The sequence below is a fragment of the Pleurodeles waltl genome, chromosome 6 (genome assembly GCF_031143425.1).
Source record: "Pleurodeles waltl isolate 20211129_DDA chromosome 6, aPleWal1.hap1.20221129, whole genome shotgun sequence".
In the NCBI taxonomy this organism is placed as follows: domain Eukaryota; kingdom Metazoa; phylum Chordata; class Amphibia; order Caudata; family Salamandridae; genus Pleurodeles; species Pleurodeles waltl.
In genome coordinates, this window is record NC_090445.1 from 719419184 (window position 1) to 719563362 (window position 144179).

Genomic DNA, 144179 nt, shown 5'->3' on the forward strand with positions numbered 1-144179 from the left:
TGGCTCCCCAACCAGCAACATACAGGGTGCTGGCTGGAGCTTGCCCCTTTTTTTTTTCTGCCAGGGTGGGGCAGCATGAATCACTTCTCCCTAGAGTGGGAGCAAAATTCTGTTGCCTGCTTGGGAGAATGTGGGTAGTGTATGCCTGCACTCTCATGCGCAAGGAACTATGGTGTCCCAGGGGATGAAGGTCCCTGGAACGCTGCAACTTATTTGGCCATGGGGAATGGGGTCCCCGGGCCAATCATTGGCTCGAGGAGGTGGGTCACACTCTTCTCCCCTTAATATTTATGTTTGGCCACAGGGGATGGGGTCTCCTAGGGCCTCTTTGAGCCCCAGGGAGGGGGACCCACCCTTCCAATAATGAAGTTTCTGGCCCTGGTGTATGGGGTCTCCGGGGCCTCATGAAGGCATGTATATCTCCTGTTTCAGGGTGTGAGGACGTGTGCCCACACTTTTGAGTAACTTCATACTTGTAAATAGTGAATAACCAAAAGTTGTAAAGTTACTCAAAAGTGTAAGAGTAAATTTACGGATGTAGATTTACTCCTGTGTAAATTTACCTTTGTGAATCAATCCCATAGTATTTATCCTCCATATCCAGGATGATAGTGCTTCATGACCTCTGTCCAGGGATAATAGCATTGGCACATGATCCAACATGCAACCCTCGAGTATGGAGCAGTCAGAGATAGAACTGTTAATATTCATAAGGTAAAATTATGATCCTAGAACATGGGATGCATGGGTGTTATTAATATTTCTCAGCTATACTAACCTCCAGAGGTCCTGCAAACCTAAATCTTGCAGAATGGCTCTATCTGCATGGCTAGCTTTGCTTGTTGCTACAGATTTTTCTAGGAAAGGGTCTGGTTCAAAATTCAAGTCATCTTCCACTAGAAGGGGAAAGACTTTCCACTTTCTGTGATGTATCTAGATAAGTACAAGAGGAACTCCAATTTTGCACTCTTAGGTTGGTAGATTAAACCCAGAGTCTTATTCATAGCACATATCTTTGCGAGTACATAATGGCCACAATCATCATTTCAGGTTGTAATTACTTTTTGAAAAATATTGCAACTTAATGTTTCTTTGCGATGTTAGGAATGGCAATAAAGATCTGCGGATCAGCTATTACTGCGCACCACCATGCCCATCTAATCCCTCTTCAATTTCTCGGATTCTACACTAGCAAGATACATCTCTTGTAATACAGCAACATCCCTAGACTACTAGTATCTTTGGGATCTTTTTACATTCGATGCAATTAGGTTGATTACTGACATTAAGTCACTATTATAGACTTTCAGCTGTCTGTTTTATTTAGCTTAGTGATGGGAAGGAGGGATATGTCAGAGCGTGGAATATTTGAAGGAGAGAAAGGGGAGATCGTCAAACTAGTGACTTTGAAATTAAATGCATAGACCTTGGGTAGTTTTCATTGAATTCAGAGGCAAGGGTAATCCTTCAAAAATTGTTTCCATGATCTTCCCTCATTGAACTCTTCCCAAACTGCAAGTCCGTACTCAACCCTACACAAAGCAGCATGCTCTCCCATTTAATTCTATACCTACTTACGTAAACTGCCCAGATGTCGATTTATAGTCCGTAGTCCCTTTCTTTTTCAATAGTAGTAATTTTATCATCCTCTACCCTATCTATTCCACCCACAACTATTTCACATAAAAACTCAAACTCTCTTCTCCCATAGCAATGACATGTAACCCATCCAACCCCATCGCAAACATCCTGGGATATTGCATGTAACTGTTTCTTTGAAACATGTCTAAAGCCACTAATCAAAATATCACTACATTAACCGCTAACAATGATTCTCGGAGTAGCATGCCACTCATGAGCAAAGTGCTTCATAGCCTTATAAGGCATTGTAAGTGTTACATATATGCAATTACAGTACAATCTATAATACGGAACTAATAATGAATCAAAATGATAATCCTTCCCAACTATTATGTTTATTTAGAGCTCTTATGCATGTGTTCCTTTTACAATGTTTGCCTAATTGCATGCCATTATGCTTGACCTGGGCTTAAAAAACCTTGATGGGCCATTCCGTTGCTTCAGCTTTTCTTAGCTCGATGAGTTTGAACGCTATCTTGCATGTAGCTTTACTACTGGGCAGACCTTGGCTGATGTCTTGTGACACTCTTCCAGAGTAATCCTTTATGATGAGAAATGTTAAGGTTTCTTAAAAATCCTGATTTATGGCAGTACCCTTCTTGACTGGGACTCCCCAACACTGTGAGACATCTTCAATACTATTGACTATAGAGTGCGAGCTGAACCATCTCTTCGGTGTGTTCAGTTTTTCAATGTGGGTTTTTTACATTGTTAGATCAAACAGGTAACCAATATCAGGTTCCCCGAGTCCAATTAATCAAACATCTTCCAATCAGCCACTTTTTGTACACTGATTGGTAGGCATGTTTGCTACAGGCTCTTATTTTTTGTCTCGTCTGCAGACAGCTTTAAACTGTCTGCTGTTGAAAGACCTCTTGTGGACCATACAAAACTTACAGAGGGCATTATGCCAGCACATCTCATATTGTTGGTTGGCTTACTTGTCACACTCATTCCTTGCTTGTTTGAAAACTTACCTTCTTATTGAGTTTGGTCCTCCCCTAAAGTATAGTTTTTTTACCAAAGCTTTGATTGGATGACTTTATCATTCCACTATTCACATTAAGGGAACTACTTTTTTCTTTTTCATTCAGCAATCTATCAGAGTTCTTGTGTTTCTTGTGTGCGCTCTCCCTCATGTGCTGCTCCCCTTCTCCAATACCTTCCCTGTGCTCTCAGTGTTGCTTCCCACCATTCCCATCCTGTCAGTAAAAGCACAGCAAGTGTTATATTTTTGCCAGGGTATGACTAAGGAGCGCGCTTTAAGGGTTGTTTCTGTTTTATCTTCTGCATTCCACATATGAAATTGCAGACAGTGGCACACCATTACTTTTATTGCAGTCGGGGAGGAGCTGGCTGCTGCACTCACTGGGCTGGCTTTTGAGGAGGAGGGTGTACTTAAAATGAATGAAAAGGAGATGGACCTTGTCCTGGAGCCTATAAATCTGCTCCCTGGGCTACTTCTGAGCACCAAATTGTTGGAACATTTGTTTTAGTTCAGAGTCCTGTGAAATGAGGCCATGGCAAGCACCTTAATTTAAATTCTAACACTCCCTTTTTTAATTCTGTTTACAGCTTCTGGAGCGAAAAGTTTTGAAAAAATAAACTATGCTCTTTATAAAGGATGAAAATAGTGAGTTAATGTGCAGTTTTTAAGTACTTAAAGATGTGTGATTGCATTGTCTCCAGAATTTGGAAAGCTTTTTCTCGTCTTTTTTCAACATTACTTTACAAGCAAGCATTTGTTTGCCGGTTGCATTATACAGTAGACACCTACTGACCTTTGCCTGCCTTTTTAATAGTTTTAGCACTCCGAGCCTATCTAGGTTATTCCTCTTTTTCCCTAAATAAGTTCCTCTGATTCAGAGGTACAGTGTACTAGAGAGCTGAATAAACCTATTGAATTTCAGCTTTTTATTTCTTCGATGGCTAAGATAAATAAAGCACCAACTGCTACATTTCTAGGCCCACATTACGGGACACTGATAGCTTAGCAGGCTAAGACCCAAAATTCCTATCTCAGGTACCTCAGATGTGAGGATGGCAAGGCAGAGTTTTGCATGTGTCTGCAGCTTATCACTAATAGGAGGATTCTGGGACCATATTTTGCTACTTTTCGAGCCAAATCATTAGGCCTATACGCCTGATCTAGAAAACATTTTGTATTGGTCTAACTAAGGATTGCTCCGATAATTTACTATTTTCCTCCATGTTGACTCCAAGACTAACTATTGCCAAATGCTGGTACTAATTTTCTTCCTCACAGGTTACAAGCTGGTGGCATGATATGTTGGACAGTGGCACAAATCAAAATGATGCCCCCAATACAGAATGTGATGAGGGGCCTCTGAGTCTCTCATATCTCACAGATATTCATTGGCCTTGAGTTGAACGGACCCCCTTGAAGAGCTGGGGGCACCTTGCGCAATATGGGCTGCAGGGGCCTGCATTATGCCCCTGGTATTGGACACGTAAGATATGAGAGAGCATGTAGCAACAAACAACCCTCCCCTTTCTAAATCTCTTCAGAAGTAGTCCACTTTCCAATGAGACATTTTATAAGGAAAGAGCATGTGTTCTATCTGATGGGGGACTTTTTGTTCACATTTTTTGTATTTTTATGTAATGTGCACACCACAAATCTGATTATCTCCATTTGCAGAAATACACATAAATAAAACGCATTTCTTAGTTAGAAAGCATCATTAGATCAGAGACATTAGTTTAATCTATAAAGAAATAAATGATGCCATTAATTTATTTTGCAACAGAAATCTTTTTACCGCATTTCTGAAGCTCCTTAATGTAGGTTTTTCTTGAATACCCATTGGTAGGAAATGTCCGATTTTTTGACCTAATATTGAAAATCTTGTAACTCTATTCAAATAGCAACAGGATAGTAGAACATTGTAAAGAAGAAAACGATTCTCTTTACCTAGTCCTGCAATCACTTGCATTAGGGATTCTAGACTGTTGATTTATTTCATAATATCAGCTGGGGTATGGATGCCCCTCAAAAGAAGCAGTGAAGGTCTACTCTGAGTTCTCGGGTTGAATGATAGTTGCAAATTAGCTACCTGCAAGAACGTGGAAGTAGAACAGTTCCTTGGATTGCACTTACATATCATACATGCCAATTTGAAGGTAACCCGCTTTTTCACAAGCAGTCATTGTAAAAGGATTCAGCCTGGTTGACCCACTGTTAGTGTTTACCTAGGTCTAAAGCTAGTCTTGCTGCTGAATTTAGCTCATACTTTAAGCGGGCTATTTGAAATTTACGAAGGCCACCCAGCACATCTTTGGCATATTTAGGCTTGGAACTGATGAGCAAGACAAAGATTGCTCTTTGTTGCCTTTTTCAATGTTTGATTGAGTCTGTTTATTTGTGTCTGGCACCCAAACAATGAAAAAACTATCAAAGCGGGGCCATATTATTATGGGTTTGCTGTTTCTCGGCGCAGAACCGAATGCCTACTTTTATGCACCTGCAGTGCATACATTGAATTGATTTTTCCGACTAGTGCATTATTTTTGACAGCTTACCTCCAAGACAGAAAAAGGCAAACTTTGCTCACTATTTCCGAGCTGTAATGTCTGAACATCAAGCCCTAACTCTGAGAAATTTCGGGTTAAATCACTTTACATACTGCAGGCATGGAAACAGGTTCTCAGCTCTGCACTGAGCCGGCAAAGTCCTCAGGATATGCCCCCATCTATACATCAGCATCTCATCTCATTCCAGTTTCCTTGGCCTCCCTAGATAATCGGGAGGCCAAATAGTTGAGGGAGGTGGGGGAAGGAGTTGTTCTTATTGTCCCAGTTGCAATCAGGTCCTTAACTGAAAGCTTTGCCCTGTTGTGATAATATTAGCAAAACATCAGTACCAGAAGCATGTTTTGCAATCTGATATCCAAATTACATTTATTTGAGAATCAGAGATGCAGATGAGCTTGAAGTGCGCCTCAGGGACATCTGGCTCACGCAGGATGCCTGTGGATAGCTTAAATTAGAAAAAGCACTGACATGACTGAAACAAGCTTCACAAAGACTAAAAAACCTATGTATAGTTTTCGTCTGTGTCCTAGATTTTTGTGCTTTGAAAGTGAATATAGCGTGTTTTGTATTTATTTTACTATGCATGAGATGTACTTGGAAATGTATGTTATTCATTGGATGTGTATTATTAATTTTAGTGTTATGCTATTATTGGTAGTTGATTTCAATGTATGTTATTCTTTGAAATTCTTGTAAGTTTTATGTGATGTGTAAACTATTGATAGTGGGGCGTTAAATAGTTGGAATGTATCATCTCATCATTTGTGTGGGTGTTTTTCAGTCTGATATATTGTTTGCGTGTGTATACATTAATTTAAATAAATGTTTGATTCATTTTGCTGGAGATTCAACACATTCAGATATGTTTAAATACTTTTAGTTTATGTAATTTCATTTTTGATATGTGTGTGTGCTAACTGTTTTGAGTAAAGGTTGTATTTATTTTGGCTATTTTGTTATTAAGGCTTATGCTTTTCATTTCTGTTGATGATTTATTAGTTTTAGTGTGTTGTAAGAAAGTGGATTTGTTATTTGTTGTGTGTGGTTGCCCACATCAAGGAATAACACGAACTTCTCATGGTGAACCTCAAAGGCACTAGATTAACTTGAGTTTAACTCCCAGGTAGGCTTAACTTAGAGAAATGTGTGAAATATTTACACAGTACCCAAACAGAAATAAAGTAAAACCACCAAACAATACAAATACCAAACTAAATTAGAAAAAATAGTATTTTAATAAAAAAAAGAATGACCTGAAAATGACAAAGATTTAATAAGGAGAAACAAGATATTAATTTGTAAATGTTTAAGTGAAAACAGTACCAAAAAAGCAGATACACCAATGGTAGTTTATGGAAGTGGTAAACCAGCATCTAGGGGCATTTCCAGACTGAGTGCAATGGAACCCAGGTTGAATGCACCAAACAAGTATGTCCTAGTCAAAGATTTTACCTTCTGGCTGAGGGCCTAATTTATATGTTGGCGGTGCGGTAACTCTGTGGGCGTGTGACCTCTTAAATTAGGCTTAGGTGACACGTAATAGGGCAGTGACATCTACTTCCATTAGAGGTCAACTCAAATCTTTTGACTCAGACAGGAGTAGTAAGATCATCAAATCAAACAATTAGAACCAATAGCCGTAAACAACAACAAAAAGCAATAAGGAGTCAGTAATTTACACATATCGTGGCCTATGTGGCCATGAATCACTAAACCAATTTAATAAAGTTTGAACATTGATTGCCCTTATATTAATAATGCTAAAGTCACATAAATAATACACAAAATCAGATGATAGTAATGCAGAAATGACACAGGCTGTCCAAAACGTCTGAAGAATCTTAGTCTGACAAGAGCAATCACCATTAAACAGTCCAAAAGAAGTATACAGAATAACAACATAACTATTTGAGAAATATCAATAGTTTTCATTAGTTATGCAGTTGAATCAAACTAATCCATTAATAAACATTAAATTCAATTATTGGGTCAGACATCCTTGCTACCAAATTCTAACTCGGAAAGCATGTGTAGGGCCAGGCTTTGTCACATGCAAAAATTAAAATAAGGCAAAAATGAATTTGGAAAACATCTCAACTATGGCGCTAACAAAAATGCAGTTGGATTTTTAGGGGAAAATCTGCAAAGAAAACAAATGCATGTTTGTTATACCTCTCCTAAAAATGACAGCAGTCAGCAGAGTCTCCATCAGCAGAGCACAGGAACAGCAGGTCTTCAGCGATCAGCATCAGGAATAGGAAAGGGGCAACAGTTCAGTATTGTGGGGCCTAAGGTTTCTGAACTGTTAGAATCATAAGACATAACTAGACATAACTATACTGAATTTCAACAGAACTGACTTGAGCTATATCTGACTAGAACTGACCGATATCATCTAAAAATTTGCCTTATTAAAGTCCCAAAAATCACTAGCTAGACCCCTATTGGACAAGACTATGTGGTGTGACAGTGAACAACCAATTAACTTATATCTCTTCTCCAGTTTGGAACTTTCTCCATGATTCTTTAAGATAGGTCCCATGTTGACGCTCCTCTCCAGACAGCAGTTTCCACAGAATATTAACATTGTAGAAACCAGCAAAGAACATGACATTTTTGCTAACATTATTTCCTACCAGAAACTAAGACCCATTGTTAAAACTTTAAATGGTTATCACAAGGAAGTACAGAATGAACAGAGTGGAAAAACAACAGTAGATTACCACTGTGATCTTTCAAATGGAATAGTTAATAACCAAATTTTAAAAATAATTTTTATGAAGTCAGCATATCATCTTCAACACTTTCCTGCAGAAACATACTAAACCTTAGGCCTTTTGAATAATGATAATACATGAAAAGTAAAACAGTCTTAATATTCAAACCATATAAAGCTCATAATTAGTATTTAATACCTCTTAACTAATATTATGTATTTCAAATCATATTTAGTACAATATTTATTCAGTCAAAATAATTTCAAATCATTAGTTTTACTCATCAATATTAATAATCTTTTGTGAGTACAGATGGTTATGATTCATCAAAATACATTTTCAAAGTTATGTATTATTTCACTCAGAACCCGAGATGGTGGACACCATGTCAACCACATTTCAAACTTGCACGTTTTACACGTCTAGTACAATTTTCTCTAATTAGACCTTTTAGTACACATTATTTATAAAATTGGTCTACTCATGTTTCATTAATAAAGTTTACTCTCTAACAACTCCAATGTAACAGCAACGAAGTTCCCTCCCTGCCAACACAGTGGTCCGCCCGCTCAATTTAGATGCAGGCAGACCTTAAACTTATCCACAGCGGTGATTACACAGTTACTGCCCTGGCCAAACTTCTTCAAAGCCCAACAGAGCTAAGGCTGTTGAAGAATTGTCTATATGTCAATCAGCCCAATTAGGATGGGTGGATCTATTGCAGTAACAAATAAATAATGCTTCCATGGCAAGGGCAAACATTATCTTTTTTATTTTCATAAAGAAAATCCCATTTCAGGATTCTCTTTTTGAAAATATACAATGAAAAATGTTTGGTGCAAGGCCCGCCATGTTGATGGAGCCCTCCAACAAACAGCAAAATGCATTGACAGGAACAGCCTTGTTCTCTGTTCCTGCCAATGCTTTATAAATGACTGCCAACTTGGCAGCATTTATAAATCTGGCAGCTGTCATCTCTGTCAGGGTGATGAAGTAATTTAATTTATTCCCCTGGCGGAGATACAAGCTTTCTCACAAGATCTAAATCAGCCCTTTGGTATTTTTTATGGAGCTCAAAACCCTTCAGTGAGACATGCCTGACTCTGCATCTGAAGAAGTTGCATCAAAATTGGAAGCCTTTGCCATGAGGTCCCACTGACAGCTTTGGAGGAGTTGTAAGTCCAAAAAAAGTCCAGATATTTTTATGGTTTCTGAAGAAGGTCCTCTGGGTCACTTTTAATGCTCCGAGGACCTCAAGGTCAGTACTTAGGGGCCAGGACTTACCCCAGCAGAAGCCACAAGCAAGGTCTAGTCCAGGTTCATTGGTACCGGTCAACTGGTCACTTTAGGCCTTTTGTAGCTTGTTGTGTCCCTGTATCCACACTGGTGGACAGCCACTGATCTTTGGAGTACACTTCTTTGTTCTGAAGACATGAGGGAGCAGGCCATTCCTTCAGGGATCCTCTCAGGTTACAGACATGCAAGTCCAGTTCACATCTGATCTTTCACAAGTCCAGAAAGTGCTCCGAGGAGCAGGGGATCAGGTGCCAGCATTGTATGAATCACTAACCACTGGGTGGGATTGACCTCTGGACACTCCCTAACCAATGGGGAAAACATTTCAAGGGCATCCACACCCTTTAGAGGACATCCTGTTTACTTTACTGCAAATGATCCATTATTTGAAGAGAAATTCTGCCCTTGGAGGGAGCTAGTGTGCCAGTCAGGGATGTGTTTAGGGAAACGTGCAGTCCCTCCTCCTCTGCTACTGCATGCTTGATGTGGGTCCAGCCCCTCTCCACTGGGCTGGTGCCCAGCTAGATACCTTGGGCCTAAAGAACAAAGGCTGTTCCTTATTTAGACCTCCTCCTACATTAGATGAGGAATGGGTAGTCTTCATATCAGTCCCTTTCAAGTTCAAGAAGTTCCTGAAATCTTCCTAGCTGCCCATCCTGAGTTGATATGCATCACCCTCTCTACACACTAGTCCAGTGGTTCCCAACCTTTTGATTTCTGTGGATCCCCACTTTAACATTAATGGAACCCAGGGACCCCCACTCAATCATCATTAGAATTCGGGGCCCCCGCCTGAGTCATTACTGGAAGCTGGGGACCTAATTTGTCAATATTAATTAATATTTGTTAATTTTTTAGGCTCTCGCGGACCCCCTGAGAAGGCTTCGCGGACCCCTATGGGTACCCGGACCACAGGTTGGGAACCACTGCACTAGTCCATTCAGACACCATCCTAAGCCACTGTTTCTGCTCTGGAAGCTGTTTTCACACGTCATTAAGGTCAAGCACTGGGCAGAGAAGCTGGCTTCAGGCCAGTGCAAATTAACCCCAGGATCTACAGGCAGGGAAAAGGTAACATTCTAAAAGTTACTTTTCCTAACTATTCTAAATCTAACTTCACTATTAGATTGCATCTTAATAAATATTAAGAATAGTAGTCAAATCAAATCTCTTGCTTGTCCCAAACAGTGGATAGCAAAATAAATATTTAAATGTGTACTCGTAGGACAGTCAGAGTGTGAGAAATTGGGATGTTGGTTGATGGGGGTATAAGCCCCTTTTCAAGCAAATGTTGCAATCAGGATGAACCACAAATGTTACTAAATTAACCTGGGCTTAACCCACTGGTAGTGTGGAACATAAACAGTCAGACTTAAATTAGAGGTAAGGGTAAAGTGTTTATGTAGCACACAAACAGTAATAAAGTGAAAACACAACACAAGGAGAAAGCCATGACAATTTAGCAAAATAGAGTACAATGTAATAAATAAAATGATACCAGAATGACATAAATCCAGTCAGTAGAACATGAGATATTTATTTTAAAGTTGTTTAGGTAATTACTGTGCCTAAGTGCCACTTGGTCATGGGAGATTGGGTGAAAAGCCACAAGTTCAGGTGAATCACGATGGAGGTGGCCTGGATACAGGGACTATGTTACCCTGCTAAAAAATTTACTTTCTCAAAGTACGCCACGAAGAGTCCAGGTAGTGGTAGAGAAAGCCTCGAGGAGCAAGAAGAGCTTTGAGGATGGTCACCGCTTTGGAGGGAAAAGCAGACTATGCACCCCCACAGTCATCGCTGTAGGTGAAAATACTGTTGGGCGTTGTGGACGACAGTCATTACTGGAGCTTCACATTTGAAGTCCCGGCGGCTGTGGATGTTGTAGAGCAAAGAGAAGATGCTTTGTTGTCAGTTGAATCTGATAGTCATTGTAGTGTGAAGAGTTTGGTTCACCAGACCTTTGTGTCGGCAGTCGGCATATGCTGCAAGATCTTGGCTCGAAGCTGCCCATCTGTGGTTGCAGTAAGCCCCAAACCTGCAGGGTTTCTCTTTTTCTTCCAGGGGGAGCTCAACTGATGCCACCTCAGGGGTCCGGGTCCTAGGAGTCACCTCCTGGAAATCAGGAACACTCTCCAGCAAAGGTCAGCAGAGCTCAGGCAGGTCCAGTTGCAGGTCCAGGTAGGTCTAGTGTAGCAGGTTAGCTGGGCAGTTGCAGGGAGGCCTCTAGAGCTTGTTGTGTCCCATAGCTCAGAACAGGAGGCCAGCTAACTAGCCCTCTGAGAAACTAAGGTAACCTGAGATGAGGGTAATAGGTCCAGTCTTCCTTCTCAGACAGTAGGGCAGGCTTCAGGCAGAAGGGAAGTCATCTGGCAGCAGGGAAGTACTTCTTCTGTGGTGTCCACAGGTTCAAGAGTGTACTGACAAATTTGTCTGAAGGTCCACTAATTATACCCAGTGCCAGCTTTGTAGTGAAAACAATTTCTGAAGTATTCCCCCCTACAGATGAATTTGGAATTTCCTTCCTCCCTACTCAGGTCCCAAGATGTATGGGGTGACAAAAGCATGATGTCAAGTTCTTTGTTTATATGTTGAGGCAGCAACTTTTATTGTTCTCTTTCTGGGCCCAACCTGCATTCCTGATGGAGAAGAAATTAACAGGTCCAGCAGCTGAAAATTCCTAGAAGGCCTCAAAAATTTTGGGGCAAGAAAATGCAATTTTCTAAAACTGGCATTTTAAAAATTGTAATTTAAAAGTCAACTTTATTGCCCCAAGCTTACTAAATACTGTGATAAAACATGGAATAACATAGATAGTATATTCAACACAAAGATATTGAGGTACCCTGAGTTTATAATTCTTGGGTTGGGTGACAGCCTCACTTACCCTCTACACTCTGCCAGGGGCAATCTAATGACACTACTACAGGTACTTCTGAGCACTTGGTGAACCATGCATACCCCAGACCACTATCAATGGCTATATAAAATCTGGGATCTGCTAGAAATGAAGACAATCTGAATGACAATAGACCAAATCTTTGAGTTTCAAGAACTTACCTGCCCCCACTATCTCAGGGTCCTCAGGTTGACTGAACGAAGGGGAAAGGGAAATAAATGTGGCCTGGATGGAGACAATGGCTAGCAATGGGAGTGCCGTAGGCTGTATACCATTCAAATGCAGGCGGTGTGTCAGGCGATGCTGGGTGGGGTTGGGAGGAAGGTGGGGAAGAAGAGAGGTAGTTTTGATTTTTTTGTTGTGTCTTTATGGTTGTGCATGTTCCAAAGATCTTTTATTCTGCCTATTCTGGTCTGACAATCCCAGGGATCTAGGCAGTATATGTTGTCCTCTTTTCTTCCTCAAAAAAACAATAAAACAAATTTGATTCTAAAAACCAACTTTACCATTACTGAGCATTTTACATTGCATTTCATTTGAGTCCAAAAAGGCCATTGTAACGTGCTCCCAATCATAAGTTAGCACTTATTAAATGTAATAAGGCCCGGGGGACATGTAGTACCCCTGTACTAGGGACTTATAAGTGAATTAGATGTGGCAATTGGGTATAAGCCAATTTTAACATGTTTTAAAGAAGTGAGCACACATACTTTAGCACTGTCCTAAAATGGGTTCAGAAAGTGGGATGGGTGAAGGCAACATTTTTGGGGGTAACCCTGCAGAGAGTACCAAGTCCAACATGACCCCCTCCAGCCAAAACCCAGGGTATTATAATCAATACCTTGATGAACGTCCTTGCTTAGGTGATAGAACATTGAGAATTGCCCTCTCCTGCAGTGGCACTTGTCAGTTTCTATGCTCCCTCTGACCACAGTTAGATCCCTCTTTTACTACTCTCCCAAGCCACTGGACTGTCCCATAGGGAACCCTTCTTCTGGCTTTGTGGACCCTATCTTTGAAGCTTCTACACTTATTTTACTAATAAATGCATCTAAGTTGGCACTCAGTACCACCATGGGCAACAAGGGGATGTTGCCCATTCCACCCCTTGAATCAGACTTCTATCCACAACCCAAGGAAAACTCTGCCCATAAGGACAGCAACCAACAGAGGACACTGATCGCTGTCAGTGTCAAGAGTCAGACCCTGGGCCATCCATGGTTTTCTGACCTCCGAGGTTTCTCAGAGTGGCAGCAATATCCCTGGGTCTTAGGCACCCTTCCTTCACTCTCCCACCTACCAGTCTAAGGATAGTATCCTGAGATTGGCCTTTCAGCCCAGGGTCTGTAACTTGAGGCTCAACAAGTGTCTGGCAAGCTAGGACTTTTTTCCTCACTACCTTTCATCCAAACATCCACTGCCTTATAAAAGTAATCGATGATATCCACCCAGGTCCGTTGGGGTAAATTCTGGCTGACCCTAAACAGCTCGGTCTTTACTTTTCAGGTGTGAGATCATACTTCTTGATAACTGGGTGCCTCATGAGTGGATACTTCATCCTGTTCGCTTTCCCAAGGGCTAACAGTGCATCCCTCCCTTCATTGAGAACATGCCTCCAGAGACTAGTTGCCCAATTCTCCACAGGGACCCTGTGCATCTCTTGGCCAACCTCAAAGGCCTCAAACCACTTATCATTGTCATCCCTCACAATAACTTAAGGCACTATTTCATAGGATATGTGGATCTGCCTGTCTCCTTGGGCACTAAAAATCACTTACAACATTTCTTCTGCACTCAAAGGCTTGTTTGAGCTTTAGGTTCAGCTCCATTAGCCTCTGTCTCTGTCCATGAGCCTATAACATCTTTTTGTCTGCCAAGGTCCTTTTGGCCTCTGCCCTCTCACTCCAGGGCTCACTCTGCCTCAGCCTTCCCTTTTGTTAAGGCTCTTTGTGCCTCAGCTTTTCAGAAAGCAGGAGTGGTCAAGGCAAAATATTTGGGGGTGACCTCGCAGAGAGAGTCAAGTCCAAATCAGTCTTCCACTGTGAAATAGTTTATGGAGATTGTCATGGTAGAGACACTGCAACATTACAATTCTACATGTCTCACTTTTAAATAACAAGCAACCTGCTATGCCGGCTACAAGACCCACATAGTGTGGACTTATTAATAGTTTAAAAGAAGGTTATTTCCTTGTCAAAAGTGTTGTTTTGACAGATCAGGCTGCAGCAGTATTAAACTGCAGCTGTCAGGCTACAAAAGAAGGCCTGAAGCCATATTTTGTTTGTCACACTAGTGGATGCACAATAAGTGCTGCAGTCTATAGATAATATTTAACTTTCTATGACGTGAGTGTATTTCTGTACCATATACCCGCCATGCACAGTTACCTCATCAATAATTTTACTGCAAATGGTACATTGATATTAGCAATGATGTTAAAAAAGATGTCATGAGTGAAGTAATATCTGGGATAATTAGCAGTGCATGCAAGGGCACAAGTTATAGTTACCTTAGGATATGAAATATAGTTATTAGAGATTACTTGAGATAAGTATAAATATACCTGCTGAATTTCTATGGTTTCGTATGAGTAAAATGTGAACCTAACTATAATGTCCCAGCAAACTTTGTTTTTTAAGTGAATTTCTATGTTTCTTTGAATTCTGTTTCCTAACTATAATGCCCCTGTAACCTTTGTTTTTTTCAATGAAGTTCTATGTTTTTTTTACGTTTAGTAACATTTCATTAATCCAACTACGAGGGCACACGGTCTTCAACTGTAGGCAGCGGGGGTTGGGCACAAGGCCTGCGGCCAACCTCTTATAAAGCACCCAATTCCGCACCACACACAGCCTTCAGCAGTGTGCAGTGGGTTTTGGTCACAGGCTACTCCCTATAAGCACCCAACCCCAGAGCCCGACAAATGATTAAAAGGGGGAGGGGGTCCACGCAGCCCCCTTGCACGAGCCGATTTTGGCTCCAGGAATGCTATCCCCTGGGGCTTGGCCAATTATTTTTAGGGGGGGTCATTTGGCTCCATTCCCTGGGCCGATTGTGGCCCCAGGCAGCCCATACCCCAGGGCCTGGCTCATTACTAAAAAGGGGACGGCACCACGCAGCTGCCTGCCCCAGGCTGATTTCAGCCCCGGGGCCCTCATCCCCTGGGGCCTGGCCACTTGTACCTGGGTAGCCTGGCCCCACCCAAGGAACCCAGTGTGCAATGATGGGGACTGCAAGAAAGGCCTGAATGCCCCCGTAGTCCCAGCCAGCACCCTGGGAGCCAGCATTGCTCCTGCACATAGGAAGCTGCAAGAAATGCAGCTCCCTGCATGGGGGAGCAATCCTTTCATCTGTTTCCCTGCCCGCATAAGAGAGGGCAGGAAAACAGCTAAAAACTCCATTCCCAGCGAGCAGGAGCAGTTTTACAGGTCCCATTTGCTGGGATTAGGGTTAATTGCTGCCCTTGCTTGGCAGGATCTGTCACAGTGAAAGAAACTTATCTCCCAAGGGTGAGCACCTAGGGAGAAAGCAGGAGCCAGCCTTGGGGGGTGGCATTCCCCAGGGCAATTAAGGGCTCCGGGGGGGGGCCCGAGTGGCCCACCTCCTTTAATTTGCACCAGCCTACCCAAGGAGGTGGTGGTCTCCAGGGCCGTGTAAGGCCCGGGAGCCGTGTATGGCCCTGCAACCCCTCTCCCAGTTTTAATTTTGTTACTTACCCCAGGGAGGTGGTGGTCCCCAACACCCCTGCACAAATTTATATTTAGCCCCGATGAGGTGGTGTTCCCCAGAGCATGTTGAAGTCCCAGGAGGGTCCGCACAGCACTCCTCCATTAAAAAAAATATATACATATATATAGAGAGAGAATGTGTAGGTGTGTGTGTGTGTGTGTGTGTGTACTTGCATGTTCATGGGAAAAAGTGAGAGAGAGATCAATTCTGATGCCTGTTAGGGAGTTTGCTGGGACCATTTTAAGATTATACATATATGCTTCTGAATTTAGTGTATTCATTCTGGTATCTGAAGTTTTTTTTGCCTTCATGGTTTTGGGATGCTTTTCAGAAAGAACTGAATAGAAACATAACATGGAATAGCAGGCTTCAGAAGAAAATATTTACATCAAGAAAGTGAAAGACTTATCTGGGATGCATTTTTGGATCGTGAATTTGAAATGAAGTGTGAAGTAATAGATTCTGAATCCGAAACAGTGTTTACTGTTACTCCGTAATAAATCTACATTTTCTTAAGGACCCTGATACCGGCCTCTTGGGTTCTAACATCTTTACAGACACGTGTGCCAAGTATTGACTGTGAAATTATATTGCTTAAATTGTGTATTTGTGCGTGAGTGTATGTACATGCGTGTATGGACTTGTGCTTTATTGGTTTCGGTTTTTACATTATTGATTGTGTGTTTGTTTTTATTGATTTTAAAATGTGTAATTAAAGACATAGTACTCTTGGGGCGTGGCCAAGCAGCCAAGATGGCGCACGCTTGAGATCGTGGCTCTGGAGGGGCCTATTATTAATCCTTGAAAATAGCCCACTCTCGGGGACCATCGACTTGTAGAGTCGGTACCCGGAGGCACCAGGGGTCCAGAGGAACAAGGGGGAGTCTGATCCCAGAGCGTGGGGGCCCCCGCTGGAACCGGGGCCACAGGCTTGCAGCCGTGACTGAGACTGGGGACTCGCGTAATGACGCAGTCCCGCGGGCGGCTTCGGCGCTTGCCAGAGGAGCACATTGAAGGGCGGACTCGTCCCGACTTAGCAGAGAACACGCTGCAGTGCATTGGATAAAGCGCCCGTGTGCGCTAGGGGCGCGGTCCGCTGACGGTGACGGTGCGGGCCTGGCACCCATAACGAGGAAGTAACATCGGGGAGTGAGGAATGAGGCGTGGAGTAGACTTCCAGGGGACTTGTAGAGGATGTTGAAGGGCGATCCCCCCCGGCCTGGCAGAAAATACGCTACAGCACATTGGGCAAGGCGCCCGCGTGCACTGAGGGCATGGCGGAGTGCGCGATCCGCCGGCGGTGTCAGTGACGGCCCAGCGCCTACATCGAGGAAGTAACGCTGGGGAACAAGAATTGAGGTACGGAGCGCACCACCAGGGGAATTGTAGAGGTCGTTGAAGGGTGGTCTCCTCCCGGACGGGCAGAGAACACGCTGCAGTGCATCGGATAAGGTGCCCATGTGTGCTAGGGGGCACGGCGGAGTGCGCGGGCCACCGGCGGTGTCGGTGTGGGCCTAGCACCCACAACGAGGAAGCTACGCTGGTGAACAAGGACCGAGGTACGGAGTACAGCCCCGGGGGACTTGTAGAGGACACCGAGGAGTGGCCTCATCTTGGCCTAATAGAGAACACGCTACAGTACGCCTGTGTGCGCTAAGGGCGCGATGGAGTGAGCGGGCCACCGGCGATGCCGACACAGGCCCGGAATCCACATCGAGGAAGTAACGCTGGGGAATGAGGAACGAGGCACGGAGCAGGGCCTGAGGGGATTTGTAGAGGACGTGGAAGGGCGGCCTCCCACCTGCTTGGCGGAGAACGCGCTGCAGTGCATCGGATAAAAGTGCCCACGTGTGCTGAGGACGCGAAAGAGAGCACGATCCGCTGGCGGGGTCGATGCGGGCCCAACATCCGCAATGAGGAAGTAACACTGGGGAACAAGGAGCGAGGCACGAAGTGCACCCCCAGGGGACTTGCAGAGGACTTTGAAGGGCGGTCTCGCCCCGGCCTGGCGGAGGGTACGCTGCAGTGCACCGGATGGGACGCTCGAGGGCGCAACGGAGTGTGCGGGCCACTGGCAGTGTTGGTGCTGGCCCGACACCCATGGCGAGGAAGTAACGCTGGATAACAAGGACCGAGGTACTGAGCATAACCCCACGGGACTGATAGTGGACATTGAAGGGCGGTCCCACATCAGCCTAGCAGAGAATATGCTGCAGTGCATTGGTGTCGGTGCGAACTTAGCGTCCAGAACAGGGAAGGGACGCTGGGGAACGAGAACCGAAAGTAAGTGAAACGCCTGGGTGAGTAGAGCAGTCTCACACTACGCACAAACCTTGGACACCAGGAGTGAGCCCAGCTCCCCATAAGGACGTAAAGCAGAAGTGAGGGGGTGAGTCCTTCCAAACTTAGCTGGAAGGCGGGAGCGCACTTGGACTAAGGTGATGGTAGAAATGAAAAGGCCTGTAATAACTGCTGCTGCCCTGGGTAGTGCACTGCACCCGATAGAGGAAACGCTGGAAGTGGAGAGCAGTAGAGGCCTGGGCCCGGTGCTTAGGGCAACAATAAGAAGGAGCAGCTAGGCCCCTAGGAGTGAGAGAACCAGGTGAAAGAGCGGGAACACTCTAAGAGAACCACGATACTACTGAGTGGAAGAGCTGAATTGGACTGCTGGGTGTAACTGACTGGCCCAAGATAAGCCTTTGAACTTATGTGAATGAGTGCAATATAACAGTTCAGCTCACCTTCCCGTTAACATCGAAGTGAAGCACTGCAAGCCCGATGTCATCCAAAAGCCGGCAAAAGACCAAAGCTATGGACCGTCCAACACACACTGATCCTAAAGAGGGGGAACCTCTGAACTTCTCGCAGGCTAGAGTGCAGGATACCCTAGACAAGATCCTGGGGGCAATCGAAGACACCAAAGCTACACTACAGCACAATATCAATCAAGTGGCTGTAGAGGAGGGGCTTCTGAGGGCAGACCATCAAAAATTAACTGACAGAGTTAAAGAGGCAGAGACCGCATTGGCGGATATCACTCCTAAACAAAGAGACACAACAATAATGGTGGAGAATCTCAACGACAGAGTGAAGCGGCTGGAACAGAGAGCTGAGGACGCAGAAGGGAGGAACCGAAGGAACAATATCCAAGTGGTAGGCCTGCCGGAGGGAGCAGAAGGGACGAATATGGTGGCATTTCTGGAAAATTGGTTGCGTACTGTTGTAGCAGCAGACAACCTGACTCTGTTTTTTACGCGTGAATGAGCACACTGAGTGCCCTCGAGACCCCTTCCCCCGGGCAGACCACCCAGAGCGGTGATAGCCAGAGTTCTGCATTACAGAGACAGAGATGCCCTAATCCAGAGGGCCAGGGAGGCAGGCCCCTTCAGAGTTGAGAACGGAGAGGTGAAGTTATTCCCAGATTTCACCTTTGAGGTCCAGATCAGGCGAAACTCGTACATGGCAGTCAAAAAGGCCCTCAGAGTGGAAGGAATCCAGTATTCGCTCCTCTTCCTGGCTCGCTTGAGAGTGACTCACGAGGGTAAATCTTTGTTTTTCCAGAACCCCGAGGAGGCCTGGGAATGGTTTGAAGCTCATGGAGGTCAGTCGGCCCAGAGCGCAAACGTTAACGTAAAAGAGACTGGAAAGTGCAGAGTTCTAGGAAGGCGGAGAAACAGGGACCACTCACGTGGGATGCCAACGCAGACACAGAAGGAACTTGGAAAGCGAGCAGCCCTTGAGCTGGTGGCGTCCATGGGCAGAGAGGAATCCCCCCGGAGGCTCCGGAATAGACTCAGATGGCACGGCCGGGTCTTCTATAGGATGCTCGGAGTCCTCGCCGCGGGCTCCGATGGTGACCCCCCCAGACATCAGAAGAACTTGTGTAACGAATGTGATACCACGACCCTGGGGCAAAGTGAATTGTATGTATACGTGGCCCCTCCGGACTGTGCCCCCCCGCACGAGTTCTCGTCCAACCAATCAGACTGGCGAGAATTTCAGATACTCTGTTGAACATGTTGCACTGTTGCACAGTTTATTTGGCAACCTACTGTTTGCGAGGCGCCCTGGGGTTAGGGAGTTGGGTTTTACAGTTACAACTTTTACAGGTGCGATGGGCAGGGTGGAGAGAAATACTTATGTTCACATTCTGAAACACGGGGAGACTGTACCCAGGGCAGGGGTGGGCAACCTGGAATGCTAATAAGACAACCCTATGGCGGAATATAATATACTAACATGGAATGTAGGCAGTATGGGGTCCCCATCCAAACGTCACAGAATACTGTCCTTTTTTAAAAGAAGGGGTGTGCAGGTGGCAATGCTACAGGAGACCGACTTAACCGCAGGAGAGGTGGGGAGATTGAGGCGTAGATGGAGAGGACAGGTGTTTGCCACTGGCTATTCAGCATATGCGAGGGGCGCCTTGATTTGGATACGAGCGTGGATTCCCTTTGAAATCATATCTAAGGACATAGATCATGAGGATAGGTTTGTGATAGCGGAGGGGAGGCTTCATGGAATTCCAATTGTCCTGGGCAGTGTCTACGCTCCCAACCAAGATCAGGTCCCCTTCATAAAGCAACTGTCGAGTCATCTCACACGCCAACAAACCGGGGGTATCTTAATCAGGGGAGACTTTAACGGAATATTAGACGTGGACTTAGACCGATCCTTTCCACCGGTTACAGGGGCAGCGACACATAGAGTGGCAAAAAAATTGAGAGAATGGATGAATGCGTGGGGCCTAGTGGATGTATGGCGGGTCCATCACCCCACTGAGAGGGATTATTCATTCTATTCAGGACTTCACCAAGTACATACCAGAATAGATAGGGTGGTGTGTACAACAGATATCACGCTGGGAATGACCCGCGCAGAATACCTTGCTCACACATTATCGGACCATAACCCCTTACTGGTTACTTGGAAAGTGACAATGGATAGGTCCCCTGTCCCGACATGGAGACTGACCCCCGGCTCGTTAGAGGACCAAGCATACAGAGAATCCCTGCGCCTACACCTTTCAGACCATATTAAAACCAATAAGGGATCAGCTTCTTCAAGATCCTTGGAATGGGAGGCCCTCAAGGTGACAACTAGAGGTTTTTGCCTAGGTCAGACAGTTGGAGTGAGATGCACTCTAGAACGTGAACTGAATAGTTTAGAGAGGATAATACACGAAGGGGAACGATGTGGGGAGAACGGGGATGTAGCACAGGAAAGATATGTCCAGGCACGGAAGTCATATGCTCAGGTGGAAGAGCAGCTTCGCTGTTACAGCCTCTGGGAATATCTGGCATCACTCCAGGCTGAGGAGGGTCGATCAGGTAGAATGCTGGCGTGGTTAGTGAGGGCTGAAGGGGACAGTGGACCCATCACAAGTGTCTATGATAAAGGGGGGAAACGTTAGTGTATGCCGGGACCCATAAATGATGCCTTCAAAGAGTACTACTCCCATCTCTACGGGGCCCCAGGAGAGCTTAGAGCAGATGACCTCGACGATTTTTTGTGCCCACTCCCTCTGACCACGCTAGTACTTGAGGAACAGGATAGATTAGGAGGCCCGCTGACGGTATACGAGGTACAGGAGGCTATTGCACAACTGGCCTCCGGTAAGACCCCAGGGACGGATGGACTTCCCATGGGCTTTTACAAAAAATATACTGCATTGTTAGCCCCCAGTTGGTGGAGATGTTCACGGAGGCATTGCAACGCGGAATGCTACCGGACTCACTTAGGGAGGCACTGGTGGTCCCTCTGCCCAAAACGAAGTCGAAAGAGGCCTCAGTAATGGTCTTTCGACCTCTATCGATGTTAAATAACGATTTTAAAATCCTTAGTAAAGCCTTAGCCAATAGACTCCTATGCCACATCACCGGGTTAGTGCATACTGATCAAAATGGCTTTGTCCCGAACCGCAGCACCTCTTTGAACTTGAAGGGCTTGTTCACCATCTTCCACATGCCTGAAGAAGAGAGGCCCGGGACGGGAGTGCTGCTTGCAGTAGATTTCGAAAAAGCTTTTGACTCGATCAGATGGGACTATTTGAGAACAGTGATGCAGCAGATGGGAATGGGAGAAGGCTGGATAAAATGGGTGTATTTGCTGTATATGTCACCGTTGGCGAGGGTGAGAACGGGCAGAACGATATCGGATACTTACCCTATATACCGGGGGACGCGCCAGGGGTGCCCGCTATCGCCGCTTCTATTTGTTCTGGCCATAGAGCCACTGGCGGTTGCAATGCGTAGCAAGGGCACTGGCAAGGGTGTAAAATGGGGTCAATCAGAACGTATCATTTCACTATATGCTGATGATTTACTCATATACCTCAATGATGGAGAGTTGGGTCTACCTTGGGCCTTGCAGACGCTGGACCATTTCGGTGCACTCTCAGGCCTATGCCTCAACAGGAGCAAGACATTCGTTTTTCCCCTAACACAAACTTATGGGCGACCCTCCTCCTGCCCTGGGGACATAGTTTGGTCTCCACGCACTTTTAAGTATTAGGGTATACAGGTATACCACGAGACTGGGGATCTGAGAGATGGAAACATTGGAAGGGCACTCAGCTCCCTGAGAGCCTCAGTAGGTTTTTGGCACTCATTAAAACTATCCATCATGGCCAGAATTTCTTTATCTAAAATGATCTTGCTTCCCCGCCTCCTCTATTATTTTGCCAACCTACCATTATCGATTCCCTCAGTGTGGTTTCGAGAGTTAAATACCCTACTTAGGGAGCTCATCTGGGATGATGGCCGCAGACGTACAGCACTCCCGACCCTGTGTAGACCAACTTTAGCAGGGGGCCTGGGGGTTCCAGATTTTGAGGCCTACTACCTGTCATGCCAACTGCAATGGGTCGCCAGTTGGTTCGCTGGAAAGGGATGCCTGGACAGATGGATTACAGTGGGAGATAGAGGTACGGACCGAGTCATAGCGCAATTGATTAATAGGAAGGTGACACGGCAAATGGACAGTCTGATGACGAAAGTAGCCATTCTTTGCTGGAAGAGGTGTGCAAGACGAGTGGGGGTGGGATCCCCTTATTCTCCGGCCCTGCCACTGACCGCCCTAATACTAGATCAAGGGGAGGAGGGCTTGATGGGTACGGGGCTCGGGATTTGGAAAAGGGCGGGAATAGAGATGGTAGGTGACTTATTCCGGGACGGGGTGTTGAGGACCTTTACTGATCTAGTGAATGACAGAGGAATCCATCCGGGACAATTCCTTCTGTACCAAAAGTTAACACATAATCTGCAGGAACACTGGGAAACGTTGAATGCAGAGCCTGCCACCCATCAGATGTTACACCTCCTACTAACATTGGGGGATGATGCACACCGCATCACAAGACTGTATCGAGCCCAACAGGAAGGAGCCCTTGACCCAATGCAATCCTTATGGGAGAGGAGGGAGAGATCCTTGGAAAATGAAATAACAGACTCAGAGTGGAGTAGAGTACTCGTGTACCCAAAGGAAGTATCGAGAAACACGAGACTGAGATATACTCAATATAATTACACGCACAGAGCGTACCTCACCCCACACCGCCTATCCTTAATGTACGGGGGGTCCCCAGGGCATGCCCCAAGTGCAGTGATGTGAATGCAGACTTCGACCACATGGTGTGGAGCTGCCCAGACCTGCGTCAGGGCTGGGGCAGTGTGTTGACCGACATCTCTAGACTGCTTGAAAGGTATTTAGCCCTATCTCCCAGTGTGGGTCTATTGGGTCTTGGAACCGGACTCCCACGTGTGAAAGTGAGGGGTTGTTTTCTGAACCTCGCTCTGGTTTTATACCGACGACTGATCACATTGGGGTGGAAATCCCCCAGATGCCCATCACTGATGGAATGGAGACGGGAAGTAGAGAAGTGGGCCAGAGCAGAACTGCAGATACTGAAGAGAGAGGAGGAGCGTGGACTCCGCCAGACCCCTATGGCTCCAGAATGGGAGGAGATACTGACAAAGTGGGAAGGGATGCTGAGGGGTACGGACACAACCACAGAGGGACTGACATAAATATTAAAATAAAGGCCCTAGATAGAGATCGGCAGTGACACAAATCCTGGGGTAGGGAAGGATAAAACCAGGGTTCAGAACCTAGAAGACACTAGAAGGGAAACAAAGACAGACATGGAATGCACGGCCGAGGGCACAGAAATGACCGAGTGGGGTTAGAGGGGACGGGCATTATTTGAGGGAGTTACCATCTTGGGATTAAAATAGGGATAGATAACATGAAATGTACCAACCCTGCTCCAGGGTAAGGGAGAGGAAGTTGACTTCAGATAATGGAACCACCTGCCCATACAAGTTCCATCGCACCTTTAATCTGTTTAACTTTAGTTAAAGACTGTTCTAGATGTACAGCAATCAGATCGATGGCATAGCTCTCAGGTGATGCACAGGCAAATGTACGAGTCTTCAGAATTAGACAATAAGCAATTCAAATTGATGTAAAAGTAAAAGAAAGTACATGATATATGACCAAAAAATATGTAACACCCTGAGCTGCATGTGTAATCTCAACTACCACGCCAAATCATTCTGTATTTGTATAACAGCAAATTGTTAATAAAAATATTTACAAAAATTAAAAAAAAGACATAGTACTCTTGTAATAAGGCAACGGGAACCCATAAGGCACTTTGGCCCTCATTACAAACCTGGTGGTCGGTGTTAAAGCAGTGGTAATACCACCAACAGGCCGGCGGAAAAAAAAAATGGAATCACGACCGTGGCGGGAACCGCCAATATAGCCAGCCACTTTAGCACTCCGACCGCCAACAGACAGGCGGAAGACAATGTACCACCCACACTATTATGAGAGGCCAATCTGCCACCTTTTCCGGGGCGAACCAACAAAACCACGTCGGAAACAGGACTTGGAAGGGAAAGCACTCACCTCTCCACACCCCACAACGAACCAGGACGCCATAGAGCCAGAACTCCAAATACTCCCTGCAATGGTATTCCTGCTCCTCTATCAGGAGCAACAAAGACAGTGGCGGCGGCCACGGTGAGAACTGCACCTACAACACAGGGGAGGAGGGAGGGAAAAGAGAGTGACACACACACGCAACACCCCCACCCCACCCTCACCCACAACAACATACACACAAATACATGCTGCAACATTACATTTACACACCCCCTCCCCCCTTTCAAGAACGCAAGGACAAAAGGAAATGAGTTGAAGGATTGTAATCATGAAAAAAACAGTAGTCAAAACTCAAAATACAATATATACAATTATGTACACCAACTACACAAGTCCGGATAGTGCACCAATAATTGTCCGTGGACCACTGGGCCCAAAATGCATGGGCGAGGCCCACACTCGATACCAGACATCAAACGGAGAGAACACTGCAGGGGCATCAGATCGAAATGAAACCGGCACCTCAGGGGGAAGGGATGGGGGGCACCTCAGCCGGATGAGTGCACGACGCCACTGCTCCACGAGGGGGCTCCATGCTCACTGCTTAATCCTGGGGAGTGCAAAGCCACAGTCCCTCAAGTCTCTCCATTGGGTGGTTTGCCCACTGCTTAATCCTGGGGATTGCAAAGCCACAGTCTCTCAAGTCTCTCCAGTGGGTGGTTTGCCCACTGCTGCATCCTGGGGAGTGCAAAGCCACAGTCTCTCAAGTCTCTCCAGTGGGTGGGTTGCCCACTGCTGCATCCTGGGGAGTGCAAAGCCACAGTCTCTCAAGCCTCTCCAGTGGGTGGTTTGCCCAATGCTGAATCCTGGGGAGTGCAAAGCCACAGTCACTCAGGTAGATGCGTTTCTCCACTGGTTCTGGAGGAGGCTTTGTGCCCAGAGTGCTTCATCCTACCAAGGACAGAGGTAGTGGAGGTGATACTCCACTGGTTCTGGAGGGGGGTTTGTGCCCAGAGTGCTTCAACCTGCCAAGGACAGAGGTAGCGGATGTGATACTCCACTGGTTCTGGAGGGGGTTTTGTGCCCATAGTGCTTCATCCTGCCAAGGACTGAGGTAGTGGATGCCTTTCTCCACTGGTTCTGGAGGGGGCTTTGTGCCCAGAGTGCTTCATCCTGCCAAGGACAGAGGTAGTGGATGTGATACTCCACTGGTTCTGGAGGGGGCTTTGTGCCCAGAGTGCTTCATCCTGCCAAGGACAGAGGTAGTGGATGCCTTTCTCCACTAGTTCTGGAGGGGGCTTTGTGCCCAGAGTGATCCTCCTGCCAAGGACTGAGGTAGTGGATGCTTTTCTCCACTGAAGGTGTTGCATCATGGAAGCTGCCCAGGCTCCTGGAACTGACCACCAGACTCGGTCGACTGATCACTGGTGATGGCAGCCATGTCTGCGGTGGTGCCACTGGCTCAGGATGTCGTGGGACCGCTGGCGGTGCTTGCGGCGGTGTCAGTAGCAGCGGTGCTTGCGGCGGACTCTGTGGCATCGGTGCTGGCGGCGGACTCTGTGGCAGCGGTGCTTGCAGCGACCTCTGTGGCATTGGTGCTGGCGGCGGACTCTGTGGCAACGGTGCTTGCGGCGGCCTCTGTGGCATCGGTGCTGGTGGCGGGCTCTGTGGTGGCGGTGCTGGTGGCGGGCTCTGTGGTGGCGGTGCTGGTGGCGGGCTCTGTGGAGGCGGTGCTGGTGGCGGGCTCAGTGACTGAGGTGCTGGTGGCGGGCTCAGTGACTGCGGTGGACAGAAGGTGTGACACTGGTCCCATAGTCAGTGCCACCATGCCCTCTCCTGACCTGCCCTTGATTTTCTGGCCCTTCCCCACCTTGGATGGTGGCGCAGCTGTCTTGCCACTATCCCCTTTTGTTTTCCCTGAGCCCATGGTGGCAGGTGTTTTCGCCTTCTCCCCCTCTGGGATGTGGGCAAGTTTTTTACTTTTGCAGGTGGCGGAATGTCCTTGCCCTCGCTCCGTGGCACACTGTCTGCCCTGATGCTTGGCGCACTGCAAAAAAGCCGCTGTTGCTGGGACCACTGTGCCCGGTGATGTGGTGGCTGGGGTGCTTGGTTGGGACCTAGAAAGCCTGTCCCTAGGGGACGGACGGGGGCTGGGGTGTGTGTAGGGAAGAGGTCAATGTTAGCCAGGAAAATATTTTTACACACACTGGGACAGGTAGATGGAGTGGGTTTGGGAGTGGAGGAAGAGGTAGTGGTTGTAGGAAGTGTACAATTGCTGAATTTGGGTGAAGGTGCATGGGCTGGAGGCTGTTGTGAGGTGGATGGCTGTTGGGTGGGTGTGTGCCTGCGTTTGTGTACTTTGGGAAGAGGGCCCGCAGACACACTGGTAGAGGACACATGGGATGTGTGAATGGTAGTGGGGGTGGTGAGTGCACATGAGCGGTGTGTGGTGATGGGCGTGCTGGTGATGGAGGTAGTGGCTGAAGATGTTGTGCATGCAGGTGTGAGTGGAGACGAGACAAGGAGGGAGGAGGACGACGTGGAGGAGGGGGACACAGTGGAGGCAGTGGATGTTGGTATGTCTGCATGGGAATGATGCTTGTGTGAGTGCCTGTGGGATGTGTGGTGCTTTTGTTTGCCTGAGCCACCCTTGTGTGATGAGGTGTGTGCATGCTGGTCTGAAGGTGTGCTTGGGATAGGCTGAGGTACAGGGGATTGGGTCTGGGTGGAGGAAGTTGGAGGAGGGAGGCTGGACACAGGGACAATGGCTGCCATCAGTGCTGAGGCCAGAGCCTGAAATGCTCTCTGTTGGACTGCCTGGCCAGAATGAATGCCCTCCAGGTATGCATTTGTTTGTTGCAAATGCCTCTCGACACCCTGGATGGCATTCACAACGGTAGATTGCCCAACAGTGAGGAATCTCAGGAGGTCAATAGCCTCCTCACTGAGGGCAGCAGGGCTGACTGGGGCAGGACCTGAGGTGCCTGGGGCGAAGGAGATGCCCACCCTCCTGGGTGAGCGGCCACGGGACACACACTGAGGGGCTGCTGGGAGGGCGGTGCTGGTAGGGGGGGTGGCGGCTGTACCTGTTGATGCGGGGGGCACAGAGGGGCCCGCCACCGCAAGGGAGCTCCGATCAGAGGAGGAGTCGCTGTCGCTGATGTCACCTCCTGTCTCCGCCGTGGAGCTCCCCTTGCCCTCCGTCCCACTGGTGGCTTCAGACTCTGTTGTCTCGCCCTCCAGTGCCAGTGGGATGCAGCACTCTCCTGCTCCGGTGCCACTGCTCCTCCACCTGATGATGCTATTGCACACAAGAACAGGGAGACCACAAAAAGGGTGGGGGAAAGACAGAAGAAATACATGTTCAGTGCATGCAATACCACTACCGTTGGCGGACACTCAAGACACAGCAGCCCTCTGCACTACGCCATGCACTTAGAGTTCCTAGTTTAATCACATGCCCATGGGGTACAAGGCCTATGCCCGATTGCTGCACACATGGAAGTCACAGGAGCCTGACTAGGTGTAGATTGCTCTTACCACTGGTGGGGTTGGGGTGCCACATAGCATGCCTCACAAAGGGTCCTTGCCTACAATGCTCGCCCTAGCCTAGGGTAACCCACTGCCCACCTCCCCCACCCAGACACCTCGTAATGCGAGCAGAGTCAGATGGATGTGACGGTACTCACCCCCTTGTGTCTGCTGTGATGCCCTCAAGCGCCCATCCAACTCCGGATACACCACCATCAGGATCCGGAACATCAGGGGGGTCATGGTGCGACGGGCATCCCTCCCATGTTGGGAGGCCATCCCCAGCTAGGCCTCCGCCGTCTTCTTGCTCCAGCGGCGAATGTCCTCCCATCTTTTACAGCAATGGGTGCTCCGTCTATGGTGGACCCCCAGGGTCCGGACGTCCTTGGCACACCAAATATCCTTCTTCTGGTGGGTGCTGATCTAGAGGAATAGAACAGTGGAAAAGGAAAAACTTTAACCGTCCGGACCGTCACAGTCATTGGCCCATGTTCCCACCCTTGCCCTGACGCACATACACTCACCATCCGCACATGCAGGCCTCAGTTCCCCCCCCATGTATCTTCCATCCACACCACTCCAAACAGGCATTGCCCATGCAGCATGCTCACAGTGTACTCACCTGTTTGTCTGGAGGACCGTACTGGGGGAGGACCTCATCCACTAACTTCTCCAACTCCTCTGAAGTGAAGGCAGGGGCCCTTTCCCCAGACACATGAGCCATCGTCGCTTCCAGACTGAGGTCACAGCAGCACTTGCAGTGTAGGTCCTCTCCTGTCGGAGGTCAGGTATCAAGTGAGTGAACAGACAGAAAATGGCGGTCACATCCGCGGCGGTGCGTACCATCACCACCGGCGTACATCGTCATTGGCTCCTAGGAGCCATAGGGTCCAATGTTAACCAATGCAGGATTGTGCCGCGGTCTCAACCGCATACTGCGACGGTGTAGAACGCCAGAGCAGTTACCTCATATCCCCTTGTCCCATCTTACAGGTCACGCAGCCGCCATTTCAGGGGGGCCACATGGCATTAAGATTAACTGCGTCACACCTATCTAGGCCTTGCATACACAGAGTAACAGGCACATTGCTTATTTACAAATGTTTGCTAATGACATTTAGTAATACCTCAGTGTTGGCTGACTCCCTGCTCGCTGTTTTCCTCCATAGGGCACGTCTGATGGGGTAGGTGGTGAGATGGCGGCATCCTCTGCTGTACAGACCACTGGTGGACCTGTCGACAATGGAAGAGAGACACGTACTAGTCACCTACAGACTTGATCGTGCAACAATCCATGAACTGTGTGCCTAGTTGGAGCCAGACCTGATGTCAGCAATCCGCCATCCCACAGGAATCCCCCCTCTTGTGCAAGTCCTGTCAGTACTCCATTTCCTGGCAAGTGGGTCTTTTCAAATAACAGTGGCCATTGCATCAGGGATGTCCCAGCCTATGTTCTCAAACGTGTTGTCCAGAGTGTTGTCTGCCCTGCTGAAACACATGCACAGCTACATCGTTTTCCCTCAGGTGGAGGATTTGCCTACAGTGAAAGGTGACTTCTATGCCCTGGGACATATCCCCAACATCATAGGTGCCATTGGTGGGACACATGTGGCCTTGGTACCCCCCACAGGAGTGAACAGGTGCACAGAAACCGGAAGAGCTACCATTCAATGAATGTGCAGATGGTGTGTTTGGCCGACCAGTACATCTCCCATGTGAATGCCAAGTTTCATGGCTCAGTGCATGAAGCTTATATTCTGAGGAATAGCAGCATCCCTTATGGGATGGGGCCCTGTACTCCAGTGCTTGCATTCTTGTGTGGGACCTTGTGTGATAATTGGTTTGGGGTCTGTGTGGGTATCTGTAGTGGACATGCTTTGGTGATGGGTGTCCATGCTTTGGTGTTGCATGCAGGGCTTGGTGTTGGGATGTGTGGGTTGTGATAGTGGGACATTTGTGAGGTTTTGGAGTGATGGGGGTGAGGGTGAGGGTGGGGTATGTGATAGCATGCAGTTAGGGTGGGGGATGTAATAGTTAAGATTTGACTTACCAGAGTCCATTCCTCCTGCTACTCCTGCGAGGCCCTCAGGATGCAGTATAGCCAAGACCTGCTCCTCCCATGTTGTTAGTTGTGGGGGAGGAGGTGGGGGTCCGCCGCCAGTCCTCTGTATTGCAATCTGGTGTCTTGAGACCACGGAACGCACCTTCCCCCATAGGTTGTTCCACCTCTTCCTGATGTCATCCCTAGTTCTTGGATGCTGTCCCACTGTGTTGACCCTGTCCACGATTCTGCGCCATAGCTCCATCTTCCTAGCTATAGAAGTGTGCTGCACCTGTGATCCGAATAGCTGTGGCTCTACCCAGACAATTTCCTCCACCATGACCCTGTGCTCTTCCTCAGAGAATCTGGGGTGTCTTTGCGGTGCCATGGTGTGGTGTGGGTGATGTGTGAGATGGTGTGTGTTGTGATGTGTGACGGGATGTGTTTGTGTGTGTTGTCTGAGGTGCGTGGATGTTATGTGAGTGATGGTGTTGTGTGCCTGTGAATGCTAGTGTTGGTGATGGTGGTGTCTCTCGCTCTGGGCTTCTTTCTCAATTTTTGTCGTAGGGGTTTGTGGGTGATGTGGGTGTGTGTTTTATATTGTATTGAGTGTATGGGAGTGGTGAGTGTATGTGTATCAGGTGTGTGTATTTGGAATTGTCCAATGTGGTTGTGTTTTGTAAGTGTGTGTGTATTTTGAGCGCGGCGGTGTGTACCGCCAATGGAATACTGCGGTTGAAAGACCGCCGCGTGGATTCGTGGGTCGTGATAGTGTGGGCGTATTCCTGTTGACGTGACAGTGTCAGTTTTGTTATCGTCAGTTTATCACTAACCTTTGGTGTGGCGGACTTGTGTGGGTGTCTGGTTTTTGGCGGATTCCAGGCTGTGGGTCGTAATAGCTGTAGCGGTATTCCGCTGCCGCCGCGGTGTGTTGTCGGTCTTCTGCGTGGCGGTAAGCGGGATTTACCGCCAATGTTGTAATGAGGGCCTTTGTGTCTCTGGTATTGAAATCGGCATGTGTAAATCATTTCAGTATCTGTGTTTGATTGACTGAGTACAAGGTACAGAAGACTGCATGGATTTGAGCTTGCTGTAAGCAAACGTTTGTTTTAAAATCAGGGGAAATTAACAGTAAAAACATCTCAGCAGGCCATAAAACAAACCCACAAATAGCAAAAAAAATCCCACACAATGCTCTTTCAGACCAGCAAATCGGGCACTGCCTGATTGCCCTATAGACCAGTCTGACCCTCTTACTAAGTCTTTTCATGTTATTCATTTATGTGTGCAAGTCTTTATTATTTGGTTTCCAGATTTTTTATTATTGCTCATGTGTGTGTTCATTTTTTTTGGTATGTATTGATTTTGGCTTATCATTTATTACTTTTGGCATGTATTTTACTAATTTAGTGTCTCTGTTATTGATTCGGGTGTGTAATATTCATTTCGGTGCCCCTGTTATTCTTTTTGAGTTATTCAATAAGTTGTTAGAGGTTTGATATGTTTCTTATAACTATAGATTGTGTATTTTCTTAAGTTTGATGTTCATGCTATTCATTTTTATGTGCAAGTTTTATTATTTTATAATGCTTGTGATAAATTCTGTCTTATGTCTTACTGTTTTAGTTTGAGTGGATTCATTTTAGAAAATCTATTTTGGTGAACTTGCTTTTCTTTCTGTCTGCCCTATTAATTTCCTTATGTGGCATTGTAGACATGCAAGCCATTAAATTAAATTGCTTTCCATCACTGAGATGTCACAGTTGCATTGGAAGCAGGTGGTGTTTTCGTTAAAATGTCCTGAGCAGTCATGTCAACATGTGGACATTCCTCAATCTTTATTTGTGCTTATGCTTCTGTAACTGAAGATCAATAATGCAAGGTTTTTTGAACACCGACAGAAACAAGCATAGGAAAAGTCAAAAAGTCTGGCTTGTATCTTGAGTCCAAACTAAAACATTAATAAACCAATCTGCAATGAAAATAAACAAAACAAAAAAAATTACTACTTAGTGCGAGGAATCTCCTCTTTTTCTGTGGTTCCTCCTATTGTTTGTGGTTTATGCTGCTGCTTTTTTAACTTTACACACTGCTCGCCCGTCCTCTGTGTATGTGCTCAGACCCCTAAAACATGGCAGGTTTGGGTGCAGCACATTTTGTGCCATCGACTAGACTGATAAAGAAAACATGGCTTCATGCCTACCTGTGCAGCCTTACTCCTGAAGCTTTTAAACCAGCAGGCCAACCTGTTAAGATAACACTTTTTGACAAGAAAGAACCCTCCTTTTTAATTTTAAACAAGTTACTCCTAAGTAGGCCTTGCATCTCGAAAAGTAGGATACCTAGTTTTTAAAAGTGGCACATGCAATAGTTTAATGTTGGCATGTACCTATAAGGGCTAGCTCCCAAACACTAGTTGCACTGTAAAATCAGCAGCAGTTGTCCTATGAGAAACATTAAACTCCAATTAAAATCATAACTTTGCTATCTCTGGTTTGAGACAAGCTATCATGCTAATTCAACCTCTATTTTTGATATTTATTAAAAGTTCAACTCTGTTGTAAAGTTGTAATTTTAATGAATATTTAGGAAAATGGAATTTTAACAATTTAGACTTTGCCTGAGTCTCCAAATGCTAATTAGAATTTGCCTGCCAGAAGCTGTCATTGGTTAGGGAGTATCCAGGGGCATCCCGACTTACTGGCAAGTGAATTCAACAAAAGTGCTCCCACCCACAGCTCATCAGATCACTCTCTGCATCCATGGATGAACAGAAGAAGACTGGTCTTGCTATTTGAGATCTATGTGGAAACGTAAATGCTGAACCTGCCCACACTTATACCCAGGACTAAAGAAAATTAACTCAAAGTTCAGACAGCTGACCTCCTATGTGGCTACAGGTACAGAACATGTTGCTAGAAGCTTTTTTCCTGAAGCCACCATTTGACCTTTTGGAACTGGGCCTGGACTTTCCCTGACATCCTGGGAACCTTAGAAGTGGGAAGGAGGAGCTGCTCCACAAAGTCTGGAAATTGAGACTTAGGAGATTACTTTTAGACTTCTAAATGTCAGTGGGACCTAGCAGCACAGGTGTCAGATTTCCAATGGACTTTGTTGCATATAGCTTCAGGCTTGCCCCGCTGGAGGATTTTGATCCCCATGACAAAGACTAGAAATCATGACTAGAGAAAGGAGTGAAAGTATCCTCTTGATGCAAGGAATTCGGTGGCTGCAAAAATTTTATTTTTGCCACTAGGAGCTTTCCTGCCAAATCCAATAGCTTCAGTGGGACCTTATCCAATAACTACCTGACTTCTGGAGAACTTCATTAGGGTAAGATTTTGATTTCCAGTCCAAAGACCAAGGGCTTCATTATCACATTGGCGGTCTGAGGACCCCCAATGCTGTGCTTGCGGTCGGACCACCGCACTTCAGGCAGTCCGACCACCACATTACAACCCTGGCAGTCACCCCTCCAAGGGATCACAGTCCCTACCAGGAACATGGTTCTCGACAGGCTGACAGCAATCAGAGTCGTGGTTAGCCACTGCTGCGCTAAGTTCAGTGCCGCCATGCTGATCACAAGTTTAGTTTTCACCAGCATTTTCATGGTGGGACCCCACCATAAAAAGGCTGGCAGAAACCCAGTGCGGGAGGTCACAGGGGAGCCCCTGCACTGCCCACGACCATGTTGTGGGTAGTGCAGGGGCTCCCTTGCCCAGCACCCTTGGAATGCACACTGTCTGCTAAGGCAGACAGTGTGCATTTCGAGGTTTCTGGGGCACCCTCTATACAATGACATTGGCCTCGGCTCCATGAGGAGCCGAGGCCAATGCCGCCACATGGTTTCCACTAGGCTGACCAGCAGACACCTCTTATTTCAGAGGTTTCTGCCAGTCAAACCTCGTAGTGGACCTGGGGGAGAAGACCAGCTCCGAGGCGGTCTCCTCTCCATGAGGCTGGCGGGCTGACAGTTGGCCTGCCAGCCTTGTAATGAGGCCTATGTCAGAAGATAAAATCTTTGACTGGAATGACCCTCTTGGTTTAACTGACCAGCGATCCATTGCAGTTGGCCTGAAATTATCCTAAGTCACGGTCAACTGCCAATGGTAACTTCTGATTGGTGTTTTACGTTTTTTTCTTGCTGCCTTTTGTGTCCATTCTTCAAAAATCCATATCTCCCTTCTGCCTATTGAATTTTTGTTGTTTTGTCGTCATTTTACTCATGAAATGTTCTCTAATTTTAGAAGTTGGTTGTGGCATTTTTATTGTGTTATTTGTTGCTGCTAAATAATTTCCACATTTTCCTACGTTAAGCCTATCAGCTCTGTGCCATAGCTGCAAAGGTTCAAGCCCAGGCTTAAAATATTGAAGCTGTGTTTTACCCTGACAATACTATTGTTCTTTTCCTTGCTTGTAGTGGATTCACTTCCACGCCAATCAAAAACCCACTTTCTTACATTGGTGGCTATGGTGGGATCCATAACTTGTGTTTAACAGTGCATGTCAGTTTTAAAAATCCTAATTAAAAATCTCTATGCAAAATCAACAGCAAAACAATATTTTCGATTTTTTAATTACATAAGGTCTTTGATGGGTCGTTTTTTTCTGTAATTAATTTTTGATTCCATGTTTTGCCTAATTTGTCTAATATAAGAGCCTTAGCATTGCAGAGCTGAAGAACATATAGAAGCAGTGTTGACTGAAGTTGAGGAGAGAGACAAGAAAGGGGGATTTTCACACCACCCTCAGAGCTTGGAAAGAGGTCTGGCAGCTACAGACCACCTCAGAGCAGAATGAGGAAACCCAAAATAAGGAGAAAGCAGAAGATGAACTGTCTCAAACAGACTCTCTGGTTCTCGTTCCAAGACTGGGAGTGATGTGGGCTCCTATAGCCTGGGCCTTTGCGAACTGGTAGCCTGCCAGATGGAATACAGGGACAAACAGTCAGGGAGGGAACTTCAGGCAAAGCTTGCTGCTGTAGCCTGGAGGAGACGAAGGTGGCACTGGAGGAAAAGAAGCTTGTCTTAAAGACAAAGAAGGCCAGACTGGACCTTGTGTAGTCCAATGAACATGGCAGCAGAAGAGGTGAAGTGTCTATGGGGGGAAGCATACACCCCTCACCTGTCCAAGAGTGTGGTACCTAGCTTTATGGTGGGGTGTGACATTGATAAATGGTTCACTTCTTATGAAAGGCATTGAGGATGCACAAAGGTAAACAAACAGTACTGGCGAGCATTGTTGTGGGTGTTGCTGTCTACGCAGGAAGGGCCACACTCCTAACACTTGAGCGTCTACTACCAGACACATAAATTCACATGAAGGATGTATTCATTCATGAATTTGGGCTCCCTCCTGAAGAGGATCATAGGCCATTTCAAGACACACACAAGGAGTCACAACAATCTCGAGGTGACTTAGTAGACACCTCTTTAAAAACAATGCTGGTCTGGGTGAAGGGCAGTGCAGTGTATATTTATAATGGACTATGCAATTTGGTTATGAAGGAGCACATCTTTACTAACTGTTCTTCAGAAATACACCAGCATCTTTAAGAATCTAAACTGACTGACCCCATGAAGCTTGCAAGGGCAGCTGGCATGTGAGTACCAAGCAGGGTCTCCAAGAAAACACAGAAGAGGGATTCCAAGACAAGTAGAAAAAATCCCAAACCACTCTCAGGAAGCAGGTAGGTGGAAACTCAGGGGAAAGAGGCCATTTGAGAAGGACAGGTGTATTGGTTGTCAAGAGTCAGGGCACAAGAGGGGTGAGTATTCATGCCTCATAAAAAGGTACTGACAAGTGGGCACTCAGCAAAGGTGACCAGTGTAGCATGGGTGGGGAGGCATAGCTAATACCCTGGTATCCCGTAGTTGGGAGATGCTCCAGACGGTGGTAGGAATCTATTTTAGAGGGTTATAGTGAATGGAGTTCCTGCGACTCCTCTGCTGTATTCTTGTGCCAGACAGACATTGGTGGTGGAAAGGCTGGCATCCTAAGAACAGTATTTACCAGGAAAGGTCTGGAATGTCAGTGGAGGGAGGCAGGGGTCTGACTGCCCTGTGGCCATGGTCTCCTTAGAGTAGATAGGGGTGGGTGCCCACTGAAGGGTAGTTGTATTTCCTCATTTCTGCATACACAGCGTCCTTGGTAGTGAGCTACTACAGGTGGGTAGGCAACCAGTGGATCGAATTACCAGGTTGGCCCATTGCTGGGGATACTCTCCCCAGGGTTAGGGTAAAGAGACCTGGAAAAAAGTGAGGGATAGGATACAAGTGCCAACATAAACATATTTTTTGCTGCTACTAGGGTCCCTTTTCTGACAGGAAAGGACCCCAAAACTGGCCCTGGTAAGACAGGCCACTTCTGTCCTCAAGCGGCTGCCTGTGCTTTCCCAGAGATAGGAGACCTGGACCAGGCAGACTCCTCACTGACACAGACAGTCTTACAGGGGCTGTTTCACCCTTAAAGGGGCTGTGTGTCCACCTAAATGTGCTGGGCTACTAAGCAAGTGCTCAGCCTCAGGATGTCACTCCTGAGGTTGCAGAAGTAAGAGTCAGATTAGACTGTATACAGCCTGAGAGTGTAGCCCTCACACTCTAACAAAACTCTGGAGACCTCTGAGACCGCAGGAAAAAGTGAATGGCTCCTTGCCAGCCTGCCGGCTGGCAGTGAGGCCTGCACAAAGCACTGGATTGAAGCATCAACCTGTTAGCTGATGGTCAGTAGCCTGGTTCCTGATACTGACAACAGTTAGTGGCCTCTGTTGTTTGCCTGCCTTTTGGGTAGAGCTTCCCTCGGTTGGAGACAGAAATCTGACCAAGGTGGGCAGAATGGACCACCTCACCTTGCTGGTCATAGTGGCATTGTTCCCGTGCAGGGCTGCATCTCTAGGAAGGCTGAAGATAGTTCTATTCCAGGTCAGATCTGCAGATGAAAAAGGTTCCATGTGGGTAAAGTTAGTGGCTGCGGTTGAGCTTGACCGAGTGGCAGTGCTGTCAGAGTCATACAATGAGGGTAGGTACAAAGCTGTGGCGGTGTTCCCTCTTAATATAGGGAGTGTGCTTGACAGTTGAAAGTGAGTCGGGAATTGAGGACTCCATGCAGATAGCTTTTCTACATCCCTTTTGCATAGGCAATGAAAACGGTTAAGGCAATGGTTGTGTTGCTCCTTACCTTCATCTGGGGGGTCAGGATGGTTGAGAACAGTGTCAGAAAATGCCTCCTTCTGTAAGGTCATCCCCATTTTTTTAAGATGAATGCTGCTGTTTTTTAACTCAATTTAGTGGTGAAGTTGTTTTTATAATAAATATTCAGGAAATGTGATTTTTAAAAAGTTAAACTTTGCCTGCCTGAATTTACAGTTGGCTGATTAGCAGAAGCCTGACAGCAGCTATCAGTGCATCCCCTTAATGAGGTGTGACAACTGCTCACAAAGCAGAAACAATGGCTTAGGCTGTTTGGCAGAAAGACCTGAGTGTTGAGTATGTGATTTCTATCAGCTCCGGAAAGGAAGCTGGGGGGAGTTCAGAAACTTCATTAACTTGAAAGGGGCCAGGGTGAAGCCTGAAGGTTCATAGTTAAGTGTAAAGGTAGACCTAGGGAACAGAAGTCTTTGTTCCTGGTGCCATCTGTAACCTGTTTGACACAAGGCCAGTAGGAATGGGAAGCCGGTCCTAGTATCATTTTGCACAGATGAGGAGGAGGGACTGTTAGATTCTCTAAACACACTAGTGGCTGGCACAGCCTGCAATGGCGTAAAGGTGCTGCCATCTTTGATTGGATGCAGTAGAGCAAACAGGATGTGCGAAAAAATAAAATAGGTTGCTCCTGAGGCCTTTTTTCTCATTGGTTAGGGAGTGCCCAAGTGTCACCACCACCACAACTGAGTAGCGCATCCTACAAAAGTGGTACCCCACCCACAGAGTGTCCGTCAGACAAGCTTTCAAAGTGTCTGACTTCCAGTGGACTTTGTTGCATACAGCTTCAGGCTTGACTCACCAGATGATTTTGAGCTCTATAAAACGACTAAGTCCAAAGGAAGAAATCTTGACGTGCAAAAATGATCTACCTAAAGGAAGGGCATTATTGGGTGCTTAATTTGAATTTCTCCTTCTCTGAGCTTTTCTCGCCAAAACCAATGGCTTCAGCTGGACCTCATCCAACAGCTAACTAACTTTCAGCGGCCTACAGCCTTGACCTGCTGAAGGATTTTGACTTCCATTTCAAAGAAATGACTTGCTTGTTGTACCTGACCCGCACTCTACTGCGGTCAGCCTGAAACCACGCCTATGTCCCTGTCAACTGTAAACAGTGACTTCTGATTGGCAATTTACTTTTTCTTATGCTTTTAGCCCTAGCTGTTAAAAAAATCATATATAAGGTTCCCTTTTCGGGGTTTTTGTTGCTTTGGTGTTTAATTTGCTGATTGCATTTTTCTCTATTATTAGAAATTGTTCATAGGGCTTTTATTTAGTTGCTTCTTTGACATTTTAACTGTTTTGTTGCTGTTAAATACCTTATACATTTTCCTACATCAAGCCTGTCTACTGTGTTTCATAGCTACCAGAGGCGTGAGCCAGGTTTGAATTTTTGAAACTGTGTTTTACCCTGATAACTTTATGACTTTAATGTTTGCAAAGGACTCAATTCCACCCCAATTAATAACCCACTTTTTTACACTTCCATGTTCAATGCATCAGCGAGCTAAAGAATTTAACTCATGCTGATCCAGAGTACTTCTCAGATGTGTAATTGCCCACAATGCATTGCAGTGCAAGGACTCAATAGGTAGCTGAATCATACAGCAAACAGCCAATAGCATGAAGTAAGAGAGAAAAAACAAATTCTTCAGGCCAGAGCTAAAGCCCTCTCTACGTAAATGTAAATGTTCAAGAACTGGGAACAATAGGTCTAGCAGACAGCCGCACTGTCGAGCCAGAACAAAAACTCATTTACAAGACAAAGCATCCACTCCAGAGCAATTTGATCTATGCCCGCTCAGTCCATCCAGCCACTTGCCCCAGGGGAACACTTAAGTTAATAAAAGCTACTGTCATTGTGAGCCTCTACAAAGTGGCAAAGCAAGCAAGAATAGATAGGGCCAGATAAACCCTCTGCGTTTCTACTTTGCTTTTGTTGTATGTATTTAGTGGGCACTATCGCTACATTGAAGAATTATTGTACATCTTTTGAGACACACCAATAATCAGAATGTAATATAAGATGATTAGGTAAAAAGAACAAATTGTCAGGCATGCATGGGATTTCAAGAAGATTAACTCTTGTAAATCCTTTTCTGCACATATCTTACAATTGTATTCTCTCGTTGACATTTTTTCCACGTCTTTGTCTTTTAAGCAAATCTCCTTCCTCCTGTCCCTGTCCTTTTGTAACAAGCACCAACAAAGGTCATATTTTTGTTTCTTGTACAAAAGAGATTTTTATGGTCTGGCTTGACAGCGCGTATTTTAAGTTCCAAACTTTGTAATCTTCGTAAAGTTTAAGAAAACATCTTTACGTTTTCAAAAGCAAAGTCCCACGAATTTCTGCATCCTCAGTATGAGTACAAAGGAACTTTACATCCAGTGCCAAGGCATGTCAAAGATGCAAGAGCCCCCTGATAGTGAAATGCTGGTCCAACTCGCTTTTCATTTAATATGCGTTGGCCTACTGAACATTGCAGCATGATACACATTGGCTACACAGAAGCAGTCAGAAACTCCTTTCGTCTGTCACCCCCTTAATTTTGGTGTTTCTCCCTCCTCTTTTCCATGTTACAAATTCAATTACTCCTACATCTGACACGAGTAAATCTGTGTATAGGGCAGTATTTTCAGTCGTTTTATAATTTAAACTATTGATGCCACTGAAACGTACCTGTTTTAAATGATAACCATTTCCTTACCCGCCTGCATATTAGACAATTGTTTTATTTCATCGCCTTTCCTGATCCTTTTCACATCTTTTTGCCTCCATTTTTACCTTATTCCGTTGCTTCCTTTTCCTTCCGCCATATTGGTAGGGGGTCTAGTTGTCAGGCTTCACCATTAGATGCCTGATATAAACGTCCCTACGCGCCGGGCGCGCAGCAGATGCGTGCAGCGGGTGTGCCTAAGGCAAGCCCGTCTGCGCCCGTCCGCACCGGGCAGAGACCAGACATACTGTTTGTATCGACTCTAAAAGGTTTTTCTACTCACGTCAACAGATGCTAGCCTGTAACAACCCTTCTCTGAATCAAGTTCACTCTATTCTTTCTCCTGACTCCTTGAACTGGGTATGTAATAACTGTACTTGGACCACTCATCCTGGTCTGTTACTCCCTTCTACCAATATCAAAGAACACCTTGGTAAATTTCTCCCGGTCAACTGTCGCTCTTTACTAGCACACAGTTTACATATTTTTTCACTACTAGAAGAATGTCTTCCAGACACCCTGTTTCTGACGGAAACCTGGCTTAAGGAAGATTCTTCCCCCGAAGTGGTAATGTCTTTACCGCAGGACTATTCAATTATCTGTCTAGACGGACCTCATGCTAATGGTGGAGGGATTGCCATTATCCACAAGAACGCTATCAAATTTTCTACCACTCCGTTAGATATAACCGACTGTGAAAGTTTGTTTTTTACCTTAACCCTAAATGGTACATTCACCTTCTCTGGGATACTTATTCACTGTCCTCCCGGCCCTCATGGGAGTTTTTCACAGGCCTTGCCAGACTTTGTAGCTGATATTTCTTGTAAAACTCCCAATTTCACCATTCTTGGCAATTTCAACATTCACGCAGATGATAAACACTGCTTTTCTGCTAAATCCTTACTCTCCAACCTGGCCTCATTAGATCTGATTCAGATCATTAAAGGACCAACCCATATCAAAGGCCATACTATTGATTTAGTCTTCAGTAATCTTTTAGATTTACTTCCTCACAATCCTCTTCCCCTGATTTGGACGGATCATTATTTACTGTCACTCACGTTACCTCGTGCCCCTCTCTTCTCCCATCAATATAAAGTCAACTTCCCGTCAATGGTCAAAACTGGACCCTAGAGATTGGCAGGACACCCTCTGTCTTTCGTTATATAACTATGATGTCCAGTATTGGCCTCATACAAAACTTTAACAACTGGATCTCTAACTCTTTAGATATTCTTCTTCCTGCTAAGATGGTTGTTAGAAGGACTAGTCACAAGACCAAACCTTGGTTTACATCTCAATTGCTCAAACAAAGACATTAGAAAGAAGGTGGAAAAGAGATTACAGCGTCACTTCTAAAATGCAATATAGGGAAGCGATTAGAACTTTTCATGTTGGAATTAAATCTGCTCAAGCTACATTTTATAGTTCCAGAATAAAACAATCTGCAAACTCCCACAAAGAGATCTTTATGAACTTACTCTTGTCCCTTCTATCGACATTCCTATAGAGGCCTCCATTGTCCACAGTAATAACTTGGCAGGCTTCTTCCAAAAGGAGATCATTGACATCTACTCCTCCTTTCCTTCCACTTCCGGTCAAGAAATAGATCGATATCCACATAAAGATTCTCAAGTCTCAATGGTCTCTCTCTCTTTCTTTCAGCCTGTGACTGAGGCTCTTGTCATCAACTACTTGCATATTATTACATCAGGATCTCCCCCTAGACCCCGCTCCACCCATATATTAGTTTTGGCCCCCAACATAATCTCTCCCTCATTGGAAAATATTTTAAATCAATCCTTAATTTCTGGTTCTGGTTCTATACCTCAGCCTTTGACTTTGCTGTTGTTAAACCTTTATTGAAAAAAAACTAAACTTGACCCTACACAGCTGAGCAACTATAGACCTACTGCTCTTCTCCCTGTCTTGTCCAAGATAATGGAAAAGCACATCAATAACCAGCTAACATGCTTTCTTGAAGATCATGAACTTCTGCACCCCTCTCAAATGGGATTTAGACCACAGCATCTTCTAGCTGTTATAGAAAATGCCCGCCAAATACTTGACCACAGTGGACACGCACCCATCATCTTTTTAGATCTCAGTGCTGCATTTGACAATGTAGATCATAACACCCTTCTTCAGAGACTTTCTGCCATAGGAATAGAAGGCACTGCATTGAGTTGGTTCTCCTCATTTTTGAAAGACAGAACCTTTCAAGTCCTTGATCGCTCGTTCTATTCCAACATGTTCTCTCTCACATACGGTGTTCCGCAGGGCTCCTCGCTGAGTCCTACTCTTTTTAATATCTACCTCTCTCCTTAGGCCAATATTGTGGAATCTCATGGCCTCTCTCTGATATCCTATGCTGGTGATACTCAGTTAGTAGTGTTGCTTTCAAATTCTGGAAATACCGCTCAATCGAATCTCTCATCCTGTTTGGCAGATGCAGCTGAATGGATGATTGAGTCTAAACTCTAACTTAATGATGGAAAGTCAGAAGTAATGATCGTTGGCAATTATGCCCTCCTCAATTCCCTAGCATCATTCTTGGACGACTTCAAAATTCTTCCGCTCCTAAAGATAATATAAAGAGCTTAGGCTTTTGGCTAGACCCTCGCCTCACGATGGACTATCAATCCAAAAAGCTTGCTGCATCCTGCTTCGGCCTGTGAAGAACTATGAGGAAAATTCTTAATCTCGTACCTTTTTTGGCTAGAAGACTCCTCATTCAGGCCTTAATATTGTCTCGCTTAGACTATGGTAATTCCCTTTTTCTTAGTTTTCCTGGCTATGTGATAAGGAGACTGCAGGTTGGGCAAAACGCTGCTGCACGATTACTTAAGAACACTCCTAAACATATATTGGCAAAACCCACATTAACCTCTCTTCATTGGCTTCCTAAAAAGCAACTGATTAACTTTAAGGCCATATGTATGACACATAAAGCCCTGCATAATAAGGATCCCAGATTCCTCAGGCAATATATGTCATTTTATGTCCCGGCAAGGCCTCTTAGATCCTCTGCTGCTTTGTTGGCCTACACTCCCTGTTTTAAGAAAACTATATGGGGAGGTAATTCCTTTTCAGTTAAAGATGCACACCTTTGAAATTCCTTCCTTTGGAACTTCGCCAAAAACACTCAGAACTATCTTTTCTTATTTTCTTCAAGGGAAATCCCTTGGGTCTATGCTATGGGGATGTGACTTACTTTTTAGCACTGGGAAGCCTTCGGGTAGCCATGCGTTCTATAAATTTCTTAATTTTAATCTTAATCTTGTGTAATTTTCAATATGTTGGGGGGAATACCTGGAAAAGGTTAAATCATACGAACTCACATACAAGTTGGGGGATCTTCAACAAATTTCACAGGTCAACCTACCCAGAAACTTGACCTTCTAAATCAAAACTTCACCATGAATTATTCACAAGCGGACTTTGCACATGGAAAAGTTCATCAATGCTGATTGTTGTAAAATAAAAATACAATTGGGAAATTCCGTGTGCAAAGTGGAAAATGTGCATACTTGAACGTAGGTTTGCAAATGTTTTAGATTTGGGGCCAAGTGTGCAAAGTTAATTTACATGTGCAAAGCTTGTGATTCAGAGAATCACTGGCTTTGTGGCAACAAAAATACCACTGTGCCGAGTACACATGCCCTTTAATGCATCAGAAAAGTCTTTCCAACTCACAAAATGACTTTTGGGACCATTTCTTAATTGGAAATAGGAAGGCATGTGAAAGAGCTAGCCCCATTCCAATTGCAAATCATAAATGTATGTATTTACAAGCCTTTGGGGTGAGTAAATGAGGGATAAACTCCCAATTAACACTTCTGGATTTCTTTTCCTCCTCCATGCCTCCATTACTCCAGTCAATCTAACTAACAAACTCTCATATCTGCGGCTCAAATTAACTCATAATAATACTAAACCTGTACTCATATTTCCCGATACTAATCCATCACTAATTCTTGTTGGGTTCCCGAGTAGCGTGCTACTCGCCGAAAAGCACTTTGACGCCTTGTCAGGGGTAGTAAGCGCTATATAAATACTATTACAATAAAATACAATTTACGGTGGTTTGTGATCCAACATCTTCCCTAGCTAAAACTTTTTTTAACAGCACCCACCCCTTTAGGAACACAGGTTGCTTTAAACAATGTTTCCAGGAATGAAATGCGAACACAGGGGTGGGTCTGCTGGCCCACGTAGGTCTCCATCCCTTAGCCAACAGCCATTCTAAGAGGGTTGCAAAATGTTTGCTGGCAGGCAGGAGGTTTGCCTGAGGCTGATTAGTAGACCAGTCATTTTGCCAAATGTAACCCCTGTTCATAAACTAGTCGGTTTAAAAAGTGCAACTTTTGGTTTAAGAACAAGCTTTGTATACTGTGCTCTTGTGTCCCACAAAAGAAAATTATAATTTTTAAAGTAAAAATACATACCAACATGTCACAAGAGTGCTGTAGTCAAACATTAGGAGAATAGTGCTCAGTTATGTCCTAACAAAGTCTCTTTTCCAGAGTCACATCAACTAGCGGTGAAGGTGGTTGTGCCTGAATCCTGTGATATCCATTTACTAAATGCAGATAATGCTACTACCAGTGTCCTGACTGCTGTTCTTTCATATGATGCAAATAATGATAAAGAAAGGACTAACGCCATTGACCATGGTGTACCCCTTGTGGATTTATCATCTCTTTTCTGCAAAACAGCACTCATCATGTCAACCAGGGCCACCTTCTTCTGGTACTATCAATGGTAACTTCCATTTCGTATTGTCGTTCTTAACTTCTCTTCCTCATTAATGGCTCTCGTTCCTGCACTGACTCATAAAAGCACAGATTACAAACTATTCCTCTCAGGTCCATCTCAGCTTGCAGAAGTGAACTGAGGACGGGCACCAAGTGGGAATCTGCCTGAAGCATGCCATTCATCCGATGCATTGTATCATGGTGTGTTTTACTGGGGCAAAGACAGAAGTCTACCGCCTGTGCTGAGAGGACACAACACTGCTTACATTCCATTAGCTGAACACATTGATATCCACACCCACGAAAAGTTCTGTGTTGGAAATGGCTCTTTCTGCAGGGTCACCCCCAAACTATTTGACTTCCTCCTCCTATTTTTTCGGCCTTTGTTTCTGTTGGTTTTATGACTTTGTGCACTTTACCACTGCTAACCAGTGCTAAAATGATTGTGCTTTTTCCCCAAAATAGGGTAACATTGGCTCATCCCCAATTGGCATATTTAAATTACTTATAGGCCCCTAGTAAAGGGCACTAACTGTGCCCATGGCCTGTAAATTGAATGCTATTAGTGGGCCTGCAGCACTGAATGTGCAACCTGTTTCCTGCCTGCCATTGCAGAGCTTGTGATTACAATTTAAACAATCATGTCAACCTGGCAAAAACACCTTTTTGCCAGGTCCAAACTGTCCTTATTAACACATATCAGTCACCCCTAATGAAGGCCCTAGGCAGCACTAATGGCAGAGTGCAGTGTATTTAAAAAGCTGGACATGTACTTTTAAGTTTTACATGTCACGGTAGTGAAAAACTCTTAAATTGTTTTTCACTAATGCAGGGGATATCTCTCTCGCTGGTCAACATTGGAATTACCTTATTACATTTTATATGTGTAATTCACAATCTGAAAGAGATAAGGTTTTCAGGTTTGGTGTCTCTGGACTCACAATTTAAAATCACAACTTATGGTGAAGTCAGGTTTGAAAGTGCAGTTCTGAAAATGTCACTTTAGAAAGTTGTCATGTTTTACTTTAGGCAATTGGTGCCTGCTGCCTGTCTCTGAATACACATCTGGGGTGGGTGACAGCTGTGTTTTGTGCATTCCCTCTAGACAGCCACATACAAAGGGAGCTTAGGTGTGCCTTGATGGGCCATCCACCCCTGATGGGCCATCTTGGGCAGGATGGGAGGGAGGAGTTGGGCAAAGCCTCACTTTTACACGTGAATAGGCTGTGTCCTATCCCAGCACAAAAGGCTGCATACACCCCTGAATGGGTCTGGACCCAGGGCAGGAAGGGAGGACCTCTGTGCACTTCAAAGACCTTTCTTTGAACTCTCCTCCACTTCAGAGGCACAGCTGGGTACACATACTGGACCTCAGATACCACTACTTCAGGACACTTTTGGACCTGTGGATACTCTTCCAGGAAGAAGAACTGCTGGGCTGCTACAAGGCCTTCTACTATGTTGCACTGCTACTCTGCTGGACTCCCGCATTGCTGTACTGGCAGGCTGCCTCTTGCTTGGGAGCGAGAAGGATTGGACCTGCATCTCTCCACCCAAGAACCCAGAATGACTCCATGGGCCAGTTAACTGGTCTCCTCTTTTCTGAAGTCTCAGGGCACATAAAAGACTTCCAACTTAGCTCCATCTCCACCTGGACTCTGCCAACTGTTAGTCTGCCCTGCCAAGTGGTGTGATCCCAGTCCTGGACCCTTAGAAGAGAACCCCAAGGTACTTCTTCAGTCAAACCACACATCCACATCAGAACAGCACATCTTTGCCCTTTCGTGGATCGGAACCGGTGCATCCTCGTCAACGTTTGGAGCAGGCTCCACGCATCGCCTTCAGCATTGCTCTCAGAACTGACTCATCGCCAACTTTGCATGGAGAAAAACGATGCAACTCCCTCTCTTGTGGCATCAGAACCAATGCACCGCCTTGACTGCACCTTGCATCTTCCTCAATTTTGACGCAAACACGATCAAGGTACTTTTGTTCGGAGAGAGAGAGGCAAATACTGGGGACAAGGGCACACAGGAGCCTTCCTACCCTTCCACTTTCTGTAGCTCATAGTGACACCGCAGACTCGGAAGGAGTAATGGGGGGAATTCTGCTCAGCTCCTGGGTCTCCCTAGCTTGGCTGAACAAAGAAAAGCAGTTAATCTGAGCCAGGGAAGAACCAGGGGCTGATTTCAGCTTCCTTGCACAGCTGTTGCTGAGTATGTTCAGCAGTTAACCACTCTGGCCCTGCAAGCAGCTGTAATTCTTGAATAATTACAGTAAGAGCTGTGAAACAAAGGCTTTGGAGCTGCAGGGGGTTTCAACCCATTCTATCTTCCAGGAAACCTTTGGTTTTTAATTAGGGCATTCTGCCCCCCTGTGACATTGGAGCATGCCGTTAATGGCCAGTAAACCCCATTCAGTGATATATTGGGCTACATTAATTAGAAGATATATAAATAAAGGATTGAATGACAAAGAAATGAAGGGTAGGGGACGGGGTATGGAGAAAAACATGTCTCTGTCTCCTTGTCTTGATCTTGCTCTTTCATGTGTTTTATAAGTTTGCCTTCTCCGTCCACTCTACCAATCCCCTGTCCATTTACGAAAATGAGTCCTCATTTGGTGGATAACACATGACCAGTGGCGAATTCCTGAATACTATTTCACAGATTTTCAGTGTGACATCGTTCTTATTGAAATCAAATAAATATATCCTAGTGCTGCTAATGGCTACACGCTCCCGTCTGCTATTTTTGCCAATTTCAGCTTGTAGCACATCTATATTTAGGCCATTTCAGAGTGCTGATTTCCACAGTACTGGTGTGCTGCAAAACTCTTCTGTGACACACAGTGCCGAAAATATATACATTCCAGAATCATCTGCAAGGTATTCAAGTAAGAAAATAAAACCTGAGTGTGCAGACAAAAGAAAGTGGAAAAACAAGATTATTTCAGGATCAGTAAACTCAAATGATATTCTGTGCTCCTCTTGATAGCAAATAGGATAAAACACGCAGAAAGCATCCACCAAGTCTAGACTTCAGCATTATGTTTCAGGTAGCATGAGGTTCGTCTTGGGCATATATTTTCTAATTTCACTCTGGCAAAAGGAGTTTGCTTGTACACTTTTCTGATTTAGGAAGTATGATCAACATAAGCAATCAGTCCTTTTCGTGGAAAATCGTTTATGTACATGAAGAGCAAAGCTTTAATTTTTTTTTTTGCATTAAAAGAAAAACTGTGAGTCATGCTTCCACCACTATTCACGCAGCACAGCAAAAGGAACTGGGTCTAATTTAGAGCTGAGATAACAGACAATTGTTTGGAGGAAGTGCTAAATTCAGAGGGAAATCTACCAGCATAGATCCCTACCCCTCTACCCTTTAGTCAAGAAAATTATTCAAGTAATCAGATGTCTTTGCATTAACACCTAACTCTAAATTAGTACCGGTCTGAGCTGGCAGAAATTTTGAAGCATAATGTCACTTTCAGTCCCATCATCCACTCATTTCATGTATGCAACTAGTGGCACTAAAACATCACCAACCCGGTAAATCTGGTTCAGTAAAGCATTGCTAACGTCCTGAACACAAATTAAGTGGCGCCTCCCACATAAACCCTCTTCTGTGTCTGATACTCTGAAGGATCAGGGCCTACCTGGGTCTATGAGCCAACTCAGTAAGGAGATGGGTCCTCCCTTGGCTGCCAGTGATTTCCGTGTTACTTAAGAAAGATGAATGGTCAAACAACCTGCGACAGATTGATCAATCAGGTTATCAGGCAAGTCTGCAGCCCCAAAAGGCCACTAGAGGTGAGAGACTGGGAATCACATGTCTTACTGCTGATTCAATATCAGCCTGTCTGCCTCTCGGGCTTACACTACAAGTGTGTCCTATGTTGCGCCAATGAGACTGCTCTATCAGTGGGCAAATGCATTATCCACATATTATCAATTACATTTAGACACTTCATCTTGTCACCCACAACAAACAGAGTGTATCTGTCTAAATACTCCACTCACCTCCAGTCTTTGTGCTGATACAAATGGCAACGGTCGTGCATTAGTAGGGACAACTCACACCTGAAAGAAAACCCACTCAGAACATGTGAAATTGAATGTGAGGTGGACTTTTTAAACAGGGATATTTTCATATCATATTAGCCCACAACTACTGTGGAAGACTCAAAGGTCAGCGGTGTTCAAGAGCCTATGAAAAGCACGGTCCGAAGAGCCAAAAGAACAGGCCTTCCTTCCTGCGTAATTGAATGACAGACAGCCCCTGGGTAACTTCATCTTTCTAACAACCTGGCACAATGTTGGGAGACGCTTGCTATAGAATGTGAAGGGTGAATGATACAATCTCTTGATGCCAAGTGAGTCCCAGTCACTTCTTAGACCTGCGGACAATCATTGCATTATAGACAGCAATATTTTACATTCTTGGAACTTTAAGCCTGCAGAAAAGATACATCTACAAACCTCAGAATCAGAGTGCTGAAGGTCAAGAAACAGAACTCCCCAAATGTAAAGTACGTAACAAATGAACAATTTGCCGCTACAGTAGTTGTTTACACCATGAGTAAAAATGTCATCATTTTCTGTGGTTATGTCCATCTTGACAAACGACCTGTCAGATGTATTCATCTATTAATGGATGGCCAATGTGCTTAAGCAAGTGTGCCTACCAAGTAATGGTACAATTCCAATCAAATGGATGCTTGGCTTTAGCACCATGTAAGCTTCTGTCAAAGATACAGCCATTTCTGTGTAGCATCCAACCTTTCTTCGCTGCCCACATCAGAGACAAGAATATATTTTGTTGTTTCCGCCTTTCACTGTGAAACGCAGAATGGCTTTGAAGCAGCTGCTCCCTATTTCACGAAATGTGCTGCTTTCCCGCAGCCACGGGTTCGCGGATGCCCTGTGAGCAGTGTATTCCTCATAATGAGGTGCATTTTCCTTTTTGTGTCCAGCGCACCTGTTTAAAGGTGTCCGAAGTGGAAACAAGGGTAGCACACCCTATGCGCAAAACAAGCCCAGATTGTCAAAGGAACTGCCTGTATTATGAAATAGCCCGAGAGACTCTGGGAGATATAGGGCCAGATGTATGAAAGCATTTTGCATTCGCAAACGGTGCGAATGCCCGTTTGTGAATGCAAAATGCCATTTCAGAACGTATGAAATACATTCTGAATGCAATTTCAAGGAATCGCTAAAATAGCGATTCCTTAAAATTGCGACCCTGTTTAGAGAGTCGCAAATTGCGACTCTCTAAATTAGAAATCGCAAATAAGGATTCCTTATTTGCGATTTCTTAGCACATGTATGATGCCATTCCTAAATGCGATTTTGCCATTTAGGAATCGCTAATTACCACCAAGTTGAACTTGGTGGTAACCATGTGCAAAATTTAAAAATGCATTTAAAATGCATTTTTAAATTGTACATGTAAAGCACACATGCCCTTTTGGCATGTGTGCACCTTACATGTTTCCAAAAATACTTTTGGGGTGCAGTAGAGGGGGCCTTAGCCCCCCAGCACCCTGGGGTTTTGCATTTCCAAAATTGCGATTTCTGGTTCAGAAATCGCAATTTTGGAAATGCAAAAAATTAGCATATATGGTCCAACAGGCCCATAGCTGCGAATGGGGCCGGTATCGCAATTTGCGATTCGGTAATAGCATTTGCGATTTTTAAGAAATCGCTATTACCGATTCGCAAATGTGATACATGGCACTTTGCGAGTCGGAAATAGCGAGTTCTTAAAAATCACTATTTCCGAATCGCAAAGGGCCGTGATGATACATCGGGCCCATAGTGAGTACAGTGATATGTGTAGTAGACTTCCTTAAACACTGCGGGGCTTATTTACAAGCCCTGTGCCCTGCACCTGTCACTTTTTCCCATATAAAAAGTGACGTACCAGCGTCGTAAGGGGCTTGTACATAAGCCCCTACAATCCTACTGTAGGACTGCATGTGCATACCTTCACTCTGCATGACAGCATATATATTATCACAGAAATGTGTTTCTGAACGTGTTTAGCGAAACCAAACACCCCTGTAATTCTATACTATTCAGCTCTTAGTGTGCATCCAAAGGGTATGTTTGTTTCTGTGCTTGTGTCCATTATACAGTGCTGGTGCAATGGTGAAATGACTGCCTCATTTGAAAAGAGCCACACCCCCATAAATGCCTTCCCAAGATTGCTCTGGTACAACATGCGCACCAGCACTATCATTATTTCAGACAGAACTGCACAAGTGGGTTTGTCCCCTTCTGTAATACTATAGTGCCCCATGGGTGCAAAAATCTGGTGCACATATCTGTATCCAGCCCTCACCCACCCCCACCCCCTAGGGCACCTTCTGTAGTACAACCCTCTTAAATACCTTTTGTCTCTAAACCACACTAATCATCATATATGTTCACGTTCTTCTGAATTCTTTCCACCTCTCCACTAGAATGCCACCCCAATAAACTCTGAGATCAATCTTTTCTTCACGCCTTCATGGCTGCCTGCACAGCCCATTTCCCAGGTTCTGAGAACTCACACAACTGACCCATCCTGGCAATGGTACTTCTATGCCCATAGGTCATATGAAGTGAATAACAAAGTACTGATGATAAAATATGCCAATGTTTGAGTAAAATTTGCACGGACCACATGTGCCAGGAGGATACTATAAAACGTGTTTATCTAAGGACATCCATGTGTTCTAGACGGCATGTGACACGCCAGTATACAGCAGAGTGGGTGGTTATCCAGATTGTATCTCTAGTTGAACCTGAGCTTCTTCCAGTGTGATTTTGTAGTCAGGGGGTCATGAAGGAAGCCTGAGGCCTGAATGACAGATTGGAAGGGATTTGAGAGAACGGCCTAGAAGGCAGGGAAAAGGCACGGTAGTTAGAGGACACATGGTAGATCAGGGTAGTCAGAACTAATGGTTAGATGGTCAGAGGTTGGGTAACGGTGAATGACGTAATCGGGTATCGCCAAGATACTGGGGAGCTTGACTGCTTATTGACTTGTACATAATTATTACTCATTTATAAAATGCTCAGCTTTTGGAACTTTGCCATCCTAGTTGGTGGTGATATGTGAGTAGGTAGGAGTGTGCCTAGGAGCTTAGAGAAAGTTTGGGTTGCAATGTTCAGAGCCTTATCTCCGAGACAGTAGTAGCAGTTAGATATTGCAGTTATCCAGTTTGCTGAAAACCAGTGAGCCAATGAGCGAATTGGCGGCAGTGCTAACTAGAAGGAGGGAGAAGGGTTTTTGTACGTTTTTAAGGCTTTGGGCTCATGCTGTGGTGTATAGAGAGAAAATACAAGGTCTTTGGGTTGATGCTTATGGGACACAAGTTGGCAGCGGGGAAGGTAAAGATCTCTTAGAGTTCTGAGTGTGAAGGAGAGATCCGAGAGCCAAGAAGTAATCCAAGTGTGCGCTTGGCCAGGCATATCAAGCGGTTGAAGGGAGAAGAGTAGTGTGAGGAGGTCAACTGTATCAAACACAGTAGCAAGGTCTAGCAATATGGAAGACAGGAGGCTGAGATGGGTAGGGTAAGAATTAGAAAATTGGGTCCGTGGGTCTCATTTCTTAACAGGTCTATTCTGTATGTGTGAAACGGTTTACACCAATCTCATGGTCATAAGAAACAGAATAGAGATCTTTCCATATGCAAAATTGTGCTACTGTTATCTCATTAGGAGACATAACAATTTACATCAGTGCAGGCAACCCTGTGATCTGAACTGTGCAATATGATCCACATATATACAATCAAAAGGGTCCTTTATTTCACACAATTTAAAGTTCTATCCGAATATTGTAGCTTTTTTATTATCTGTTTCAAGGATAGCCCCCGAGCTCATGTCTACTTTTTGCCCCAAACCACAAGTTAAATGGATCAACTTAGAACTGAAGCCCCATTTGGCATAATACCTGGGGGTGAAAATAAAGAAGTCCTTTCAAATGCATGTAACGCTATTATTCCAAGCTAAGTCACCAAACTAGGATAACTCAACATTCCTTAGTAATGGAGTCAATTGATGCTCATGTAGAGGTTGGCATAGTTCAGGGCCACATGGAAGGATATTTAAAGGGTGAATTGCAAATAAACATATGAAGCTCGCCTAAAGATTAATCAACATAACATCAACCCCTCTATTCTCACCAGTTGCACAACACCCTTGCATATCCAAAGTTCCTTAAAATCAGTAGGGGGGTGGTTGTCGCTATTGAGCAAAAATAAATATTCTAAGAATTCTTAGACACAAAACCCTGGAGTGAGCAGTGAAAAACACACTACACATACGCCAATGCACTGCAACAAAAAGTATATGGCATATTCAATTCTCTCCTCAAACAATATTTCCAGTATCTATCCGTGAACAGTCATATACTGGGAAGGCACAATATGGCCATCCATTAACCTCTGATATTGGGATGAATCTGCTGATCCACTAAGTAACAGCAACCGAAAGATCTTCCAGAAATTGAATGTTTACTCTGCTCCCAACTGTGCACATGCAACTGAATGGAGTGGGCATGAAATCAAACCGCTCTTCTAATTCCCTCTCTTCTAATTCTTATGTTATATCAGGTTTCTGGACTTGGGCATAAAGAGTTTTGTTCTGTGTTATATGCTGGACTTAGGACACGGCCCTCTTTGCAGTGTCACCTCCAAACTTGTTTGCCTTCATCCCTACTGTTTTCTTTGTTGTCATTAGGACTCTGTGCACTTTACCATTGGTAACCTTTGTTAACGTGCTTGTGCTCTCTCCCTAATACATGGTGAAACTGGCTTATACCTGATTAGCATATCTAATTTACTTGGGAGTCCCTAGTAAATGGCACAACTTCTTCCCAGAGCTTGGACATCAAATGCTGCTGCTTCCAGAACTCATTGTACCACACAGTGAGATAAAGGGGGCTGGGTGTGGACAGGGTGGGCCAGCCTGCTGGGATGGTTGGGGGCGGAGCTGTAACCAACCCCACTTACATTTCAAAGGGCTTGTCTCTAGCACTTCACCCCAGACCTCTTGAAGCCTTTGACAGGGGCAATGAAGAACTTCCCAGAACCAGATATATGGGTAGTATAGAGATCCCCCACTTCAATTCAGGTATAAATATTGAACCTCCAGAGCCACCCTTTGGTATACTCCAAGACCTCCAGACATTACAAGAGGAAGGAATGCCTTGTTTCCCAAAGGGTTGTCCTCCTGCTTTAGTTTTGCCTTGTTCCCCAGTAGACTGCCATGCTGTGTGAGGCCTGTCCTGGTCTTCAAATAGGAAGACTCGACCTGCTCCCTTCATTTCAGGATACCTGCTTGACTCCAAGGGTCAGTTGACTGACCTCCTGGTCTGAGCTACAGGGGCACAACAAGCCCTGGAGACCTCCCTGCAACTGCCTAGCTGACCTTCTGCAACTGAACCTAACTGGACCAGCCTGGGCCCTGCTTGCCTCTACTTGAGTGAGTCCCTGAATTCCATAGGTGCCTCCCCATTTCCTGAACCCTTGGTGGACATTACAGTGTGAGGTGAAATCCTGAGGTTTTGGGCTTTTTGTGACGGTGAACAGACCAGTTTGTGCCAACACTCTGCCATCTGCGATGGCAAACAACCTGAACCTATGGTGAGTCCAACTCTTCGAACTACAGCAACCGCCACCGATGACCGGCAATGAGAGATCTGCACTTCACACTACAGAAAAGAGAGCCTGCGGTGACCGCCAATGCAAAGCTCCAGCAACAACTGTTTGCAACACCCAACTGGCTCTTTAGTCTACAGCGATGACAGCCCACGCCACCCGGCCTTCTGTTCACACTACAGCAACAACCATTTTTCAGCGCTCTCCCTGCTCATCACGGCCTCCTCCACCTCAAACTGAACTCTTCGTGCCGGATTCTGAAAAGGTAACTTGTTTTGAAAAACTAAGGATGCTTATAGATGCCGTGCCTCAGCAAGATTGTGCCACAGAGGAATGGTTTACGACATGTGGATTGTATACACTCACCGCTGCAGTGACATTCTCTATCGATGCAGTATCCCATTGGAATGTAGTGCCAAAATGGGATGGTATATGCATGCAGTTCTGCAGCGGTATGTAGTTCTGCAGTGGGATTGTGCATACATTTAGTGCTGGAATGTGGTTGTAAGTTCAGTGCTACAGTGCATGGATGCAGTGGAATAGTACCAACAGGCACTGCTGCTGCACCTGGGATGTACATGGAGTGCTCAAGTGGGATGTCACATACGGCAGCCCCAGGGTGAGCTGGTATTTACTTGGACTGCTACAGTCAGGTAGTAAGTACAGTGCAGTGTTTGTGAAACAAAATATAAGAACCTACTGTGCACAATATATAGTTGCGCTGCTGCAGTGAGATGGAATGTCCATGCAGTGTATGTTAGACAGAATGCAAGATCATACAGTGCCACGATGGGGAGTAATATACAGACAGTGCCACAGAGAGAGAAGTATATTTGGGGTGCTGCAGTTGGATGGTGTACGCCTGCAGCGCTGCAGTGTCGCATACAGTGCTGCAGTGAGATCTGATCTGCCTTTGTTTAACTGTTCATGTCCTCTGCCCTATTGCTGAAACTGTCTCTTGTGGTAGCTCCTGTATATATACACTGATGGAAACGCCCGAGCTCATCTAATATTATTGTAACCCGCTGCAACCCTGCTTTCGGTTTGTTGTAAAGCGCCCTGATGCCTTCGGGCCATTTCAGCACTGTAGAAGATTTGAAAAATAAATAAATAAATAAATAGTACCTGCATTCCTGCTGTAGTATGATTTGTAGACGTAGCGGTACAGTCAGATGCTGCACATAGCTAAAAAAACCTCATAGTGACCCTGAATGATCAGGTGCCGCGAGCGGGTTTGCGGACATAGTCGGTATATTAACACCACGTCTGAGCATGTCTCTACCAGTACTGTGCCGTCACCCGTGCAACCTTTCTGCTCCCGCTCCTGCTGCGAGCTTGTAATCACCTGTGCGCGTGACCGGATTCAAAGCAGCTTTGGGAAGAAGCAGCTTGCGTCGCCTCACAGTGAAGGGCCTTTTAAAGCAGTTTTACTGCACCCTGCTGTCAATCACGCAGACCTACAGCGCGCCCTGTGTATGGCATCCCTCACACAGAACAACCCTCACATCGATAGAGACCAATCTTCACACAGAATAGTATCAGAGACACATTCTGTCTGCCTTCACTCACAGAGAGCCGTACTTACAAAGACGAACAACACACCTTCTATCTGCCATCACTCAGAGACCAGTCCTCACACAGACGAACAGCACACCCTGTCTGCCATCATTCACAGAGACCAGTCCTCACACAGACGAACAGCACCCCCTCTGTCTGCCATCACCCACAGAGAGCTGTACTTACACAGACGAACAACATACCTTCTATCTGCCATCACTCAGAGACCAGTCCTCACACAGACGAATAGCACACCCTCTGTCCTCCATCAGTCCCAGAGACCAATCGTCACACAGGCGAACAGCACTCTGTTTGCAATCACTCACAGAGACCAATTCTCACAGGAACAAACAGCACACCACCTGTCTGCCATCACTCACAGAGACCAGTCCTCACACAGACGAACAGCACACCCTGTGTCTGCCATCACTCACTGAGATCAATCCTCACACAGACGAACAGCCCACCCTCTGTCTGCCATCACTCACAGAGAGCAGCACTCACGCAAACAACACACTATCTATCTGCCATCACTCAGAGAGACCAGTCCTCACACATACTAACAGCGCACCCTCTGTCTGTCATCAATCACAGAACAATCCTTACAAGAACGAACAGTTTACCCCCTGTCTGCCATCACTCACAGAGACCAATCCTCACACAGAACAGCACACCCCCTGTCTGCCATCACTCAGATAGACCAGTCCTCACACAGACGAAGATCACACTCTGTCTACCATTACTCTCAGAGCAATCCTCACAGGAACGAACAGCACTCCCTCTGCCATCACTCACAGCGACAACCCTCACACAGACTAATAGCACACCCTCTGTCTGCCATCACTCAAAGATCAGTCCTCACACAGTCAAACAGAACACCCTCTGTCTGCCATCACTCAAACACCAGTGGTCATCCTCACACACACGAACAGCACACACTGTCTGCCATCACTCACAGAGAACAGTCCTTACACAAACTAGGAGCACACCCTCTCTTTGCCATCACTCACAGAGCTATCCTCACAGGAACGAACAGCTTACCCTCTGCCTGCCATCAATCACAGAGACCAGTGCTAAATTTGTAAATAAAAATGTGCTGTTGCCCAAAGCCCTCCTCTTAAACACGCGGCTGCTGCAATTAAATGTGCAACCTGAGGCAGGGTAATCCTGAAGCCATCTCGAGCCTCTTCAATCTGTTTACAGCCACTCACTCAGATAGACCAGTCCTCACACAGATGAGCAGCACACTCTCTGTCTTCCATTACTCACAGAGCAATCCTCACAGGAACGAACAGCACACCCTCTGTCTGCCATCACTCAAACACCAGTCCTCATCCTCACACACACGAACAGCACACCCTCTGTCTGCCGTCACTCACAGAGAACAGTCCTTACACAAACTAAGAGCACACCCTCTCTTTGCCATCACTCGTAAAGTCAAATAGAACATACTGTGCCTGCTTGATTATAACATACACAAATGCATAGCACATATCTTTGTCATAACTTACACAGACCCAAAGTCCACACTGTTTTTGACTAGGGCAAGGTGGAGTAAACGGAGTCTTACTCCACGGAATTCCACTGAGTTGAAAAAAAATCCATGGAATTCTGTGGAGGCGGAGTTTCGTGACCCACGGAGTCCTCCTGAATGGCCCCATCTCGGAAGCGCTAAGCAGGGTCGGGCCTGGTCAGCCATGCCTGACCCTGCTTAGCGCTTCAGAGATCAGACACATTCAGGAGGGCCATAGGCAGGAAAGCTGCTGTTTCAGGCCTCTTGTGCACTGGCCTGGCCAGGCCAGTGCACAAGAGGCCTGAAACAGCAGCTTCCTTTTGCTGCCCATAGGCCTGGCCTGAAATCAGCCCAGAGCCATAGGCAGCGAAATATGCCATGCCTCTTGTGCACCGGGGAAGGCCAGTGCACAAGTGGCCTGAAACAGCAGCTTTCCATGCCTACGGCCCTGGCCTCAATTCAGGCCAGGGCCATTTCAGTCCTTGTTTGTGCACCAGTGTGCACAAACAATGATAAAAGCAGGCGCGGCCTGTCCTTTAGGGTGGAGAGGCCATGCCCCCCCACCTTTTGCCCCTCATGAAGAGTGCCGGTCAGGCTGAACAAAGGTCAGCCTGACAGACACTCTTCATGTTCAGGTCAGGCAGCCAGGAGCAGACATTTGCAATTTGCGCAGACTCCAGGCTGCCTGACCTGAACTTTGCTGGGCTGAAGAGGTCACAGCTCCTGTGGGCATGACCTCCTCGGCTCAGCAAAGGTGCCTTGATGCCCTCCCCCAGGTGATGAGGGAAGTGTCACCCATTGACTTCGAACTGGGCGCTTCAGGTTTAAGCCCTGAAGCGCTCAGGGCGAGTGTCAATCAGTGACACCTCGTCACAGAGTGGGGTGGGGTCAGCAGTCTCACTGACCCCATCCCACTCTGTGACAAAGTTGGGACTGCTGCCTTCCCTCACTGGCTGACCCTCCTGGGACCTCCGAGGCTGAAGATAAGTGTGTGTGTGTGTGATCTTTTTAAATGAATATTTGGTGTGTGCATGCATGTTTGAAAGTTGATGAGTGTTGTTAATGTATGGGCGTGCGTGCGTGTGTGTGTGAAAGAATGAGTGAGTGTGCTTCCCACCCGCCTCCCTCCCTCCTGAAACTGCCGGCCGCCACTGGATAAAAGACTCAGAGACTGGGACTTACCTGGGTCTTCTTGGGGATTCTCCTGCATACTGGGCTGCAGCGTGCACCTGGTGAGCTCTGCTATGCTGGTGGGGCTAGTGGAGTTTTTTTGGATAACTCCGCGCTCCGAGTTCCAAAAACTCCGTTAGGTCCACCAGCAGAGCAGTGCTCCCCGCACAGTGCTATTTTTGACATCGCTCACATCGACCCTGCCATCATTCCCACCGATGCAAAGCACATACTGCCTGTGTCATCACTCACAGAGACCGTAAGTTCTCCAGGTCTCTGCCATCTTTCACAGACCAACAGCATACTCCTACTGGTAAGAACGACTTATTGAAAGTTTTGTAGTAGGACCAGCTTCGGATCTTTGTTTTGTAATACATATCATGCGTTTTTAAGATCTTGAATTATTTTCATATACGTATTTTTGGCTGGAGAGTTTTTCAGAAGTATGAGTCTAACTACACATCTCACAATGACATTCCCTAATGGCGATAGAACCAATGAAGAGGCACATGATGCTGAATGTGGCTGTAATTCGTGGATTATTTACAGGTAATGGGTATTTCATTGATTCCTCCTCTAAGTATAAATAAATATATGTTCTCGTTCAAGTATAAATAAATATATGTATTCCAGCTTTGGTTGGGTACCCATACAAGCCCCAATAACGAAAGCCATTTGCATAAAAAATGCGATGTAATGCACTTTGGCAAGGCATAGTCCTAAATCATCTGTAATAATGTATTGTAAGTAAACATAGCCAGACTACGCCCACTAAGAATAGCGAAGACGCCCACTATCAACAGAAGCAAATAAAAGAAATAAGCTAACACCTCCTTTGCATAACCATCCTTAAATCGATGCACCTGATAAAACAATCAGAATCAGAACCAAAAATAAAAACTTATAAAATTAGTTTACAATAAGAAAAAGTGGAACGTAGACATATAAATGTGTGAATGAAAGTGTTTTTTTCCGATCGAGCACACACAATCGGTGCTAAAAAGAGAATGGAACACAGCAAACCGAGGATCATACGAATGGAGGGGGGCGGTGCACACCTCAAGGAATCTCATGCTGCATCGGGAGCATCAGCAATAAATCTACAGGGGATGTACATATGCACCTGCATACACCATCAAAGCAAATCACTAGCATAACTAACACACACTCAAATGATGCCATGAATACCAATGTGCTATTGGCCCTTTTGATGCTGACAACCTGTGAGAAGAGCTCAATCTCATTGGCATGCAGCGCCACCAAGAATACCTTCCTATGCTAAGTATCAGAAAGAGAAAGGCCACAAAGAGTCCTGCAAAGGAGGACTCCGTGGAACCAGGAATGTGGACAGAAGTTCCACATGTTCAGTGGCATTGTTAATAATCTGCTACACCAGGTCAGGCCTAATACCACCATTCTGGATGACATGTCACAGGCAGTGTCAGCAGTTGTGAATCTGCTACGTGTACCACGATACTATACCACTGGTTCCCTCCACAGTCATTAGAACCATACTGGCATATCACAAGGCAGCCTGGAACATCGCAGATGCACTCTGACCCCATCCGGAATGACACACTGCCTTCCCCTGGACATGAAAGTACATATGATAGGCCTACAGGGACTTCTATAATATAAGTGGTACTTCCGGTGCTATGGGTGCCACTGTGTACATAAACCTATCGTTCAAAAAGCTGCACAGCTGCTCCATTATTTATTACAACCACCTATAATAAAGCAGCATTCACTGCATCTTCCAAATTCTTCCTAGGTTTCTGGGATGATGCATTCAATCAGTTTGGTAGTAGATCCTTAGCATTAATCCAAATACACAGATACAGGAACTGTATGCATAAATTGTAGCACCTGGCACTGCACCTCTATGCGCTACTCTGTCCCCGTACGACTCTCCACCTCCCCCACATGTGACGTGGTTACCCTTGGAAAACATTGCTGACTATATACAGCCATAATCCAACCACTACGAAACAAGGACTATTCAACAACACACAGGTCCACACTCTATGTACTACTGAGTAAGTCATTGGGATGGTGCAATGGATTTTCATGTGTCTGCAGCAAGGAATCTTTCAGAGCGAGGTCCGTTCTTGGAGAAAGGGGATTTGATGAACATCTGCCTCATGCTTCCTGACATGGCTTTCATTTGAAAACTATCAATCCTTAACAATCACAGCTGTCCACTACCACAGTCATTCTTAACCTTTAGACTTCTGTGGACTCCGACTTTATCATTACTAGAACCCGGGTCCCCCACTGAATCATTACAGGAATCCGGGGATCCCCCCCTACTGAGTCAACACTGGAAGCCAGGGACCCCGGCCCAACCATTGTTGATGATACAATACACAAAAAAAAATACACAAAAAATACAGAAACAAGCATTCCATAAAACACATACACAAATGCTAATACATTTTATTTAATTTGCAAACAAATATAAATACAAGAATAAACATTTTAATTTTACTAAGAAAGTTGGACCTTTTCTAAATTCAATTGAAGCCACACATCGTCGTTTTTATTTTCTGTTTGATGCACCTGCACTGCTCCCACGAATCAATCGTAGGGTACTAATTTTATTTTAAGCCCCCAGTTTTGACATTTACAGTACATTTTAATTTTTTCAATTGTACATTTAGCTACTTTCTTTACACATATTATTAACCTGTTATTATTTCATTTTCGAAGCAGTCACGGACCCCGAGGAAGTTTTGCAGATCCCCAGGGGTTCCCAGACCACAGGTTGGGAACCACAGCACTACTAGATATCTGTGGCTACTGCACCTCGAATTGCCACTGACTGGAAGGGGGGTGGAATCTGCAAAGTGTGCATTGCTTACAGATCTGATGGCGTGAAATGGGAGTCCAAAAAACCTCTCAAGCGTCCTGGCCACTGCCACCAGATGCACTTGCTCAAGGACTCTTGACACCATGGCCATGTCTTTAGATATATGGATCAGAATCGGTCGGGATATGCACAGTCAACATAGGACTGTTCAGATCAACAAAACGATGTGCAGCCCTTTTTAAAAATGTTTATAATATTTTGTTCCATTGATATGGCACTTTCAGGAAAGCACTGGACGATTAAGGGGTTTTCCTGAAGTACTAGATCTTTGCTGGGTAACATATATGAATCAACCTGACTTAGGCTGGCAAGCAATGTCTTCTGAGCACTTCATCCCAGGTTGAGCGTGCAATGCCTACATGGCTATTTCATGCACAGGCAACAATCTTTTTTGTTAGTTTCATCATTGAGAGTGCACAGAAACCTTGCATTGAATGAATGAGAGGTGCCAATAATGTTGGGCTGTTATCGGTTTTGTGAAAATCTATGTGTATGTTGGGTAAAATTAACATTATCTTGGCTTTAACTGATCCTTTGTGTGTGTTGGGTGTTATGCATGCTTTTTAGATATGGATTGGCAGTACAGCTGTTTCCAGACTTTGTGACTAACCTAAGAAAGAGCTTTCAACAGCCCTGCAGAGAGCAGCAAGAAAAAAGTGTGTCCCCTCCATGAGCATAGATTATTTTGTCTGTTTATCCAGCCCAGCCATCCTGAGCCAGCAGCTTCCTTGACCTTTCTAGGGCACTCACATGTCACTGTAATACTGTTAAAGTTTTTTAGATACTTTATAATTTATGTTTTTTTTAATTTCTCTGACAGCAGCACAGATGGGAGGAGGGAAGTAATGAGTGCTGTATTTCTGTTTTCCAGTCCTAGCACCTTCCCCTTCTATTATTAATTTTAGACCTCAGAGTGCGGCTATGTGCTTGAGAGCAGTATGGGAGGCCCAGGGCTCCACTAATCTACATGGATTTTGAGATCTGACACAGCCCTTGCTAGACCTTATGTGATCAACAAACAGAATATTACTGAGAGAGGGGCTTAGGCTCCACCCACATGTTGGTGGCCATCAGTACAGGGCTTGATTGAGCTGGATTTGCATACTGCCACAAAAGGAGGGTGTGTATTGAACTTTTTGGCTTGTAAGCCTCATACAGCAGGCCTGAGTTTATTCTGAAAGCAATCCAATTCTCATGGCTATAGGCTTGATCTGTTTATTATGAAATGTACCACAAAATCAAATTTATCTGACATATATATTGCAAAAACACGTTAACGTCAATAGGCATTTAAGGGTGAATTGTTGTTATTCTATATGAAAGCCTAAATATAGATATTTTGTTACATGAAATCGCACAGATTACTGTAGTTGGCACAGGCTTTGGTTTTCGTTACCTTCTGTGACAAATTGATTCTGGGAGATTTATTTTGTGAGAATACTTTTCATGTCCTCTTAAGAGAGATAGGGGGTCAAGGACCGCCGGGGCCGGGTTCGGCGGGAGCACCGCCAACAGGCTGGCGGTGCCCCGCAGGGCATTCTGACCGCAGCGGTTTGGCCGCGGTCAGAACAGGAAAACCGGCGATGTCCCGCCGGTTTTCCGCTGCCCTGGGAATCCCCCATGGCGGCGCAGCTTGCTGCGCCGCCATGGGGGATTCCGACGCCCTCACAGCCATCCTGTTCCTGGCGGTTCCGACTGCCAGGAACAGGATGGCGGTGAGGGGTGTCGTGGGGCCCCTGGGGGCCCCTGCAGTGCCCATGCCAATGGCATGGGCACTGCAGGGGCCCCCGTAAGAGGGTCCCACTTTGTATTTCAGTGTCTGCTTTGCAGACACTGAAATACGCGACGGGTGCCACTGCACCCGTCGCACATCCTCCACTCCGCCGGCTCCATTCGGAGCCGGCATCCTCATGGAGGGGTGTTTCCCACTGGGCTGGCGGGCGGCCTTTTGGCGGTCGCCCGCCAGCCCAGTGGGAAACCCAGAATACCCGCGGCGGTCTTTTCACCGCGAAGCGGTATTCTGGCGGTTCCCTCCAGGCGGGCGGCTCCCGCCGCCCGCCGGGGTCAGAATGACTCCCATAGTATTTTGCATAGCCAACTGTAATATTGCATAGCTTTCTAATTTGATGACTGTGTCTAATGTTTGCCATGAGGAAATGTTCATGCTCTAAACAGTAGGCCTGAGTTGATTATGGTAAACCTGTTTGGTGCACTGGCAAACATAATGGCCCTCATTACAACATTGGCAGTAAAACCCGCTTACCGCCGTGCAGAAGACCGCCAACACGCGGCCGCGGTATTCCGCCACAGCTATTACGACCCACAGCTCGGAATCCGCCAAAATCTAGACACCCACACAAGTCCGCCACACCAAAGGTCAGTGATAAACTGGCAATAACAAAACCTCCACCGTCACGCCAACAGGAATACACCCACACTATCACGACCCATGAATCCACGCGGCGGTCTTTCAACCCCGGTAAACCATTGGCGGTACACACCACCACGCTCAAAATACAGACACATTTACAAAACACAACCACATTGGACAATTCGAAATACACACACCTGATACACATACACACACCACTCCCACACACCCAATACAATATGAAACACATACCCACATTACCCACAAACCCTTACTACCAACATTTTTTACGAAGGCCAGAGAGACAGCACAGCAAAGACAACACCAGCATACAGAGGCACACAACACCATCACACATACACATCCACTTTCAAAACACCACACACCCCTAAACATCACCCCACACATCACAACACACACCACCTCACACATCATCCACACCACCCCATGGCACCGCAAAGACACCCCAGGTTTTCTGAGGAGGAGCTCAGGGTCATGGTGGAGGAAATCATCCGGGTAGAGCCACAGCTATTCGGATCACAGGTGCAGTACACCACCATAGCTAGGAAGATGGAGCTATGGCGCAGAATCGTGGACAGGGTCAACGCAGTGGGACAGCACCCAAGAACATGGGATGACATCAGGAAGAGGTGGAACGACCTACATGGGAAGGTGTGTTCCGTGGTCTCAAGACACCACATTGCGGTTCAGAGGACTGGTGGCGGACCCCCACCTCCTCCCCCACAACTAACAACATGGGAGGAGCAGGTATTGGCTATACTGCATCCTGAGGGCCTCGCAGGAGTAGAAGGAGGAATGGACTCTGGTAAGTCAAATCTTAACTATTACATCCCCCACCCTACCTGCATGCTAACACATACCTCCACCCTTGCCCTCACCCCCATCACTCCAACTCCTCACATATGTCCCACTATCACAAACCACACATCCCAACACCAAGCCCTGCATGCAACAACAAAGCATGGACACCCATCACCAATCCATGTCCACTTCACATACCCACACAGACCCCTAAACAATTAGCACACAAGGTACTACGCAGGAATGCAAGCACTGGGGTACAGAGTCAACCACCCATTGCACACCATGGCACACACAGATGCAATAATCATGCCTTTACACCCCTGCAGGACCCCTACCCAACGTCACCGGACAGGAGGTTCCAGACATGTCCACTCCACCCACAGAAGAGGCCCACAGTGATGACAGCAGCTCTGTCCAACTGGTTCTAGATGACCAACCCGGCCCATCTGGGACCTCGGGACAGTCGGTTCCCCTCACACTGGCACAAGCCACCACAGAGCCTCCCCCCTCAGGAAATACCAGCACAGCACCCACCCATCCCTCCGTCCCCAGGATACGTCAAGCAGCAGTGTGTCCACCACTACCCACAAACCCAAGAACAGCAGGGACCTGGGGGCAGTGGTAGTGGGCACACAGTTCAGGGGACAGAGGCCCTGGAACAGAGGGGAACTGGGAGGGCTGCTGTGCGACAGGGGTAGGACAGGCCCAGGGAACCCACTCTCCACGAGGCCCTCTCCAACATCATGGGAGCCTACCATCATTCCCAGGAGACGATGCAACGGTACTGGCCAAGTTTCAGGAGACCCAGCGGCTACAGGAGGAACAGTATTTGGGGTTCAGGGAGGAACTCAAATCCATCAATACCACCCTGGGCACCATTCTAGGGGTGCTGAAGGAACTCGTGAACACCAGGAGGGACACTGTGGCACAACAAGGGGCTCCTGACACTAGCCTGGACGATGAACTGCCCACCACCTCCGCCGGCGCTAGTGGACAAGAGGCACCGCCACAGGACCACGAAACCAGCACCCCACCCCCTGCAGATGGAGAAACACCCCGCAAGCGGTCCCTGAGATCCAGGACAAAAACAGAGAACAATGCCAAGACCCCCGCCAAGAAATGAGACCACCCTGATTGTCATCCTTCTGTCCCACTTTGTCACCCTGTCCATCCTTAAACTGCCCCAGCTCCACTTCCTATGCCCCTTTGGACAATGCACCTGTGAGACTAATAGACTGGACTCTACCATGGACATTCCTCCACCATCACCCCAGACCATTTTACAACCCCCCCACTATTTATCACATAAATAAACACCCTTAAATCACAAAACAATCTGGAGTCAGTCTGTGCTTTCACAATGTGTATTTGCAATAACTGAGGGGAATAGCAATGTCCATTGTATTGTCAACATACCTATGTCACACAGCTCTAGTCCATGAGGAAACATAGCAGAACTCACACAGTGGGACCCACATCTGTGAAATCGAAAGGGAAAGTGACAAATCAGGGTCCGTACACTGGGTGAAAGTGACAGACAGATGAGAGGTAGAACAAGTGTATCAGATGTAGGAGGCAGTGATGTCTTTTTACCTGTGTCTCACTGGAAGTATTGATGAATCACGGTGTTTCTGTTGTCTATGTCCTCTTCTTCTGCCTCCTCTTCTTCACTGTCCACAGGCTCCACAGCTACCACAACACCTCCTTCAGGACCATCCTCCTGCAGAAAAGGCACCTGTCTTCGCAAAGCCAAGTTGTGCAACATACAGAAGGCCACGATGATCTGGCACACCTTCTTTGGTGAGTAGAATAGGGAACCACCTGTCATATGGAGGCACCTGAACCTGGCCTTCAAGAGGCCGAAGGTCCTCTCTATAACCCTCCTAGTTCGCCCATGGGCCTCATTGTAGCGTTCCTCTGCCCTTGACTTGGGATTCCTCACTGGGGTCAGTAGCCAAGACAGGTTGGGGTAGCCAGAGTCACCTGCAAATGTCGAGGGACAACTGTTAGACACACACTAACCCTTAGGGACAACCCCAGACCCAGACAAATATTCACACTGTATAGGGTCCATGTCCTCACCTAATAGCCACACACAGTGCCTCTGGAGTTGCCCCATCACATAAGGGATGCTGCTATTCCTCAGAATGTAAGAGTCATGCACTGAGCCAGGAAACTTGGCATTCACATGGGAGATGTACTGTTCGGCCAAACACACCATCGGCACATTCATAGAATGGTAACTCTTCTGGTTTCTGTGCACCTGTTCACTCCTGCAGGGGGGGGGACCAAGGCCACATGTGTCCCATCAATGGCACCTATGATGTTGGGGATATGTCCCAAATCATAGAAGTCACCTTTCACTGTAGGCAAATCCTCCACCTGAGGGAAAACGATGTAGCTGCGCATGTGTTTCAGCAGGGCAGACAACACTCTGCACAACACGTTGGAGAACATAGGCTGGGACATCCCTGATGCTATGGCCACTGTCGTTTGAAAAGACCCACTTGCCAGGAAATGGAGTACTGACAGGACCTGCACTAGAGGAGGGATACCTGTGGGATGGCGGATAGCTGACATCAGGTCTGGCTCCAACTGTTCATGGATTGAGGCACGGTCAAGTCTGTAGGTGACAATTACATGTCGCTCTTCCATTGTCCACAGGTCCACCAGCGGTCTGTACACCGGAGGATGCCGCCATCTCCTCACCTGCCCCAGCGGACGTGCCCTATGAATGAGAACAGCGAGCAGAGGGTCAGCCAACAATGAGGTACGAAAGCACAACTTTATTCCACACATTTGTCAATCCGCTATGTGCCTGTCTTAATGTGTATGCAAGGCCTAGATATGTGTGACGCATTTAAAATTAATGCCATGTGGCCCCCTGAAATGGCAGCTGCCTGACCTGTAAGGTGGGACAATGGGATATGAGGTAACTGCGCTTGCGTTGTACACCGTCGCCGTAGGAGGTCGAAGACCGCGGCGCAATCCTGCATTGGTTAACATTGGACCCTATGGGTCCCAGGAGCCAATGACGATGTACGCCGGCGGTGACGGTACGCACCGCTGTGGACGTGACCGCCATTTTCTGTCTGTTCACTCACTTGATACCTGATCCTCGACAGGAGGGGACCTACACTGCAAGTGCTGCTGTGACCTCAGTCTGGAAGCGACAATGGCTACAGTGTCTGGGGAAAGGGCCCCTGCCTTCACTTCAGAGGTGTTGGCCAAACTAGTGGATGGGGTCCTCCCCCAGTACACGCTACTCTACGGTCCTCCAGACAAACAGGTGAGTACACTGTGAGCATGCGGTATGGGCAATGCCTGTTTGGAGTGGTGTGGATGGGAAATATGGGGGGAATGAGGCATTCATGAAACAACAGTGAGTGTATGTGCGTCAGGGCAAGGGTGGGAACGTGGGCCAATGACTGTGACGGTCCGGACGGTTTTATTTTCTCCTTTTCCCCTGTGCTATTCCTCTAGGTCAGCGCCCACCAGAAGAAGGATATCTGGCGTGCCATCGCCAAGGAAGTCCAGACCCTCGGGCCCACCACAGACGGAGCACCCACTGCAGTAAAAGATGGGTGGACATTTGCCGCGGGAGCAAGAAGACGGCGGTGGCCCAGCTGGGGATGGCCTCCCAACGTGGGAGGGGTGCCCGTCGCACCATGACCCCCCCTGATGTTCCGGATCCTGGCGGTGGCGTATCCGGAGTTGGATGGGTGCTTGAGGGCAACACAGCAGCCACAAGGGGGTGAGTACACTCTCATTCAGCTGATTCAGCACGCATGGGAGGTGTCTGGTGGGGGAGGTGGGCAGTGGGTTACCCTAGGCCAGGGCGAGTTTTGCAGGCAAGGACCCTTTGTGAGGCAGGCTCAGTGGCACCCCATCCCCACCAGTGGTAAGAGCCATCTACCCCTAGTCAGGCTCCTGTGACTTCCATGTGTGCAGTAATCGGACATAGGCCTTGTACCCCATGGCCCTGTGATTAATTAGGGAACTCTAAGTGCATGGCGTAGTGCAGAGGGCTGCTGTGTCTGTATTGTCCGCAAACGGTAGCGGTATTGCATGCACTGAACATGTCTTTCCACTTTCTTTACCCCCCCTTTTTGTGGTCTCCCTGTTCTTGTGTGCATTAGCATCATCAGGCGGAGGAGCAGTGCCATCGGAGCAGGAAGGAGCTGCATCCCACATGGCCCTGGAGGGCGAGACTACGGACTCCCAATTCACTAGTGGGACGTAGGGTGAGGGAAGCTCCACGGCGGAGACAGGAGCTGAGACCAGCGACACCGACTCCTCCTCTGATGGGAGCTCCCTTGCGGTGTCCGGCCCCTCTGTGCCCACAGCATCTACAGGTACAGCCGCCAACCCCCCTTCCAGCACCGCCCTCCCAGCAGCCCCTCAGCGTGTGTCCCATAGCCGCTCACCCAGGAGGGTGGGCATCTCCTTCGCCCCAGGCACCTCAGCCCCTGCCCCTGTCAGCCCTGCTGTCCTCAGTGAGGAGGCCATTGACCTCCTCAGATCCCTCACTGTTGGGCAGTCTATCATTCTGAATGCTATCCAGGGTGTAGAGAGGCAGTTGCAACAGACAAATGCATACCTGGAGGGCATTCATTCTGGTCAGGCAGCCCAACAGTGAGCTTTTCAGACTCTGGCCTCAGGACTGATGGCAGCCATTGTCCCTGTGTCCAGCCTCCCCCCTCCAACTTCCTCCACCCAAACCCGATCCCCAGTACCTTAGCCTATCCCAAGCACACCATCAGACCAGCATGCACACACCTCAACACACAAGGGTAGCTCTGGCAAACATAAGCACCACACATCCCACAGGCACTCACAAAAGCATCATACCCATGCACACATGCCAACATCCACTGCCTCCACTGTGTCCCCCTCCTCCATGTCTCCCTCCTCCCTCCCTGCATGCACTACATCTTCAGCCACTACGTCCATCACCAGCACGCCCATCACCACCCACCGCTCACATGCAGTCACCACCCCCACTACCATTCACACATCCCCTGTATCCTCTCCCAGTGTTTCTGTGAGCCCTCCTCCCAAACTACACAAACACAGTCACACACCCAGCCAACAGCCATCCACCTCACGACAGCCTCCAGCCCATGCACCTTCACCCAAAGTCAGCAAACGTACACCTCCTACAACCACTACCTCTTCCTCCACTCCCAAACCCCCTCCATCTACCCGTCCCAGTGTGTCTAAAAAACTTTTCATGTCAAGCCTTGACCTCTTCCCTACACCTCCCCCACCCCTTCCGTCCCCTAGGGCCCACCTGTCCAGGTCCCAACCCAGCACCTCAGCCACCACATCACCGGGAACAGTGGTGCCAGCAGTAACCGGCTTCTGGAGTGCGCCAAGCAGCAGGGCAGCCAGTGTGCCAAGGAGCCAGGCCAAAGACATTCCTCCACCTCAAAAACTAAAGAAGTTGGCCACAGCCCGGAGGGAGAAGGCCAAAACACCTGCCACCAAGGGCTCTCCCAGGACTACAGTTGTGAGTGGCAAGACAGCTGCACCACCATCCAGGGTGGGGAAGGGCCAGAGGAAGAAAGGGAAGTCACCGCCAACCTGCACGGCGGACAAGACCGCCACCGGCACTGCCACATGCACCGCTGCCACCGGCACCGCTGCCCAGGACACCACTGCCCGCAGCACGCTCACTGACCCACCCACCAGCACCGCCGCCCAGGACACCGCCGCCAGCAACACGCTCACTGAGCCACCCACCAGCACCGCCGCCCAGGACACGGCCGCCAGCAACACGCTCACTGAGCCACCCACCAGCACCGCTGCCCAATGAGTGCCTCAAGCACCGCCGCCACTGAGGCCACCGCCAGCACCACCAGCGGCCACGCCACATCCTGTGCCAGTGGCACCACCGCAGACATGGCTGCCATCCCCAGTGGTCAGTCGTACGTGGCTGGTGGTCAGTTCCAGGGGCCTGGACAGCTTCCATGTTGGCCCACCGTCAGTGGAGAATGACATCCACTACCTCTGTCCTTGGCAGGATGAAGCACTCTGGGCACAAAGCCCCCTCCAGAACCATTGGAGAATGACATCCACTACCTCTGTCCTTGGCAGGATGAAGCACTCTGGGCACAAAGCCCCCTCCAGAACCAGTGGAGACTGTTATCCACTTGAGAGACTGTGGCTTTGCACTCCCCAGGATAAAGCAGTGGGCAAACCACCCACTGGAGAGACTTGAGAGACTGTGACTTTACACTCCCCAGGATAAAGCAGTGGGCAAACCACCCACTGGAGAGACTTGAGAGACTGTGGCTTTGCACTCCCCAGGATACCTCAATGGGCATGGAGCCCCCTCGTGGAGATGGCGTCGTGCACTCATCCGGCTGAGGTGCCCCCTTTCCTTCCCCCTGAGGTGCCTGTTTTATTTCGATCTGATGCCCCAGCAGTGTTCTCTCCATTTGGATCGGGTATCTTGTGTCATATCTTATACATATATATATGTCTTGCACATTCATCCTCGGGTGTTAGTTAGTTTGGGTGCCACATTGCCTCTTGACTTCCTGTTGTTTTTTAGCCTTATCCCTCTTATTCCCTTGAACAGAGCTTCCTTTCTGGATTCCCTCTCTCCTCTGACTCTCTGTGTGATGTAGGGCAGTTAGTTCTATACCACTATTCTGCCTCCTTTGTCTTTCCTTCCACCAGTCTAGCCAGCAACCCGACAGTTCCTGTCACTGATTAATAAAAGTAGCAAATTGTGTTGAATCCCTAGTGAATCGTTCAGGAGCAGCTAGAGGAGTTGTATGGGGGGTAGTAACATGAATAACAGGAGAACCTGTCCCCTTACATGTTCCTGTCGAGGAAAAGTTAGTAAAATCATCTTCTGAAGATTTTCCCCCTAATCCTGTTCCAAGATGGCTGGGACCTGTATTTTCCATGCCTTGTAAGGCATCAACCCTCTGCGGCAAAGCCTGAGTTTCTTTCTGCAAATTGCTAATCATATGAGGCTGATCATCTAAATTAATTTCTCTTGCCTCCATCTCACTCACGTGAAAACTTATCATGGACTTGTTGCATTGTTAGGATCTCACCTGGAATAGTTATTTTTGCAGGAGTGAAATGGGCGGCCACTTGGAGCACTCCCAACCTCTGTGTCAAGCAGGGAGATCCAACAATGTCAAAGCCTTTCCTGCCCAGCTCGGGTGGAAGGATGAAAGAGAAATGAGTCCTACGTCCGAGTCACCTCGGGTCCTCTCTATCTCTTCCTGAAATGAAACAAATAATAGGTTGAGTGCTTAGGAAATAACACTATTTCCAACACTAAACAGAGTTGGATATGTGTAGTGTAAATACCTGATCATTCCCCCCTCCATCTGAATGGTTAGTGAGAGCTGCCCTTCAGGATAGTTTTTTCTGTCAACAACAAAAAACAAACTGTTACTTTGTGTTCAACAAACCCATCGGCAATATAAGTTTACCTTAAAATTGCCATACCTATCCTACGTCTGTTGAGCTTCAGATGAGATTGCAGAAGTTGCAGGTATCATAACAATAATAAGCAAAGGTTATCTTCATATCAGTAGACATTCTGCATCCCTTCATGCCTCTGGAAAGAAGCTTAATCATTAATACTGTATAATCATAACGAACCTTAGAAACCTCAACCTGCAAGAACATAACTAAAGTTCTTAACTGTTTTTCAAAACCATGTCCACAATGATCTCAATAATGTCTTTGTTTTCTTTTTTTTATAGGTTGTCTGGAATAGAAGAAAATGTGCCCCCAAGAGCAAATCAGATAAGGGTTTATGTTTATACTTGGAGCGCATGTGGCGCAAGGTTTATGAACAGTTGTATTTTTGAAGTCGAGAGGGAGAAAACCCTTCATCGAGTGAAGAACGTGGAGAGAGTCTGATTCTAGAAGGAGATGCAGAGCCTGCCGAACTCGGTCGAACAGGAGCACCGAGGATGCCAGGAATACAGCATGAAATGAGCGAGGATGCTACCATTGGTAAACATCCCCAGGAAGTCACTCTGATGACGTGCAGCTTCCTGCGGAGTAGCGTGCTACCTTTAAGGCTATGCGCTTCTTACCTAGGGAGCTGCAGTATTCTGGTCCCGCATTCGGGTAGGCCTGACAATTTGATAATATTTCTCAGTTAGGGCTACAACTTGTTACCATTACCAGCTCGGGCCTACTGTTTTGAGCATACACCTTCCCACACAACATCCATCATGCATATAGTCATAAAGCTACAAATGGATGCACATTTACAGTTGTTAAAGCTAAAAACGATCTTTCCTAAGAGAAGCTAATATGGATTATTTTAATACATATCTTGTATCCCCATGGTTTGATACAGTTGGGTAACTAACAAGAAATCCCTGCCTAATACAGTAACTTGTGAGATTCCATGTAACAAAATATATGCCTACCTGCTTTAGCGCAGTGTAATAATATTCCATCCTTTAAAGCCTATTGCCTTTAACACACGCTTTACACAAAAGGTCAGGTTTACTGGCTTTGTCCTATCATTTCTCAATGAACTGATAAGGCTTAAACTCTTTACCATTGGCTTTACACTTTAATCAACAGAGGCCTATTCAAGTGCACATAATCTGGCAGCCAAATTGAGCATGCATAGAGTTATAAAGTTACAAATATGTAGAATACAGTTTGCAAAACAATATGCAAACCCTATCAATAGGTCCTAAAAAGTATCACAGTGAAAACCCTAGGGTTTATCAGAGTGCTGCCAATACCACTGCCTACTACCATAATCTGTGAGATTACAGGTAACTAAATACCTGTGTATAGCCTGTGACACAATGCCATAACAACCAACTTTTAATGGCCTTCTCGCTTTAACACATTGTTTTCACATTTAATGAGCTAAATCAACTGCCTTTGTCTTTCTGTCTCATAATAAGCAGACCAAAATTATGGCATCAGATATAGGCCCTCATTACAACCCTGGCGGTCGGTGTTAAAGCGGCGGTAAAACCGCCAACAGGCCGACAGTAAAAAAAATGGAATTATGACCGTGGCGGACAGCCACTTTAACACTCCGACTGCCACGGCGGTACAAACAAACAGCATGGCGGTGACCGCCAACAGACAGACGGAAGACAATGTACCACCCACACCATTATGAGAGGCATATATATATATATATATTTATATATAAAACAACATAAACAATAAAAGGAATATGGGATAAAGCACTCAGGAGTTCCACACAGTAAGACTGAAGATCAGTAAGTTCCTCACCCACAATTGCTGTTACAGATTCTGACTGCTAATACTCATTTATTGGATATACATGCAAAGGCAAGGTCTGTGGAGCTGACCCCTGTGGTGATGTTCTAGAAGTAAAAGAAAGACAATGCTCACAGTGGACATGAAACACCACCTAGGTTGTCAGCTGAGCCCATGAATCCTGGTGATCAAATAGGAACATGCAAAGCGGTAGCAGCAAGGATGTAGAACTAAATACAACCACGATAGACAAGGAGCTAGCAAAGAGGAGTGCTTAACAGGAAAGAAAGGAAAACAAAGGGCAAACTTGGCTGAAAGCAAGTAACAAACATACAAGGAAACTAGAAGACAGCAGGAAAACAGCAAAGTAGGAAATGGAACAAAGAAATGGAAAGAAAGGCAAGGACGGGGAAAAGGAAAATACTAAAGGAGAGGCTTCAAAGGTGTACAAGGAGTGCTGGTGCAGGAATCAATGAAACAAGGAAACCAGGGAACACTGCAGGCAGAAAACATACAAGGTACAAGGAATAGCTAAGGCTCAGGAGTCACGTAGCACTGCAGGGAGTGCTAGTTCAGGAACAGAATTTGCTACTGCTCAAGAACAGGAACAAGGACAGCTATAGCTCAGACACAGGAACAACGAATAACTACAGCTCAGGAACAAGGGCAAGAAATAACTATCACTCAGGAACTCAGGAAATAAGAATAACAAAAGCTCAGGAAACAAGGGAGGAATATCTAAAGCTCTGGAACAGAAACAAGGAATTAACATGTCTTAGAAACTTCAGGAACCTAGGGTCGGTCTTACCGGAAAACAGCTACAATGACCAACACTGGGCTGAAGAGAGCTGATGCTTAAAAGGGCTCACAGTAATCACATGTATCAGGTGTGAGCAGGCTAGCAGAAGCCGGCCGCAGGTGTTCTGAATTCCTCCACCCATCCTTGGCCTGCAGAGGTGGAGATGAAGCAGTGAGCAGGGGATTCTAAGTAATGGAGTTCCAAGCATGAGCAGACTGGCTTCCATAAAACCGGGCATGGATTGGGAATGCATGGTAGTTTGCAAATAGCATCTAAATTGCTGTAAGTCAGGATATGCATGCAGGGGAAGGACTAGAAGCTTATTGGAGCATTGGAAAGTCCCACAATTAGGCCCCCTTGTGATGGCCACGAGAGCGCATGGAGCGAATTGTGACAAGCATTGTCGGCTACACTGTATGTGTAAGCTAGCTGGTTTCCTGATGGAGCAATCAAAGGAGGCATTTGTATTGTCGTATCTGGGGAGGGGTGGTACAGCTGCTACTTGGTACCTTTCAGTGGTGGAAAGGGATGACCCATTGCTTTATAACTACATGGCTTTCAAGGCAGAATTGAACAGGTTTTGTGATCATCATTCTTTCATGCAGTCGGTAGATACCGAATTGCTTAATTTACGTCAAGGCAGCAGAGATCCCATGACATTTATAACCACTTTTAATCGACTGGTGGATGAGGCAGGTTGGCCCGAAAACAAAAGGAGTTCTTTATTTTGTAGAGGACTCAAAGATGAATTAAAGGGTATTTTGGCCCAAGTTGTTGCTCCTCCTGAGAATTGCAATGATTTGATGGACCTGGTAGTAAAATTAAATCACGTCTTTCTGAACGTCGTCATGACAGAAGCAGATCTTATTCTAAGGTTGTGTGTATAGGGAAAAAAAGGACAGAACCAGAAAAGACAGACGTCCCTGAGCCCATGCAAATAGGGAATATTAAAGGTCCATTAAGTGAAGCGGAGTGACAAAGACATTGTGACTTAAAGCTTAGCACGTTTTGTCAAAATAAGGGTAATTTTTTACGTGATTGTACCTTGAAGCCGAAAAGAAAAGTGGGGTTGGGAAACTAGAAGACTTGAGACCTAGTGAGGCAAGTGATTCGGGCCCTCACTTACACCTAGCCTCAAAAACCTTGGCACAAATAACTTTGGTACGTATGCATCAGCATTTTTATGTGACGGCTTAATTGACCTGTAAGGGTGGCTCAGTAAGTTTCCATTTATTGATAGACTCAGAGGCGACAAGTAATTTTATGGATAAGTGGCCCAATGGGGTTCATTCCTACCCTGGCGGTCCGAGACCGCCAGGGTAGGGGACGGAGGAAGCACCGCCAACAGGCTGGCGATGCTTCTGGAGCTATTCTGACCGCGGCGGTAAAGCCGCGGTCAGAAAAGGGAAGCCGGCGGTTTCCCGCCGGCTTCCCGCTGCCCCTGTGAATCCTCCACGGCGGTGCTGCAAGCAGCGCCGCCATGGGGATTCCGACCCCCTTCCCGCCAGCCTGGTTCTGGCGGTTTTCACCGCCAGAACCTAGCTGGCGGGAACGGGTGTCATGGGTCCCCTGGGGGCCCCTGCAGTGCCCATGCCAGTGGCATGGGCACTGCAGGGGCCCCCTAACAGGGCCCCACATTGATTTTCAGTGTCTGCTTGGCAGACACTGAAAATCGCGACGGGTGCAACTGCACCCGTCGCACACCAGCAACTCCGCCGGCTCCATTCGGAGCCGGCTTCCTCGTTGCTGGTGCTTTCCCGCTGGGCGGGCGGGCGGCCTTTTGGCAGTCGCCCGCCAGCCCAGCGGGAAAGTCAGAATGACCGCCGCAGTCTTTTGACCGCGGTACGGTCTTCTGGCGGTTCCCGCCAGGCGGGTGGCGACCGCCGCCCGCCGAAGTAGGAATGACCGCCAATATGCTATACCAGTTGGGCAAAAAGAGGAAGCAGACAAAGTCAAAGCTATTGACAGTAGTGCACTGAAGTCTGGTCCCATTACTCACTCAGCAACACACAAAAATATAATAGATGTAATGCGGAAACTTTTCAAACACTCCCTCCCAGTCACAGATCTGAGGTAACTCCATTGTTCTTGTGCTCACCATGCCACCATAGTTTGGACCCAGCCATACACAAAACCGTCTTGAGCCTGTCCCTGTGGGGACAGTCCAGCCCGAACTGCTAAGCCAGGTCCTCCATGAACCAGAAACAAGCATCCTGGGACTGGTTTCAGGTTATCATCCCTCATCAACCAGGCTAGCTTGAATCCAGTGGAAAAGTGAGCAGGGGACACACGTATGGGCATACCGTGGCCACTTAGGGCAAAAATAGCAACACACAAAGAGATGATGGATGGAGTGCTGAAACTTTTCAAACACTCAACCCCAGTGTTGCTTTGTTCAACCTAAGTGGCAAAGGTATGCCCATATGTGAGTCTGCCGGAGCCCTCTTCATGCATCACTTACAGTGGACTCTGTTTTTCTCTGTTACGATTATATAATACAGTTTCAATCAGGCTGCCAGCACAGCAAGGCAGTTGCCTTACCATCTATGGGCTGAGAAAATACGGATCAGGAAAAAGATCATCCCAATATAATACCTACCGAGTAGGCCTGGGTGGAGTGCAACACGGGGAAGTGGCAACAAAATTCTGCAGCGCTATGTAGAGTTCCGCAGGTGGACTGAGTTAACCCGTCACTCTCCTAATATTTTAAATCATCCACCCTCCTAAATTGATCTACCCCTAATTTTTATTTATTGTATTAGTGTGACTTTTTGTGTCTTTGTATTGTAACGTTTTTCCATTTTATTCATGCTTTTTGTGACTTTTTGTATTTTTGTTTTCTCCCTTTACTTCCTTAGTTATTTCCTCCTTCCTTCTCCTTCCTTCTCCTCCTGTTTCTTTTCTTCACCCCACCCGCAGCACCATTTGCAGAGCAGGCAGCGCTGGCGAACACGTGAGTGGCTACCTTGTGGGCCGCAGTGCCACCAAGGGGTGCAGCCCCTGCCCATTTTTTGTGAGGAGGAGGTGGCAGCACTGGTTTTCTATGTGCATGGCCACCTCCCCTCCATGCTGGCAGCCGGCGGCTGGCCTGGTAGCAGTTACCCCCCGCTGGAGCATCAGCTGCATTGAGCTAGGGTGTGCAGGTGTATTCGGGGCACCACCCAAGTCCAGAGCACCACCCAGCAGCTGACGCACTGCTGGGCGGATCTCATTGACCGTGAGCAGGACCTGTTTGACCTAATAGGTGTGGAGATTCCGGGGCTTGGTGAGTATTAACTATATTATTGTGTTTGTGTTCTACAATCCTAACCTTTTTTCCGAATAGCATGCTGCTCACACTCAGAGGTAAGTTATGTTTAGATTACGTTAAGGATATTATTTATTATGTGATCAAGTTAGAGCTAGGCAGGTGCTCTGCGCTACATCACCATAGTAGTAGGCACTTTCTTTTGCTGAATATTTAAGAAGCCATTGCAATTGGGTCTCCTCTGTCCTCCTGTCACCATAGTGAATTAGTGATATCAGTGAGTTACCGTTCTCTGTGACTTTCTTTATGTAGCTCGTACAGTTCCAAGCAATTTTCACAGTGATGTGTTGTACTGGTATGCATCTATGCATTGCAAAAACAGGAGACTGAGTTGGTCCATCAGGGGGTTGAGAAATGAGAATAGGATCAAAGATCATTCTTTGCAATGCATTAGTTCCAAATGTAGTTTTTGTTAAGGAAATTTGAAATAGGGATTTTAGGAGTATAGCCACCTCAACGAGAGTCGACCAGACTAGTACTATAGGTGATCTGATTTAAGTACAATGTTACTGCATTTGCCTGTTATATAATAATTTTATGGAGAACAACTGTACAACTGATCTATTTTTTTATCTTCTTTATTTCTTACATCAGCACCTAAGGGCAAGAAGAGGGGCACCATAGAGGTGGATCTGTCAGGAGCTGTGGAGGCACCAGCCACCAGCGCCAATGCTGAGGGCTCTGCTCATCCCAGTGATTGATATTATTTAATATTATTATTATTTCCCTAAGTTTTACCAGTGCCCATTTAACTACTTTTAATTCTCCCTTGTTTACCTTTTATACTGCCTCCTTTTCTCCCAACTCCCCTATCCACTTTTTGTTTAAATCCTGTTATCCCTGCATTATCATTTTTTTCTGTCTTTCATTGACCATTTTTATTCCACCCCTTCATTGTGCATCAATGGTTCTGAGTCATCATCATCATAAGATATAGCTCTGCCTCTCCATTATGCAAAGTTTTTGGTTGGCTTGACTACTTCGCTTTTCTAACATAGTGAGCCAACAAATTGCCTAGAGTGATATTTGTGATAGAAGGTACTGCAGCGCTAACTGATCTGTAACAATGTATTGCATTTGCATTTTTTTAATACAAAAACTGCATAATGTTCTTTTCTAGCCACACCAACCACCAGTGGAGCCGGCTCAAGTTCTGCTGCAGTAGCAGATGGAGCATGGGGAGAAGCTGCGGCAGGGACCGGCTGTGGTAAGTCACATTGATTGCTTACTGACAATTGCTATTACTCACTAGCTACAAGGGCATCATCGTGATTTTGAACCCCCTGCATTACCAGCTACAGCAGTGGTTGGGTTACTTATGGCCTCTTCTAGCTGCAACTCAGGAAAACCACACATAATATACGCTAAAAATGGTGGCTTGATGGAAACAGGAAAGAATGGAAGGTTAAAAGAAAGGATTGTTGAAATGAGTGAAAAGAAAGGATGCATGGGTTGGTGAGAGGATGCGTTGGTGAGTATTGGGTAAATGGACAGATAGGTGAAAGAATGATTGAAAGAAAGGGTGGACAGTGGATACTGAATGGATGGATAATGGATTGTGAATTTTGATGAAAGACTGGCTGAGAGAAAGTAGGGCTTAAATCGTGATGGCTATGGGTGAATATAGTATGAAGAATGAAAGGATGATGGAATAATTGCTTGGATGAATAAACAAGGGAGCTCTTCTGCAGAGGGGCATGCTGCTCACCTACTTCGCTTACTTTGTGTTTTATGGTTATCAAAGCAATGGTTCAAAGTGGGGAGCATTTAAAATTCCTTGACTCACTATATTTGTTAAACGAGGCAGATATGTATCCCACCCATCATCATCATTCATCAACCCGCTCCCTGCCCGTGGCATTTCACCACCCATGACCGAAGAACTGCAGTATGGTTCAATTCATGCCTGCAGTCTTGACAGTGCAATGTGCATCTGCTTCAGTTAATGCATCCTTTTCAAAGTTTTCAATGCATTGCAAATCGAACACACAAGATGTGTTTTTTTCCTTCGTTCACTCTGTCACTGCTTAGTACTTTACTCCTTTATTCTTTCTTAAGTTCTTCCGTCCCAGCCTACCAAACAAATTGAAATACGCATTCTTGGTATGTGCCACATTTTTATGGCTATGTGAAGTGTTTCCAGAATATATTTTATGGTTTCCCATAACAGATTTATTTTACGCCTGTTAAGATTTTTCCCTTTAGACTTTTGTCTATACAGTGACTGAATGAGCCAAAGCTTAGGCACATGATGAATCAATGATCAGTGGCACCCCTCTATTCTATAGCAAAGGTTCTACCTAGCTGCATAATCCCTCTGCCTTACTCTGCAGCAGAATAAGTCACTTTTTCTTCCCTTACTGCCCAGTGAATGAATTTGCTGGTGCGAATTCTGTAGTGGTGGATGAGGCCAGTGAGTAAAGTGGGACTAGTAAGTCCCGATTTGATTTCAGGTTTGATGTAAGGGATACTCTGTGACGAACGTGACAAATGCAATCTATATAGCCCGTTCCTTTCCCTGTAGTGTAGTGTATCATCTTCCCCACCATCTACCTACGGCAGACAGGACACATATATCCACATTTCATACATAACATGTGTGATGTATCTTATTTATTCATCTGCCTTTTTGGAGTCAGGGTAGAAACTAAGTGAAAGGCATTTGGGGAAGAGCAGGGACATTGGAACTAAAGATAGATAATTGCCAACTGCAGCTTCCCCACCTGCAGACAGTAGCAAAGTACTCAGAGCATTGGCTAGTATGCCTCCATTAATTTGGCACAGCAACTTGTACTCCACAGTGCATAATGCATTACTCATAAATGAGAGGTAATTAGTTTCTATTTTTCCACTAAACGTGTCTGCCCAGTGAATCTCCTAATCATAATCACATCAAATTCCAATGACCCTAGGGGACCAGCAATGTAGTGCTACTGTACCACCACTACCTACTTTTGAAGAAGTGTTTGTTCAGATCATTGTTCACGATTTGCCTTTTTTATTTTTATTTTTCTTGCTTGATATAGCTACTCCTGCTGGTTGATCACCAACCAGGCAGGAGATAGCGGCCGGTCTGCGGCAACAGAGGCTGGAGAACATCGAGGACAAATACCGGCGGCTGGTGGTCCTAGAGGAGGAAGAGGGTAAAATAGCTGCCTCAGACCAAGGACCCAGCTCAGCAGCACACCAGCCTCAGCCTCCAGCCTTCAGGTCCCTGACTGCTCCTGCTAAACCCCTCTCACCTCCCCCCTCTGACAGGGCATTGCTCCATAGTATACTGGAGTAGATGGACTGGATTGAGAGCCTGCTCACCATGATCGATCAGAGGCTGAACCATCTTCAGACCCATATGACGAGTGCCCTCTTCTGAGCCCCTTCTTTTTATTTTTTGCTTTGGTGTGAGGGACTTGCTGTGAGTGAAGGGGTGTGGGGGGAGTTGGGACAGTTATGTGTTAAAAGAGTGGGTTTTTGTATTTGTTGAAAATAAAAAGGGGATAATTTATTTTAATTGATATATACCTCAAATGTTTATTTTGGTGTTTTAGCTTGCACTGCTGTCTTTTAGTGTTGCCTTTTTTTTAAATCTGCCAAAAACAAGTCTATGTAATTTACTTCTACCCTTGCTCTATTGCCCTCTGCAACTATATTGATCACTAGGGGATGATTGCCATTGCCTATTTTGCCTACAAAAACCTTGATACACACATACAACATCTTGTTTGGTAGGAGTTAAACACTAACTAAACAAGTTCACTTCAATCCATAGTTCTTCTCTTACCTGAACAGATAAAGCAAGGGAGTGTTCTTATTTCAGGGTTTTCCCAAGGTGGCATCTTAAAGTGGTGGGAGGCAATAGTATTTGCAACAGACTAGCGGGCTAACTGAGAACACAGAAGGTAACACTACCACCTATTGGTACTCCAATTGCAGGATTAATCAAAGGGTTGTCCTTAACTGTCAACTAGATTGAAAGAAAACAGAGAGTTAGTGGGTCATATTATATCATGACTTTAGGAAGACTGAGACCAGACTACCACAATGACAGTATTTTACACACAACAAAGAAGACCTGATATGATAATAAAAATTTGCAATATCCACTTCTTCTGAGCATTGGTGGGGAACTAGTATTTAAAATCTAAACTTAGGAAATGAAATCATGGAGACAGGAGAAGTGACCTCAGAGTCAAGATGGACAAGGTTAACCATTTACGCAACACACAACACAAGGCATGACTGATGATGTTGATGGGGCCGTGTGGAATATTGCTCAGATAATAGAAGGTTATGAAGTGTGTTGATGTCGCTTTTACCATATCTGCCCCAGCAAGTGTGTGATCCATTTATGAGGTAAAATCAAGTCACACCTCAATAAATCACAAAGCCCGGAGGACGAGGATTAGTGGCTCAGTGAATGGATAGGAAAGGGATTTGGGGAAAGGAGTGACAAAGACAAACTATACAAAAGAAACTGTAACAATATTCATCAGGATGTTTAGTAGCACAATATCATCAATCTGTTGTGGAAGGAAATGATGAAGGGATACGTATGACACAGTTCATGTAAAAACATTGCAAACAGTCCTTCTGCCCCAGAGAGACCAAGGATAGTATATCTCTAAATGTTATGCATTCCAGGTTTGAAAAATACAAATTATGGAGGATTGAGGTTAACCCACCCAGTTCTAAAAATTATGATTGTTGAAAGGAAAATGATATTGTATTGCCACATTGGGTGGTGCATCTCATTTCTTCTTGGAATGTCTGTCACTCTTAGGTGCCTGGCTGAACCTGTCCAGAGATTATGTTGGAGTCATGAGCTTTCACCAAGTTTTTTTTGTGCAGGAGAGGACGAGGAGAAGGACTGCGTATTGAAAAAAACACAGTAACTATACTATAGATTAAAGGAGAAGGACAAAAGGAAGCAAGATAAGCTTCGTGAGGAGTCAGGAGTGTACCAAGAAGACACAGAGGCAGATCAGGAACATAAGAAGAATTGAACGTTTGAGCCAGCAATGTAGCAAACACACACTCAGCAGCATTTCCCAAATCAACGTACCTCTCTCCAGTTCACAGAACTAAGGCCCTGATTCTAAGCTTGGCGGGCGGCGGGAGCCGCCAGCCAAGCGGGAACCGCCAGAAGACCGTACCGCGGTCAAAAGACCGCGGCGGTCATTCTGGGTTTCCCACTGGGCTGGCGGGCGACCGCCAAAAGGCCGCCCGCCAGCCCAGCGGGAAACACCCTTCCCACGAGGAAGCCGGCTCAGAATGGAGCCGGCGGAGTGGGAAGGTGCGACGGGTGCAGTTGCACCCGTCGCGAATTTCAGTGTCTGCAAAGCAGACACTGAAATTCTTTGTGGGGCCCTCTTACGGGGGCCCCACGACACCCCATACCGCCATCCTGTTCCTGGCGGGTGAACCGCCAGGAACTGGATGGCGGTATGGGGTGCCAGAATCCCCATGGCGGCGCAGCAAGCTGCGCCGCCATGGCGGATTCCCATGGGCAGCGGAAAGTCGGCGGTACACCGCCGGCTTTCTGCTTCTGGCCGCGGCTGTACCGCCGCGGTCAGAATGCCCGGCGGTGCACCGCCAGCCTGTTGGCGGTGCTACCGCCGACCCCGGCCCTGGCGGTATTTACCGCCAGGGTCAGAATGACCCCCTAAGTGAGTACTAGACCTCAGAGTCTTTGCTATCATCATGGTTTCTCTTTCAAATTGATAACTTTCTCCTTCTAGCTGTTGAGGTAGTCCCACCCTGAATACTTCCATCCTCCTCCTCCAGATTCTGAGTAACTCCATCCCAGTCCAAAACCGAGCAAGGTAGACCTGTGTCGTGCACTACTGTCGAAGAACAAATAGAGAAACAGAACTGGAGTATTTTGTGCAGATTTGTGTTTGGTAACTAAAGTGACTGGTCTGGTCTGAGGAACAAGAAAAAGGAATGAACCCTGCAGGTACATTTACTAATGATCACCCACCAGCCCCCAAACATTGTAAATCATCAGAATCAAGTTTACAGATTTGTTGAACTCCCTCCCTCACTGTCAGCTCCCTCACTGTCAGCCACCACATATATCATCATTCATCACTCACAATCACTCATATATCACCTCTCATTGGTGCAATAGTTAGTAGTTATCTCTTCCAATCCAAGCACAGTGGTTTAACAAAATATTATCTCCAAGTTGATGGTAGCAAGTAGCAACACATTGGAATTTCGCATTGGCACTGGCAGTCTTTTAATCAATAATCTTCTGGGGCAGCGCTGCTAGGTGTTGCAAAAAAAAGGATAGGCAAAGGCATGTGAGGAAGGAAAACATTGTCTCCAATGTCCTGAAGGGAAAGTAGGGGCTTCTTCACTGCACATGGGTCCAACTCCAATCCGGACATATAAGATGTGACTATAAAATGGTGGGGCAGCATAAATCCGATGCAAACATAATGTTCCACTAGCATTTCTTTTTAAAGAAAGAAAAAAGAAGTTCAACGAGAAAGAATTAAAAAGTTCTAGGGTAGAACTGGCATACTCAGTCCGGGAAGTAGAGTTTGCCCTCAAACTCAGGTGGTTCACCCAGAAGTTCATCAGCAAGCACACTTCATTCTGACCAATCATCCTCTTCCTCCTACTGTGGTGTTTCGGGAATGGTGTAATCAGGTGGTATAAAATACTGGTTCATTTTGATCATGGTTAATCTTCCCATGTTTTTAAGTGAGAGACTGGTCCTTCTATAATTAACCTATAGTTGCACCAGCTGCACTCAACACATGTTCAGCAGACACGCTGGCTACAGATACTTTATTGCCAGCCTGCTGAGCTCTGGTCATCTTTCCATACTAGTACATCAATTGGTTTTGAGCCCCATACACCTCTTTTCCGTCATCCAGATACTCCTGGAACATCCTCTAAAGTGTCTTTGGTGCTGCCACTTGCTTGACTTCTTTTGCCTTTGCCCCTGCACTGGACTTAAGACCTGTTGCTTGAAACCAAGCCAGTGCAGAGGTTGGGTCCAATTTGTCGGATGGTGTTGTTGCCGGTGTTCTTGTTGACAGTTTTGGATGCTGTGAGACAAGACTGTCCTCTCTGGAAATTGAAGGTGGCACCCCAGAACTGGGGAGTGGGACTCTAAGTTCCAGCCATTCAACTTCCAGTTCTCTGGCTTGCTCAACTGTCCACCTCTTGTAATTTGAAACATCCCCTTCAGAAAAAGGAATGAAAGTGTGAAGAATAGTTTTGTAGCATGGTTCAAATAGGGAGACACAAATGTACTTTTTGGATGAGATAATGTCATTTTGCAGCCTTGCATTACAAGCTAAGTGAAGTATGAAGCTCTTAACTAAGGCATGCGTTTCTGGGTTTTCATTCACTCCTTTAAGTGCAAACCTTTCAGACACCTTCTTTAGCTTCTCCTTTAGCAGATGCAACTACTGGACCCATCGTACTGTCCTCCTTGCTAACTTCCCACATGAAAACCTCAAAATGGAGTAGCATCTGTGTCAGGCATCTGACTAGGCCCCGTTTGTCTGCATCCATGACCATAGCTTTTAAAAATTGCATGCCCCTCTTTGAATGACATAGTCATTGATCTGTCTGTACTGCTCAAATAGACAGTGCACCATATAATAGGTTGAGTTCCAATGTGTTGGCACCTCCTGTATCAGGACTTTAACTGTTACTTTGTTACCATGCTGAACAATCTGCAACTGCTTCCGGGCTTTAAAAGAATGGCTGAAATGAATGCAGATTTGTCTACAGGTGGTCAGTATGTTGCTGATTATGGCCCTCATTACAACATTGGCGGTAAAAGCCGCGTACCGCCGTGCAGAAGACCACCAACACACCGCCGCGGAATACCGCCACAGCTATTATGACCCACAGCACGGAATCCGCCAAAATTCAGACACCCACACAAGTCCGCCACACCAAAGGTCAGTGATAAACTGGCAAAAACAAAACCTCCACTGTCGCGCCAACAGAAATACGTCCACACCATCACAACACACGAATCCACACGGCGGTCTTTCAACCGCGGTATTCAATTGGCGGTACACACCGCCGCTCAAAATACACACACATTTACAAAACACATCCACATTGGACAATTCGAAATACACACACCTGATACACATACACACACCACTCCCACACACCCAATACTATATAAAACACACACCCACATCACCCACAAACCCTTACGACAACAAATCACGAACGAAGGCCAGAGAGAGACACCACCATCAACAATACAAGCATCCACAGGCACACAACACCATCACCCACAGAACTTCCACGCCCCTCACACTACACACCACTACATATCAGCACACTTATCACCCCACACACCACCCCACACATCACTTACACCACCCCATGGCACAGCAACGACACCCCAGGTACTCGGAGGAGGAGCTCAGGGTCATGGTGGAGGAAATCGTCCGGGTAGAGCCACAGCTATTCGGATCACAGGTGCAGCACACCTCAATTGCAAGGAAGATGGAGCTATGGCGAAGAATAGTGGACAGGGTCAACGCAGTGGGACAGCACCCAAGAAATCGGTAGGACATCAGGAAGAGGTGGAACGACCTACGGGGAAAGGTGCGTTCCGTGGTCTCAAGACACCACCTGGCGGTTCAGCGGACTGGCGGCGGACCCCCAACTCCTCCCCCACAACTAACAACATGAGAGGAGCAGGTCTTGGCGATTCTGCATCCTGAGGCCCTCGCAGGCTGTTTCTCTGCAAAAACGAAAACTTACCTATGACAAATGCTGTCTAAGAATTAAAGACTTTGATTAACATCAACTTGGAATCAGTGCTTTTTTCTCCGCTTCTGGACCTACATCACCAGGGATACCCTTTCCCATTGATCTTACTGGACTTTACTCTTCTGAGTGCCTTGGTCAATTTGCAACCCTCGCAGGAGTAGGTGGAGGAATGGACTCTGGTAAGTCAAATCTTAACTATTACATCCCCCATCCTACCTGCATGCCTGTACATACCCCCACCCTCACCCCCATCACTCTAACTCCTCACAAATGTCCCAACATCACAAACCACACATCCTAACACCAAGCCCTGCATGCAACAACAAAGCATGGACACCCATCACTAAAGTATGCCCACTGCACATACCCATACACCCCCCTAAACCATCATCACACAAGGTCCCACACAGGAATGCAAGCACTGGGGTACACAGTCACCCACCCATTGCACACCATGCCACACTCAGATGTAATAAACATCCTTTTATACCCCTGCAGGACCCCTACCCAACGTCACCAGACAGGAGGGTCCACACATGTCCACACCACCAACCGAAGAGGTCCACAGTGATGACAGCACCTCTGTCCAACTGGATCTAGATGACCAGCCCGGCCCATCGGGGACCTCAGGACAGTCGGTTCCCCACACCCAGTCACAGGCCACCACAGAGCTTCCCCCCTCTGGAAACACCAGCACAGCACCCACCCAGCGGGCCCATACCTCCGTCCCCAGGACACGTCAATCAGCAGTGTGTCCACCACTACAGGGAACCCAGGCTAACCCACCACCCCAACAACAACAGGGACCTGGGGGCAGTGGTAGTGGGCACACGGTCCATGGGACGGAGGCCCAGAAACACAGGGGATCTGGGAGGGCTGCTGTGCGACGGGGCGGACAGGCCCAGGGAACCCACTCTCCACGAGGCCCTCTCCTCCATCATGGGAGCCTACCACCTCTCCCAGGAGACGATGGCAACGGTACTGGCCAAGTTTCAGGAGACCCAGCGCCTGCAGGAGAAACAGTATATGGGCTTCGGGGAAGAACTCAGAACCATCAATTCCACCCTGGGCACCATCGTAGGGGTGCTGAAGGAAGTACTCAACACCAGGAGGGACACTGTGGCACTACAAGGGGTCCCTGACACTAGCCTGGACGATGAACTGCCCACCACCTCCGCCAGTGCCAGTGGACAGGAGGCACTGCCACAGGACCACCACACCAGCACCCCACCCCCTGCAGAGGGAGAACCACCTCGCAAACGGTCTCTGAGATCCAGGAACAAGACAGAGAACGATGCCAAGACCCCCGCCAAGAAATGAGACCACCCTGATTGTCATCCTACTGTCCCACTTTGTCACCCTGTCCATCCTTAAACTGCCCCAGCTCCACTTCCTATGTCCATTTGGGCAATGCACCTGTGAGACTAATAGACTGGACTCTGCCATGGACATTCCTCCGCCATCACCCCTCACCATTTTACAACCCCCTCCAATATTGAGCACTTAAATAAACACCCTTAAAGCACAAAACAATCTGGAGTCAGTCTGTGATTTCGGAATACTGTATTAGCAATTACTGCGGCAAAAAGATCTTTCATTTGTAATGTCAACATACCTGTGTCACACAGCTCTAGTCCATGAGGAATCAAAGCAGATGTCACACTGTGGGACCCAGATCTGTGAAATCATAAGGGAAAGTGACAACTCAGTGACCATACACTGGGTGAAAACGTTAGACAGTAGAGAGGCAGTAGTGTTTAAGTACATGTAGTAGGCAGGTCTGTATTCTTACCTGTGTTTCACTGGAAATATTGCTGGATCACTGAGTCCCTGTTGTCCATGTCTTCTTCCTCTGCTTCCTCGTCTTCACTGTCCACAGGCTCCACAGCTGCAACAACACCGCCATCTGGACCATCCTCCTGCAGAAAAGGCACCTGTTGTTGCAAAGCCAAGTTGTGAAGCATACAGCAGGCCACGATGATCTGGCACACCTTCTTTGGTGAGTAGAATAGGGATCCACCTGTCATATGGAGGCACCTGAACCTGGCCTTCAGGAGCCAGAAGGTCCGCTCAATCACCCTCCTAGTTCGCCCATTGGCCTCATTGTAGCGTTCCTCTGCCCTTGTCCTGGGATTCCTCACTGGGGTCAGTAGCCATGACAGGTTGGGGTAACCAGAGTCACCTGCAAATGGCGAGGGACAACTGTTAGACACACACTAACCTGGAGGGATATCCACAGACCCAGACAACCATTCCCACTGACTAGCTTCCAGGTGCTCACCTAATAGCCACACACGGTGCCTCTGGAGTTGACCCATCACATAAGGGATGCTGCTATTCCGCAGGATGTAGGCGTCATGCACTGAGCCAGGGAACATGGCATTCACATGGGAGATGTACTGGTCTGCCAAACATACCATCTGTACATTCATGGAATGATAACTCTTCTGGTTTCTGTACCCCTGTTCACTCCTGTGGGGGGGTACCAAAGCCAAATGTGTCCCATCAATGGCACCTATGATGTTGGGGATATGTCCCAGGGCATAGAAATCACCTTTCACTGTAGGCAAATCCTCCACCTGAGGGAAAACTATGTAGCTCCGCATGTGTTTCAGCAGGGCAGACAACACTCTGGACAACACGTTGGAAAACATAGGCTGGGACATCCCTGATGCTATGGCCACTGTTGTTTGAAATGACCCACTTGCAAGGAAATGGAGCACTGACAGCACCTGCACTTGAGGGGGGATTCCTGTGGGATGGCGGATAGCTGACATCAGGTCTGGCTCCAACTGGGTACACAGTTCCTGGATTGTGGCACGGTCAAGCCTGTATGTGATTATCACATGCCTTTCCTCCATTGTCGACAGGTCCACCAACGGTCGGTACACCGGAGGATGCAGCCATCTCCTCACATGTCCCAGCAGACGGTGCCTATGAAGGACAACAGCGAGCACAGAATCAAACAACTCAGAGGTACGTACACACAGCTTACACAGAACACCATTCATAATCTAAAAAGTGGCCTGTATGTGTGTTGAGTCTAGTCCTAGGTATGTGTGACGCAGTTGAAAATGAAGCCATGTGGGCCCCTGAAATGGCGGATGCCTGACCTGTAAAGTGGGACAATGGGATGTGCGGTAACTGCGCTGGCGTTGTACACCGTGGCAGTAGGCGGTCGAAGACCGCGGCGCAATGCTGCATTGGTTAACATTGGACCCTATGGGTCCCAGGAGCCAATGACGATGTACGCCGGCGGTGACGGTACGCACCGCCACAGACGTGACCGCCATTTTCTATCTGTTCAATCACTCGATACCTGATCTTCGACAGGAGAGGACCTACACTGCAAGTGCTGCTGTGACCTCGGTCTGGAAGAGACAATGGCTCGAGTGTCTGGATAAACGGCCCCTGCATTCACTTCGGATGAGTTGGAGAAACTCGTGGATATGGTCCTCCTCCAGTACACGCTACTCTACGGTCCTCCAGACATACAGGTACGTACACTGGGAGCATGCTGCATGGGCTATGCCTGTGTGGAGAGGGGTGGATGTAAGAAGGAAGGGGGAGAGTGCGGCGTGCATGAAACGACGGTGAGTGCATGTGCCACATGGCAAGTGTAGGGATGGGGGCCAATCACTTTGACGGTGCAGTTGGTAATAACTTTCTCTTCCCCCTGTACAACCCATGTAGGTCAGCGCCCACCAGAAAAAATATATTTGGCGTGCCATCACCAAGGACGTCCGGACCCTGGGGGTCTACCACAGATGGAGCACCCACTGGCGGAAAAGATGGGAGGACATTCGCCGCTGGAGCAAGAAGACGGCGGAGGCTCAGCTGGGGATGGCCTCCCAGCGTGGGAAGGGTGCCCGTCGCACCATGACCCCCCTGATGTTCAGGATCCTGGCGGTGGCGTACCCGGAGTTGGATGGGCGCTTGAGGGCATCATAGCAGACACAAGGGGGTGAGTACACTCGCATTCTGCTGATTTAGCACGCAGTGGAGGTGTCTGGGTGGGGGAGGTGGGCTGTGGGTTTCCCTAGGCCAGGGCGAGTTCCGTAGGCAAGGTCCCTCCGTAAGGCAGGCCATGTGGCACCCCACCGCACCTCTGTAGAGTGCCAAGTACACCGAATCATGCCCCTGTGTCATCCATGTGTGCAGATGTCATCCATAGCCTGGTAGGCCATTTCCCAGGAATTGAACAGTGGAGCAAAAGAGCGCGGTGTAGTGCAGGGGGCTTGTGTGTCTGTCGTGTCCGCCAACGGTAGCGGTAATGCATGCACTCAACATGTCTTTCTTCTGTCGCCCCCCCTTTCTGTGGTCTCCCTGTTCTTGTGTGCATTAGCATCATCAGGCGGAGGAGCAGTGGCACCGGAGCACGAGGGGGCTGCATCCCACATGGCCATGGAGGTCCACACTACAGAATCGGACTTCACCAGTGGGACGGAGGGCGAGGGGAGCTCCACGGCGGGGACAGGAGCTGACACCAGTGACATGGACTCGTCCTCTAATGGGAGCTCCCTTGTGGTGGCGGCAACATCTGTGCCCCCCCCCCATCTACAGGTACAGCCGCCACCCCCCGTTCCAGCACCGCCCTCCCAGCGGCCCCTCAGCCTTCGCTTCGTGCCCGCTCACCCAGGAGGGTGGGCATCACCTTCGCCCCAGGCACCTCAGGCCCTGCCCTAGTCACCCCTGCTGCCCTCAGTGAGGAGGCCATTGACCTCCTCAGGTCCCTCACTGCTGGGCAGTCTACCATTTTGAATGCCATCCAGGGTGTAGAAAGAAAGTTGCAACAAACAAATGCATTCCTGGAGGGCATTCATTCTGGTCAGGCGGCCCTTCAGCAAGCTTTTCAGACTCTGGCCTCAGCACTGATGGCAGCCATTGTCCCTGTGTCTAGCCTCCCTCCTCCACCTTCCTCCACCTAGACCCAATCCCCTGTACCCCAGCCTATCACAAGCACACCTACAGACCAGCATGCACACATGTCAACACACAAGAGAAGCTCAGTCAAACATAAGCACCACACATCCCACAGGCACTCATGCAAGCATCACACACATGCAGACACACCAACATCCACTGCCTCCACTGTGTCCCCCTCCTCCTCGTCTCCCTCCTCCCTCCCAGTCTCGTCTAGACTCACACCTGCATGCACTACCTCTACAGCCACTACTACCATCACCAGCACACCCACCACCACACCCCGCTCACGTGCAGTCACCACCCAACTACCATTCACATGTCCCCTGTGTCCTCTCCCAGTGTGTCTGTGACGCCCCTTCCCAAGATACACAAACGCAGGCACACACCCACCCAACAGCCATCCACCTCACGACAGCCTCCAGCACATGCACCCTCACCCAAAGTCAGCAAACGAACACCTCCTCCAACCACAACCTCTTCCTCCACTCCCAAACCCCCTCCAGCTACCCGCCCCAGTGTTCCCAAAAATCTTTTCCTGTCCAACCTTGACCTCTTTCCCACACCTCCCCCACCCCGTCCGTCTCCTAGGGCCCGAACTAGCACCTCAGCAACAACATCTCCGGGACCAGGGGTGCCTGTAGTCACTGGAATCTGGAGTGCACCGGCCACCAGGGCAGCCAGTGTGGCACGGAGCAACAGCACAGACAGTCCCCCACCCGTGAAGCATCAGAAGTTGCCCAGTGTTCGGCGGGAGAGGGGGAGGACCCCAGCCACCAAAGCCGCTCCCAGGGGTACAGGTGGGAGTGTGGAGTCAGCTGCGACACCTTCCAAGGTGGGGAAGGGCCACAAGAAAGTCAGCAAGTCTGGGAAGAGCAGCACGGCGGAGAAGACCGCCATCATCCCCGCTGCCCAGGAGGCCAGCACCAGCCAAGCTGCCCAGGAGACCAGCACAAGCCCAGCTGCCCAGGAGGCCACCGCCAGCACCAGCCCCGCTGGGACAGAGAGGACCACCAGCAAAAGCCCCACTGAGCCATAAAGGACCGCCAGCACCAGCCCCACTGGGACAGAGAGGACCGCCAGCAAAAGCCCCGCTGGGCCATGAAGGACCGCCAGCATCATCCCTGCTGGGACAGAGAGGACCGCCAGCAAAAGCCCCGCTGGGCCATGAAGGACCGCCAGCACAAGCCCCGCTGAGACAGAGAGGACCACTAGCAAAAGCCCCGCCGGGACAGAGAGGACCGCCAGCAAAAGCCCCGCTGGGCCATGAAGGCCCGGCAGCACAAGCCCCGCCAGGACAGAGAGGACCGCCAGCAAAAGCCCCGCTGGGCCATGAAGGACCGCCAGCACAAGCCCCACTGGGACAGAGAGGACCGCTAGCACAAGCCCCGCTGGGACAGAGAGAACCGTCAGCACAAGCCCCGCTGGGACAGAGAGGACTGCCAGCACAAGCCCCCCTGGGACAGAGAGGACCGTCAGCACAAGCCCCGCTGGGCCATGAAGGACCGCCAGCAGCTGAGTCACTGCAAAGGAGACCGCCGCTCCAAGCACCGCTGAACAGGGCACCGCCGTCTCAAGCACCGATGAACAGGGCACTGCCGTCTCAAGCACCGCTGAACAGGGCACCGCCGTCTCAAGCACCGCTGAACAGAGCACCGCCGTCTCAAGCACCACTGGCCCATGAGCGCCAAAGGCACTGACGCTACTGAGTCCGTCACGGGCAGAATGAAGCACTCTGGGCACCATGCCCCCTCCAGAACCAGTGGAGAGATCCATCCACTACCTCTGTCCTTAGCAGGATGAAGCACTCTGGGCACCAAGCCCCCTCCAGAACCAGTGGAGAGATACATCCACTACCTCTGTCTTTAGCAGGATGAAGCACTCTGGGCACCATGCCCCCTCCAGAAACAGTGGAGACTGTTATCCACTTGAGAGACTGTGGCTTTGCACTCCCCAGGATGTAACAGTGGGCAACCCACCCACTGTAGAGACTTGAGAGACTGTGGCTTTGCACTCCCCAGGATGTAACAGTGGGCAACCCACCCACTGTAGAGACTTGAGAGACTGTGGCTTTGCACTCTCCAGGATGTAACAGTGGGCAACCCACCCACTGTATAGACTTGAGAGACTGTGGCTTTGCACTCCCCAGGATTGAACAGTGGGCATGTGGCCCCCTCGTGGATTTGGCGTTGTGCACTCAACCGGCTGAGGTGCCCCCCTTTCCCTCCCCCTGAGGTGCCTGTTTTGTTGCTCTCTGATGCCCCTGCAGTGTTCTCTCCATCATGGTTGGGGATCTTGTGTGGGCCTTTGCATTCTTCCGGGGGGGTTAGGGGGTGTAACTGTGATGTATCATGCTGTATTAGTGTGTGTGTTGTCGTGGGTGAGGGTGGGGGGTGGGGGTGTTGTGTGTGTCTGTCCCTGTTTTTTCACTCCTCCCTACCCTGTGTCGTAGGTGCAGTACTCACCGTGGTCCTCGCCGCCTGCGTTCGTGCTCCTGGTAGAGGAGCAGGAAGACAATTGCAGGGAGAATTTTGAGTTCTGGGTCCATGGTGTCCTCGTTCCTCGTGGGGTGTGTAGAGGTGAGCATTTTCCCTTCGAAAACCTGTTTCCGCTGTGTTCTTATCCGCGGTGAATCCGCCCCGGAAAAGGTGGCGGATTGGCCTGTTGTGATATTGTGGGCGGTACATTGTCCTCCGCCTGTCTGTTGGCGGTGACCGCCGCGCTGTTTGTTTGTACCGCTGTGGCGGTCAGAGTGTTAAAGTGGCTGTCTTTGTTGGCGGTTTCTGCCACGGTCGTAATTGAAAAATTTTTGCCACCGGCCTGTTGGCGGTCTTACCGCCGCTTTAACACCGACCGCCAGGGTTGTAATGACCACCTATGTCTTCTTTCTTGAGAAAGTCCTGCACAACCAGGTTGATGCAGTACGCTAAACACAGGACCCTGAAGTAGCCACCGTCTGCCATGGCCGTGACTCTGTTACTGCCATTGTCCCTGGCAACAAATACAATGGGTTGCAGCCATTCAGACACCTTGCTATTAAATTCATCCAAGATGTTTGCAGCTGTATGTGATTTCTACATGACGAACATGGTTACTGTTGCATGCCACCAAATGCTCTTAAAAAGGTCTTCATGGCCAAGACCTGTAGCTAGTTTTTGCTTTTCCCTGCAAAAGAGATCCAGTGTTCAGTGATGCACATGTAATCAGTAGCCTGACAACTGGTCCACATGTGTGTCATGAGGTGGATAGTGTGGACAACACTTTGCTGCAAAGCTTGCCCAACCAAATGCAGCACATTGTGATACAGCACTGGAATAGCAACTCTGGCCTAATTGGTCTGACTTGGAGCCTTCCATTTCGGGCAGATGACTGCCAAGAACTCTAAGAATTCCACTCCTTCCACAAAAGAAAAAGGGAGGGCGTCCAGCTCTAAAATGTTTGCCAGCTTCCCATTGTACAAATGTCCCATTGGGTGGTTGTGGTTATAGGGCCCTTCCTGCCTAAACATGCCCGTAATAGTAGCCTGGATTTTCTTTTTTTGTGGGGTATTGATGCAGGTGACTTAAGAGAGGTAGGTGGTGATAAACTAAATGTACGTCGTGGTGCAGTGACCGTATGCTGTGGTGTCTTCATCTGACTCTGAGGTTTCCTGTGCCATTGTCAGGTCGCTGAGGTGGGGTGATTCTGGTGTACTACTGGGGACAGGGCTCCTTTGCACGTGGATGTCATTCACTTCTTCCTCACTTTCCACTGTGATTTGACCAGTTGCAGCTGATGTTTCCCAGCTCTCCTCACCTTCACCACCGTGACCACATTCAGCAATTTTTTTAAGGTGCTCCTCCTACCGGATTGCATGATGTTTTTTCATATGGGTCATCTGGCCTCCTGTACCATAATGTGAACCAGGCTTACCTCAGTGAACACTTTTGTGGCAAATGGAGCATTTTGCAATGTTTTTTCTTGTTTGCTGATCGTAAAAATGTCCCAAACAGGGGAGAAGTACTTTCTTACTGGACCACTGCCAATGCCTGAAGAAGAATTGGAGTTAGTTGGGTGTGAATTACCTCTCTGCTGTGGATACTTAAACTGAGATACAGGCTGGTGCAAGTCTCTACTGGGGCCTTACAAATATGAGCTGGCGGCGCTGCCTGTGCCACATCCCTCGCAGCAGGTTGGATAGTAATGTCGGACTCCTCTGTGTTAGCTTCCACAGTGACTGGCATGTCATCATCATCTTCCTCACCGACATCCCTTTTCATGACTCTAAGGTGTTCTGCAAGTTTTGTTTTCCCTTGTCTCTCCTGGTCTCTCCGGCACTCTTCCGAGATCCATTCCATGTCCATATCATCGTCAACAGAAGTGGTACTTGGAGAAGAAGGTGAAGTAGAACCCTTCCTTTGTCTTGTTGGAGATCTAGGAGCAATTGATCCTAAAAGAGGAGGTACTTGCTCTACAGTAAGCTCGACCTCCTGTTCTACTCCAACGTAGGGAAGATCTACTATTGCTGGCTGCACCAATTTGCTCTGTTTCCTGAAATGATTGGGTACTACTTTGCGAAAGGGACAAATTCAATTCAACATCACTGCTCGTTGGCGTCACCATGATTGCAGAAGCTGCCTCAGTGACAGACATGGTCTTGGGCTTAGGTTGGGGTGGTGCTGTTGATGCGGGAGCCCAGCTCCCAGGTTTCCTCCTGTAAGCCGGTGTGGCAGGCACACTTTTCCTGAACAAGGTTGCGATCGGCACACCACTGGTAGAAAGCTGCTTCTTCTTACTGACTACTTTTTTGGGGGAGCAACTTTCTTTAGAGCCATCTTGAGCTCTCAGTTGGCAGTGGCACAAACATGCACAAGCAGAAGTCTTTGGAGGGCCAAGGTAACAGTACAGGGGCAAATGGAATATTCATTAAAAAAATGAATTATGCTGCTGATGTGTCTGCAGAGTATGGCATCCAGGGTATGCAGGGGAAAATTGAATTATTCGGGAACCGAATGCTGTAGTGCCACTGTGCACCTTTGGTGGATGGATGAATGGATGGAGGAATGGATGGACAGATGAAACAAGGCATATTGCTGAATTAAATTAAATGAGATAAATGTAAAAAAAAAAAAAAAGTATATAAAATTAAAAAAATTAAGTTAGAAAAATGTAAAACAATAAATTAAAATAAAAACAAAAATTGAAATAAAATATTATAATGAAACAAATGAATAGAAAATTCTAATAAATTTTTTTAATTAAGAATTAAACATGAACTTAAATTAAACAAATAAGATGATTAATCAAGCAAGGAGGCATGGGTAACAAAGAAGAACCCATGCAAGCCTAAGGCAAAGACACACTGGCTGGATGCACAAAATGGCTACAGTAACATGGTAGAACAACAACAAGGAGAAAGGAGCCATGGCAAACAAAGAACACATGCAAGCCTATTGAGATAGACTACACAAAATGGCCCCTGTCCATAAGGCATACAGAACAAATGGTGGATGATGGCAAACACGCACTGGCCATAAAGAGACATGGTGAAAACACTGAAGAAAGCACTAACATTAATTCAGCAATACAAAACACGAAAAGTAACTGAGCTATAACATTTTCACACACACATCCTCCTATGCCATCAAATATTACCTCATAACATGTACACTTTTTGCAAAACCACGTGAAATGCAAACAATAGCCAACATTTTTACTTTGACCCAATGCCATCCATGCCCTAAATTAAGTTTTTAAAACATTTACCACTGAAGCATTTATTTTATACTCTTGTTACTAGTACTGGCTCCTTCTGGTTGGATGGCCCTTTAGCCATCTATGCCACATAGTAAAATAATATTGCAAATGTTGCAAACATGTAGAAAAGGTACTGAACTGTGCAACAATTTTGCTTCACAAAAGGTGAAAAATCAATGAAATTCAAAATAAATAATACCTAGGCCCATACTTAGACTCTAGGCCACCCACCACAGAAATATTGTTGCATGACCAAGCAGACAAACAGCACCCTTCTACAATAGTTTTTTAATGTACTTGTGGGATTTCACAAAAACAAAGTCCTTGAATTTAAAGCTATATCAAGGAGACAAAGAGAGTGATCCTTCCACCTCGAAATCGAAGTGAAAAGTGACAAGGAGATGGACAAAGCGCTGAGAGGAGCCTACTGGACAGGAACAGGAAGTTGAAGTCTCTGGGGCACTTCCTTCCTGTTTGAAAAAAAGGCTTCTCTCACACTAAAAAACAACTTGAAGGGTCCACTGTAGAAGAAAATCCAGTCAAAAACCTCTTTTTGAATAGACTTTACATGCATCTCGAGTAGAAAATCTACTCCAGGTAAATTTGCACTTGTGAGCAGAACTGTTTTGGCTGCCGTCTCATTCAGAAGCAGCGCAATCGAATGTCAGGTCTTGCTTGCGTGGCTGGAAGCAGTGCGAGAGAACGCAAAGTCTTTCGGGTGCTCGCCAGCGGCACAAGAGCATCGCTTGCGAGTGCTAAAACCAAATCTCGTGCACGCAAATGAACTCTGCTCCACACGGGAAGGTGAAATTCAGGAACTCCGCATTACTCCGTGTAGCGCAAAGTGCCCGAATTCCGGGCCTGCTACAAAGTGAATTTTGGGGGCCTTATTCTTAGAAGAAGAATTCATGCCAGAGGTATCTAAGGCACAAAATACTAAAGAAACAGAGGACATCATTCACAGTAATGACAGTCAGAAAGTGAACGATATGTATTACATAGAAGGACGGTTGTTTATTTCCACTAACACCCTGAAGAAACAGCGTTTGGAGAGGTGTTACGCACAGGTGCTACCTGGTCATCCTGGGGAACAAAAGACTGTGGAGCTACTTTAAAGACATTTCTTGTGGCCCACACTCAGCCACAACACTAAACAGTTGGTGCAGACATGTAGCTTATGTGCCAAGAGCAAAGATACACATCAAACCGATGTGGGAGAACTAACTCGACTACCTACCCCTCCTGTACCTTGGTATACACTTTCTCTGGACTTTATAGAAGAACTTCCTAAAACAGATCAGGGAAACACTGCAGTTTTGGTCATCATTGATCTGTTAACTAAGATGCCTCACTTAATTCCTTTACATGGCTCACCAACATCCAAGGAACTTTCAGATACCTTTTTAAAAGCTATTGTATGGCAACATGGTCTTTCATCCGTTGTAGTTTCTAATCGAGGTTCGCAGTTTGTCTCTAACTTTTGGAAGGCCTTTGGTACTGCAAATCGAAGTTCATCTTTCCTCGGGATAATACCCCCAGACAGATGGTCAGACAGAGAGGATAAACCAGTATTTAGAGCAATACATAAGATGTCAGATGTTAACTAGTATTAAGGACTGTCATGGGATTTGCTGGGAAGCTGATTTTCCCTATAACAACGCAGTAATTTGTTCTAGCAAAGTCTCACCCTTCCAATATAATTATGGGTTTCATCATCAATTCATGTTGCTTCAGTAAGGCCTTCTCCTGTGGTGCCATCAGTACAGAACTCTGTAGATAAGATAAAAGAACTACAACAGATAACTCAATACAATTTAGAACAGGCAAAAGCTGTATATAAAAGAAATGCAGACTGACATTGCAGGCCTGGTCCTGATTATCAAATTGCGGATGAGGTGTGATTTTTAACCCGATATTTGAACTTGAAGCGGTCTCGCAAATTTCAACCACATTTTGTTGGTCCTTACAAGATAATATAAGGGATTAACGATGTAGCCGTAAAATTCCAGTTGCCCCCTAATTTACAAATACATCCAGTATTTCATGCGTCATTGTGGAAGCCAGTTGTGTCAGGGACTGTGGTACCACCAAAATCCCCAGCCCTTATGATCAACAATGAATCTGAATTCGAAGTGGAGGCGATTTTGGGCTCAAAGCAAAATCGACGTAAACTGTATGACGATATACATTGGAAAGGATATGGTCTGGATGACTGAATATGTGAACCTGCAGGGAATGTCCACTACGCTTGTTACGTCTTTTTCATTGCCAACATCCTGACAAGTCCAAAGCTCGGAGTGCTATTGGGGGCGTAGGTGCGGTGCTGTTGGGCCTGCTCGAATGTGGGGCCAGAATACTATGGCTCCCTTAAGGGGAGGAGTGTGTAGCCTTTAAAGTAGCACACTACTCCGCAGGAAGCTGCTAGTCGTCAGAGTGACTTCCTGGGGATATTTCCCAATGGTAGCATCCTCGCCCACTTCATGCTGGATTCCTGGCATCCTTGGTGCTCCTTTTCGACCGAGTTCGGCAGGCTCTGCATCTCCTTCTAGAATCAGACTCTCTCCACGTTCTTCACACGATGGAGGGTATTCTCCCGCACGACCCAAAAAAGGAAGCGATTGTTCATAAATCTCACAGGGTAACGCGCCAGGTGCGCTCCATATATAAACATAAACTCTTATCTGATTTGTTCTTGGGGTGCATTTTCTTCTATTGCAGACAACCTGTAAAAGAAAAAAAAACAAAGACATTAGTGAGATCATTGTGGACATCGATTTTGCTTTGAAAAAAAGCGAAAAAATATCAGAACTGCTTAAAGGTGAGCCACAATTATTCTGTATACATTTATTTATGTTCTTGCAGGTTGAGTTTTCCAAGTTTCATTAAGATCATACAGTATTAATGATTAGACTTCTATCCTGATGCATTGAGGAATGCAGAATGTCTCATTCTTATGGTACCGGCAAGTTTCACAATCTGAATGAAGCTCAACAGTTAATAGGATAGATATGGCAATTTCGAAGTAAACTTATATTGCTGATGGGTTTGTTGAACACAAAGCAACACCGTTTTTTTTTTGTAGATAGGAAAAATCTTTCTGAAGGGCAGCTCTAACTCACCATTCAGATGGAAGGGGGGATGATCAAGTATTTACGCGACACATAAACATCTCTGTTTAGTGTTGGAAATAGTGTTATTTCTTAAGCACTCAAGCTATTATTTGTTTCATTACAGGAAGAGATATGAAGGACGCGAGGCGACTCACACGTAGGACTCATTTCTCTTTCGTCCCCTCATCCAGGATGGGCAAGAAAGACTTTGACACTGTTGAGTCTCCCTGCTTGACATGGTGGTCGGGAGTCTTCCTCGTGGCCACCCATTTCACTCCTGCAAAAATAGTTATACCAGGTAAGATCCTGACACGAATGCCACATGTCTTGTCTGCTTATTATGAAACGTTATGACAAAGGCAGGTGATCTAGCTTCTTTATTGTGAAAAGCATTTGTTAAAGATAATAGTCCTTCAACAGTGAATTGTTATAACATTATGTTACAGGTTGCTGACAGGTATTTGTTTATATGTAATCTCACAGATCACCATTGTAAGGGAGGGTTTTGGTGTTAGTCACCCACCATAACAAACCCTTGGAGTACAATTTCACTGTCAGGATTCTTGTTAGGTCCCATTGAGAGGGACTGCATATTGTTTTGCCAGCTGTAATTTTGTATATATTTGTCATTTTATATCGGTATGCTTGATGGTTGCCAGTTATGCACCCTTCAGAAGGCCTGTGCTAGATATAGGTCCAGATTTAAAGAAACTGGCGCAGTGCGGTGCTGCGCCAACATCAGCAGCGCCGCACCACACCAGTTTTGAAACGCAGGGCTGTGCTGTATTCACAAGAATACTGCTCAGCCCTGAGTTTCCCCCTGAGACGGTGCTATATTAAGCTGCCTGCGCAAACGCAGCATTCTTGCACCATAATGCAAGGGTGTCTCCATTCAGGGGAGAGATTGTTCATGTGAAGGCAGGTATACCTTCCTGCACATAAACAATCTACAATGGCGATTTGGCACTTCTATGTGTGCTGCAGAGGTGACAAATCATCATTTTTTAATGTTTGTTTATGTGCAGGAAGGGACACCTTCCGGCACATAAACAATCATTCATGGCATTTTGCTTCTTCTTTGTGTGCTGCAGAATGCAGCACGCGTAGAAAAAGAAAAAAAACAATAAGGAATAAAAGCATTCCTCCTCAATTAGCCATGCTAATGCCACCCCAGGGTGGCATTAGTTTTTGGCACTGCCACAGATTTACGATTTCTCGTAAATCTGGGGCACCATCAAAAGCAATGGGTGTTGCGATGGAAGGGCCACTGCAACACCCATCGCACGCCCCTCTGATGCAGAAAACTGCATCGGGGGCCCATATTTACATGGAGGTTTAACTCCACAAAAAGTGGCGTTACACATCCTTGTAAATATGGAGCAGTGGTTAGTGCCACTGGAGCGTCGCAAAAAGTGACAGTCCACTGGTCATAGGGCCTTGTAAATCTGGCCCACAGTGTTAAGCCAACGGTAAAGGCTGTAAGCATTATCTTTTTTATAACGAATGGAAAAGCAAATAAACCTTACTTTCTTATTGTGAAAAGTATGTGTTAAAAGGAAAAGGCTTTAAAGGGTGGATTGTTATTACACTGTGCTACAGCCTGTAGGCAGGAATTTTGCTGGATGGAATCTCACAGATTAATGTAGTGGGCAGGTGTTTCGGTGTTGTTGACCCATCCAAACAAACCATGGAGACAAAGGATTTGCACTGTGGTGATTCTTAATACAGTTTATTAGTAAGGATTTTATATTGTTTGTTAACTGCAATTCTGTACAGGTTTACAATTTTATTATGGTCTACCTAACTGTTGCCTTGTGGAAATGGTTTAGTCCAATACAGTAGGCCTGAGTATGGTATTGGAACAAGCCATTGATAACAGCTAGATGCCTGGATTGGTTTACTGGGAAAGGGTCTTTCAGCTGCCACAGGTCTGATTTGCTTATTATGAACAGTTATAATAAAGGCAGTAGCCTGACATACTGATGAGAGAAACATATTTTAAGTGTAGGGTGTATTGCTATTTCTCTATATTAAAGGCTGCAGATATACATGTTATTACATGAAAGGTCACAGATTACTTTTCTAGGGAAGGATGTTGGTGCTGGTTACTGCCTCTGACAAATCCTAGGGGTAGAAGATGTGCATTTTAATATTTCTTGCTAGAAACTCTCTGGAAGGGCTGACAGGATTAGTTGTTTGCCTCTTTCTTATAATTAAAAAAACATTAAATTGTACAGACATACATATAAATAAATATACATACATACAGATACATAAAGTTTCTTTGGGTGAGCTTGCTTCTGGCATTGGTTTGATTGTCATTTACACTCGGCTTCCATCCATAGCAGTGTCCTGCATGAGCTAATGGCTCAGTCCACATCAGTCACTGGCTTTCTTGCTCGCTCTGGGAATGAGAGCATCTTCTGATCACATGTGCACATTCATCAAATTTGTGCACTTTAATGTCAGGGCTGGTTGATTTATCCTTTACTTTTCGATTTTCCCTTTTTATACTTTCCCGTTCATTTCTTTGCACCTCCTCTTTTAATGTAACATTTTCTTAACAGGATACTACAACTATCTAGGGAGTGCTAATGGGTACCATGCTTGCTGCTCATTTCATCTTCAATGTGGCTCATCCCTCATGGTGACTTCCTCTAAGACAGGAGACCATTATAGAATGTTGTTGCTCACAGTGTATCCTTGTTTTAGTATTCCAAGATGGAGATGCCCAAAAATGTTGTTTCTAAATGTGGTGGCTTTGCTGGAAATTTAAAACAATGCTAATCTATGTACAATTGTACTGCGGGATGAATACCCTCTATTATGTTTATTTTTGTTAGTACAAGCATGTGCTCCCTCTAGTTAAATAGCATCATTTTCTTTCTAATTATTTGTTTACATTATCCTGCATATTTTGTTGCGTTTGTGTGTTTTATTGCAGTTGTGTCAAATGATAAATACAATAATGAGTCAGTGGATGGATGAATTGATACATGACTGACAGAGTATGTATGATAACTTACTGGGTGCCTAAACCCATCAATGAATCTAAGCGCACTTCCATTCATTAGTCGGACACACTAGCACTGTCCTTGCTTGTTGGTTGTGTGTGTGTTACTGTTGTTATACTTTGTTGTGTGTTGAAATATTAGCATGTACATCAAATGCACCGTTTTCTCCTTAGTCTTTGCTCAGTTGACAAATTTATATTTGTGATGACTGGATGGATGCTCTCCGTCATGATTATAATGCTTGCTCGAGCGGTAGGAGAGTACCCGAGAAGAAAGAAAGGGGTCATGTTCAGCAGGTGGACAGGCTGCAGCCGTTTCTGTGCGCTATGTTCAAGGATAAGGTAGCTTTCCTGTCCTCTGGCCCATAGTCTGTGGGTAAAAGCCAGTGTATGACAAGCACCTGCATCACGACGGCTCGCAGGTGGGGCTGTGTCCGATGCTTCAGGGTGAATTACACGGATAAAGTAAAGCTTTTCCACATTAGAGCCGCACAACTGCCCGCTCCTCCTCATTAGGACCTCACGAAGAGCAATATTTCAATATAATCACACGTCGCGAATGTAATTAAGACTGTAAATTAGCTATTACAGGATTGAACAGCGTCCAGGGAGCAGAAGTGACCTCCTCAGCCTCCAGACTGGCATTGATGAATGAGCGGCGGTTCCGGTAAGGGATGCTGAGGAATACAGACAGGGAGGGGGTGGGGGAATCACACTCAAGTACACATGAACTTGTTCGCCCAAGCACCCAGCCAAGGTAAAGGGTGTATGAACCTGGGACCATACTTATGAGCCCCACTGTGCCACTTTTGCACCATGCAAGTGATGTTGCATGGTGCAAATGTGACGCAGGCCCTACTTTGCCTGGCCCTGCGTAGCTTCATAAATCTGGAATATCAGTATGCAGCGCAAATCACTGCGTTGCATTACTCTGCTCTGGGAAGGTGTTGCATGGGTGTTCCCATGCAAACCCATGTTTTTTTACGCATTCCCAGATTTACCAAACCTGGTAAACCCGGGAATGTGCCAAAATCCTACCCCTGCTCAGGGGAGGCGTAAGGAGAAGAAATTTCATTAATTCTCTTTGTTTTTCCTCTTTCTATGTGTGTCTCTTCCTGCACAAAAACAATCTTGCATGCAATACAGGCACCCTTGCAGCACGGTACAATAAATATACGGTGCAAGGGTGCCTGCATTGCCACTAGGCAGCCCATTGTGCACCAGAGCAGGGGAAAAGAACAGGAATGCACTGTATTCTGTAAATATGATACATTCCTGCTCTTTCCCTGTGATGCAGGGCAGATACCTTGCTGCGCTGTCCTGTGCCATATTTCTCATAACTCTGCTCCCTAGGGTCTGCACCCAGGGCCCACAGGAGAATTGTCTGAATCAGGGCTGAAAACGAGCTTAAGAGACAAGTCATCAATGTAAGCATGGCGTGCTAGTGTTACGGTGTTTCAGTTGTCTCATAATACTGACTAATTATACGATGCATATCATAACTTGTATGGTGACTTGATACTTGAATAATAAGTGTTTTTCATGATTGTTTAGCTAATTGAAAAGTGAGACGCACAACTGCCAGAGTTGAGTTACATGGTGCTACTGCAGGTACAACAGCAATGTCTGAGGATGAAGAGGTTTGAGGATCTCACTGGAAGGTGCATTTGTACTGGACCAGGCCAGGGATGCAGCACATGAAACAGTTAAGTATTAGTGAGGGGGCAGGGGAGATCCCAGGGATGCATCAGGTGAAACTGCAAAGTATTTGGGGGGAGAGGAGGTTGTGTCCAGGTTATGTAAACAGATGGTACCCTCAGCTCATCTCAAGCAGTCAAGGTCAGTGCTGCAAAGCATGAAGATTAAAATCTCATAAATTCCACCAAAAACACCACCCAAATGAACCACTGGACCTGCTTCCTTGATGTCTGCTATGTGCATTTGAGTGAAAGATGATGTCAAGTTGGTGGTTAGCAAAATAGATTCTTTTCTATTGTTCATAATCTTCAAGAGCCCATATCTGAAAATGTGCAGTACTCCCATGAGAATAAGGTGCAAAGGGCATTACCTGGGTGTTTTTCTGGGACAGACGGTCAAAGGTTATGGTGATTCAAAGAATTGTAGGGGATCCTTCTCTGCTATGGGACTCAGGGTGGAGTCTCAAGGGAGAATCCTACAGCCTACAGTCCACACTTGCACACCACTGAGATGCATGCCTGGCTTCCTAAATGCTGGACTACAATACAGACCAAGAGCAGATTTGTGCTCTTATCAAGCATTTGTTTTCCACTGGAGGCTGCTACACTGAAGTCTATGCTAGTGTTCTTGTTTTAGATCACTTTGGGGAGATGGGCGGACAACGTACTGATCTTGGGCAAGTTCTTTCTTCTTCATTATGTAATCATGGAAGATCTTGGTCATCTGGTTTTCAGGTCTGAATATGATATTGGGGTAGCCCAGATCCACCATCTTCTTGCAGGGTGTAGCAGTGTTCAGAAGCCTCTCTAGTTCTATACCTTGAAACAGTCTTCAACTGATCCACACCTGTCTTCTTTGTAGTCAAAGGAGAATTAAACATATAGTATAAAGTCAAAATGATGACAGCAGGAAGGAGTATCAGTACCCAATTACTTGTTTCAAATGGCATGCTATTCAGCTGTCCCCACAGAAAACTGGGAAAAAGAGGAAGGCGAACACCAAATGCTCTGAGATGTGTATTCAGTCCACACATCCTAGATGGCCCTTTGTGTAGGGTCCTGTTCCTGAGAAGAATTTTCAAGCCTAAGTCACCTAAACAGGAAGATCTGAAGATCACCCAGCGTGACTCAGAGCTCCATGTATTCTGTTACGGGGAAGACAGGTTTATGTGAATTAGGAGACTAAAGTCAGACTGTGGGAAACAACATATTGAGGGAAAATGGAGTCTCCTGGTGGTCACAGTGTGAGAGGCATCGATTTATGTGCTACCTTACCCAAGATGAAACTACTATTGTAGGGGTTACTTGTACTTCACATATGTGGTCTCCCCTGCAGGCACCTAGAAATACATGTAACTAGAGTCAGAGGCGCAACATTAGGCCTCACAGCCCCTGCGGTGCTGAGGCGGCCCCCGAGCTTCACGGGCTCCCTCGGGGCTCCTTTAGCACTGTACTCTGTGCAAGGGCAGTAGGCCCCTGGCCTGGAAGCTCCTGACGTTGTCCTGGGGCCCTCCATGTACTCACGTTTTGTTACGCCACTGACTAGATCACAAGGCCAAATATGCTGTTCTACCATACTATTTTAAAAATATACTGACAGAACTTGTAAGACTTTCTTCTCATAATATAGTTTTTCTGTAGCTTGCTTTAGTTGTGCTTAGGGCACCCGATGACAGGCGGCATCTTGGGCCACATCGTGCCACATGCACACACAGGTATTCTACGGCTCCTGTTTGTACCCATCCCCTGGCCTGTCAGCTTAGAAAGACACAAACTCCCCCTCAGTGAAACCAGTAGTGCAAATCTAGAATGATGGACAGCTCAGAGAGAAGTCCCGGCGTGTAGCTGCAGCCGTCCATGCACAGTTAATTGGAAGCGATTCTGCTGCCAGCAGGTGCTCGCAGGAAAATAAATGGTAAATTAATAATGGTTAATCAATCCCCAGCATTCCTTGAATAACAACCTGTCAGTCCAGTGTGAATAGTTCAGTACTAACCCGAAATGAGATGTTTTTTTTTTAAATAGAACGTATTACGGACAATTAGATATTGGGGCAATGCCCTATCCCTGAGGGAGATTTGTTAACATAATCAATTAATACACTGTGTACTTCTGGTTACAGTACGTGAACCCTTAAACTTTGATTGTTGTTTTGTTCTGCTTCACCACTTTTGTTCAGCACCTGTTCGCACTGTTATATTTTTAGGTCTGGCATCAGCCAAGATCTTTTGTTTTTCAATACATATATATATATATATATATATATATATATATATATATATATATATATATATACATATATTACCTAGTGGCGGGCGCAACTAGATAGTTATAGGTAGGACCACGTTTCTATACAAAAAGTGTTTTTTTACTTGCCTATATCTTTGGCACCGCTTGACACAAAACTTTTTTAAAAAATTTCCAGTTCTGTCAGCTGCTGCCTGGAAAGTTTCCGGTGATCCATCGAGGGGGTGGCTGAGAAAAAAGGGGAGTCCCAAAACATGTTTTCTCCATTATTTTTTCCATTGGGATTTTGAACAGCAATAGCGCAAAAACTAGAGGATGGAATTACATCAAATTTGGCACGAAGGCAGGTCCTGGTCCGGAAAGAGTGCCTTTTTTATTTTGGAGTAAATCTGTTCAGTAGTTTTCGAGAAATTAAGGGGAAAACAAATTTGTTGAGATCTAGTGCTGAGATCTGATTTACTGATAACACTTCAACAACAGAAGCTGTTGAAGTGTTGTCAGCCATATTGGGACTCGGCTTCAGCTGAGTTCAAAATGAAAAGTAAAAAAAACAAGCATGTGCAATACAATGGGTCTCGCATTTTCTCGAGTTAGAGCTATTAGCGTTATAAACTTCTAACTGGAGTTTTCTTGCCACATAAGTTGAAAATAAAAGTAATATAGTTTCAGGTAAGCGAGCCGATTCAAAGCGCCATGGCATCAGCGTGAAGCAGCACACAAAAGGAAAAAGAATTTAGCTCTCAGTCAAACATATCAGCAAAAGTGCAATTAGCTATGTAACAGGGGCGATGTCCAAGGTGGTAACTAAACTACCCCAAAGAGGGACAAACGTAAAGCATTTACCAATGAACATAAAGTACTTCAGAAGGGTAAGCCCATGAACGAGTGATAGTGATGAGTGTGCGGTGGGCGTGGTTAAAAGCTCAGATACATACCAACACCTCGGAAAAACAGTGCTTGCATGCTGCTACGCTCGACCTAAAAACAAAAGGGGCCACCACCCCCAGAAGCAAATGTTTTAAAAAATAAAGGAAGCCACGTGGTCCCTATTTTTTAAATGTATTTAATTTTTAATACAAAGCCCAGAAAGGGCTAAAAAAAGGAAAACTCCCCATAGCTCAGTGTGAAGGTATTTTTATTAAAACATTTTTACTTTTTAAAATATATGAAATACATTGCTTTTGTTAAACCTAACAAACATATCTCATTCTAAGTATATGAGATATTAAAGCCTAATATAACTCTCTCTCACTTTCTTTCTCTCTTTCTGTCTCTCTTTCAATCAATTTCTCCCACTCACAGACCTATGTAGACACTTACACACCCACTAACAGATCCACTCAGACACTCACTTCACTCACTCACTCACTTACTCACCGACCCACTGACACCCTCATGCAGCTACTCAGAGACCCGCTCACAGGCTGACGCACCCACTAAAACACTGATGTACACACTCTCACACCCAGACAGACAATCTTACAGCCACTCTCACCCCCGGTACACTCTCTCACACCTATTCTCACACTCAGAGAATAGTTCCTACTGCGTACGGTGAAAGGGCTGTGCACAGCATGGGTTTGGGCGGTTGGGGAGTGTTGGCCGCAGGGTCTGGCTGCAGGCCAGGTCGTGCCGGCAACCTCCCATGCCCATGGGTGAAGGACGTGCATGGTTGGGGGCTTATAGGGGTTTGACCTGAGGGCCTGGCCGGAGAACAGCCAAAGGCTGTGGGCTGCGGTGGTTGGATTAACATATAGTGATTAAAATTACTATACGTAAAAAAAACCCACAGAAATTCACTGAAAAAAACAGAGGTTACAGGGACGTTATAGTTAGGAAATACAATTTCAAAAAACTTAGAAATTCACTGAAAACAGCAAAGGTTACAGGGACATTATAGTTGGGAAATAGAATTTAAAAAACGTTAGAAATTCACTGAAAAAAACAAAGGTTTCATCGACGTTATAGTTAGGTTCTGAATTTACTCGTACAAAACTGTAGAAATTCAGCAGTTATAGTTACCTGAGCTAACTATAACTGGTGCTCCCGTAATGCATCGCTTATGACCTCACATATAACATCACTCATGACATGGATATCTGCTCCAGATAAAAGTGTCTGTTTTCTTCTCCTCGTAAACAGTTTGGTGTACTAATGTCACCATCTTCCCAGCTTTCAGGAACATGCAGAGCTGAATCCAAAAACCTAATTTAGTACCACAGTTTTACAATTTTTTCAAGAGGTAGACTATTTCCCTATTTTTTGTGCTCTCGACCTACTTCCAGTTTGTGGTGGAAACCAGAATGAAACGTATGGATGATCCAGAAAAGCTATACATCTGAAAAGTAGACAGATTTCTGAATTCAGGAAGGGGTCATATGTGCAGATCCCACAAGGTTTTGCCAAGGAAAAGAACTGTTAAAACAAAGAATAAAGAAATATTGAAAATGAGTAGGAAAAAATGAGTATTTGGGGCAACATTTTCATCAATAACATTTTGTCACCATGGCCGATTGACAAAAGTAATATACCGTTCAGTCAATTAGATGTTTCTTGTTGCGGGGATATATAGGGTTTGTAGGTTTTCTAAGAACCCAAGGTACCAAGAGCCAACAACTGAGCTGCATTGTAAAATGATTTTTCATTGCCTACTAAGTATAGACCAGTTCTTACAGCAAAACACGCACAGTGAAAAATGGGTAGCAAGGAAACTTATGTATTTCTGCATTGGGCACAAAAAATAGAGTTTAGGAGCAGTGGTTATTTCTACATCTATGAATTTGTGGGTACCCATCCTAGCATATGATTTGGAGGGTATTCGTCAAAATGCCATCTTTCTTATACACTGGCTTCCATTTGAAAGGCACAAATGCAGTGAAATCCAATAGGTAATAAAAATTGTTAAAGTATTCTATGCTCCTACAAATTTTATGATAAAAATGGAACCTCACTTGTGTGGGTAGGCCTAGTGCCCGCGACAGGGTGCGGCCCAAAACCACAACAGGTACGCAGCACATTTTTCCCCTTTTTTTAATGTGAGAAACTTGAGATTTTGGACTTTAGCTCAGCTGGCACCTAGGGAAATGTGAGGCAGGGCCCCTTTTTGCATGGTTAGCCCCCAATATTTTGCCTGGAAACTGATGTGGTTTTAAACTGTAAGAACCCTGGGCCTCTGCTAAATAGGTTTCCAGGGCCAGATCTCTTTCCCCAAGACTGTACTATGTATTGGCACTTCAGCCACCTTTGTAAGTCCCTAGTAAATGGTACCCCTGCTACCTAGGGCATGGATATTGAAGAGCCCCCACCCCCCCAGAGCTGCAGCACCAATTGTGTCACTTTGAGAGGTCCCACACCAGCCGCATGCAGAGTGCCATTGCAAATGCATGACAAGGTGTATTTAAAAGTGCAAACTCCAATGGCACTCATCAAGGGTACCCTGTCTACTAACACTGCATGCACTATAGGTAAGTCACCCCGCTGGCAGGCCTTACAGCCCTAACGCAGGGTGCACTATAATGCATCTGAGAAAATATGTTTGTATGAGCAAATATGCCCCTACCTGGCTTTATAAAACCTGAAGACATAGTAAGTGTACAGGGAAGCCATAGCAAATACATGTGCTGGGCACTGGTCATTATGTGTTCCCAGCTCAATGATAGCCTCTCTGTATACTGGGTTGTTTGGCATCAAACAACTCAGATTAATAAATACACACGGGTGCCAGAGTTGGAGTTATTATAACCTATATCAAGAGGGCAACTTAGAGGTGCCCCCTGCAAAATCCTTAGCCCTGGCATGGTTTCTGACTGTTTGTTACCAGCCTGCCATGACCGGACTCTGATCTGGACTCCTGGGATGAGAGCCTGTGCTCTCAGGAGCCTGAATACAAAGACTTTCCTGGGTGGAGGTGTTACACCTCCTCCCCCAGGCTGGCATCCAGGCCCAGCAGTCAGTTTCAAAGGCTTTACTGCCTTTGAAATCTGACCTCTGACTCTGCTGCTAGCAGCAGATGGCTGCCCAATGGTTTTTCCCCCACTTTGAGCAGGAAAACCAGTGGGAAACTTAGTCAGAGTAGGTGTTGCAGGTGAGGTGACCACTTCATTTCATTTTCATCCATCTTGGTTGGCAGTAAAATAGCCTATCAAGGGTAGGGATGTGACCTCTACCCACAGGAAGTGGTCACATAATTGGTGTAGCCTCCCTAAGGTAAGTGGCCCATTGGCCGCTACCAGGTAGTCCCCTTAATGTCCACTAAATGCAGTATTTAGTGGGCATCCCTAGACCTGCAGATCAGATTCGATGGACACAAGAAGACCAGTGACAAAGGAGTCCCAAGGCTTGAGGAAAGAAGTCCTGCTGCAGGAAGAAAAAGGCCCCAAACCCTGCGTGCTGCTCCCAAGTCTCGACAATCACCGCTGAGGAGTTGACTAGACTTCAGACGGACTCTAAGAAACCCCAGACGACCTCCAACCTCCTACAAATTGCAGAGAACCTCCCTCCAGAGTGAAGGCATCACTCCCTGCACCCAGCAGGCAACAACCTGTGAAGTCCAGTTCACCGACCAGCCACTGACCAATGAACTGGACACAGCAGCTGGACCACATTTCACCCAACAGACCCAGAGGACAAATCCTGCCAGTTTGGTGGCACTGTCACCTCCAGTGACTGAGATGGGCCATAGCCCGGGGAACTGGACCCCCAACGTTGACACCCAGACAAAAGGCCCACTCCAGAATCTCCAAGGACCAGAAGCAGGCTCAAGTCAAGGGACTTCGGGGTACCCGAAAATCATCCCCCAGGGTGGCCCTGTTGATCTGCTAACCACCCTCGGATGTAGGTCCCTTGGCTGACCTATCTGCACTGCACCTGGTCTCCCTGGCCCCTGCATTGGAAACCAGCTGTGCTCTAGGGGTCCCTAACCTCTTGCACCCTTACACTCCAAGGGGACCCACCAGACTTATCTTTAAGTCCTCCTGTGCAGTGTGTTTCCAAGTGGTCTCCTTTTCCGTTCTGCACCAGCTCCAAGACTTTCAGCCGCTGCACCCTCTTGAACCGGGAACTGCCCAAACTTCTGCAGCTGGCTCACAGGACATCTCACAGCCTAAAAATAGAAGGAGACACTTGAAAGAGCATTGCCTGATTTTGAAACTGTTCTCCCATTGATTCCAATGGTGTGTGATTACGCACAAAAAAATGTTTATGCTAAACTTTGAAAAATAAAACTTAAAAAGTACTTACCTAATTTTAATGATCTTGGCCTTAAAAAAATTACAAAAGAATTTTTGTAAATTGGTCTTGAGTTATTCTTTTGAGTGTGTGCCCACATTTATTGATACTGTGAGTCCAACAAATGCTTAGCACATCTCAAAGATTAGCCTAACTACTCAACAATGCTACCACTAAAATAGAGCATTAGGTGGTCTACTTAATAACTTGGGGGGGCCGAGTTCCTGCGACAGGGAAGGCCCCAAAACGTATTGTGTTGATAATGATAACTATGATGGGTGTAGGGGGTGGAGTCAAGATGCCCGCCAAAGCGGACGCTTAAACCGGAGCTCCGCAGAGGCCTCAGGGGAAAAACATCCTAAAATAATGAAAGCCAAGACCCGAGACATAGAAAACACCCACGAAACGCTGCAGGGGTGCGGCTGATACCTCCGCACTCGACAGCTACGACCGGGACAATGGAGACAGAAAAGCCGCTATTGGGGCCTGAGCAGCTCTGAACACCGGGCTCCTCAGGGCGCGTCAGATTGGAGAAGGAGCCGATGACTCGAGCGATGGCTCCGAAAACAGGGTGCCGGAGGAGTCCCTAAATCTGCAGCAGTGGCACAGGAGAGCGCGCCCAGACCGGGGTGCTGACGATAGCGAAACCAACGCCTGCCTTGGGCCCCAAACACAGAACGCGGCTTGGAGAACCGCATCAGCTTCAGACAGCGAAGGTGAGAGAGCCGCTACTGGGACTTGGGGGGTGCTGAGTCTGAGATCCCTTAAAGCACGCCAGATTGAAAAGAGAAGCGACTGCGCGAGCAATGGCACTGAGAACAAGGGACCAGCGAGGTAACGGGGCCGGAAACAGTGGTGCAGGTACTGCACCCAGACCTGGGAGTCAGCGGCAGTAAACCGGATACTCACCGTGGGCCCCGAGACCGGAGCGCGAGTCAGGGGACCGAGTTGGCCTCGATGGCATCAGTGGATCTGGGGGCAGGAAGACCCCACGGGAGCCCCAAAGGATCACACCCTAACATAACAACGGCCGGGACCCAAGACGAGAGGACACCCCTGGGGAACCACCAAAGGGGGTTGACTGGAGTCTCCGCGGTCGGCAGCTGTGCCCGAAGCAGCGGAGAGGGGAGGCCCGCGGTTACGACCCCAGTGCGTGCCAAACGGATGGTAGAGGTAAACGCATGGGCGAGCATACCAAGAACTGAGAGTCGGCTGTTGCTGGGCCAGTGGTGGTGAAACAGACGCTTACTTTGGGCACAAGACATGGAGCACGAACTGGATGGCCTGGTCGGCCTCTGGTGGTAGTGGTAGACCTGGCGACCGGGAGACTCCACGGGCCGATTGGTAATCGGAGCGTAGCTCAGCGGGGAGCTCCGGTGCCGAGAGACAAACGACCACATCCACAGGGACAGAGAAGGAAAAGGGATGGAGACCCGAGAGGCCTTAGAGAACGAGCTTCCCTCATAAACCATCAGATTGACGGAAGTGGGCACTGGAGGCGACAAGATCTGGAATGAAGAGGTGGGTGCTCACCTGGCTATACTGACTCGTAACTGGGAACTGCAATCGACGGCCCATAGCACAGTCTGTGGTGGATGACACGGGAACCATTCATAGATACGTACCGATATTGAACGGCACCAAACCCGAACACATACCCCCAAAAGAGAACTTGTGACACTACACATAAGTTGGGTGAAGTATGCTGGATAACCCCCCCAACAAATTAAAGATACAAACTAGAGACTCCCCTAGGTACATGAACCCAACCTCATAGAAATGCCTACCAGTAGGACCTAACATGTAGAAGAGAAAACAAACGGAAACCTAAATTGACAGTGAAATACCTTGATTAATGATTTACGGCACCTAACAAACATCGTAGGGCACCTTCCGAAGGCCCTCTTGTCACTATCACGGTGAGACGCAGAGCTCTAGAACCCAGAAATGATGGGCAAAATTAAAGGCTCTAAAAATGCTGGCCCTGACCCGTACCAATCTTTGAAAGACGGAGGAGCCCTGGAAACCCTAGCGCAATTAGATGCCACGCTTAAATTACACTCCGCTAAATTTGACAAAGTCCTTCAATCTATCCTGGACACCAAAACGTCACTGGAAACTAGGATTGACACGATAGCCACAGAGGTTAACTTACTCCGAGCAGATCACCACAACCTAACGGAACAAGTAGAAGAAGCGGAGTCCTCACTCCCAACTCTCCGCCCCACAATACAGGACCTACAAACCCAAATGAAACAGGTACAACTGGATATAACCGCCCTACACAGACAGGTTGAGGATGCCGAAGGAAGATCCCGCCGCAACAATATTAGACTGATTGGATTCCCTGAACAAGCTGAAGGCCCCAATACCGAACTCTTTGTGGAAAAATGGCTGATCGATAATGTACTGGGCGGCGTCCCCTCAAAATTCTTCTCTGTTGAAAGAGCCCATAGGGTACCTGGCAAACCACCACACCCGGGCGCACCCCACCGACCCATAATTGCCCGACTGTTAAATTTCAGAGATCGAGATGCCATTCTGCAGCTCTCCCGCTCCCATTGCCCATGGGACATAACAATGCAGAGATCTCAGCCTATCCAGACTTTACAGCCGAAGTACAAAAACAACGCAATTCTTTTGTCAAGGCAAACAACGCTTAAGAGAATTGAACTATTAATACACATTACTATTTCCTGCAAAGTTACGAGTGATAGATGGAGAAGCAACACAAATATTCAACTCACCAGAAGATGTATGGACCTGGCTGCACGCAAAAGGCCTAATACACTCAACTTTGGAATCCACAGAAGAAGTAACTTGGCTGACTCCACAAACTAAACGACGCAGGCGCAAATCCAGCAGAGCGAGACCATCTCGAGCCCAAGCAGCCCAGGAACAGGAAAAGGCAATAAAAGAAATGTCACAGTTGATCAGCAACCCTTTTTCGCCTTAACAGACAATCCCTTGATTGCCTCCGATACAGACACAGGAGCCTCGCTGCCTTCTCGGGGCTCACTCGAGGAAGAAGGCCCGATACTGACTCCACGCATGGCAGACGACCTTTGAGACATTGATAGTCTATGAGCTAATAAGATTACTGGAAATGCCAGACCCCCGTAGCAAGAGGTTATACAGCTTCAAAGTCACACAACCTCATTGGGTCTTTAAGGCGAACTCTACAGTATATCACCCCGGGATCCACAAAGCGATATCCGCTTGGAACACAACGCTTGTCGCCCCCCCACCCATGGACATAGTGGTTGTAGGCACAGTGCCTTAACCGAACGGATAAGTAACCACTGCAGATTTTTTTTGTAAACCAGTTATATACTAAGGGTATTTTGGCATGATACTTAGTATAGATCAAGCCTGGGTTCAGGGAGTTGTTCCACATGTTCCTATTGTTTTTGAACGCTTGGTGACTGGGAGGGATATGGACAAATAGGGGTGCGGGGGCGAGAGGGAGGACACAGAAGGAGGACACGTCTACTCATAGCCAATGGCTACAGAATATAATATGTTAACTTGGAATATCCGAGGCATGGGTAATCCTATTAATCGATACAGGATATATTCCTATCTTGGGAGACGCCGGACACACTTTGCCTGCCTACAAGAGACACACCTGACTCAGGGGGAACTAATTAAATTAGGCCGTCGCTGCAGGAGCCAAATCTATGGCACAGGACACTGAGCTTGCGCCAGGGGTACATTGATTTGGATAGTGCCAGAAATACGGTTTGTTAAAGGTAGTACACATATTGACCACGAATGGAGGTACGTACTGGTAGAGGGCCAATTAAATGGTCGCCCCATCACACTGGCTTCAATATATGGCCCCAACACTGCCCAAGGACCCTTCTTAAACAAGCTATCCCCGACACTACTTCAAGACCCAAACGCTCCTAGTCTGTGGGGCGGAGACTTTAACTGTATTCAAAATACCACACTAGATCGATCGATCCCTCCCCTACCGAACACCCCAGGCCTACAAACCACTAGAAAATGTCAACAGTGGTCGCAAACTATGCATCTACATGACATCTGGAGACTACAACACCCCACAGATAGGGAATACTCTTACTATGCGCCAGGCTATCAAATACACACAAGATTAGATTAGATTTTCTGTGACTCACTCATGTGGCCGCTATTCGGGGGTCTGAATACTTGGGTAGAACCTTATCTGACCACAATCCTCTTAAAGTCGTGTTTGGGTGGGGCCAATCCAAATCGATAATTCCAACGTGGAGACTACGGGCTGAAGCTCTGCAGGACATAGCATATAGAACTAAGATAGGCAACGCCATTACAGAATATTTCCAACACAACGAGGGATCGGTAGAAGACCCCAGAATACAGTGGGACGTGATGAAAGTGGTTATACGGGGACAATGTATGTCCACTTCATGGGGTGTGAAATCGACCCTCACACACCGTATCTTAACTCTCGAGCAGGGGATACGTCAACTGGAAAAGGAAGCTATATCTGACCCTCCAGCACGGCGTCTGTTGGCAGCTCAGCGCTCCCAATATCGAGAAGAATTGAGTAGACTAGCTCAACAACATAGGGAAGGAGACAAGCCGGGACGAACGTTGGCCCGGCTACTGCGATCAGAAATACCACGCACAGTTGTGGGAGCGATCAGGAATGATAAAGGGGAAGTGGTCAAAACACAAGAAGCAATCAATGACGCCTTTGCACAATACTATAAAAAGTTGTATAAGACGCCACCAAGCCCTGCTGCTTTTCACGGGCACCCAATACTACATGACCTTCCCCTCCACACCCTGGCGCAACAACAGAAACAAGAGTTGGAACACCCAATACAACGAGAGGAAGTGAAACTAGCGATACAGCAGATGGCCAGAGGGAAGACCCCGGGCCTCGATGGATTACCGGTTGAGTTTTATGCTACATACGGAACCACCCTAGCGCCCAGGTTACTAGAAATGTATAAAGAATCATTTCGGCCAGGGGAACTTCCGCCCTCGTTAAATGAAGCTCTTATTGTGGTCCTTCCTAAACCTGGTAAGGACTCTCTGGAGGTGGGCTCATATCGACCACTATCAATGCTTAATATAGATTATAAGATCCTAAGTAAAATACTTGCAAATAGACTACTACCACTGCTCCCTAGCTTGATTCACCCTGACCAAAGTGGTTTCATACCGAACAGAGCCACCTATTACAACACCAGACGACTATGTCACATTATAGATGCAGTCTCTAACGGCGAAGGGCACCCATTAGCGGTGTCCTTGGACTTCGAAAAAGCATTTGATACGGTGGGTTGGGCTTATTTGATGTGGACACTAAGACGCTTTGGGCTAGGCCCCCGATTTCTGCAGTGGAAACAGCTGCTCTATACTGCCCCCCAAGCGAGAGTCCGTACTGGTCATCAAATATCTAGCGCTTTCCCCATCCAAAGGGGGACGCGACAGGGCAGCTCACTGTCCCCGGTCCTTTTTGCCTTGGCCATGGAGCCTCTGGCCGCATGCCTTCGGACGAGGGACCTGGATTGGGGATTGCGGGTAGACGGACAGTGGCATGTTGTGTCTCTCTATGCAGATGACATATTGGTCTATCTCCGGGAACCTAGCGATGCCCTCGCTGGGTTGTTCACACTGTTGGAGCAATTTAATGAAGTGTCGGGCCTTAAAGTAAATTGGGGTAAGTCCTGCGCGTTCCCCCTACGTGAGGCCAATGACATATTAAACCAGTCAATTGGTGGTGGGCGCTTGGTTTGGACCACAGGAACCTTCCATTACTTAGGGATAGACGTGTACCCCTCAGAGATAGATTTAGTAGAAGGCAACTATAACAGAGTATTGGCTTCAATACGTAAGTCGACGCCCTTTTGGACGCGATTGCCTCTCTCCCCTATGGGTAGAGCAGCTATTATCAAAATGCTGATACTCTCTAGATTGTTATATTTGTTTCTAGCATTGCCGATCCCACCTGGAAAGACCTTCTTCCAGACTGCACGTAGTATACTGATAGCACTTATATGGGGCTTAGAACGCAAGAGGATATCTCTAGACGTGCTGCAGAACCGACTGCTTGAAGGCGGCATGGGAGTCCCGGACATGGAGCGATATTATGTGGCTTCACAACTGCAATGTATCATGTCTTGGCTAACTGAGAACCAGACAATAGAAGGAGCTATGGTACAATACGCAACGGGGAAGGGGGGGCACTCAGATGGCTTCTTACACGAGATAGACACAAGGCAGACTCTGGACTGCTTTTGCGTACAGCAGAGGCAACGTGGACTCGATATATCCATCGAAGGGGGTGACCACCACCCTACTCTCCCAAACTCCCGCTATGGGAAATACCTCAAATATGAGATCTTGCCCAAATACATGACTTTCAAACATGGAGACAGGGCGGACTGCTACACACCGGTGAACTATACGTGGAGGGGCACCTACGCTCATTCACAGACCTAAGCACAACATTTAAACTAGACCCCGGACAGTTTCTTGCTCACGCAGCCCTACGTGTGGCCGTGGGTAGAATTTGGCGGACAGGCCCCCTAGAACCCACAATACACCATAGTTTTCATTACATCCTAACAAGGGGTCAGGAAAAGAGGGCAGTCTCTAACTTGTATGTACTATTAAGGGAGACACAGGACATGCTGCATCCCCGCAGTAAGGCTCGATGGGAAACTGGGTTAGGAACTGATTTAACAAACCATCAATGGAAAATGGCGCTATAACAGGTGAGATATGTATCGCGCAACACCAGGCTGAAATATACGCAACTCAACTATATTCACCAAACATACTTGACCCCCCCCCACCGTCTACATAATATATTTCCAGACACCTCCCCAACATGCCCCAGATGTGGCCAGGAAGATGCCAACTTTCTGCACATGACATGGGAATGCCCAGAAATACGCAGCTCCTGGACTCATATTACCCAGCATGTATCAGATATCATAGATGTACATCTCCCATTGGACCCACTCCTTTGCCTGTTGGGGGTAACCAAGAGAAACAAATGGACCAAATGCCATATGAGATTTGTAGACCTCGCCTTAGCGCTGTTTAAACGCCAAATCGCTATGTCATGGAAGGCACCCCGACCTCCCGATATTCAAAAGTGGCTACGAGAGGTACTTTGTTGGGCTACGACCGAAGCTAGGGCAGTGGAACAAGATAGATACTCAGGGCGGAGGGGGAGAGGTAACACTATGGGACACCTACAGAGGGAAACTGGAAGATAAATTGTCCTCACAAAATGCCGGAAGTACCGAAGTAGTACAACACTCCCAACCAACACTAGATACGCCCACCACATCTATAACCATTGAATAGTAGACTCCTGCTACTAATCATATATAGGTACCCCCTTCAATCCCATCTCCCACCATCTGGACATCAAATAATGTCACAGGGCGGTCTCAGGTGACATCTGGGGATCGCACCACCACACTGGTACCCAGAGATCCGACATGCCTATAGTAATTACACACTGAGACCAATATCTAAATGTAAACTCTGAATCATCTGTCCTTCTCTCCTCCTCCCCCCCGACCCCAGATGAACACCCCCAGACATAGGAAATGCAATCCCACCAAAAATTTGATGGGGATACCATCATATCTACCCCACAATCGCCAAGCACGACTTAAAGTTCTTTAAATGTTATAGTCCCTGTTCTCCCTGTTTCGCCACCCAGTTGGGCTCCCCCAGCCCCACACTACCTACATAAGGGCCTGATCCAGATGAGACCGCCGACTGCATGGTGAACGAATATAATAAGACTGGATACACTGGAGTAAGGCCGGACACACCTGATAGGCGGCAATGTATGCCTCAAATATATTGTAAACCCTACACCCTACCACATTATTCAAGCGAAACAGTTGAAAGTAGTATCACAGTCGCATAGATGTCAGATATCATCTCTCCTGCTATTGTTGTAAAACTGTAACCTACTGTTATCATGTGATTCCCTGCCATACACGAGTACAATGATACCGACTTGTAACCCTATGTTATCTGAAACTAATAAAAATATTTAAAAAAAAATAAAAATAATAACTATGTTGGGTGTACTAATTAGTCCTGGGGTCGGCAACCATGTGGGGAAACTTAGCAAACCCAGACATTACGGAAAAGTAGACATCAAGTGGAGTCCATGGAGTATTGCTTGTGTAACCCCTAAACATTAAACAAAAACTCTATTTTTCCTTTCATTTCTGTGATGTAAACTACAGGTATGTGCAGGGATCCACAAACTTCCTGCGACCCAGTGTTTCTACACATGTCCCAATAAAAATGCTGCCCCACTGGTGTGCCTGGTCCTAGTGCCTGTGACAGGAATTGATCACATAAGGATCAACAGTAATCCTTGCATGAGGATTATCTAATGACCCTGGGGTTATCCATTCTTGATACCCCCAGGGCCCCTGCAGCCCTGGAGACTTCCACCTCCCCAGGGCTAATTTTTAATGAGATGCGGGGGGCCGCTGCTCCCCTGCAGCCCCGGGGACCACCACCTTCCCGGGGTTTAATAAAATAGAATGCGGGGTGCCGCGTGCCCTCCCCACAGCCTCTCACACATCCATACAACCACTCACACACTGGATGATGTCATCAGTGATGTCATTTAAGATGTCATCAGTGATGTCAACAGTGATGTCACTGACCATGTTATGAGTGATGTAATATGTGAGGTCATGAGCAGTGCAATATGGGCGCGCAAGTTACAGTTAGCTCAGGTAACTATAACTGCTGAATTTCTATGGTTATGTACGTGTGAAATGTAAGCCTAACTATAACATCCCTGTAACGTTTGTTTTTTTCTGTGAATTTCAATTTTTTTAAATTATATTTCCTAACTATAATATCCATGTAGCATTTGTGTTTTCCTGAAGAAAACAAAGGTTACAGGGGCGTTATAGTTAGTTTCTGAATTTACTTGTACAAAACCATGGAAATTATAGTTATAGTTAACTCAAGTAACTATAACTCTCACCCTCGCCATGGACAGTTTTATCGTCAATAATTTTATTGCAAATGTTGCTGTGATAATATCAAAGATGCCATACATGGTGTCATCAATGATATATTATGTGGAGTAATTAGCTGCGCATGGCGAAGGCGCAGGTTCTAGCTACCTTAGGGCGCAATTTATAGTTACTTGAAATAACTCTAACAATAGCTGCTGAATTTCTATGGCTGTAAAAGTAATTTCAGAACATAACGCTAAAGCCCCTGTAACTTTTGTTTTTTTCAGTGAATTTCTATGTTTTTTTAACGTAAAGTAATTTTAGTTACTTTACATTAATCCAACCACCGACGCACATGGAGGTTTGATCGCAGGTCCTGCAGCCAAGCTCTTATAATCACCCAACCCAGCACTTTGGCTGTGCCCAGCAGGGGTTGGCCCAGGGCCTGTCCTTGTCAGTGGATATGTGAGTGGATGCCTGTGTGTCTGAGTGGGTCTGAAAGTGGGTGTGTGAGTCTATGAGTGGGTCTGAGTGGGTGCATGAGTGTCTGAGTGAGTGTGTGAGTGGGTGCATGAGTCTCCAGGTGCATGTATGAGTGAATGAATCAGTGTATGAATGAGTCTGTGAATGTTTTTGTTCACCATGGGCTAATTGCTTGCGAATATTCTCAAATATTCTTGAATAATCTGGAAATAGTACGCATGGTTTTAAATTAATTTTAAACCCATGATTTGACCCTATATCGCACCCCCGGAGTCAGGGTACCTCCACCCTGATCCGTTATGCTACTTTTCATTTTGTTTTATAGCCCCAGGGACAGGGACCGTGAATTATTTGCGAATCCTTCTCGCCTCTAGATATCTATATTTCTTTTTCTTTTACTGTCTCAAAAACTACTGAACAGATTTACACCAAACAAGAAAAAGGCTTCTTTCGGGACAAAAAGCTACCTCCCTGACAAACCTGTATATATATATATAGATATAATTTTAAACAAATTAAATGGCCTGTCCAGCCATGAAGGCAGCACCACTGCATAAAGGGGCAGATATATGTGTGACTTTATGGGTGGTCACTTTCAGAGCAGCAGGTTGGAACATTGGCAGCAAAACCAATTTTCTTACTTTGAATTTTCCCACTGGAGTAATGAACTGTGTTTTATTATGTTGTTTGACTTCAGCAACCCACTTGGGATATCATTTTAACATGTGCAGGACTACCCTCACCAGGATGCACTTTGCAGCTCACTTGAGGTCCACTGGGACAGAACTGGTGTTCAACTGATATCAGGTGCCTGCAATTAAATCTGCTGGGCAGCCAGGCAGTTTTCCTTTGAAAAAGGAAGGAAATGTTTGTTCTCTGCTGATGAAGGGATGAACCTAGAAACACATGTCCAGAGATGTTTGAAAACATAACACCTGAAATAATGAAAATGCCAAAAAATTCTCTGTATGTTGCTGACTTGGCTACATTCCATAATGACCTGTTGTGAGTGCGCTTTTGTTCAGGACAACTCTTTTTGGTATATATGGCAGTCGCCAGTAGGTAGTTATGGTAATTATAGTTACAACCTACTTTCCACAGGGAAAGCGTTTTTTGTTTTGCTCATAACTTTGGCACCATTTCACGAACCTTCATGAATTTTCAAGACTAGTTTGCCACTCACTTCAGCTGATATCTGCAAAGTTTCAGGGGAATTTGTCAAGTGGGGGACGAGAAAAAGGTGTGGTCCCAAAATGCATTTTCCCCATGCAATGCCCCCTAAGAATTTTAGACAGGGCTATGGCCCATACTGCTTAAGGGGATTACACCAAATTTAGCAGAAAACTAGATCTTGGTCAAGAAAGAGTGCTTCTTTTAATTTGGTGTAACTCTCTTCAGTAGTTTCGGAGGTATCAAAGACAAAATATTTATGTATATCTAGAGACGCAGATCCAGCGCAATGGATCCATGAATCCATGCACCAACAGCATTGCTGTGATCGGCTGGCCACAGTCTGAGAGAATGGTTGCAGCTGCCATTTTGTGTATCCGCACTCAGTCCGGGGGAGAGGAGGGTATAAAACTTAAAACTGATGGAGGGTCTGTGAGGGACCCCTCATGACCCCAATCAAAAAAATACACCCACTCAGAGACCCACTCCCGCATTCACTTACATGGCCATTCACAAAACTCACACCCCCACTCACAGATCCACAAAAGCACTAAAACACTGAGTCACAGACCCACACAGCCATTCACACGCCCACTCACACCCTCCCACACCCACTTACACACCCACACATCCAGTCAGACACCCACTCACACACCCACTTACACACTCACATACCCACTCACAGACTCACACAGCCACTCAGCCACCCACACACACACCCACTCACACACTTGCATACCTACTTATGCAGCCACACAACCACTCACACACCCACTCAAACACTTGCACCCCCACTTATGCACCCACACAACCACTCACACAACCAAACAGCCACACACAGGCCCACAAAACCACAAGCACCTACTTACAGACCCACACAGCCACTCACACACACTCACACACCCACCTATGCATCCACACACACCCATACAGCTACTCACACACCTACTCACAGACCCACAGCAAGGGGATTGGCTGCAGGACCTGTTAAAGGTCCAGGCCCTGCTGCCAATCCCTTGCATGCATGGACGAAGGTTGTGTGCAGAATGGGGTTGGCTGCATGCAGGTGGTTGGCTGCAGGCAATTTCCTCCACTAGGAAGATATTGCATGTAAAACACTGTGATAGTGGTGCTACCGCTCACCAGAAAAAGTGTAAAAATCTTTTTGTACATTTTTCCCATTATGGACTGAAAAGGTTTTAATCAGTGCAAGAACAACCCAGACACTGCGATAATGGTATTTGTACCCTGCTGTTTTTTGCAGCCGCTATTGCCGCATAGCACAGAATGAGGCCATTACTGTGCATACTGCCATCTGCAGAATGTGGGTTCCCTACTCTGTGGAACGTCAGGTCCAAGTCCTTCCACCAATACCCAGCATAAGTGCTGTCTGCATATTGTAGGGTATCCCAATGAGGGTGTTCTATGGGGGTGTTCACTGTCCCATAGTGGCTCATATACGACAGGTGCAGTGCTGATTGCATGGGTTTGTGGTGCTGGTGCCTCTAATACATTTTGTTGACTTTGTGGCATTTGGTTGGGGGCAGTTTTAGTATATTGCCATAGTTTTTATGGTGTTTGGCTAGATATTTTTGATCTCAATATAAGGTCATTCAACAGGTAAAGGAGAAACCTTCTCAGAAGGGGTTCATCTTTAGATTAACACCTTTCGGCACCACTGCAAGCCTTCAGCACTCTGGCAAGATCAGGGGTGAGCGTAGGCACTTCCTTTTGGCTGCATAGTTTAAGGGATTGTAGGGGGTTTTGGGCAAGGCTTTCTCAACGTATCTTGACTCCCGCGGCAAGGTACATTTTTGGTGCCCGCCATCCGTTTTCCCTGCCTTCCATTCCAGGGTTTCTGCAAAGGGCCGCAGGGTTACTTGATAGTGGGGAGTGCAGACAGACAACAGACCTGTCGTATCATAAATCTTAGGCTCACGTTGAGCACATCAGTATGCTGTAGGAGTTGTTTTTTTCACCAACAAACCAGTGGGAATAAAATTCACAATACATAGTTTACAAAGGAAAGCCCAAGCCTGGAAACATAGATTGGTATTGACATGGATCAAAGGTCCACCTGTACCCAAACCGATCAGTCTCCCATGTCTTGCTCACCTTAACTGAAGAAAATACCTTCAGCTCTGCTTGTTCTACCTATCCTAGTCCCCCGCCACACAAAAGGCACAATCACAACTCTAATAACCCGTGAACCTCAAACAGGACATCAGACTCTTCCCATCCCTTGCAAAATAAGAACACAAAGTGCTCAGTGCAAGGCCTTCCATTGTCATACCAAGGTACCCTTCATTAGAAGTGGTACGCATACTTAAAAGCAAGCCTCCCCCGCATCGCTCAGTGCGTAAGCACAGCAACAAGCGCAACACGACTTGTTTGTGGCAACCCTCCAGGCTGATGAACAACACCAAACCTCTTACCATATAGGTCACTGTACATCCACGGCCTTGAAAGCACGCATAATGCACAGCAAATGGATACCCAGGATGGGAAGTGCTCGCAAAAAGTGACAGTATCCCTCCTACATCTCCGTGTTTCACTCACGAGTGACTGCATTTACATGGCTCACCATGATACACTTAGGGCACCCCTTCAAACATCAAGCACACCACAAGAACTCTTCCCTTCTAGGCCACTCTAAAGACCCAATGCGTGGCAACCACAAACCGGAAAGGGAGCAGCCTTGTCTTGAAAGATGGCGATCATACTCAAAATGAGACTGCACCACTCTTTGAGAGTTCATTTTGGCAGAAGGGACCAAGTTCAACACTTCAGACCCCCCACCAAGCCTCACATAGGAGGACTCCCTTACTCTTGTCAAATAGGCCAGTCGTGAAACCCACACCCTTTCAGCCAGGTACAGAAAATGTTGTAGCCTCTTACACATCCACCTGAAAGTGCCTCGGGGCCATGCCAGAGTGGGAGACACTATGTAGATATAGCATAATATAAAGTGGAAGGCTGTGACCAGAAGAAAGAATCTCAAAGTGATTGTGGTACATGGCACATAATTCGGGGCCATCACTCCCCAAGGCCAGTCGCACATTCCTTGGGGAGTACTCAGCAGCGAGGTGGTGCACAGGGGTTAATTCGTTTCCATCAGTAGCAACCTAGACAAATGATGCAGCAGGGCTGGAGGCGTGGATAACCTTTTGCAGCTAACTTTTGGTCTGGCTAGACTTCATTTTTCTCCGTTTTGTGGCTTCTTGATTTCATTCCATGTCAACAATGTAGAGATTAGTTTGTTGACCTTTTGTGAACTCTGGCACTTTGGTTTAACTTGTTCAATTGATTGTGAATAAAGACCAACTGTTTACTCCCTATACACTAAGGTGTCCTGAAAGTGCAACTTCCGTCGAAATAGAACGTGCTTTGCCCGAAACTCTGCCTTCAGTGCTAACAATCTCGGGATGTTCCACCTTTTTAATTCTCCAGTCTGGGGAAAAGGAGGGTCGATGGCCCAGTACCAGCTTGTGCACGTTTTTTCAGTACTGTGACGGCAAAACGTAATGGCGTGAAGCCCAGAATCCGATGGCTTTTACAGCAAGTGCCTGTCGGTGACAGAAACTCCCATCAGAATATGGGCCTGCAGGGCCGGCTCTGGGGCGGTGCAACCGGTGCCACCGCACAGGGCGTTGACGTCGGGTGGGGGCGCCTTCTTCGCAAGTATACATAGGTTTTAAAATCACCTGTTGCCGCGTTCCTTGCCTCCAGCAATTTTCAACTATTAAAATGTCGATGAATAATGGACCTTCTGGAGAGAGATCCAGTTTTGACTGGTGGAAGATCTGACTCATTGTAAGGTAACCCAGCTGGTTGATATGCCTGCTGCAAAGAACGTGTACTATGCAGATCACAAAGTGCACATAACGTAAATAGGTCAGTGGGTTACTACTTTTGATGGAAATATCCTTTAGTATCTTGCAGGTTACAAGTTAAAATCCAACACAGAACAGTAAGCTATTAACTGTCATCAAAGAGCTGCATGCAACTGCAAGGTAGAGGTGAGAGCGTTATGATTTTTCCCCACACTTTCAATAATCTAGTGTTGCAAAAATGACTCATTTGGGTAGAAATAATTTCTACCAGCCCCCAACTATGGTGGTACTTTTTAAATATTGAGTTTCGCTTCTAGCACTCAAACTCTACTACCTACCAGTTTGAATGACGTGACTCCTACACCTTGTAGTCCTCGGCCTTATGTAACATTACACTGATTTACACACACATATGATTGATTTACCACTGCATAATGCGTTTGTAATGTGAAGTGCTCTGACACCCTACACTGGTATGAGTGGGGCTATAAAAATAATTAAATACATCTGAGAGAGAGTGGTTATGGAGACTTCAGGGCACTGATAAAGGGTGGTAGTGAAGGAATCTGTGGCAAAGGTGGTCATTGTGGGGGGGGGGGGGGGCGCTCCAACAAATTTTTTTGCACCGGGCGCCACCAGTGCTAAAGACAGCTCTCTGGGCATGGGTGGAGCTTTTATAAAACTGGTTAGGCAACCCTTAGGCCGGAACCTGGACATGGCATCAAATATAGGGTGACCAGATTTTGAAAAGAAAAAAACGGTACAGGTCAGACATAAAAGTAAGACTAAAGCCCTTAATCTCACTTTTATATCTGACCTGTCCTGTAAATGTGTGTGTATATGTGTACACACACACACACACAGGAACAGGCAGCAGCAGACAGGCTGAAACCAAAAAATTACTTCTCAATTATTTAAGACTCTAGAGCTGCATGTGAAAGGAGAGCACACGTTTCACTTATGCCTCCCAGGTTGCCATGACCTTTGTCCCAAAAACCGGGACATTTACTTAAAATTAACATAGTGTTCACAGGTTGACCTGACCTTTGCCCCAAAAACCGGAACGTTTATTGAAAATGAACCAGGACAGTCCTCTGAAAACCAGGACTGTCCGGGCAAATCCGGGACGTCTGGTCACCCTAACCAAACCAAACACCAGGAAAAAAAACTTGAAAGTTACTTTGCGTGTACACATGAGAAGCGATTCAATGGCGATCAGAGGGTGTAATGGCAAAAGATCTCACAGGAGGATCCAGAGGGCTGTCCATGGTGACATCGCACATATTCCATGAAGCACAAGAGAGCTGTACCAGAAGGCACCAAGCCACTCATTTCTAGAACTGATTGGATATACACAAAAACAGAACAGCTAGGATCTATTTAAAACATTCTTAATCCAGAGATTTGGAAACTAACACAAATAAATATTAGCATATATCTAATGCAATTCAATGTTTAGACTCTAATGTCTATAATTTCCATACCTGATTGTATTAAGGTCTCTCTTATTGCTGCAGTCCAATTTTATTATCAGCCCAAGCTACATTAGGTACTTCAAGAAGCCTCTCTTCAATCTTTCTCTCTCTTTGGGCGCTTCGGAAAACTTTTCTGCACTCAAATATCAATTTGGTGGTCAAAAGGTGCCACCTGTGCCCGCAGATGATCACTCCTGATTCAGAGAATCAGTGTTTGTATATATTTTTTAGGGACAGTGGCAGTCACTGACTTTTGGCTTTATTTAAGGTTTGGCGGACATGACTTTCCGCCACATATATTCTCCCACTCGATTGGGAGGTAGGAGAATCTTAATAGTACCGCCAGCGGAACCTCGCGATGTTTACGGCAGTGGAAACCTTAGACCAACAGCCCCACCTATATCGGGCCATCAGGCTAAGCACTTTGGGGCATCCACCCTATTTGAGGCAAACATTCTGACATACGTATTTCCTGTTCAGGACCACCAGGGGAAACGCGGATGGCTTGAACTGAAAAATACTGAAATGACACCTACGCTTTAGAAGAAAATTCCCAGCACATCTAGGACATTTGCTGTTTGTATTTCAAAAACAAACTCTCTCTTTGGGAGTTTGTGCTTGTAAAACAAAAAGTTTGCTGTGTGGGCACATTCAGCATGGCCTCGCACACCAGAGCTACAGCGCCCTCAGCTGAAAATACAGAGATCTCCGTCAGGCAGGACATTCCTCCACTGCCCTGGCGGAACGGAGTACCGCCTTCCAGAGTCTAAAGAGGGCCCCGTGCCATCCCAGCAGTTCTCGTCCTCTCACCACTTAATTGTTACTTCACTCGAGTGCACTATTTAACTGCACACCCAGGCTCTGCCAGCCTAATCTAATGGTATACCGTATTCATAATCAGATGCACTTACCTGTTTAACAGCTGTTACAAATCTTAAAAGTCATAAAACCCCCGACCACAAAATCTCATTGCAAATCATTGAGGCTCCCTGGCAAAACGTTTTCTGCTGTGAGGATGCATTACTGTGAAGCTATAAAGTGCAATAAAAACTCTGATTATCTTCTTATTTTTAAAGCACAAAATCAATTTTTCTTTCATTTGTTTTGCATGGGATTCTTGATGGATCAGAGAAGGTTTTTTTTTACTGCGGTCTTCATAAAATAAGCAGCCAGAGTAGTAAATCGAAGTGCCGAGTTGATAGCTATGCACATCTTCAAATTCAATAAGCATAGGTAAAGCAAAGAGTACATGCTTTTGAGAAATGATAGGGTTGTTTTAGCTTCAGTGAAACACACAGAATAGGTATCCCTTAGGAAAGGATACTTCTGAACACATCCAAAAACAGTCACAAAAGTCAGTAGTTCTGGCTTTTGTACTGATAGAGGCCTTCTTATGCTATATACCTACAACAGGTACCACATGAATCGCAGCAGGGAAGGCATGTCTCACAATAGAACCAGGCACAGTACAGAGTAAAAAGTGTAAGCTTAACTCACACTCAGAACGTGTACAACAGATCTCCTGCCCTCAGATTAAAAATATAGCAAAGGAAGTGGATATGCAATATTCCAATCACACATGCATACATCGTGCACCGCACTTAAAGGTGATAGAGCCATATGGTCAGGCAGTTGCCGATGTCCCTTGTAATCACTGCCCTCAGACCACCCTGCCTCCAGCGGTATCACTTACTACACTGGCAAAAAACAACACCTGAACAAGATGTGTGAGGGGTCGAAAGACCCCCGACTGTATTTATTTACACATATATACAAAAAAACTTTAAATCAGTTATGCATAGTAACCCACAGTTTTACATCACTGCATACAGGGATCAAACCCAGGCCTTAACAAAGACACTAATACATGGGAGTTTCCTATCCAAATATAAGAATTGTTCCCGTGCCATCCTTCAAAATTCACATCCTGACAAGTGAGATCATGACTGGTAGCAGAGTTCCCTCCTTCTAGAACCCTCTATCCAGTAAATCTGGAAAAGGATGGGTCCTCCTTATGGGCGGACAACACCCACCAACCACCCCTACTGGGGTGTTCCTGTGCAGGGGGCCCATCTGCCCGCTAGAGTACTGATCTTGGGCCCCTCCTACGCCCTATTTCCTCCCTTCAGGGGCCTGTGCTAGCTAGCGCCCACTGCACTTTTGTGGGTGATTGCCAGGTAAGGACTGCGTGTCATCGACCGCCCTCAAACCCCGGTGCCCCTGGAACCTCTTGACTTGTTGTGAGCACTCCCTGGATGATCCTATGTCTCCACTGTTACTTTTGTTTAAAGGGATGTCTTACATGGACCAGGACTGCTCCACCAATCATGACCTTACCCTGTACACAAAACCATAAATATGACATACCTACAAGAAAAAAGGTGGGTTAGACATAGCACAAAACATTACAATGGCTCCAGATAAGCTCCGAGAAACAGTCACTTGGTAGTATTATAGACAACATCCCAGCAGAAAACGTCACACACCCCATGCGTTCCCCTACCCAGTGAAAATTGCTCTGGGGACAGTGGGCGTGGAACAAAAATCCCAGATGGGCTTGTGAGGGCAGCTCAGGGTCCATTGAGCAACCGTCTTTGCGAGGTAGCAAGTGGGAAGAGAGACCCGCTCGCCACCTTGCGCTACTTTTTAACGGGCAGGGCTGCAACGCAACCTCAGCGACCCCGGAAGCACTCTAATACTTCTGGGGTCATGCCCACATGGTCCATTCCCACCGAGTCTTGACCTAGTGTTGCAGTGGCTCACACCACGCCCCTGTGTCAGGCCATGGCTGCCCGCCATATTCTCGGCTCCCCCGGGTTGGGGGAGCTTTTGTAAGTCTTCTCCACTCAAGCGGCTAACCAGAGCCCTCCTCCCATCTCTGGTCCCCATACTCTTCTCTATAGGGCACATTGACATCACTGTGCTTTCTCCCTTCAAACTACATGCAGTTGTCACCAGATTCATTTTCAGTGGTCTAGACACTATCCTTGCCACCCTATCCTTCAAAACCAACAGCATCATCTTAGAGAATCTGAATCTCAATTTAAAGGGGTCACCCGTTGTGAAGAAAAAGCACAGATCTCTTTACTCAGCCCTGCATCTCTAACAGTCACCAACAATAGGTATTCTAGAATGTGCCTTTCTGTGATGTTATTTGCTTGAGTTTTAAGCCCTACTGGGACATCATCCATCGGATGACCCATTTAAAGATCCTCTTTCAAGTGAGCTTTCTAACTACCACGTAATCATAAATATGCAAGTAAATGAGCTTTTTAACTACCATCTACCTCAAGTATGCAATCCTGCTCTATGGCTTTACTCAGAAAGCCCACTGACCACATGGTGACAGCTAATTCATAGGCCCAGTTCCATCTTAAACATCCATTTCTGCAGACCACAGCCTCTTCCACGTTCACTGATATTCCCTCTCCTGCATACATTTATTTCAAAGATGCTTCTGTCTAGATGCAGGTTTCCACTTGACATGGTCTCATTATATTGCACGAACACCCCTTCTTGACAACTCATTTTTCAACACCTTCAGCACCATTCTCCCCTATATCAATTTTAACCTTTCACAAATTGTAGTCCATACTCTCAACCCTGGATGTCTCAACCACTCGTACCCTCCGGACTCAGATACATTCTGGCATCAGAAATTGGAAAAAGATTAGTATTGCAAACACCACAACACATATAACCAGGCTCTAAGTATTCTCATGTTTTCCTCACTGGGCCAATTCAACCTACTATTGTCTCTTCAGCACCTCACTTCAGCCTCTGTGGTACTAAAATCTCACCTCCTCTAAAGTCACTATGACCCAATGACTTCACATAGGTCCTCAAAAATGCCCTTCATTAAAGACCAAACTTAATGCCCTCTTAGTCACTTCTTTCCCTTCTTCTGTCTCCCTGTCACTCCACCAATCTCTCACATTTCTCATTTATCACTTGTCAGGAACCAACTTCCACTTATGTCTGCACAGTCCTGTTTCACTTATTTGCGCCTGTTTAGTTCTCTGATCACAAAGCACCTCACAATATGCTCAAGCATATTCTTCTGCCTCTCCGTCCATTTCTATCAGTTGTTCTGAATAGGATTCTTTTCTAAATGTTTCAAATCAGCTGTGATCATACCATAACTCCAGGCACCCACGGCTGCCCCATTCTCTCTATCCAGGTTTTGTCAAGTCCCTTGTCCACCTATCTGATCAAACGCAGCTGAGCGCCTGGTCTGCATTACACTTTACTACTCGTGCACTTTAACATGACAACATGCCTTCCTTATCCGGTTTTACCTTTTCATGGTATGATCACATCGCATCTTCAAACGAGCCGTCAGTATCTCACTCTCTCCCCACACATGTGCAAATAGGGCTTCCTCTATCACTACTCCCTCAGTAACATTATCCCCTCATTGCAGTACTCCTACCATATCTTCACTGACACATCTTCTCCTTCCCATCACTTACCTCTATCTTTTTACCTAAAGTCTCAGATCTTCACCTTACCTTCCGACTTAACTTTTGCAAAACAAGGTTTATATACTTCCTTACGTCTTCTGAACCTACTGCAATACCCATGCCCCTCTTCATCCTAAACTCTCCTCACCATCTAAGAGTAACCATGCTGAACAACTGTGTTTGGAATGTTGGTACTGGCTTCACATTTACAAAGAAACATGTTAGTTTGCCTGCATCAATGCCGTATTTTGGAACTAATTTGATTAACACAAAACTACTTCCAGCATGTACCTACAATGTCCCAAAATAATACATAGCAGTGCGGGTCATCAACATCAAATTAATTTTAAGAATTAAAGTCTTTATACAACACTCAGTACCTATTGCATACCTTCCTAGTCTGATATTGGATAAGCCATAACTGAATGGATTGGCGAAGGGTATGTTGTCTCTGTTGGGGTTCTCTCTGTATAGGTGGTAGGGGTCTAGCATGCCGATAAGTAGATATTGATTTGGTTGGGGTGATTGAGGGCAGCCGTGGATTGAAGGTAATGTTCGATGTGTGGTCAACCAAATAATGGATCATCGTGCTACTGCACAGTCATACAGGACTAAGGGGGTCATTCTGACCCTGGCGGTCATGGACCGCCAGGGCCAACAACCGCGGAAGCACCGCCAACAGGCTGGCGGTGCTTCCGGGGGCATTCTGACCGCGGTTGTAAAGCCGCGGTCAGAAAAGGGAAGCCAGCGGTTTCCCGCCGGCTTCCCGCTGCCCCAGGGAATCCTCCACGGCGGCGCTGCAAGCAGCGCCGCCATGGGGATTCCGACCCCCTTCCCGCCAGCCTGGTTCTGGAGGTTTTCACCGCCAGAACCTGGCTGGCGGGAACTGGTGTTGTGGGGCCCCTGGGGTCCCCTGCAGTGCCCATGCCACTGGCATGGGCAGTGCAGGGGCCCCCTAACAGGGCCCCACATAGATTTTCAGTGTCTGCGTGGCAGACACTGAAAATCGCGACGGGTGCAACTGCACCCGTCGCACCCCTTCCACTCCGCCGGCTCCATTCGGAGCCGGCATCCTCGTGGAAGGGGGTTTCCCGCTGGGCGGGCGGCCTTTTGGCGGTTGCCCGCCAGCCCAGCGGGAAACTCAGAATGACCGCCGCGGTCTTTTGACCGCGGTACGGTCTTCTGGCGGTTCCCGCCAGGCCGGCGGCATCCGCCGCCGGCGGGGGTCAGAATGACCCCCTAAGAGTGTATCACCCCAAGCCGCATTGGTGCATCTCAAATTTGTCTGTCACTGGGCAGTTTAAGTAAGACCGACAGGATCATGAACCTATGACGGCTGCTCCACCACCCCTTCTCCACAACGTGTTGAGCACTATGCTTTTATTTTTCATCCCCTTTTTCATTTCAACCAGATGGGGAATCTAGGTGCTTGTTATGATTTCCATGTCATGTCTGTATGCTATTTGGAAATGGTTAGAGCTGCATTTACAAATCTACAGTCCCACCTGCCTATGCACAGATTCGCCATATTAAAACATAATTTGTGGATTGAAGGGAGAAATGTTTTGAAACAGCAACCTATTCCACCTCATGATGCACAAGGAGATGATGATGAGATGGACATAGAGGAGGAGGATGGTGAATATTTACAAGCTCTGAGATCCTTGGAGGAGAATTATACACCAAAATAAATATTGCAATAGAGTGACATAAATTATTTTCTCATGGACAATTGATGGGAGAGTCAGAGGATCAATAAGTTGCTGTGTTAAGAACACATGTAGTTTTAAAGAGCTACAGGATGAAATTAACAGGGACCAATTGGTGAGTAAAACTGACAATTGTAAAATTCAAGAAAAACTTCTTAACATGAAATAACCATCTCTTGAGAAAGCTATTATAGTGGCATAAAAAGTTGAGAGTATATCCCAGTATGTAAAGGAGTTAAGCCTACATGAACAGGATAAACAGTGTGGATCATCTAATGTCGTGGCTATCGTCCAGGAATTCAGGAAATTGGATTTGAAACAGACAAAATTGCATGATGGTAAATTGAGGGTTTCAATAAAGGACGGGCAGAAGGAAAAAGAATGTCACATAAAGGCTACCATTATGGCAGTGAGGAGCACATTTCATCATCTGCGTATTGTCCAGCTGCTGGTGTTAGATGTTTCAAATGTAAACGGATGGATTATTTTTCTCATGTTTGTAAGGAGCGAAAATGAAGCCTAGGGTGAATGTTGTATCTAACAGTAAAGATTCCAACAGTGAAGATGATGAAGTGCTGGTGGCTGATGACTTGGAGGTAGACACTTTCATAGAATCATACCATCCACCCAAGTGTAACATCCATATTCATGGAAAATTGGTTGAGGTCTGGACGGAATTTTGCTCTCCATACACCATAATTGAAGAGGTGACTTTCAAGAAGTTGGGTGAAATTCGATTACTGAAGGCCAAGATAAATCTGGCAGGTTATTGTGGAAAGAAATTACCTTTGTTAGGGTGTTTTACTATGGGCATTGTCTTCAAGGGATAGTATATACAATATACAGTGTATGTGGTAAGTGTGGGCAAGAATATTTTGGGATGGTCAGATCAGAGGTTATTGGGCATTATCTGGACTCAAACCATCCCAGCCAAGATTTGTTAACAGATGATGTAAAAAATGGGAACCAGGAATGGAAGGATTTGTTTCCAAGTGTTTTTCATCTAAACTGGGTTGTCTGAAAGGCTTTTGCCATAAGATTGTTCTTAAAAATGATGCCAAGCCTGTTGCATAAAAGGTTAGGGGGTACCCATGATCATGAGAACAGATTTGCAGAAAGAATTGAACCAAGTGGAGGCAGAGGATATTATTGAACGAGTGGAATCTGCTGAATGGGTAAGTCCTATAGTTTTACTGAAAAAAAACAGACAGGAGAGTTTGCAAGTGTTTAGGTCTTTGGGATCAAAATAAATAAGTAGGGGTGGATCAGTATCCACTTCCTAATATAAGTGAAATGTTGCCAGCTACTGGTTAGGCTAAATTGTTTTCAATGTTAGATTTATCATAAGTGTACCATCAAATCAAAGTGCATCAATCTTCGAAACACCTGACATAAGTTATCACGCCAGAGGGCTTGTATAGACTTGAGCAGATGCCATTCAGTCTGGCTTCTGCAGTATTTTAGAGGGTTGTGCAGAAGTTACTTGTTAATGAATCCAATATGTAACTCTTCCAGGATGATGGGGAAAGGATGTGAAAGAACATAATGAAGTATAATGAAGTATTGGAGAAAGTGTTGAGGAAACTATGTGATGCTGGTTTAACTGTGTGTCTAAACAAATGTCAGTTTTCTGTGGCACAAGTGGAATATTTAGGACATACCATTTTAGAAAGTGGTATAAGTCCTGAACTAAAATTGGGTGATAAAGAATGCTCCATCTCACATTAAGAAGGATCAACTTCAGTCTTTCTTGGGGAAGTCAGAGTATTATGCTAAATTCATTGAACATTTCTCCGATATTGCCAAAGAATTAGGAGACTTATTAAAGAAAAATGTTAAATTTCTGTGGACGCAAGATTGTGAAGATGTTTTTAGGCAAATCAAAGGTTGTATAGTCAATGCTGTGAATTTGAATCTGTTTGATGTAAATGATCATGCTATGTAAGTGACTGATGCCAGTTTATTTGGCTTCGGAGCAGTTTTAATGTAGGTAAAGAATGGGAAAAAAGAGTAGTAGCATTTACTTCCCGTACCCTCAAAGGTGCTGAAAAACATACAGTGTTATTGAATGGGAAACATTAGCATGTTGGTGGGCAATTAAACATTTTAAGAATTTCATCTAGGGTAGCTCCTTTGAATTAAGGACTGATCATAAACCTCTGGTGGAGTTGTTGTCTACTAAAGGTGCTGGTAAAGCTACACCAAGATTTGCTAAGTGGCTTTATTACTTGCAGGAGTTTTTCTTTATTGTTAAATATGTCCTGGGACACATAAATGTTAATGCTAACTCTTGCAGCTGCCTTTGGAAACTGTTGAGCACAAAGTTGAACCTGAAGCGGATGAATGAAATGATGTATTTGTGGCATTATTATTTGAATGAGTGGATGTCAGAGATTGTATTAGATGTAGAGATGATGGAAATCAATTAATTTATGGTGGAAGGTTGGCCAAAGAAAAAATCTAGGAATTTGTTGTTTGATGGACACAAAGGTATGTGGAGTGAATTAATGTGGAATGATGACAAATTGTATCTGGTGACAAATTGGTTGTTCCTATGAACTATGAGGAAGAAATTGGCTGAAGCTCACAGAGGAATGTATAGTATGAAAATAAAAGTTAGGGAACATTTCTGGTGGGCAGGCATGGACCAAATGATTAAAAGACGTGAGAGGTTGCTTACCTTGTTCAAGGAGTGATAAATCTAAAAAATCTCAGGCAACATCAATTATGCCAATAGAATTTCCAAAAGGACCTTGGCAGAAATTAAGTTTGGATATTTGTGGCATGTTTCAGTGAAGGAATGTTCAGCAAAGTATGCTATAGTATTGCTAGATTACTTTTCAAAATGACTAGAGGTCAAATTTGTGAATTGCGTCAATACTGATGCTGTAATGGAATTTTTGGTTGAAGGGTTTATGCGTGAACGGTGGCTAAAAGAAGGAATAACTGAGAATGGTCCGCAACTTGTGTCTGGTCAATGGAGGAAAAGTAATGGAGTTAAATATCATCACACAGCTTTGTATCATCCAAGGGAAAATGGTTTGGCTGAGAGATTGAATCGAGTGTTAGTGGAGAATGTACAATTGGCTGCCTGTAGTGATCTCCATTGGAAGAAGAAAATTCAAAATATGTTGTGGAACTATAGAACCACACCCCATTCAGCTACAGGTGTTACACCTTTTTATTTATTAGAGGATAGAAACAATCATTCCAAAGTGTAACCTGGATGAATGTTTTGTAACAGAAAGGTTGGTGAGGATTTAAATCAAGTGAGAGACAGAGTGATGAAATACCATAAAAGTTGTCAATTGAGATATGAGAGGAAATCCAATTGCAAATTGTGTTTGATAAAAAAAAGGGTAGTTGGGTTCAATACAAGAAAGGAAGGATGGTTACGAAAGGTGAAACTGTGTGGTAAAGCTAATGCAGAGTATTTAAAGTCAAGGGAAATACTGTGGTGTTGGAAGGTGGTGATATTTCGGAATGCAGGAAATTAAGGAAATGTCATCCTACAGAAACAATGCATTATGTTAAAGCATAAAGTCAATGTATTGCTTGTAATTCCAAGATGCAATTAGATTTATTGTAAGAGTAGAAATTATTGTAACAATGTAGTGTAGTCATGTTTATGCCATGTTTGAGGGCCTTGTATGTATCTTTAGTAGTATACTTGTGGATTACTTTTATGACGTATATTTTATTTTGTTTTTTTATTTTTGAGTTTTGTTAAGGAAAGGTGGTATGTTGTTTTTAGAGATAAGTAATGGAACAAGTAATTGTTGGATGGAATAGAAGGGAGGAATGGAAAGAGAGAGTGGATTCTCAGTGATGACAGTTGTTGTTCGGAAAGGAGAGCTGGAGGATGTACTTATATTCTCCCGAAAGCAATGCATATTTATTTACCACAATGGAGAAGTTGTGGATTTAATACTGGGCAACTTCATTTTAAGTTAAGTGCTGGAAGTGTGTACCCCTTTTTCTGCATTTAGGACATTCACAAGTTGCCATGGAGTATATTCTACTTGGAAGTTAAGTATGTGTGAATTCCTAATGTTAGCCTCAAAGAAGTCAAAGTTGGGCAACTTGGCCCTTTGTAAATGTCTCCTATATGGTGTATCCCTGCATTCATCCATGCATGAGTGCTGCTCAAGAGGACAACAAGGCAAAATCTGAGGAGGCACCACTGAGGGAAGTCACTGTCTACATGCATATTGTATTTTTGCCTGCAACATGTTTTGTTTTCACCAGAGTTTTGCAATGTATCAGTTTGGCGTAGGTCTAGGTGAGTCCGCATCCCTAACCAATGTCTTGAGTATCAAGGGCGGCCTCAATTCCTTTCCAAAGGATTTAGACTCACCTTATATTTCAGTGGAGAGTTATTTTAGGCCCATTGGAAATAAGCAACCAAATAAAATGGACCCTTTTTTAGGTTCCCCTAATCCTCCCTCCACCATAGGAGTTGTAATTTATTACAAGCAGCCCTGTTCCTATATGATCCCTAAATCAATTCAACTAATAGGGAATTAAATTCCCTGAAATGCAGTTCATGGTATAACCAATGGCATGGTGGCAAAATAGTACAACAGGCATGGCAGTACACCCATCATTTTCACTACAGCCAACCTGGCCATTGCAAACAGTGATAATCTTTCCAGAATATTGACGTTCGAAGTGTGGGCAAGAATGTCATTATGTTGACATCAGCATCTATGTGGTATATCTGGACCTCGAAGTAACTGAACAACATCATCTACCATGGCTTGGGTTGTTACCTGACCAGTATCCTAATGGCCTGACCAGGATTTTCATGTTAAGAGAGGTGGAAAGAAAAGATCAATCAATAAAATCAGGTATTTTTCCATTTTGGAAACAAAACTAAAACACAAGTATACATTTAAAACTGTTCAAACGCATTGTACTACTGTCTATACTGCTCCTGCATGATTTAAAAGCAAGTGAAGGTAGAACTGCTATGTTAAAAAGAAGGCTACAGAGGATTTTCCCAAAAAAGTTTTGCAGATACCAGTTTCTGACTCTTCCATAACTCAAACAATACAAAAAGAATCAGTATTTTTCCCTGAGAAATGAGGTAACCCAAGTTTTGCAAGGCCATATTAGAGACAAAGTACAAGGTATTTTTCGTCTTCACAACTTACCTCGTGGGGAGAGGCAAAATGTCCCCGTTAACTCTCAATCTCAGCACTATACTGATCTACTCAGTATATTAGGTTAGTGGAGGTGATTCAAAGGTGCAGCAATAGAGCATACACATGCAGGGCTATTAAGTGCCGTTCTCAATGCCCCTCACTCTTGACACTATCAAAAAGAGGTGCCACAGCCAGCGAAAATAAGAGAGAAGACAGGGACATCCTTGAAGGGTCCATCTTTCTATCTAGTGCAGCCCCTAATTGATCCACCTTGTCCTCACCCATGCCCAGACTGCTATATTGTACACAAGGTGCATCCAGGTGAATAATTCCCTGCAGAATTCCGTTTGAGCCACCACTATAAATAAGTAATCCTACTTCAGGGTGTCATACACCTTCTCCATAACTATGGAGGCCACCATTGAGACAGGTAGCCCCATCTGAAACATTATCAAGCAACTGGAACAAGGCCAGGGATGACCCATTTTGGTCAGCCAGCAACATAATTGCACCCAAACTCCAGCATACCATCAACCGCTCCTTCGAAACTGCCACCTTCCCAGAGAGTTGGAAACATGCAGAGATCAAAACTCTACTGAAGAAACCCACTGCCGACCTGACAGACCTCAAGAACTACCGGCCCATCTCCCTGCTCCGCTTTTGGGCTAAAGGCATTGAGAAGACAGTCAACATACAACTCACCAACTTCCTGGAAGCCAACAACATCTTGGACCCCTCTCAGTCAAGATTCAGAAGCAACCATAGACCTGAGACTGCCCACCTCACTGCCACAGACGACATCCGCACCTTCCTCAACTGAGTCAAGACCGTCGCCCTCATCCTCCTGGACCTTTCTGCTGCATTCGACACAGTCTCACATGACACACTATGCACCCGCCTCCACAACGCCGGCATCCGAGACTCAGCACTACAATGGCTCTCCTCGTTCCTCACGGGCAGAACACAGAGGGTCCCACTCCCCCCCTTTCTCTCAGAAGCCACAAAGATCAGCTGCGGCGTCCCCCAAGGATCCTCGCTGAGTCCCACCCTCTTCAACCTCTACATGACCCCACTAGCCGCCATCATCAGAAGCCACGCACTCAACATCGTTTCCTACACGGACGACACCCAACTGATAGTCTCCCTCAACAACAACCCAACCACCGCCAAAAACAATTTCCACGAAGAAATTAAAGCAGTCGCCGCCTGGATGAAAGATAGTTACCTCAAACTGAATTTGGACGAAACAGAAGCCCTCATCCTCGGCTCGACACCCTCCACCTGGAACGAGCCCTGGTGGCCCTCCACCCTCAGAAACACCCCCACGACCACGCCCGCAATCTCAGTATAATTTTAGACTCATCGCTCTCAATGGACCAACAAGTGAGAGCAGTCTCATTGGGTTGCTTCCACACCCTGCACATGCTTCGAAAAATCTACAAGTGGATCCCCACCGAAGCCAGAAGGACAGTCACCCAGGCCCTTGTCAGCAGCCGCCTCGACTATGGCAATGCTCTCTATGCTGGAACCACCGGCAAGACCCGGAAAAGACTACAACGCATCCAGAACGCCTCCGCGCGTCTCATGAAGAACGCCCCATGACACAGCCACACCTCCACCCTCCTAAGAGACCTACACTGGCTGCCTATCGACAACGGAATCACCATCAAGCTCCTGACCCATGCCTACAAGGCCCTACACGATGCCGGACCAGCCTACCTCAACCACAGACTCTCCTTCTACACTCCCACCAGACAACTCCGCTGCACTGACCAGGCCCTCGCCAAGGTCCCCCGCATCTGGAAAACCACACTCAGAGGAAGATTCTTCTCCCACATCGCCGCCAAGACCACCCTCCCCATCCCCCTCAGGCAATCTCCCACTCGGTCTCAGTTCAGGAAGGACCTCAAGACCTGGCTCTTCGACTGATCCCCATCACCCCCTCCCATCCTTCCCCAATGCCTTGAGACCCTCATGGATGAATAGCTGCGCTCTACAAATCCCTGATTGATTGATTGATTGATAGTGTATGAATAATGCCGACAACCTCAGCAGCCTCCTTGCCAGCAGTTTCCCCAATATCTTGCAATCAAAGTTCTGCATTGAGAGCAGGCAAAAAGAAGGGCTGTCTTAGATGTCCCCCTTTAGGTACATGTAAGATAACTGTTGTAGTCTCCCTCGGTGGGTAGAAGGAAGCCTCTTTTCCTTTGCTGCATTATTCAAATCTAGAAGGTCGGGGAGAATGTATCTATGAAGGTCAAGTAAAATTTGGTTAGCAATGTACTGGAGACAGAGGTTTTTCCCTTCACTGGATCTTTGATGGACATCGCACTGTGGCTAGTGGGAGCAAGGGCCTCCAGGTCTTCCCTTTGTGTTCACATCAACTTTTGAAGTCCTCTCATTCCTAAATACTCAGTACTAGATATATATCCAGGATGGCGATGCTGGAGTACAAGCTCCGCCAGTCACAGCTTCCCCCCAAGCTATAGCGTGCATTCCACCATGGCCTCCGCAGGGGGGAAGGGGAAGAGCTTGCCCCCTCCCACCCCCCTTGGATTTAGGTACAGCCTGGTGTGCAGGCTCACAGTGCAGCGTAACACTACGGCCTCCCTGGTGTTACGCTGCCTGCACTAGTACAGCCCCGGCACCGCCTAAAACACTCCGGGACCCGTTCCATAACTCGGTACGAACCGCCATATAAAAGCTACACTACAATAAAACTCCTCCTCCTGCTTAGATTTACCATCTGCTCAGTACAGATTATAAATACAAGCAGAAAAGCTCCCGTCATTGAAAGTTACCTGTGAAATGGGACCTTCCTGGATCGGTATGGTTATTCCCCATTCGGGTTCTAAAACTTGGAATGTGTGGAGTTTAAGGGAGCGTCCGGCCGGTATCAGTAATTCGTGGACCGGTATTTCCCCCTCTAAACCCGGCCAAGTTGTAATGAAGCCAATATAAAGTCTAATTACCCGGCATGAGTGAGACTCTAGCGTTCAGTGACCTGGCGGCGCCATCACTTCCCAACATCCAGTCGCATTTACCTTCCAGATGTACCTTCTAGCAGCAAGGGGTAGCGGCAGCTGGTGTGTTTTAGCTGCTGCCATCAACGCACCCCAGGCCTCAGAGTGTGAGTTCCTGTGAACGTCTTCTAATTAGTTCGCATCCTGCACAGATCGAGCAGCTGGCCTGTGCTCGCGGCCTAGCCCCTCGCCGGCAATAGATGCAGAACAGGCGCCTCCTTCCCTCAGCTTTCTTGGACCCGGAGCTCGGCCTGCATGAATCCAAGTATTTTATTGTAAATGCCTTTTTATAGCGCTTGCTTGTTGCCCCTTGCGAGGCGCACATATTATTTATTTATATTGTAGTAAAATATCCCTCTCACCAAAGCAGACACAAAACAGCCCACAGCTCCAAATAGGGAACACGAACATTATTCTGCATTCACAGGTGCAGGCAAGATGGCCAGGAACTGCAAGCCTGCCGACCTACCTCTAGCTTGACACATGGCACAAAAATGAATGAAGGCTAGCCCCGAGTCACAGCCTCTTCTGACTAGGAGGATTCAGGGAAACCACAGAATAAAGCTCTGCAGAACCTGCACCTTCTGTTGTATAAAGGAGCACATTTTGGGTGCATATTTTATTATTTAATGTATTGGTTTAACCCATTTGAAAAAAATGTTGTTTCCACTTAATTAGTTCTCCATATGAATGTCACCAAGAGCCCTGCTGAAGTCCAGACCTCCCTGTAGACCTTAGGATAACAAGCATTGGCAAAGCCAACACATTTTGCCTATCTGGAGCTATTGGCTGTGCCAATGTCTTTGACACATGTTGTACACCAGCATTCACCATGGATAAAAGTTAGTGGCAGACATATCGTAGAGTGGCATAGAAGAGAGTGCAATAGAGTGGCATGGAATGGACAGAGTGGCTT